The sequence below is a fragment of the Pararge aegeria genome, chromosome 10 (genome assembly GCF_905163445.1).
Source record: "Pararge aegeria chromosome 10, ilParAegt1.1, whole genome shotgun sequence".
Taxonomy (NCBI): domain Eukaryota; kingdom Metazoa; phylum Arthropoda; class Insecta; order Lepidoptera; family Nymphalidae; genus Pararge; species Pararge aegeria.
In genome coordinates this window covers 17,618,678-17,737,115 of record NC_053189.1, presented here as the reverse complement: position 1 = coordinate 17,737,115, position 118,438 = coordinate 17,618,678, and the positions used below count along the sequence as shown (strand labels likewise).

At 35.9% G+C, this 118,438-nt stretch overlaps 3 protein-coding genes across 3 annotated transcripts; 2 read left to right on the top strand and 1 right to left on the bottom strand.

Moving 5' to 3' along the window:
- The first annotated feature begins 11,628 nt into the window (after positions 1-11,628).
- Positions 11,629-37,817, top strand: LOC120626889 (synaptic vesicle glycoprotein 2B-like). Its single transcript, XM_039894672.1, has 11 exons — positions 11,629-11,717; positions 13,884-13,955; positions 23,386-23,547; positions 26,927-27,094; positions 27,307-27,423; positions 32,564-32,799; positions 33,153-33,325; positions 33,834-34,068; positions 34,858-35,135; positions 35,633-35,760; positions 36,901-37,817. Exons 1-11 carry the CDS (start codon positions 11,684-11,686, stop codon positions 37,023-37,025), a joined length of 1,728 nt encoding a protein of 575 aa, XP_039750606.1. The 5' UTR covers positions 11,629-11,683; the 3' UTR covers positions 37,026-37,817.
- A 2,391-nt stretch (positions 37,818-40,208) lies between these two features.
- Positions 40,209-61,650, bottom strand: LOC120627121 (synaptic vesicle glycoprotein 2A-like). The gene is made up of 10 exons (XM_039894978.1): positions 61,572-61,650; positions 55,128-55,286; positions 54,195-54,357; positions 48,451-48,572; positions 47,384-47,628; positions 45,437-45,585; positions 43,695-43,857; positions 42,402-42,685; positions 41,851-41,978; positions 40,209-40,368 (listed from the first exon to the last, which is right to left on the bottom strand). The coding sequence occupies exons 1-10, from the start codon at positions 61,621-61,623 to the stop codon at positions 40,316-40,318; spliced, it is 1,518 nt and encodes a 505-aa protein (XP_039750912.1). The 5' UTR covers positions 61,624-61,650; the 3' UTR covers positions 40,209-40,315.
- A 15,940-nt stretch (positions 61,651-77,590) lies between these two features.
- On the top strand, positions 77,591-101,782 carry LOC120626849 (synaptic vesicle glycoprotein 2A-like). The gene is made up of 11 exons (XM_039894625.1): positions 77,591-77,811; positions 89,258-89,419; positions 90,271-90,433; positions 91,010-91,131; positions 92,552-92,790; positions 93,817-93,962; positions 96,094-96,217; positions 97,173-97,314; positions 98,766-98,922; positions 100,291-100,418; positions 101,572-101,782. Exons 1-11 carry the CDS (start codon positions 77,631-77,633, stop codon positions 101,649-101,651), a joined length of 1,644 nt encoding a protein of 547 aa, XP_039750559.1. The 5' UTR covers positions 77,591-77,630; the 3' UTR covers positions 101,652-101,782.
- Positions 101,783-118,438: the final 16,656 nt, after the last annotated feature.

The following is a 118,438-nucleotide window of genomic DNA, read 5'->3' as shown; positions in this document are numbered from 1 at the left end:
GTAGACAGGCGGGTAGGCGGATGGGTAGACAGGCGGGCAGGCAGGCGGGTAGACAGGCGGGCAGATAGGCGGGTAGGCAGGCGGGCAGGCAGGCGGGTAGGCAGGCGGAGAGGCAGGTGGGTAGACAGGCGCGCAGGCAGGTGGGTAGACAGGCGGGTAGACAGGCGGTCTTTACTACAATTTTTTTTTACGCATTTCCGCCAAAGAAAGTATTTTTAAAATAAGCACTGAAATAGAATTGACACAATTGTATTGAATTTGGGATCAACTACTTATATCATATTTTGTATTTTCCGGCAATAATTTGCTTATGGCAAAATTAACCTGATGTACGCAAATTACGCTTATTTCTCTAAAAGTAATAACATCTCACCGATTGCAGTTCTTTGAAAATAATACCAGATATTATAAATAGCAAGTCAAAGTGAAGACTGAAGATTTAGGAGCCAAGGTATCATCACACGCTTGTTTAAACCGCACGGTTTAAGTGATAAATGATTAATTGTGAAAACCTGAACTCGGATTGTATCATATATGCGAATAGAAACTTAAAAACATGATAAACGTGTTAAAAATAAAATGAAAACACAAATGAATTTCATGAGGTGTAAGCTGGCTATGTATGCGTTTATGTCTTATCATGTAATTAAAGTGTTGACATATTTCTATGCGTACATATTTACGCTGTATGTGTATGTACCTAACATATACATTTTATACATACAAAAATTTTTTTTGACTAACGGCACAAAGATACTCTGCAGTCATGTGTTTAAAAATTCAGTATGTGCACATTTTGCTATACAAAAGCCAGGCTGGTTTTGTCCTGATTGAAGTAATCGCAACGTGTACTAACTAAAGTGCCATCCGAAGGGATGTGGTGCATGATACTCGCAGCTTCCAAGAAAGAAACCAATTCCAATTTGTGAGCATTTCAGGACATTTGGAAGTCGGTGAAAATATAAGCAAATGTGCGGTTATAACCTTTAGCTATAACCGCACGTTTGCTTGTACCGTCTGACTTGGCCTTACAATAAAAACAGTGAGTACACACTTGAGGCGTGACCGTAAGATCGTATGTCCATTTTTCGGGCGCGGGCCGCAAACATCGACACGCAAATTGGTTTATTCTTACTTTTGTTTCTACGAAAACGTCCGACTGTGTACATTCAGTCTGAAAACGCTTACATTCTAGGGTCCAAAAAAATTAATTGCAAGAAAACAATATACATGTATCTATTTAATTGCCAGTCCAATATAAAAATTTTGGCCTGCATAATAATGTTATAGTAAATTTTTCCTGCAGGAAAACAAAATCTAATATTTTTAGTTTTGCTATTAATCTCAAACAAAAGTTTTTTTTATGCTTATAGAGCGCTTGACTGCATCCACACCTGTCGGTAAGTGATAATGCTGCCTAAAGTGGTGCTCGCTGGCCTAGACGATTCCTATTCACTCCAATAATGGTAGTAATTTATTTTACTTTAATGTTTAATTTATAATTGTAACATGTAAAAATTTTATAAATTTTTGTATATTATATATATAATATTTGTACAAACAATATGTTTGTAAATAATAATTTAAAAAAAATCATAATAAGCTCTCTAATTGAGCTACTATTTTTATAGTTTTCTTAAATCCATGGACCGTTAGTCAGATAGCTTTGTAATTAGTATTTACTTTTTATTAAGGACTTTTCTTCCCGAATATCCAAGTTCAAAGTCAAGGTGCGCCTACATTTACGTATGTCCACTTGATTTACGACGCGTCTGTACACACATACGCATTTAGGGTAGCCATCTTGTGTTCGAGGCTATACTTTAGCAATTTCCAAAGATTCCAATAGATATTGACACTATTAATATTTTAACTCTTTATTTCCAGAAGATTCCAATAATATCTAAATCGAATACCTATCAAGTATATCGACGATGAAAAAGTCGCAATATCAGTTGTAAATACCAACGTATTTAATGAAGCATTTTACCGAATCAAGATTATATTATTTACGCACTTCAGTATCGATTTATGTCTTTAGGTTATTAACATTTCCTTATAAATCCTTCGATTATATTCAGAGCTATGACAAATCAAATATTTGATGAATATTAAGCTTCCTTTTGTCAGATTTTGTAGGAACACTCCATTTTGGATTTAACAATATTTCCCGTTTTCTTACGTCATCCGTAAACCTACCTTCGACCTCCGTTCATGCAAATCTTTCATCTTAGCGGATTTCATTGCGCTGTTTAAGCCCATATATCATGTGAAGAATACATCGTAAGGAAATCTGCATGCCTGAGAGTTCACCATAACTTTTTATTATTCCACATATAAGCCCTTGACTGCAATCTCACCTGGTGGTATGGATGTTGCGGTCTAAGATGGTAGGGGGCTAACATGTTAGGGAGTATGGTAGTCGTACCCCTAATAGGTTATAATGTTCAAAAAAGTAGTTGGAGTCCACCAGTCTGCACTGGGCCAACGTGGTGGACAACGTCCTTAACCCTTTCTCGTAGTGGAAGGAGACCCGTGCCCTGTAGTGGGCCGGAAATGGGTTGATATGATGATGAGATGATGATTTCTAAGCACTAACATTCATCCGATACAAATCAAATGTACTAGCAATTTTTTTCCAAAGCGATAAGAAATATTATAAAATGTTGTCACCCTGCGTACGGTACTGGTTTTCGATTCCCGGGTAAGTAATTACATTGTACTTATTTTAGTTACAGGCGATTAAAATTTTTACAACTTTAATGTAACTCGGCAATATTTTGCGAATTAATTTCTCTCCTTCAGTATTTGCCTCTGTAATCTACATTCTAAACCGGTGGTAGTCACTATAAACAGACAGAGTAGAACTTTCAAAGGAACCTGTGAGGTAGCACTTCTTAAAATAATGTCTGCGTTTGATACATGATGTGCTACACGCTTTACCTCGAAATCTGTAGCTGAGAACTTTTAGTACGAAATTGATAGTTTCGTAGGTTCCAATACTGTAGTCTGGTAGGTATACAACGGGTTCCCTGGGCGTCTAACAAATCCAACAAGAGGGACATGCCTTGGGGGTTTTTATTTTGGGTATAACCCCATTTACAGGGGGTAGTCCCACATAATCTCCGTCCTGGGTCTCCGATCCTTGGCCTCCGGTGTTCCGTTTACCTCCTGTGGGCGTCGGCTTTGTGCGTTAAAAAAAACCAATTGTTTTATGAATGCTATCCCAAGCTATCTATGTTAGAAATTCATCCAAATTTTCGACTGTATTTTTTTTTTTAAGTTTCAGATTCGCAAGAATTTGTGTTGTCCGAGGATTAAAAAAGTTTTTAAGGTGTAGCACCAAAACTGTCAATTCTGTCGAAATGTATAAAGCCATCGTACTAGTGCACGATTTCCGCAGTCCGTTGTAACCTGTCGTAGCGGTAAAAACAGGGTAAAAACGAACCTGTCATTACACAAATGAGTGATATTAAAATCGTATTAGGTATCGCAATAAATGGTGAGGTACGAATTAGCAACCTCAGAGGAAAGTAAAGTTGTGCTGAAGCTGTGATTAACATTACCTGGCCTAATTCAGAAGTTGTTTAGTTTAATAATGAGATAAGAAGCTGGTTTATCTTTTTAATTAGAACGTTCTAGTGTCAACCTGCCTGCCGCAGTAGTAAGTATTGAGCACTTTGTGCTATGGGAGGTTCTGGTTTAAATAGCCTCAAACAGTCCACTGCCGGATTAATATAGGCTTTTCCCAATGGGAGGTTTTGCCCATAAACACCGCATTATGAAAATTTAGCTTAATTTGCTAAACTTTACAATGAAATATACTTTACAATGAATAATTGTTAAGTGACAACAATTATTCATTGTAAAGTCAACATCTCCTGAGGATGCTCCGGCTTCGGAGCGAAACGCGTAGAGGGTACGTTGCCAAAGATCTGTTTGGTGTGGAGTATAAGTATTAAAGATATTATAAATTACACCACACAGAATCTCCTGCTCGTTCGCGTAGTATAGCAAATTAAGCTTAATTTTCATAATCTATTATGGATTTCCGCAAAGTAACGCCTGCGTCTATCCAATAAATAAACACCACGTTGAATAAAAGGGAGGTTTACACCACGGCCTCGCAGGCGTGCGGACTGATCACCGTCCGATACCCCGTCATTCAGACGAGATGCGCCCTCAGACCTTCGATCCCTTCGCTTCTTCGAGCCCTAGAGTTCAAACACTTCCTCATTCTCTCGCCATCAAGCCTGCGTTACACTGTTAAAACCATAAGGGTTAATCAGTTACACACATTAAAAAAAAAAAGAAGGTTTACTGATCGCAGAAGATGTTAGTAGTAGCAGAGAAGAGAAACTGCTGCCCGTCCTTCATTATATTCCTTTAATAGCTATATTAATTGTGAAGCGGTGATAGTCCAGTGGGTAGGAATTCGATTTCACTTTCGGGGGGCCTAGTTCGAATCGCAGCACGCTCCTCAAACTTTTCTAAGTTATGTGCGTTTTAAGCAAGGAAAATATCGTGAGGTACCCTGCATGCGTGAGAGTTCTCCATTATGTTCTCGAAAGTGTGTGGAGTCCAACTACAGTGGACTACAGCCTCAACCCCTTCTAAATGTAGGAGGAGACCCGTACTCTATAGTGGGCCTGTAATGGGTTGATAAGATGATGATGTTAGAGGAGGGGTTGTGACAAATGTACTCTGATCTGCCGTTACTAATCGACACTTAGAGGCAATTTTATTTCTGAATTTTTACTGGACTGTTCAGATGGGAAGTTTCAGCCGTGGCTTGCTTCTAAGCTTCTAAGCTACTTCGAGCCACTCAGTTTTATCAGTAGGGTAGTAACCCTACTAAGAGTGGATTGAAGCTATTTAGGGTGAGGGGGGATACAAGGACGGGGCGAGCACAAAAGATCCTGGAGGGTCGAAGTGTATCAAATTCAAATTCAAATTAAAATTCATTTATTTCAAGTAGGCCTACTTTATAAGCACTTTTGAAACGTCAAGTATGTATGTTTGTGTGACTCTACCACCGGTTCGGAAAGCAGATTCTACCGAGAAGAGCCGGCAAGAAACTCAGTAGTTGCTCTTTTCCGCTGAAGCGGGCCTCATTACAAGATAGATAGATAGAACCCTACTGATAAAGAGTGGCTCAGAGTAGCTTAGAAGCTGATTAGGAATATTGGTTTAATATAGCTGGGGAACGGTACAGGTTAGCCCATTACCATCGTAGACTGTATCATTAATACTATCTGGTGGGATTGGTGGTGGGATGCCCTCGCGCTTGGGCATAAACAAGTCCGTTAATTCAGCTCTTGGAATGTTAGAGTTACCTTCTCTAGCGTTACTTGAGTAATTCTCCCCTGGCCGCGGGGGTGGGTATCTTATATCTCAGTAAGCCGGGATATGTTGAAGGCCAAGTTCATGGAAGGACCCAGTGCTGTGGGGAATATCACAGGCCTAGGGTTACAGGCGAAGACCTCGACGGTGGAAACAGCGGAAGAGGCGAGCCCTGTCACAAGGGCGTAGTTATTGTGGCTGGGGCTAGGTAGCAGCGGTCAGCGGCGGCAGTATTGGTTTGAGGACACAACTATAGTAGTTTATAGGGATTAAGTTAAAAATTCGTGAGCGCAGCCAGGGTATTTATTTTTTATTTAAATGTAATTTTTTACCTTTCGCGCGTATGTGATAGTGTTGCGTGTAGGACTGTTATGCGCGCCACGAAAGAATTATCTCATCTTGCTCGGACATTTTCTATAGCGTTAACATAATTTTCTTATGGTACGCATGCTAGTCTGACAGATTCCACGACCTCTAGGATCGATCTTTTCATTTTCCATTCTAAAATTGCTGACTATGATAGAAGTAAACACACATGCTCACAAGTGAAATATGCAGTATTCTTTATCAAAAAAAAAACATGCGGGCAACTGGTAATAAATCTATAATTAAAATAAATCTATCAATATTCAATTTATTTTAATTTATCATTACTTAGTAATAAAAATATCAAAGAGATCAAAATGAGTATAATTACTTATCGCCTAAGAGAAAGCACATAGGCGCCATGTTTAGATCAAGTGAAGTGAAATACAGATTATTTAGTTATTGAAGGTATAATTACTGTCTACGTGATCGGTTAGAATCAGCATATTTAATGCTTGCCTGACGGATTTATCTAAGTAAAGAATGAACAGTACTTCGAAGCTATTTGAGATAACTTAGTTCGAGAATCTCTCCGAATGTGGAAATTGCAGATCGTAGTCCACCACGCTCGTCACGCGCGGATTGTCACACCTTTGAGAACATTATGGAGACCTCTCCGGCCCACAGGTTTCCTCGTGATGTTTTCCTTCACTGTTAAAGCAAGTTATATTTCAATTCCTTAAAAGGCTACTAAAACAAAGCGTTAGTTTCACCTCTTGCTTTATCATCATCATTTAAACTGATGGACGTCCACTGCTAGACATATGTTCCAAACGCCACGATCCTGGGCCGCTTCTCTCCAGTGACTGCTCGCGACGTTGGGGATCGACCAATCCTGCGTTTGCCGTTGCGGGTCATCATTCTAGCACCTTGGGACCAAGTCAAAGTCAAAAATATCTTTATTCAAGTAGGGTAGGTGGCACTTTTGATGCGTAGGTACATGAGAATTACACGGTAGTGAGATGATGGCGATAACAACATTCGTAAACTTAAAACGAAAGCTACGAGCCCAAAGTCCATCGGTTCTCCAAGCTATGTGCCCCGCCCATGGCCACTTCAGTTTCGCAACTCGTTGAGCCATGTCGTTAAATCTAGTTCTTCTACGGATCTACTCATTTCTGATTTGATCATAACACTTTCCATAGCCCGCTGAGTGACTCGACAAATTACCCGAAGAATGCAACGAGCTTTACATCTAGGGGAAATTTTGTTAATTAAGGAAATATAGACGTAAAATAATCAGATTTAATAAGAAGGATCAAGAAATGATGAGATACATGATGCCCGCTGACAGACGGACGGATGGAAAGACATACAGCGGAGGTTTGTACGATATAGTTTACGAATATGGTTATCGCCATCATCTGACTACCGTGTACACATTTCTCATGTAATATACGCATCATAAGTGCCATCTACGGGTCTACTTGAATAAAGATATTTTTGACTTTCTACGTCATGGATTAATACGGTATCGGTTGCTGTTGTCCTAAAATAACTTATACACTTATGACTAAATTCGTTACTCTATCTTGATCTTATTTAAATATATTTTATTGTTTAGGTTTTATTTTAGATAAACTTCTTAATTATTATTTATATTTACTAAAAATATTGATTTCTTTTTAATACTAATATTGAATAGCGCCATGAATCGTAATTTATATTATTATGAAATGGAAATATCCCATGTTATGGAAAATTACAATGATTTATTTGAAAAATTAAAAGAATTGTTTATAAATAATACATGATTCTAATAATTGTTATAGTCTCATAAAAATCGTAAGGTAAATTCTTATGACATGTTTAGCTTTAAAAATTATGAGTTCTTGCAAGATCTTCTATCCCCCGATTATATCCCCTGACAAGGAATATAATTAACATGTCCACGTGCTAAGGCCCGGGAACATGGAATTGGAGAAGTTTACCCCTAAATTTTAAAAAGATATAGAATATAGCTTTCCTTAGAAACCAGTTTCCGAACAGCTATCAACTTCAAAGATGATTTTCAAATTCTACTGATAGTTCCAGAGGTAAGCTTGTTAAAACAAACAAAAAATAAACACTTCAGCTAAGGTTAAATAGTTATAGATATATAAGTTTCTGTCGCAAATAGCAAAGTTTAATAAATAAATAAATATACTACTACGACAATAGTTTGTTGTTATTAGCTGAGTTTCTTGCCGGCTTCTTCTCGGTACAATCTGCCTTCCGAACAGGTGGTAGAATCACTACAAACAGACAAACTTGACGTTTCAAAAGTGCTTATATTAGGCCTACTTGAAATAAATGAATTTTGATTTTTGAATACACTAATCGCCATTTAGTCCCAAAGTAAGCGTAGCTTGTGTTATGGGTATTAAGATGGTTGATGAATATTTTTTTAGAATAATATACATAAATTCTTATTATATACAAATAAACACCCAGAGACTGAAAAACATTCAAGTTCATTACACAAATATTTTCCAGTTGCGGGAATCGAACCCACAGCCTTGACTCAGAAAGCAGGGTCGCTGCCCACTGCGTCATTCGGCCGTCTAAATGTAGCCTAGCAACCAGAAATTCCCCAGTCAGGTTTTTGTTTAGCCATTCTCTCAATTCAGGGATATCTTTCTTCTAGGTTATCTATAAGTAACGGCAAAAAACTTTTGATCTCATGCGTGCAATGCTTTCCGGAGCAAATATAGTGAAACGGACATCTTTCACATAAAAATTGGCACTTTTAAGAAAAGTTTTTAAATTCGTTGCCTTCTGTCTGTATTTGCTCCAGTTAACATCCGTAAGGCTAGACCGATTTTAAAGGGGATTTCAAAGGCAGAAATACTTTTTTTAATTTTTATTTAGTTTTACTTCTATTTCTGCTAATACTTCTTCAAAAAACTCAAAGGGTGAAACAGGGGTTGTTTAGAGGAGTAATTAAAAGCCCCATTGCTTTTGAACTCAGATCATTAATATCTGCTCGGTAAAAACCTTGTTTTAAAACAACTTCAAGTGTTTAGAATTAGAATAGGAGATAAAAGATTTCGTTTCGTATCACAGCTATCGACGTAAATCAAACTAATCATAAAAATCAAATCTAAGTCAGCGTTTGTAAGGAACCACTTGAAACAACCGGGTTTGCGCTTAACTAGTTTTATTATTAGAAGCAGTAGATTTATCAGGGCGAGTGGAAGGGACATTAGCTCCCAGCCCAAGAATAGAATAGAATACCTACAAGTCAAGCTCTTTGCCATTAAAGGTGTTTGACTCTGGGTTACTTTTAGAACAGTTTTATTATGCTTACGTTTACATACAATCTATTAGGTTCACGTCAAAATGTGGTCTATTAATTGGTTTTTCGGCCTCGCAATCGGTGTGGTCGAGTCCAATCCCCGGTACGAAACTTTTTTATCCTCTAACCTTTCAGAGTTTTGCGCGTTTTTAATTAAATCTAAACCATTCTTGGACAGGTAATTAAAAACAGTTTGTAAAAAAAAAACTGATATTTTTAAACGAATTAATAATTTTCTCCATCATTTATTAGTCGGTGCCATGTAAAATGTAAAATTACTAAGTATATACTTTGTATAAGGTTAACTTATTTATATTAAATAACAAGAAAAGTACCAAGTAATTTTTCAAAGAAACCAAATAACATGATTTTGGCGTCCTCCATGCCGCGCTGGCGAAATGCGGATTGGTCGACTTCACACGCCTTTGAGAACATTACCAAAAGCAAGTGAAAAGTTAGAGGCCATTGCCAGAACCCGGGGATGATGATGAAAATAAAACTTAAGAGAGAGAAGAATAAGAATATGCTTAGTAATCTAAATTATCAAGATAATTTGAATAAATATACATGGTAGAGACACATTGATATTGTAAACTTCTATATATGTATCCTCCCTGTTTTTTCTCTAATCCCCAGGTCACGGGATATATTAGTTTGGGTTTGGGTAGTCCAGGGTAATGTAAGAAACAAATATTATTAAAAAAAAAATTGTGCGTCTTGGAACTCCCGACAGAAGTGACTACATAAAGTAATCTTGGTAATTATTTAATATTAAAAAAATATATTAACATGATAATTTAAGGAAAGGTTATTTGTTACTAAAATCTTTTATTTATCAATAAAATCGCTATGGGTTAGAGTGAGAGAAAGAGAATCCAGACAGACTGGCACGGTAACGCGTTACGTAACGAAGCGGTTCACCCTCCCAAAAGAAGAATTATCACTTCAACATATATATATTAACGTAATTATATGTGTGATTCGTTTTCAAAATAGCACGTATCTTGTCACCCATCGTCCACAGCGTCCACCCACGACTAAAGACAAAAGATTTGTCTTCGATTCAATAGTCTCTGACAAGACTATGATGCAGATGTCTGCATAACTTCTATGGTTACGATAGTAACATATTATATCAATGCTTCTTTGCGTTAACCAAAGTCCTTAAGTAGTGACTACATTACTCTAGTAGCATTCACAATGTCAATGGTAATAAACTTCCTGTTATTAATAATTTGACGACCGCCCTGGCGCAACGGTGAACGCTGTAAATTTAAACTAGAGGCCCGGGTTCATTTGCCGGCACAGGGAATTGGGAATTTATAATTTCTTAATTTTCTCTGGTCTGGTCCAGTGGGAGGCTTCGGCCGTGGCTAGTTACCACCCTACCGACAAAAATGTGCCGCTTTAGTGTTCCGGTGCGATGTCGTAGAAGCCGATTAGGGTTATATATCTGTGAAATGACAAGAAAATGGGTAGACATAAGTTTTGGAAATCGTATCACACATAATTACGTCTGTCTGGCTTCTCTTTCTCTCAATGCTAGCCACGGCCAAAGCCTGCAACCAGACCAAACCAAAGAAAATTCTGAAATTAGAAATTACCAAATTGCCGGCCGGGAATCGAACCCGGGAACTCCTACTTAAATTCACAGCGCCCACCGTTGCGCCAGGATCATCAAAATAAAATTGTTAAATTGATAAATATTGATATTATTAGAAAAATGCAACTGCTGAGTTTCTTACCAGCTTCATTTCTATAGAATCTGACTTCAGACCCATATTGCACGCCTCATAAGCGAAGCGTTGAGGTTGTGCTCTACTCTCGACATTTCAAAAAAAGCAGTTTTCTCGAAACTGAAATTGATTTTTTGTTATTTATATTGCACTTACAGGTTAATTTGAGTACACTAATATCAAGTCAAATAATTTGTCAGGCACATAAAATACATTTCAATAACAATTTTTTTGTTTAACATAGTAAATAATAACATTAAACATAATCTTTTCTGGACGTCCGTGTATGGACGGGTGTATGTGGCATCAAAATTGGTCGAAAAAATGATCGTATCGGAATAATTTTTTTTTAATTATCTAAAGTAACACACGACATAATTTCATAGTTAATATGAGCGTTCAATTCACTGTCGTTAAATTTCCATGTAATTATTCTAGCTAATATTAATTGTAACTTTCAATGTGCAATCATTATGACATTCCCGTGTCTTGTTTACAAAAAATGAATAATAATTAAAATGAAAAAAAAAAATTGTAATGAGCATTGAAAGTTTCAGTTAAAAAAAAATCAATTTTATTGTGGAAATAATGAGATTATGAGGCGTGCACTTTTGGATTTTCCAAATTTTTTTAAAATATTTAAGAGAAATTAATTTCGAATTTTGGATTTACGTTTGATATTTTCAAAACGATTTCTAACTAGTTTTGATCGTTCTACTTTTATATACCAAAAAAAGTCTAAACCTTTGTATTCAACAGGAAAAGTTATATAGCCTAGATGTTTGCTAAGAAAACTTATGCGTAGCTTCTAGCAAGCCAAGTAAGTGCATTACATACAACCTACGCTGTGTACAAAAGCCTTTCTTTATAGGAAAGAGCTCTAAGTAACGGCAGTGCATAGCGAAGCGTAGTATAAGGTAGTCGATGCGCGTCGGTCGAGGTGGTGATTGTGTTGTGCAAAATGGGGTGCAAAGTTGCTCCTAAGGAGATGACTCGTAAGTGAATTTAGGAAAATATTTTGTAGAGTAAAAATTTAAAAATTAAAAAAAAAAAATTTAAATGATTTTTTTTTTAAATAATATTATTACTCGATATATATACAAAAACAATGGGATTAGGTATTTTGGAGATGCAATTTATTTCCCTATAGTTTACGGTTAGTTTTCATGCAATGTTTTTCATAGTAGGCTTCTGTATTTTATAATTAATAGTGTAGTTTTAAATAATAAAAAAAAATAGAAAAAAATTGTTATATATGTTAACAAAACCAGCAGGGCCACAATAATTTTCCAATAGTTTACAGTACGTTTTCATATAATCTGCGCTTCATAATTTAGTGTATTTTAAAATAACACAAAAAAAAATATCATCCATAGCCGCGTTAAAGATAAAAAAAAGTTATATCACGTAATTTTTTTTCAAGTGTGTTTTTTATAAGTTCTATTTTTAAATATTTTGTTGTTAATACCATATACAAAGAAACGGTACAAGGGTATTTGGAACTCTGATTGAATAAAACCCTGTAGATTAGGGGTATGGTTTTAACGGTAAAGGAAAACATCATGAAGAAACCAGCATGCCTCAGAGTTCTCCATAATGTTCTCAACGGCATGTGAAGTCAACCAATCCGTACTTGGCCGGTGTGGTGAATTACGGCCATCTCTTCTCAGAATGGGAAGGGTGCCCAATAGTGGGTCGGTAATTGATTGACGATGATGTGCCATACCCCCCTATAAATAGGTTAGCCCTCTGCCGTTGAGTGTAGTTACCGTAACTCTAAGTAGAAAATATGTATTAGTGATATTAATTCTATAGGTATAATATATATTATCAGTAACTATATATTATATTGTAAGTTTATTATATGTATATATTATATATGTATATTTAGGTATATATGCAAATATATATGTACTTCTCTTCTTGAGCTGTGTTTAACGCCTTTGGTTGCCTGGAGGAGATCGCTATGTAGCGATAAGGCCGCAAAATTGTATACTTTTTGCTTAATTTTTATTCATAATTTTACTATATGTTTATGTGGTGTACAATAAAAGTGTATTCATTCATTCATTCAATCATTTTTTAATTTATCACGACAATGTATAATCACACTGATATTAAGCTACCTATGTATTTTTAATAGAAAACTTGAATACGCAACAATTTTTAGTCCAACCCAGGTATCGAACCTAGGCTCTCCTGATCCGCAGTAATCATGCTAACCACTAGACAAACGATGCAGTAACATAAGATTGAAAACCCAGAGAACCAAAGAGTTATTTTTAGTTCCCAAAATCGTATTCCTTTAAATACATTATAAAACAGCTAGCATTAATTCATTTAACTGTTTTCAATTTTCAATGCAAATGTTACGAAAAAAACTCCCTTATCAATGCGTAGTTGCACCGATAAAATCGCTATCAACTTATCGCATTCAAATGTTGTACAAGCAATAAATGGTTTTTACTAATTCATGAACTTCATAATTGGTGGTAGGAGACCGTGAAATCACCTCAGTGTTTCCGTGTTTGGGATTCCTTGGTTAAATAAGGAACACTCATACTTACGTTATATCTGTAGGTACCTTTATTGAACACTAGGTGAAATCGTAGCTAAGGCTTTACTTGGAGGGGAAAATAATAGTAACGTACTTCGATCATCGTTTCCTTTTGTCAAAACCTTTGGCGGTTACTTGTTTAAATATTTATAATAATCAAATAAACACCGAGACACTGAAAAACATTCATGTTCATCACATAACAATTTTTTTCCTGTCCTGGCTGGTCCTTTCCTGTCCCGAATGGGACCACCCACAGCCTAGGACTCAGAAAGGTGGGTCGATGCCAATAGGCCATCAAACTGAATCGATTTCATATACTCTTTCACTTAAAGAATAAAGTCTCAGCGAGTATTACAGGCAATATTTTACCATCAGTAATAACAATAATATTTCAGAAATGATGTTTTTTTTTAAATACTTGAAAGTTACAGTTTATTAGAGAACTAGAAAACCCACAGGTGCGGATTGCTAAGGGCATCCAGTGGTCTCAACCCATCACTGTATTGTGTACAACAATATAAATATATTTATAGCTGTAAAATTACAGCAAGCGACAAAACAGGTCCTATTCCTCGGAATGTAGTCCTCCTTTTTGTTCCAGCATCCCACAGGGGCCCGGAGAGTCAGGACTCGCAAGAAGTGGCCGATTACGAGACCGCTCTGGATGCCGCGGGTGAGTTTAATATGGTAAATTGCTAATAGATGGCGTTAGTTCGAGGAAACCATTACGTATTTATTCCGTTTGTAAGTTGTTTCCAAGATATACACTGATCTAAGTTATACGGTATAAATTATACGGACGGCTGTAGATCTATTTTTGATATACTTCTCCTAACTGACTTAACATTTTGTAATTGTATTATTGCTTTATTCAAAAATAATAAATTATTCTGCCAAAAACATTAATTATTATAATTAATGAAAAATTAATATAATAAAGACAAAAGCTATTACTACGACGTTAAAGCTTAAATTCATTTATAAATTTAGGACAAAAAATTTATTTTTAAGTTTACTAACAATCGTTATGTCCTCAATCCCTCCTTCCACTTTGTGCATCAAAAGTGCCACCTATGGGCCTTATTGAATGATGATATTTTTGACTTTAATTTATAGAGGCTATTTGCCAATAAAGATGACAAACGCAATCAAAATATCTCCTAATTTTTGTTTTTTAATTTCGTTAATCTTTATTATTACTTCTTTATATCATACTTTACTTTAAATAAATCTCTAACATACGAATGTTAGAGATTTATTTTTGGCGTTAAAGCTGCATATTGTATCTTTATTTAAACATATTTTGTTACCTATGGACGGCTGCACAGGTCAATCGATATTGGCGTGCACAGTTGCGTGCGCTGACTGGCGTTCTGTTTAAAATAACAAATTTTAAAACTTAATTAAAAAAAAACGCCGATGAATTCGCAACGGCAACAGCTGTCTTTCTATGGATATATCTATATCAATACCAATATTATGATAGACATTTCTTAACCTTTTAAAGCTAAACTATCACAAAGTAACATGTTTATATTTTATTTAAAAAAAATTGGAGATCCGTTTTGGAAGTTGGTATGGATATTTGCTACTCAATCGCGCCAGAACGTCAGTACAGATCTGGATGAAATTTAGGACAGAGTTAGATGGTAGTCTGTAATATCATATAAGTATGCTAATTTTTATCTCGTAAATCCCGTTTTACAGAGTAAGAGATCGAAGCTTCGATTCGGAGATCTTAAGCTTGGTGGTAGTTTAGGGGTCAGAGAATCCCTTCGGCAATCACATAAAAACTAACGCACAAATGCAGAAAGAAACTACAAAGGTTGTACAACATGTACACTAATTACGATATAATATTGAAGGATGCATAAGTATATTTCATAAGGAGTCACCCTGTAAAAATATTAAATCAAAATAAGCATATTTTTCCATACAAACGAATTCAAAACATTCTAAGTGTTTACTTATGACAACCCTATTGAAGGTAAAAGACCGACACGGGCACAGTACCTACGCTACGCGACGCGTACCTACCTCATAAAATGACAGGAGTCACATGACTTTAATTTTGCATGTGATGTTAGACCTATTTTTTTCAGTAAAAACTATGGCAGTGTTTTAACTAAAAACTATTAGGTTTTCGGTTCCAAAGAAAAGTCCCAGAGACATTTCATAATGTACTTCCAAAGCCTGTGAAATATTATTTCGGTTTTCAATTACACGATGTATAAACTATCTGTAAATAAATATTACTGGATGGCGTCGCGTCGGTTGTTTTTCGCTCGTACTCGTATGTTTACATGTCATTCGCTGTAAGCGGGTAAACTGTTTGCTGTCCCGGTCAAAGCACTAATAACGCGTGTAATGGTCAGGCGAAGGTGAAGCTACAGTATATATAGTAGCTATATAGTTCAGGGTAAGTCAAGGTAAGCAAATGTGAGATTCAATTACTCTAGGTCAGTTATGAGGTACGTTTTTGATGGAATCTTTCTATATGACTATAATCTATATATATAAAAGAAAGTTGTGTTAGTTACACCATTCATAACTCAAGAACGGCTGGACCAATTTTTATGATGTTTGATTCTTTGGATTCCTCTTTGACCGGAATAGGATAATACCTAAGTACTAAAATATAACATTCATTAAAAAAAATGATCCGCAGTACGAAGTTTGCCGGGACAGCTAGTTATCTATATATATAAAAGAAAGTTATAAATGGTGCAACTAACACATAGTTACACCATTTATAACTCAAGAACGGCTGGACCAATTTTTGTGATATTTGAGTTTTTGGTTTTCTCTTAGATAGGATAACAAGTATTAAAATATAACATTCATAAAATAAAAATAAAAAATATCTGCGGTAAGAAGTTCGCCGGGACAGCTAGTTAATTAATTAATAAAATGAAATCATAATATTTTATTTCGTTGTGGACACCTAGTAAGCATCAAAGTATCAAGAAGAGGCCTCACTGGTCAACAGCAACAAAACACTAAATAAAAATAAAAAAAAACGATTAAGTAGGGGTGCGTGTGTGTGTGTGTATGTGTGTGTGTGTGTTTGTGTTTGAGTGTGTGTTAATTAATAATTATATTCAATAAACTGACTACACATTTTAATTCTAATTTTTAAATATATATTTTCTTGTAAAAAAATAATTTTGTGTGATTTACAGTCTCAAGCGGCGTTGCCCACATACAAGCGCTAAATTGAAATTATAAATAATAGAGATAAACTTTTAGGAGTGGAATTTATTAAGTCATTGAAATTTCTTCCCATTTAAGGATCATTTTTAAAAATATCTTAAATATTATTAGATTTTGGGTCATTAACAAATAGCAAAATGCTATTTTTTCCATTATTACTTGCTAATAACAATTCTAATTTTTTTATGTGCTAATATAACATACTTTCGATACATTTTTTCAGACGTCATTCCTAATCGAATGAGCCATCTCTCATACTTTTAGAGATATATCAAGAATTAAAGTTTAGACTTGTTTTTTGAAATTAATAAGTTAACATAACTTTTGTAACCCAATAAATTCTAGAAGAAAGTTAGGCACTTTTCTTTACCATTCACTGACTATTCAATAGATAAAGATAAAATACCGCTGGCATCAGCGTAACAACATAGTTATTTAATATAATGAAATAGGAATGATCACGTTCGTGTTTTTAAATCAAATGCGATATGCTGAGAAATGCTTAGCTAATCATTTTGTTATCACTAATCAACCGCCAGTAACTGACCGGAATATTTTTCATGTTTACGTCATCATCGGAAACAATTCCCGTAATCATTGGAAACCCTCTAGGGCAATGAGGATACAAACACTACGTTCTAGGCATAAATTTTTAATTTGAAAAGATGTACAATAAACAAGACAGAATGATTATTGTAAAAATTATGATGTTGAATAGACCAACTGCTGAGATTTCTTGTCGACTCTTCTCGGTAGAATCTGCCGAAACAACTTTTGACATTTCTATAGTTCCTAGAATTATGTTTCTAGAGAACAACAAATCAATCTGTCTTCTTTTTAATATTTCTTTGCATTATCTATCTATCTATATATATAAAAGAGAAAGTGTGTGGGTATGTTCCGTATAGGCTCTGAAACGGCTGGACCGATTTCAATGAAACTTTGAGGGAATCTCCGGATTGTCCTGGCGAGTAATCCTGTAAAGTTTGGTGACGATCGGAGAACTCCTATTTTTGAACTGTCAAACTGTCAAATACAGCTTTTATTTACTATGATGATATTCTATTGTTGGGTGTACATGGGTGTAGATAATGATCTTCACCCGCTCGAGAAGAGAATAGAAGAGAATGGATACGGAGAGAAATAAATGATTTAATATATTATGAGACTTAAATTAAAAATTTAATAATGTAAGTTTATTGTTTAAATAAAATAAAGCAAAATCTAGGCCGGCGAAGCGGGCTGGGTACGCTAGTAGATTATAAAACATTCATTCAAGTTACGCTAGTCACAGCTAGGAGGGTTTTAAAATGAAATAAATTCTTTTTGTTTATTTTACTTTATTAACCTCTAAGTTAGAGATGTTGTGAGATGTACAACAGATTTCTCATTATTAATAGTAAAAGCTTGTTTGTTTGTCCTTCCTTCACGCACTAACTGAGCAACCAATCAAATAGTACTTTTTGGCATAGAGTTAGTTGGAAGGAAATAGAGTCATATAGGCACTGACTAACAGTGCATATAGGCTTATAAAAACTTTACCGTAATAAACACTGACGAATTACAGCTAGTGTCATATGAAAAATAACCATTATGTATGTTTATAATTTATTTATAATTCTTTCATTATTTCTGTTTTCGTTTTCATATTTTAACGACCTAACAGTAAAAATTACGAAATAGTGTAAACATTTTAAGACCAAAATGAAATATACGTAGTTACATACGACCGGTCAAGAGCCACGCCAGTATTAAAATACTCGTAAGCGACTTTAAGATTGCGAATGAGGAAACCTCGTACTAAGGGTACCTTACTGGTTTCCGTTAAACACTTTCGCCGAAAATCTTCACAAAAACCACTTCGAAGTCATCCGGACAGGTTTAAATTCTTCCTGGTGGTTTGGAGTTGCATATTTGTTCTTATGATTCACGAGGGACATGACGGGCTATGGTATTTTTTATTACTTGTTTAAATTTTATAATTTGTAACAAATTTTATGGTACTTTCTAAGTTCCTATAAGATGCTTGGTTTATACTAATCATCGTCATGTCAACCCATTACCGACTGACTACAGGACACGGGTCTCCTCCTGCATTGAGAAGGGCAGTGGCGTGCATAGAGTGTATGCACAGGGTATGCAGATGATATAAAATGAAGTCGTCGTCGCTAACGTGTTTATTTCTCTATAACTGATTTTTTCTTTGGTGTACAATAAAACTGTATTCATTTATTCGCTATGTTACTAACACTATGTACGAGGCACGGGGTTCAAACCGCCAATTTCCTCACTCCGGGTCGGTACTGAAAATTCTTTAACAGAAAAAACACAATACCTAACAATGTTTGGGCCAGTCCGGGACTCAGAAGCGGAGACGTCGATCCGAGGGTGCCTACTGCGAGGGCTCGGACTTCGGCTCGGTTCGACCTTAATCTGAGTGTTGGTGGACTTTTGGACTTATCATTGTTTAGTCCGAACGCCCCCGTGACCGTGGTAAGGATCCTCGTCCGGATGACGTCAGAAATCGGGGGAGAAGCACATTGAAGTTGTAAACCAATATGCCTTATTTGTGTTTTTGCATTGTTCTGCCGGGCCGGTATTCCTTGGCCTAACCGCTAAATAGCTCGCAAGATTTATAGCTACGTAGCCATGGACAGACAAAAGTAATTGTTCTTTTTTTATGTGTATTATAGCTTGACTTTATTTATTTATTTATTCATAAGACTTTGTGAGTCTTTTGAATAAATATATTACGTGTTAGTATTACAATCAAATTATTAAAAATAATAATGTAAATATGAATGAAGCAGACAGACTAGCTGTCCCGGCGAATTTCGTACCGCGAATCTTTTTTTTTTTGATTAATGTTATATTTTAATACTTATTATCCTATTCCGGTCTAAGAGATATCCAAAAAAATCAAATATCATAAAAATTGGTTCAGCCGTTCTTGAGATATAAATGGTGTAACTAAAACAACTTTCTTTTATATATATAGATTGATAAGTAATATAAAACTTAAATTAAAATTTATGATAGAATTTACAATAATGATAGGTTATTATCCTATATTTTTAAACGAGCAATTCTTTTACATCGGCTCCAACGATTTTCATGAAATTTAGTATACAGGAAGTTTCGGGGGCGACTTTTAGAAAATGTCATTTTATTCGTGTTTTCCGGTAATAACCGATTTGGTGCAGACGAAGTTGCACTGGTCTAGTTAATATTTAATTCACATACAATTTTCTTAATAAAACTTTCTAGGGTATCGTGAAAGATATCAATGCAAGGGTTGGTCAGTATGTTATTACTATTTGCTATACGATTAATTGGAGATAATTTTTTGAAAAATGAGATGAGAAAATATTTTGCAAGTGGTGTCTGGGAATTGGTCGCGGGACGTTTACGTTTATTCGATTCAACAATTCAGAAGAGTCTAAGGTATTATGAATGATTTTATACAGACTTGGAATTAAAGCTACATACAGTTCGCGCTCTTTCCTGCGTTAGAGAAGAGCGAGTTTTAATTGGGGGCATTAGATGAAGAAAAAGAACACAAAACACGCAAGATATAATATATAACAATTTTCCTTTCTACTTATACAATGCTTGTATTTGGTAAGCCATTATAAGTTTTTCAATTGTCGGCCTATTGGCGTAGTGGGCAGCGACACTGCTTTCTGACTCCAAGGCCGTGGATTCGATTCCCACTGCTGGAAAATGTTTCTGCATTAATGTTTTTCAGTGTTTTGGTGTTTATCTTTATTTTATAAGTATTTATGTATATTATTCATAAAATTATTCATCAGTCATCTTAGTACTCCTAACACAAGCTACGCTTACTTTGGGGCTAGATGGCGATGTGTGTATTGACGTAGTATATTTATTTATTTATCTATTTATCTATAAAAAAGGCATCCTTATTTCCGCAAGCAATCTCTTACAGACAACCTTTTTTACGAGAATAATGATATAATACTGAGTTTCTGTTGTAAATAAATAAATAAATATACTACGACAATACACACATCGCCACCTAGCCCCAAAGTAAGCGTAGCTTGTGTTATGGGTACTAAGATGACTGATGAATATTTTTATGAATTATATATACATAAATACTTAGAAAATACATATAAGCACCCAGACACTGAAAAACACTTAATGCTCATCACACAAACATTTTCCAGTTGTGGGAATCGAACCCACGGCCTTGGACTCAGAAAGCAGGGTCGCTGCCCACTGCGCCAGTCGGCCGTCATATAAAGTAGGCCTACTTTAAAGAAATTTATTGTGACTTTTTTTAGGGTACTATTCTAGTTTTATGTTCATTAGGTAAATAACCACGGTTAAAAACTACCACCAGACCATATTAAAGAAAATTCAGAATTTTTCCATTCCCTAATAGCGGGACCTCGCACTTATAAACACACAGCGAATTCCGTAATAGGCAAAAAAAATTAAAAAGGTTATATAAAAACAAAGCTTACAGAAAATTCGTATTATAATATCAAGAATAACATACACGATAAAATAGCATGTCCTAACTTCATAGCAAAATATTTATTCATTGTGAGATGTTGACAACAAAAAAAAACCCGGCTCAGTTTATGGGTGGGTTCTTCTTAGACCAGGACGCGTTTAGCTAGCTTTAAGTTTAAGTTAACGAATCTAGGTAACATAATAACCTCTCAGTTAACATATGTATGAACGCTGCATAAGTGCCTGTGATAGGCCTATATGAACTTTATGTAAAATTTGAAACCTTATAGGATGATCTTAAACATTCCAATCTGATCATCAGATCACATAATATTGTGTTAGTTGCTTGGGTTTATTAAACACAACTGCTCACGAATGTAAATATTATAATCTCAGGCGTTATTGTCTTTAGTTTTCCCCCCTTCCCCCTTACCGTTGATGATTCTCACTCAATTTATGTTCTACCGCAACAGGGTCGTAGCTTTGTGGCATAAACGGTACCTTAGTACTCAATAAAAAATTAAGCATGAGTAAATTAAACCCCATTTGCTACTAGTAGTGCCCTGCTGTTTCGCTAACATATATTACGGGACGCATCGTTCTGCTTACATAGTTTACTCCTTCCTAAATAATTCGAGAAGCTACCCGTGAGCCCACAGACTTCTCCCACCAGTGCAGGGGGTATAAATTCAGATACCGAACGTAAAATTTTTCACTCGTATTCGAAGTGCCAAATATAAAAAGTAAAGTATATATCACCTATATACAAACCTATGATATTAAATAAAGAAAGTATTTCAACCTATTTAAATAACGACTGAGATGTGGGCGTATAATAAGTATATCTATTCTTGCTCTTTTAGCTTTAATCATCCAATATTTGAAACCTTCAATCGCGTAAGCATTGCTATGTATGACGCATTACACACATTACTAACAATATATGTGTACAATGCGTATGACAGTAGTCTACCAGTTACAGTTTTATTAAGTATTGATAAAGATAAAACGCGATGACTTAATTATTATTGAAGTTATACTTCTTTTGGCGCTGTCACCAAAAATGGCCACCCTGAAGTTAGCTATAATCAATAATTTTGTTTTTCAATAAAAGGTTTGAAACACTTTGAATTTGATTTAATTGATTCAATCGTAAAATCAAAAATCTCAAATTTTAATGATGAATCTTGGTTTTCCGATAATGTGATAACTAGATAATGCGTTATAACGAATCTTTCAATGTATTAAATTATCAATCACTAATACATTTTTATTAGTGGTCGATGTATTAAATACCTTTTTCTATTGTAAGAGTAGTTGTTTCTACAAACGCAGAATAAGGCGAAAGATACAATTTTTGAAAAGATTTTTATCCTGTTACGCCAAAGAAGTATTACTTCTATCGCGTGTACATAAGTACACACACGTTTTAACGTTTCCTGAGTAACGCTTGGGGAACTTTGTTTTGGCGGCTGTTAATTGTCCTTGTTTGTTTGTATGTTGCCTATTTTCGGCTCAACCTTTGCACTGATCTGGATGAAACATGTTATAGAGATAGCTTGCACCCTGGAAACGGACATAGGTTAACTTTTATCCCAAAACAAAAACTGTTGCCCGCGGGCTCATGAAAAACCGAAACAAATGCGTGCTAAGGAATAAGCTAGCCAAAATATATAAGAAATCAGCTAAGAACCAGCTTCTTCTAATTGCATTGAAACAAATGTGCTGAAAATTCTTATCGAAGTAATACTTCTTTAGCGGCGTTAGGAAAAAATCATGTCATAACAAAACAACCAGTCTTTGATAGATAATACGATTTAACTGCGTTTTAAAATATATCAAGTGATTTTGCCAGTCGTAGGTTCGTAGGGAGAGTATTACACATAGATGATGATGGATCACTGATCTTGGATGATTACCTGCATAAGTCTTTTCCTAGCCCTGAGTGATGATAATTCTCACTAATTTTACGATCTCGCTATCTACTTCCTAGTATTAGTTGTATTGCCTTTGCTCTCAATTTATTGTGTGACTATGTGGTTAAGAGGAATAATGGTATTACGTCATACATTGTCTCAGAAGGACTATATTTATTTCCTTTTTATTTGAGAACGGATATTATATCTCACCACCATATTATCAGCCCACTACAGGGCATGGGTCTCCTCCCATAATGAGAAGGGTTAAAGGCCGTAGTCCACCACGCTAGCCCAGTGCGGATTGGTGGACTCCACACACCTTTTAAAACATTATGGTATTTTTGTTAGAGGCATTGTGTTTATTTATTAAGTACCAAAAATTAAAAATCATCATAAAAAGGTCAGGACGTGCACAACGACAACTTATCTCTAAAGAGATTGCTTCCAGAAGCCCACGAATATTGATGATCAATGTTATGTTCTCCTCAGGATACGGGCGTTTCAGCCGCAGCGTGCTCGGGGCCTGCGCGTGCGCATTCTTTACGACGGGCGTGCAGAACTGCGTGATGTCATATGTGCTGCCGGCGGCGAGATGTGAGCTCAAACTGTCCACTTACCAGGCTGGATTGATCAACATGGCTTTCATGAGCGGTTAGTAGATTACTTTCTTTAGGTTCGTTTCGTTAGGTTAGGTTTCGGCAGTGGCTAGTTGCCATCCTACAGACAAAGACGTGCCGCTAAGTGATTTAGCATTACGCGATGTCACTTAGAACCTAATTAGGTGTAGGGTTTTAATATAACTGCCATAACCTTAACAGGTTAGACCGTTTCATCTAAGATATTATCACATATCTGTTGCATAAATAAAAAAATATCAAGACATCATAGCTCAACGATTTAATTTATAATTTATTTGATTTTTACACACTCCACACCAATCAGATCTTCAGCAATGTACCCTCCACGCTCGTTTCACTCCGATACCGGAGCATCCCCAGCACGGCTAGCATGGGCTGGAGACAATTATCTCCCCGGGGAGAGGATAATTTATCTTGTCCCATAGCTTCAACTCTCAGAGCACTGGCGCACAAGTGGAAATAATATCCATATTATATGTGTGTAATAATAAACCGGGGTAAAGTTCTCCTATTCCATGTTCGCCCGCTTAAGCAGGTGGACACGTTAATTATATGCCTTGTCAGGGGATATAATCGGGTGATATAATTTTTGTCTCCTGCCTGTGGTAGCTCTGCAGGAGATGTTGACTTTAAAATGAACTTTTTGACTTAACAATTATTCATTGTAAAGACAACATCTCTTGAGGGTGTCGGAGATAAACGTGCGTGGAGTATTGCCGGAGATTTGTTTGGTGTGAAGTATAAAGATTGAAGAAATGATGTATTACACCATACAGATTCTCCTCCTTTTCGCGGAGCAAATTCAGCTTAATTTTCATGATTATCACATAGCAGTCAAAGGATAACATTATGAAAATTAAGCTTAATTTGCTATACTCCGCGAACAGCAACATAATCTGTATGGTGTAATTTATAATTACTTAAATCCGTATACTCCACACCAAACAGATCCTCGGGAATGTACCATCTACGCACGTTTCGCTCCGAATCCGGAGCATTTAAGGGACTTAAGGGATAACCTGTTAGAAATTAAAAAAAAACTCATTTAGCAGCACTGCGTACTCTAAGTGTATATCTCGCTTTTCCACACGGAAAATAAACAATATACCGGCACGTGTAGACCAGCCCTTACATCCGCCGGCACCCGTCTGTTTGCGAACTTTGTAAGGCAATAACAATTAACCGTTTAACTGAATCAGCTCAAGCAGTTAATTGCTCCGATACGTATCGATTCGCGACAATCGCGCCCACTGTTGACTCGGGTCATACCGGTGCCCAGGCTGAAACCTGCAAGGTCATTTGGAAAGGGCGTACCAGGACATCTCTTGCAATCCTTACTTATATTATCAATGCGAAATTGTGTTTGTTTGATTGTCCTTACTTTACGCCCTAACCAAGCAAGCCGTCGACTTAATTTTCGGCACAGCGTTACTTCAGGAGCTTTCCACGCGTTTCCGGAGCTTTTCCGGGCGTACGTAAGCAACTGCTAGTAATATTGCAATTACGAAAGTGTATTTGTTTGTTTGTCCTTACTTTACGCCCTAAATAATAATAATAATCATTTATTTGCAAGAACGTTTGTACAATATAAAGATGTTGGTAAACAATATAGTTATTTTAGAGAGCATAACATTCTACTAAATTATAGTGTACAAATTTAAAGAACCATAACCAACACCATATTTAATAAAGAACCAATCAGTTTGATTTTTGGCACAGAGTTAGTTGAAAGAACGTAGAGTAGAATAAGCTACTGTTTATTTTTAAAAAACCGTAACTAACGCAGCCAGAGGTCGCGGGCAGTAGCTAGTCATATATGACAGTGAGTTCTCTATTATTGCCACTGGATCAGGCTGCTCTTTGTTTTTGATTAAAGCTGTTAGTGTGACCGTAAAATACGAGTGTCTAAAGAACTAAAATTAGAATGAATGAGAACACTGTATCATACTAGATCCAAAAACACTTGTGTACCACAATTACGCCCTTCAAATAATAAATAAATAAATATACTACGACAATACACACATCGCCATCTAGCCCCAATTTAAGCGTAGCTTGTGTTATGGGTACTAGGATGACTGATGAATATTTTTTAATAATAATATACATAAATACTTAGAATATACATATAAACACCCAGACATTCATGCTCATCACACAAACATTTTCCAGTTGTGGGAATCGTACCCACGGCCTTGGACTCAGAAAGCAGGGTCGCTGCAAACTGCGCCAATCGGCCGTCAAACATAATATCAGCTGTAATTTTGTATAGGGACCTCCAGTGCGGAAATAAGATCAATGCTAATATTTACTTTATTAGGAGAAATGATGAATATATATCGATTAACGTATATTTCACTTTTCATCATATATAATTAACCAAAACATATTGTCAATCCTTACTAATAATTGCAATTACTTGAAATCACATTTATATTATTATTATTTGTGTGTGCATCTGAATGTGTATGTGAATTATTGTATCAATTCAACTTCAAAGACTCCCTCAACTACAATATTGTGGGTCCTATTGAAAAAAACGCCATACCAGATGACTTCTAAGCGCATTGAAGCGTGACTACGGGCTATTTAATGTTTTACCTTGTACAAAACGCTGCTGACACCATTTAACGAACAACTTTGACCTTTGCTTCCCTGTATTGAACTGTTTGAATTTTGATTGAGCTACAAAAAAAGGTCTGATAAGGCGAAAAACTAACTGTTAAAAAACAGTCAACTACTAGATATAACTTGCTTTCTAACGGTGATGGAATACTTGGTGCACCAACCTGCAGGCCTGAGGATTTCCCATAAGGCATGTGAAGACTACCCATCCGCTCTTGGTCAGCGTGGTGGACTACGGCCCTTCTCATTTTAACAGGAGACCCATGCCCTGTAGTGGGCCGGTAAAGGTAAAGGGTTTGATAATGATGAATTCTCTTCTTTCATACAACAGCTGGTTGTCTATTATGATGGCACTGTCGCTGCCGGTCCGCGAAAACGCGTGACCTTTGGTCCCTACTGAAAATCAGCGTTGTAGTATTCCTTGGCATTTACTGTCATGGTGCTGCGGCACAGAGCTGAGTAGGTGACCTGTTGACCACAACGAAGCAACATACGCCTAAATTTTTTTTTTTTTTTTTTCATTTTTTCTGTCCTCTTGTAGTTTTATTTATGTCGTATTATTTATTGTGGTTAAAATAATTGTTTTATAAATGTAACCTAAAATAAACTATTTAAAACTAAATAAAATCTAAAACCTCCTCGAAACCACCGCAGCGAGGCACAGTTCCTAAGATGCTGGCAGCATTGCCCCTTTGGATGGCCAAACTAATTCGTTGAAAACTAAAACTAATTTTGTGGTTAATAAATATTTATTATTATTATTATAGGTGGTGTAGCGAGTGCCTTCTTCTGGGGCATCGTCGGAGACGTGTTAGGGAGGAGAAACATCCTCAGCATGACGCTGCTGGTGGACTCCGCTATACTCCTGGCGCAGAGCACCGTCACTGATTACCGGCTGCTATTGGCTGCGAGGTCAATCAATGGATTTCTGATTGGTACGTATACTTTTGAGAGCGGTTTGCAGACTTATAGTTATTTTAAATCCGAAAGTTTTTTATGTGCTTATATGTTAAAATTTGTATATAACATATACATCGTATAACCGAATTTAATGGTTGTAGTACTTTCCCGGACGAGCAGTGTCACAAAAAGCTCCACTACTACTCAGAGAAAATATATAACTAACTCCATGTTTATTCAATTCCAGGTGCCCCATCAACGTTGGTGTTCACTTATCTATCAGATCTGGTCGGAGTCAAGAGGCGTCAGTTTTACCTCGACATAGTGGGCGGAAGTTTTGTGGCAGCATGGCTTATCCTACCGGGTAAGGTACAAATTTAGTTTCCAATATTCATTTATTTTTAGAGATAATTGTCTCCTGTCCATGCTAGCCGTGCCGGGGATCTTAGAGGCTCTGAAGTCCAGATTAAGCACTGTTATTATGCATCTACGAGATGCACGCAACTTCACTGACCCACTATGTTGTGTTAACGTAGGTTAGCGGCCTTTAATGATTATTATCTTATGGCAGTAGTAGTAAGGCAGTAGTATAGTAGCTGAAAGCAACGGCTTAACCTGCTCATCGAGGCATGGGGTTGGACAACTTAAATTTCTTGATACACATTCTTGATAGTGTCCAGTCATCACATCAACCGATAGACGTCCACTGCTGGACATAGGTCTTTTGTAGGGAGTTCCAAGTTCCACGATTCTGAGCCGCCGCTGGATCCAAGCGGCTCAGAGTGTCCAGTAGTGGCGGAATAATATGATAATGCTCATAGGGCACAGCAATGCCGCTAAGCAGCATTGGTGAGTTCCGATCTGAAGGGCCTGTTTGCTGGTGTAATTACAGTTATATGAGGCTTAACACCTCCATGTCAGGTTGATGGACACAGGGCGTCAATATTTAGGACGTGTTCCATGCATGCCCTGAGAAGTGTTATTATGGTTAGAAGCAATGGTTTCCTAATTTAGGTCCTGCAGGTATTGCTGTAAAAAAAGCACACAGAAACCAATAATTCAATCTCATTGCAACGTTATGCTTCTCGAATAACATTTTCAAGGTCAGTTAAAAGGCTAGTTTTAGTTTTAAGAGACATCAAAAGAAAGTGGTCATAGATCAAAATAATTTGACCCCAAAACATGTATTACTTTTAATTCAATGTTGACCACAATCCAGGACGATAGCTCACGCGTCAAGACGTCAAGTAGAAACTGTTTGCTTTCGATTCAAACATAAGTTCAATTTTGTTGGGCAGCGCTTTAGGCGCGGTATATACTTCAGGAAGAATCTCAGAAGTAAAATGTTTAGAAATTTATACTAAAGAGGAAAGACTTTTTTGTTTGTTTGTTTGTACGTAATAGGCCACGATAGTGCTGGACCGGTTTTAAACATTTCTTTGCGAAAAGAAAGCTAAACTAATACAAAGTAACATACTTATGCTGTAAATTATTCATTGCAATAAAATTCATTATTTTGCGTGCGCTGATGATACATAAAAAATACTACTAGGACTTCATAATTAAAGTACTCATTAAATATATCTAACTTTAACAGTTAAGTCGAAATAGCAGCTTTTTGCGTTCTTCAATTTTATTATATAGCCGGTACAAACAAAAGTTCGTCACATTAGTATCGCAGTACTAATTTTTATTCCAATAAATAGTTTTATCATCAAGGGTTTTTATATAGCATTATTATACTTTTTAATTTATTCCAATCGGACCTTTTATGTAGAAGTTTTATGATTTCAAAACAATTAAGGACTAATAAAATAAATATAAATAAAATAAAATAAAATATGGGGCCCTCATGTAAATAATTTATCGAACAGGCTTAGTTCTGCTGCCTATGCGGTAAAGAAGATACGCCATATGACCGACGTAGAAACTGCTAGACTGGTATATTTTAGTTACTTTCACAGCATTATGTCATATGGAATTTTACTTTGGGGTAATGCTGCTGATATTAGCACTATTTTCGTGCTGCAGAAGAGGGCTGTTCGTTCTATCTACAAAATGGGTCCGAGAGAGTCATTGAGAGATAAATTTAAAGATTTTAAAATAATGACAGTGTTATAGTCAGTACATATTTGAAAATTTAATGTACGTCCATAAAAACATTTCTAAATTTAAGAAAAAATGTGACTGCAATAATTTAAACATTAGAAGTAAGAATAAACTTACAGTGCAATATACTAGGTTACATAAAATTCATAATTCGTTTAAAGGAAATTGCATACAATTTTACAATAAACTACCAATTGACATCTTGGAGATGTCTCTTAAAAAGTTCAAAGTTTGTATTAAACGTAAGCTTATAGAAAAGTCCTATTATAGTATAAAGGACTACGTAAACGATAAAAAAGCTTGGGTGTAAATTATTGCTCTAACCAGGTTGCTCTTCTAATAATTTAAAATGACATTGTGAGATGGCGATAACAAAAAAAAAAAGAAAACATTCGGCTAAGTTTGTTGTGGGCTTCTTCTTAGACCGGGACGCGTTTGGAACCCTCGTAGCTTTAGTTTTAAGTTTACGAATGTGGTTATCGCCATCATCTCACTACCGTGTAATTCTTATGTACGCATCAAAAGTGCCACCTACTTGAATAAAGATATTTTTGACTTTGACTTTGACTTTGAATAAAATAGCCTTTAATTCCAAAACGTCATTTCATACACACTAATAAACATTTATACTTTTATATTTAATAAACATTAATATATTGAATTGTTAGGTTAGGTATGGTTTTACAATAATATTGAATTAAAATTATGTACTTAAATAATTAATTAATTATGTCACGAGTTTCGGATTGTCTGTTGGCAAAGGCCTCCTCTAGCTCTCGCCACTGCTTCCAGCGCCAGTGCTTTACTCTGCGCCAGTTAGGTCCCGCGGTCTGTTTAATGTCGTCTTCTTCCCACCTCCTATATGGTCGGCCTCTATTTCTCTTTCCATCTCGTGGGTACCAGTTTGTGACGACTTTGCTCCATTTTTTCTGTCTATCTCTTTGTGAATGTCCTGCCCATCTCCATTTTTGTATGTAATTAAGGACTACACCTAAATAAAACCTAATTGAAGTGAATTTTTTAAAAACTACACTAGATTATTTAACAGGAATACAAAAACAAACTCGGACAAATTCGCGGTCAACAGCTAGTATTTTATATGGAAAAAATTGGTTGTCTGTAAAGTCTGCTTACTGACGATAGTTGAACGCGACAACGTCGTAAGATTCGAGAACAGAATAAGAAGGTTTTAGGCCTTAGTTGTGCGAATGTTTGTGCAGTGCGAATTGGTAGACTCTCCATGCCTTTTGAGCAAATTGTGGAAAACTCTCTGGAGTTATAACACTTGATTTGTACACCACATCAAGAATATATGTACAAGAAACAAAGAAAAAAAAAATGAAGAAAGTAGTGGAATACAAAAGGCGGTATGCACTTTTCTTTCGTCGTTAAATTAAATGATATTAAATTGCTCAAAATTAACTGTCATTTTGTTAATAATGTAAACTTGTTCAACCATTGGACTGATCTTGACGATGTCGCACCGAGATTACCAGCAATTGGAGACGGATATGGAATTCTAGGTCAGGAAATCGAAGGGTTCCCGCGGGATTTTTCAAACGCCGACTTTATCACGGGTCTAAAATAAAAAATATAATCCAAGTACCTATAGCTTCGTATAATCTATACAACTTTTTACAAGCTCGCTATTTGATTAGCAATTTGTTACTTGTCAAGAAGTTGCTAACGGTTGACTGGACAAATAAGTAAGTGGTAAACTCAATATGAATTAGGAGGTCAGTGTTTCGGAGCTTACAAACGTCACGTCAGTTACAGATTACACTTTCAATTTCATTGTAACTTTCCATTGGTAAAAGTTAAATGGTTACATTAAACTTTATTTTTTAAATTTCACTATAAATTAGTCCTGCGTTAACTGAATTAATGGACCAATCTGTATAATAAAAAAAAAACAACAAATGAAAATGTGACGTTTGTAAATTTTATTGTGATTTTGGGCATTGATTTAATATTTGTCCAGTAAACTTCACTGGATTTAAGTGTTTTTATTTAACCATATCTATACTTATAATAAAACTGTAACTGGAAGATTTCTGTACATTTAATATATTTCGAAATTTTTTACCGGGGGATGCTTTATAATCGATACTGAGTCTAAAACAGATTTTTATTTAATTTTTGTCCGTCTGTCTGTTTGTCCGGGAATCACGTGAAAACTTCTGAACGGATTTAAATAAAATTCGGTATAGTGGTAGCTGATATTCCAGGTCAACATATAGAATACTTTGTATCCCGATAAACGATAAGTTTCCTCCGGGAAATGGAATGAGAAATTTTATTAATATTATTTACCAATGGCAACTTTTACCAATGGAAAGTTATAAATTTTACTTCACAGCTCCGTTAAATTTGAACCGATTTTAATAACTCTTTTTTTTTATATGAAAGTATACTATCAAGCATGTATTGTCTAATCGAATGCATGCGTACCATCCTACGAATATCAATGCGAAAGTTTGTGAGGATGGATTTATGGATGGATGCATGTATGTATGTATCAACTAAAATAATGACAACTTACTAACTCACTATACCACGTAAAATAATAGAAGGTGCATAGATGATTATGATGTTAGAACGAAACGAAGTCGCGAGGCCAGGGTCCGCTAGTATATGTATAAAATAATGAATTGTTATCTATATGCCGAAAAATCTTAAAAAAATGAATTACTATTAAACAAACCTTCATTGCGTACTCTTACTTTACCCTTTTGCAGCTTTTCCAAATATTATCAAGCATATGTTTATTATTTTTTATAATCAAAAGCCCAAATACATTCTTTGATATAAGTTAAAAAATTATAAACTTTAATCAAAATTTTCCGTTTAATTTTCTGACTCTAGGCTGGTTTTGCAAATATCTAGACAAAAAATCCATAAAATAGCATAGAAAAACTATATTGCGACAATCCACAAACAGTAAACATAAGGAAAACAATAACACTACTTAGGTGCTAGGGTGCAAAGGCGGCCTTATCACTAAAAGTGATTGAGGTTTGTGCATAAAGTATGTCAAAAATAAAATAAAATAAACTTACATCAACATACATAATATATTTACATAATAACTACAAAAGTACCGACTTAACAAACTTTTGGACTGGCTCAAAATCTAGTACATGTTTCGGAGTCTAGACCAACGAGGTAAAACAATAACTAAACCATCTTCCATGTATTTATGTACTATCTGTAAGATTGCTTGCAGCAATAAGGCCGCCTTTGCATGTCTACATTGTTAACTGTTTCATGAATGTTTCTTTTCCTAAATGTATGTTTACGTGCTATAAAGTATTTCTTCTTCTTCTTCTTCTACTTAATACAAAAAATTTATTCCTTTCGTTTCTTTTTCTAACTATACTATGTTTTATCTTCAGCAATCGCGTGGCTAGTCATCCCATTAAAGCTGTCCGGTGATACAACACTTCTGCCAATCTACTCCTGGAGATTATATCTGGCTCTGGGCAGCATACCAGGGTTTGTTTCCGGTATTTGGGTGCTCTTCCTCCCCGAGAGTCCCAGATTGCTCTCGGACACCAACCGGAGTGATAAAGCTTTGAAGATTATATCGTACATCAATCAGTGTAATAGAGGGTCCACCGCAGAATTCAAGGTAAGTTTAGAAGATTCTACTTAAATTGTTTTTTTTAAGGATATATAAATGGCCTAGTAACTTTCAAATCACTTCCTTTTATTGAAGTTGCCTGGCTGCGTTTGTTGGAAATCCGCTAGCAGATTAAAAGAATTGTGCCTAAGAGTTGATCTGTTGATAGAGTCGAAGGTAGTCGTAAGATATCCGCTTTAGTCAAGTAAATTATAACTCTTGAGATAGGTCTTTATGAGTAGGAAAAAGGCCTACAGATAATGATCAGAGTCTCACCGACGACGCAGTATCTGTTAAGAGTTTCTTGATAGTAAAATAAAAAGTAGTCTTATTTTGATTAATTATAATATTGTTCATTTCAGATCAAGAAGCTCATTCAAGATAACATTTTCATGTCGAAGACCGTGAGTGGTGAGCAGAGTCGCACCAAAGCGTTGTTTGTGGGAGTGTTGAAAGATCTTAAAGTTTTTGTCTCAAAGATGTACGCTATGAAGTCCAGTTTAATATTGTTTGTCTTCTTCGCTAATATGGCTGCGTAAGTTTCTTTGAGAATATATACTAGCAGATATTTGCTACTCTTCTATAAATCGTTTGTGCCACGCTATTGCACATTTTAAAACAATATTTGTCATCAAAGAAAATCAAAACGGCTTGAGTGAAGTACGCTTACTCAAAAGATGTCTATTCGAACCGGAATGGCTTCACTACACGTTTTGAATTGACTTTTCGACAAAGACGGTTTTGTCTGACTTTGTGTTATTTAAAATTATTAAGGCCTCGGGTCTCGCTTAGACTGAGCCTCGTTTCAGTTTGTTTAGTCTAGTGTTATAGGAACCTTTATCCGTGTTTTACTACAGATCACGAGATAAAACTCCAATATGTCCAGCAGTGGAACTTTAATTGACTAATTATCATGAAAAGGATGATGACTTTGTGGCAGTAATTAGCAATAAGATGGGTAATTCAGGAGAAAATTGTGAAATCCAGATCAATAGCGCTATGGAAAGGTTTCCGGAATTTTGACAATCTATTTAAATTTCCAGTGGCTTCGGCTTAAATCTCTGGATACCAGAACTCCTCCTGCGCATGCAGGTAAAAGACTGTACAGCCAACACAACTCTACCGCAAACAGCTAAGCTCTTTAACGCTAGTAACATCGCGTGGCAGGATATGCCTAAGAGCTACAATGTCCACTCAAGGGGCGAAGTTGAGAGATTTAATGCATCTACCTTTGTTCATCATGGTAGTGAAAGCTGTAACGAAAGTATTGATGACTCGGTAAGTTATTTTACTCTTTTTTAAGATCCATCGTTTAATAATAATTAGCTACTAAGTAATTAGTGGTCTTGATTCTTGATTTTGGGCCTTCCTTATCTAATTTGAGATTTGAAATTAAACAGCTTAGTGATTTGTAGTAGGCCTACCTTCAGTTAAGGGTGTCGCAATGGTGCAGAAAGTTAAAAAAGTACACTACCCAAGTCCCAACATAAGTAAATAAGAAATTTTAAGTATATCGTCCTAATCTATATATATAAAAGAAAGTCGTGTTAGTTACACTACTTATAACTCAAGAACGGCTGTACCGATATGGCTGAAAATTGGTAGGTGGGTAGCTTAGAGCCAGGAGGCGGACATAGGATACTGTTTATCCCGTTCGTTAGCGTTCCCGTCTGAGTTGACATAAAAAGTCAGTTACACCATTTATAACTCAAGAACGGCTGGACCAATTTTTATGATATTTGATTTTTTTCGATTCCTCTTAGACCGGAATAGGATAATAAGTATTAAAATAATAACATTCCTCAAAAAAATATGATGCGCGGTACGAAGTTCGCCGGGACAGCTAGTTTTTTATATAATCTTTCATCTTATAGTCAATATGAAGGTTAATTATTATACAAGGTGTAATCATGGGCCCAACTTTATTTGTCAAATATAATGATGAGTGAAATATTTAAATAATTGTATTTTTTGTTTGCGATGATACGAAACTTTGAAAAAAAAATATCTCTTAATAATCTTCTTTAAAAAGAATCATAGAAAAATAACTAATGATAACCTTTTCAGATATTTACATCGGGACTTATTGTGGGTGCATGCTGCGTACTAGGCAATGCGGCGTGCGCTCTGGTATCTTCCCGTGGTGCGTACGGCGTGAGACGTGCAGCCGCACTCTGCGCGTTGGCTTGCGCTCTGGCTTGTGTTTGTTTAGCCGCATGCGTTTGCGCTTGTGCGGCATCAACTCATCTTGCCGTTGCGGCTGCCGCAGCTCTTAATGCAGCATCTTTAAATGGAAATGTTCTGCTGATAAGACTGCTGTTGCATTCTTTACCGGCTAAGTTAGGGTAAGTTTAAAATTTAGATAGCTTAAGTTCATGGCTACTATCGATACATAAGCAAATGTAATGCAAATGGGGCAAAAAAGATGTGAAACAATTGCTAAGTGAAAAATTTGGCGATTGGCGAATTTTTCACTTAGCAATTGTTCATTCTAAAGTCAACATTTCCTGAGGATGCTGCTGCATCGAAGTGAACCGTTCGTAGAGAGGATTTTCGAACATGGAAAATTATGATTGATGCTAATTTCTCATAACGTAGATAACTACTTATAATATACTGATAAACATCCAGACACTTAAAAAGATTAATGTTCATCGCACAAACATTTTCCAATTGTGGGACTCGAACCCACGGTCTTGGATTCAGAAAGTAGGGTCGCTGCCCACTGCGCTTATCGGCCATCAGATCTAAATTTAAAAGTCTCTGATCAGAAATAGTATCCACTTCACTATTTAACTTCCGTTCTAGAGTGATTATTACTTATCTGATGTTTCTCTTACAGAGGCCTCGGGGTCTGCTGGGGAGCTTGGTGGGGCAGAGCTGGCGGTGTAGCTTCCAACTTGGCTGTTGGTGTTCTCTTAGACTATTCTTGTCCTGCTCCTTTCATATCAGTTGCTGCTTTATTAGCGCGTAAGTTATTTTAATTTGTAATCTTGGCTGGAGTTTCTGATAATATAACATAATTGTTAGAGGATTTTGAGTTCTCTATGTATACTTGTATTAATTACTAGTTTTATTTTTAACTTGCGATGATGGGCCATAGAATCCGACTTCGGCGTCTACTTTGGAGGGACGAGTTCGATCCTAGATTTCACTTCTTACTTGGCCCTGTCCTGTTAATTTCCTATGACCTGTGATTTCTGGAATTAAACATTACTTGCTCTAACGTAAACGAAAACATCGTGAGATAATCTGCATTCCTAAGAACTATTTAATTTAAAGTTTAATTTAATTCCAAGTTGTGTACACATACTTTGGGTTGTAGCTTAGAACAAAACTTGTTATCTATCTATCTTCTTTCTACTAGTATATATATGAAAGAAAAAGTGTGTGGGTAGGTTCCGTATAAGGTCCGAAACGGGTGGACCGATCAATGAAACTTTCAGGGAATCTCCGGATTGATCTGGCGAGTAATCCTGTAAAGTTTGGTGACGATCGGAGCGCTCCTATTTTTGAACAGTCAAACTGTCAAATACAGCTTTTATTTACTATGATGATATTCTATTGTTGGGTGTACATGGGTGTAGATAATGATCTTCACCCACTCGAGAAGAGACTATAATATATTATGAGACTTAAATTAAAAATTTAATGATGTTAGTTTATTGTTTAAATAAAGTAAAGCAAAATTTAATCTACTTATATTTAGACCTACTTTTAGTTATTACCTGTTTTGTGTACCTAATAACAAGTTCTCCAGAGTGTTTTCAGAAATATGTGTTAAGTTTACCAATGTGCACTTGGACAGACTGACACACTGGGAACTAGAGTTTAGGACAACGGTCTTAATCAATCTCATTCTGAGAGGCGACTGGAGGATAGTGATAATTCTTGTCTTCAAATTTCAGTTTCCCTACAGGGCTTTAATACTTGCCTGAGATTAACAAATGTGTAATTAGATAAAGCGTATCGGCATGCCCATTCCAGTCGGTTTAGCTATTTATCTGTGACCTCTTTCCAACCACACAATAATAAAAACCCATAATTTAATATTGATGGCATATAATTCTTCAATATTTTAATGGATTCTAATGATCACTTTATTTCCAGTCTCAATCGGTGCCATCATGATGATTAAGCTAGAGGAAGTAGTAGTAGTAGAAGACAACAAGACTGAGGCAGACAATGCTGAGAAGAATATAAGCGTAGAGCGATACATCTCTACCCATATGTAGATATCAAATTATTCAAAACAAATGACGAAGTGCCTAATGATGTTAAGAATAATGGAATTGATTTTATATTTATGATGACAGTGATGTGACAAAATAATGATCTGATGTTTATTTTTTTAATGATGAATTTCATATTGCATATATATAATCATCATGTCTGTAGTTATGTGATAGAAGAAATTATTAATACTGTTTGTAATTTTTGCGAATCAGTTCCTCCTTTAATATTGCATTTGTGAAAAATAACAAAACTAAACTAGTTAATAAGTATATTTATCTACTATGTGCCTTAGAAATTGGATTAGTCAGGAAATCAAGTAATGGGTTTTCAGAATTTAGTTTGGGGTCGCAATCCTAGCAACTTGGGATCCATCAATCGTCCAGCAATTATCTAAGCTCTGCTCATTTAGCTGCTGCTACTTTAGCTACGTCACTCGCTCAGACACGTCGGTCACTCGAGCACAGCTCTCTCCTTTGTCCACTGAGTGACTCTGAACCTTTTTATGAAGTCTTTAGTTAGCGACCGAGTTTCGGAGGCATAAGTCATTACTGGCAAAATGCAGTGTTCGAAAGGTCTTCGAATGCAACGGTATTAAGCAGGAAGAAATGTCAAGGATTTATTTACCCGTACGTTGTCCATCCGAGTCTTACTCGGATGGACAACGTACAGAATAAACAACGTATTTTGAGTACTTTCGGTTCTTTTCTTCCCCGAAATTGGAACAAACTAATTGGATCGTGTATCCTAGATAATGTTTTCGTCGTGAAGTGTTTTCAGTGTTTACAGTGTTGTGGAACTTAACTCCTCCGAAATGGCTGGACCGATTTGAATGAATTTTTTGGTATGCGTTTGGGGAGCACCCTGAATGGTGTAGATTCACAAATCAGCCTGACAGATGGCGCTGGGGAACGCTAGTAATATAAATAGATTGTGGGTGATTTTGACGGATGATAGTGCAGTGATCGGGCTTAAGTTTTTGAAAGACATTTAGTTTTACGATATGAATCATCATAATAAATTCCGTCCCAAATACTATTTTAAATTTAGGTATCCTATATTAACTGAAGACAAATTTCCGAGATAATGGAAGCTATGTGCCATTTTGGCTTACGCTATCGAAAACGTAAATTGTACATAATTTCATAACTTTTAAGTAGTTAAGCTAATATTTTTATAGATAAGATAAGAAAGGTTAGATTTATTGTCCCCTTAGTATTCGAATAAAGATCTCTTAATGTATTTACACATATGTACAGGAACATATATTGATTAAAGTAATTAATATTTTTAAACTATTGATGTATTTTTAAATGTATTCAACGAAAATATTTAAATAAAATTTAAATATATAATTTTATTTTGCTTTTTATTGATTAAACCTTTTGTCTATGCCATTAAAAAAATTATAGCTAAGTACTTAATACTGCATTCGAATGCTATTGAAGTCTTAAAGATTCTAATAGTGATAAGAATGTTTTAAAATATTGTATTTTAGTTTAAAGAATAACAACTATTTTGAGTATAAATTGTTTTTATTTTTATTTTAAATAATCAGTTAAGAGTAGAAATTATAAGCTCACAAAAGTGAGAAATATTTATGAACGTCTAAAGTATTTTTTATAGCATTATATCTACTGGCAAATTCCTCGCCCGTCTATATATTTATTTTTTGTAAGGCAGTAAAATTACTACTTCATAAATTGTCTCATATTTATAGAATCTTAATTAATTATTTCATTATATATGAAGCGGTGATAGCTTGTAAGGCTTCGGCTTCCCTTCCGAGTTCGAGTCCCGGCACCACTGACTTTTCGGAGTTAAGTGCGTTTTAAATTCAAGCAATTTAAACATCACTTGCTTAAAAGGGTGAAGGAAAACATCGTGGGGAAACCAGAATGCCTGAGAGTTCTCCATAATGTTCTCAAAGGTGTGTGAAGTCCACCAATCCGCACTTGGCCAGCGTGGTGGACTACGGCCTAAACTCTTCCTATTTTCTGAGACCTGTGTCTTGTAGTGGGCCGGTTATACGTTGATGAAGATGTTTAAAGTACGTAGACACAATTTTCCTCTTTCAATGTACCTACTCGCATTTATTAAAAAGAATAGAATATGTATATACTTATGTCTAACCTAAACTTCTACTACTGCCTTACAAATAAAAGTGAAATAACATCGACAATATTCAGTGATTAATAAACACACATGTTTTGTCACACTTTAACTGCTAGCAACTTTAAAAACTCAGAACACTGAATTCCAACGTTCATCATCATCACATCAACCGATAGACGTCCACTGCTGGACATAGGTCTTTTGTAGGGAGTTCCAAGTTCCACGATTCTGAGCCGCTTGGATCCAACGGCTACCTGCGACGCGCTTAATGTCGTCTGTCCACCTCGTTGGGGGTCGACCAACGCTGCGCTTACCAGTACGGGGCTGCCATTCCAGCACCTTGCACCTTGAATTCCAACGTTATACCACGTTAATTTCTAAAAGTAGTTTATTATTATTTTTAAATGTATACCTCTCCCAAAGGAACCAAGCTTAATGTCGGGATAAAAAGTATCTTTTATTACTTCTAACACTTCCAAGAATATGTGTACAAAGTTTCATGAGGATTGGTTAAGTAGTTTTTGCGTGGAAGCGTAACAAACAAACTTACATTGACCTTTATAATATTAGTAGGGATAGGGATGCATTAAATAAAATATTTAATGAATTGCATAAAGCGTCAAAGGTTGTCTGGAAGAGATCGCTTTAGCGATAAGACGCCCCATTTTCTATTATTTTTCTTCCGTTTTATACGTGTTTACTTTGTATAAACTGTGTGTGTGTGAAATAAAGTTTTCAAACAAACATCAAACCCCTTATCATAACTAATATTATAAATGCGAAAGTGTCTACGTTTGTTTGTCCTTCCTTTATGCACTAACTAAGCAAACCAATCCACTAATATTTTGGCATAGAATTAGTTAAAAACACGGATACGTATCATAGGCTACTTTTAAGCCCAGAAAAACATACGGTTGCAACGGGATTCTTAAAGAACGTACTGTTCTTTAAGAAAAGCGGCTAACAGCTAATGGTAAAATAAAAACGACACTATATTATAATAATGATTTTTTATTTCCTTAAACATACAATACCTACATATACATAATGTACATAATAATAATTCCGTGGACATTAGTTCACTCTATTATAATAAAGTATAGTAATTATAGCTAATGTCTTATTAATACTAAAATCACAGATAATAACATAAGTTCTTTAACTAATACCTGTAAATTTAACGCCGTACTTCCTTGTCCGGTGGAAGGAACCAGGCCGCAATGACACTAGCTGAAAATAAATTACGAATAATTAATTCGTCACCATCAACCCATTAACGACCCAGTACACCGTGCCGTGCGCTGACGCTGTGTATGCCTTATCATAGGACAAAATTTTATAAGCGTTCGTTTAGCGTACGAGCTGTGGAATTGTAGAATTCGCTTCCATTGAGCATACGACGATCCAAGTCACTGGCGATATTTAAAAGAGCAGTTAAGGCCCATTATATTGTTAACGACTTTTAATAGTATGTATATACTTACTCATTTATTGTATGTTAAAGTATTTAATTCTGTAAGTGTTGTTATTATATATATTAGTTTATTTTTATATTTATTTATTTATTATATTATTTACTTTTTATCTATTTGTGCACACTAGTTTATGTATTAGCATGTAGTTATTTGCATGTATGTATTTTAATATTTGTACCACCAGCAGTCTATTCTCCTCTTCTTTTTTTTCCTGATTCTAAGGTTGCCTGGCAGAGATCGCTATTAAGCGATAAGGCCGCCTTTTGTATTACTACTTCTTTCGATGTTTCTGTTTTTGTTATATTTTAAATATGTTGTGGTATACAAATAAAGAGTTTAATAATAATACAGGGCACGGGTCTCCTCCGAGTGGATATAAACAGTCGGCTTACAAGAAATGGTCATAAATTAGTGACATCTGCATATCGTCTGCGAAAGGTGCAGGGTCATTTGTGGGATTGAGTATACGCTTTTACAATATGATTCCTAAGGTAATTTTGGACCTACCAATGCATAAGTTTAAAGAATGTGTTAAAACACATTTATTACAACGAGGTTATTATATAATTGAATTTCTTAATGACAAGGTTGCTTGGAAGCATCCGGCTCCGCTGTCATCTCTCACAAGATAGAAAAATGAATTTTAAAATGTAAAATTCTGATATTGGAAAAGTGCAACTGCTGAGTTTCTTCTCGGTAGAATCTCCCTTCCGAACCGGTGGTAGAGTCACTACAAACAGACAGACTTGACGTTTCAAAAGTGCTTATATTAGGCCTACATGAAATAAATGAATTTTGAATTTTTTTTTGAATTTTTGAGAAAGGGTTTAGGCCGCAGTCGACCAAGTTGGCCAAGTGCGGATTGGCAGACTTCACACGCCGTTGAGAACTTTCAGACATGCAGGTTTCCTCAAGATGTTTTCCTTCGCCCTTTAAAGCAAGTGATGTTTAACTTGCTTAATAAATACAGAAATTTCCAAATCACCCTAGCCGGATCGAACCTTTATCAGAGGTTATGTGGGACTCGTTTAACCAAACTGAAAACCACCACGGCATGCCCCTCTCGTCGGCTTTAGTAGACGTCCGGGGAACCCGTTGTATACTTCCCAGACGTCTGATAGTGACGGGTAGCTAGCCGGGGATCGAAACTTGACCACCACTTATAAGTCACATCGCTTACCACTGCGCCACTATCCGTAAACCTACGTGACGAACAAACAAATGATGATATACTAACTGAAAACAATGATCGACCACACGTAGAAAGTCGTGTGGCAGTGATAGAAGATGAGGTTTCCAACTATGTTGATCCCGACGAACGTACTCGATCTGGCCACCATGATGCTAAGGCAAGCTACCATACCCCTGTAAATAATAAGATAAATAAGTTGATTGTTTATAACAAAGAGGTTATATTATCTCAAAAATGCATATGCATATAAGAATGATAATTTTTTTAAATATACTACACACAACGTACACACACAACGTCATCTAGTCCCCAAAGTAAGTGTAGCTTTGGCACTAAGATGACTGCTGAATATTTTTATGAATAATATACATAAATAGTTGAATATGCAGATAAACACCCAGACACTGAAAATCATTCATGTTCATCACACAAACATTTTCCATTTGTGAGAATCGAGCCCACAGCCTTGGACTCAGAAATCAATCACGAATCGATTGAACAATCTTAGATAAGAGCAAACATTTCCATAAAGAGAAGTACAACAAAATTTATTAAGACATACCTAATAATAAACAAAGAAGTTAATTCACACTTACCTACAAGAAGTAGGGTATAAATCTACGAAATACGAGGCCAATATTCCCATGCCCAAATTAGTGCATGTGAATGCCATCAAGAAAAACACACTCGAAATGGGTTCCGGCATCAATCCCAGCAAAGCACCGCTAATAGTAGACATCAGTAGTATGGACAGCAATACAATTCTTCTCCATCTCATGAGGTAAGATATGACAAAGTTGAGGAAGGAGTAAATGCACTGTGCAGTCACTAGTGTGATAATCACATTGTTCTCGATGTAGCCGAGGCAGATTTCTGGTGTCTGAAACAAATGAATATAAAATTAGATAAACGAAATCTTAAAAAATAAAATAAAATAGCCTTTATTTTACTAACTAGTAATAAATTTACATAATATAATTTTTTTCTGATATAACATTTTAATAATTCTGTGATGTCTTTTACTGTGTAATTATTAGGTCTAATTGAAGGTACAAGTTGCCTCATTGGCATAGGTTTCTTCCAAGTTTTTCCAATGATCCCGATCCCTCCAGTCAGTCATCTTATGTGCCAATTTTCTGTGTAAAAACATCTCTCCACTTTTCTTTGCCAACCTTTTCTCCTTTTTTTGTCTCTTGGTATCCATTCAGTTAGACGTTTATCCTACTTGAATCATCCATTCTCCACTCCATACAATAGCATCCCTATCCCTATCCCTATCCCTATCCCTACTAATATTATAAATGTCAATGTAAGTTTGCTTGTTACGTTTTCACGCAAAAACTACTTAACCGATCCTCATGAAACTTTGTACACATATTTTTGGAAGTGTTACAAGTAATATAGGATACTTTTTATCCCGACATTAAGCTCGAATCCTTTGGGAGAGGGGATGAAAGTGTTTGACGATTTTACACCATAACTCCAACTAATTATAACCGATTTAAATAATTATTTTTGTACTATAGAGGTTATAATATGTGTTTAATTTTGCCCAAACTTTGTGTAGATCTGATGAATGTGGTTGGAGATAGAGGAATACTTGATTTTTTTTTAGAACTACAACTAAATTGAATGACACATCAAAAAACAAAATCAAACGCAGGCGAAGTCGCGGGCAATAGCTAGTAAATAATAAAAAACCAACAGGGGTCAAAACGACGTTGACTAATCTAAAAGTAAATCCTAATTTAAATATAATGCATTATGGTTATAAACGTTTAACTCCAAGGATCCGTGAAAAAAGGATTGGTGTCCGGATATATGCATAAATAGACAGCACATCTTTGAAAAAATGTTGACGATGACATAAGGTACATAGAAAAACTTACTATAGCAGTAGTATTCGAAGAAGACAACGTTGTGTTTAAAGCTACAGTTTCCTCCTTAGTGGATATCAAGGAGCAAATATCTCCAGCAGAAGCATTACTCTGGCTTAGAGCCACTCTCACCAGGTTCATGATATAAGGCAGCCACACTAGAAGACTGTTGTTCCTGGAAAACCAAAACAATATAATTGATATTAGGATTGAAAACAACACCTATTTTGGTAAAAAATAACTTATATTATTAGGTAATCTACCGTATTGGCCACTATTATAACAATATTGTGATATTAATTATCACAATATTGTTATAATAGTGGTCTAATGTTTAGATGAATAAATATCAAGAAATATGAAAAGAATATCTAGTAACTACCTTATTCGAAATTCAAAATTTCAGAACAGCTAATGTGTGGTGGACAGTTACGGCTTCTATTGGTTAACATTATTGGCAATTGGTAAAAGCGCACGTGCACAATTATTAGGCGTTCCTAATAAACTACGAGTAAATATGCAATCCAATAGAATAAAGTAAGAGAAAAATCATAAATGTATTTAATTTTTAATAAGGAGTTAATATGTAGATAACAGTGGCTTGCATAGAGGGTAATCGTATGCACTGGGTATGCAGATGATATAAAATGAAAGAAATCTCCAGTACGAGCTATAAATACTTAAGGGTAGGCTTTTTATAACTCTTACAATGCCTATCCTTAACTTTTTTATATATAATCTGCATACCCTGTGCATACCCTCTATGTACGCCACTGTGTAGATTGTAGGTGCTAATTGAAAATTAATATAAGATAATCCGTTATTTTTATTGCTTTTCAGATGTAAAAATTTTCTCATTGGTTTTGACACTAACGACCGTTTGTTGGACAATAGGTAAGTTGTTGGCCCGTTTAATAGTATATTGTGCAACTAGTGCGACAAGTTGTGACAAGGTCACTCAAGCGAATGACCGCACTCGCTTCTCTCGTGCGTTCAACTTCGCTTTCGTGGGCAATCGATGTCGCACTTGTTGCACATACTATTTTGTATTACTCATGCGGGGAAAGTAGTACGCTCGCTCTTGTGGTTGAAAAAGAACGAAGAGTTCTTTTTCAACCGCAACAGCGAGTGTCAAGATACTACTTTACCCGCATGAGTGATACAAAATAAGATCCCACATCTTATTTTAAACGGGCACTTTTTGACGACTCATATAGAGATCTGTTATCAGATGATTAATAATCAGCATCTTAACCTATTGACGTCGACTGTTGCATATAGGTCTTTGATTGTAGAGCTTCCAAAAGCAACGGTCCTCGGCAGCTTGTTTCCAGTATTGCCCAGTAATTTGTTTTACGTTGTCTGTACACCTCGTTGGGAAGAAGTGAGGATCAGAATCAGAAGGAACCGGTGACCCATTGTGTATGAGCTCGAGTTCGAATACCAGCATGCGTCTCTTACTTTTCTAAGTTACGTGCGTTTTAATTAATTAAAATATTTGCTTCAACGGTGAAGGAAAACATCGGGAAACCTGCATGCCTGAGAGTTCTAAATAATGTTCTCAAATTCAAATTCAAAGTGTATGGAGTCCACCAATCCGCACTGGGCCAGCGTGGTCGACTTAGACCTTTTAACTCTTTCTCTTTTTGGATGGAAACCCGTGCTCTGTAGTGGATCGGTAAAGGGTTGATGTGATGATGGTTCTGGTGGTATTTACGCAAAATAAAGTTCCGATAAATAAAAACCTGTCTCACGTGAAATACACGATGCATATGATGAAGTACAACTGCAATGTTCTCCAAAGCATCGGCGGCCGGAAGAGTGGGGCTCCCTGCTCATACAACGCACGGGTGAGCGAGCTTGGCTTCTTAGCCACTGCATCTTCTAGATATAATGAGGTAACCTGTTAAAAATATTGTTCTTTTGTTTGAATTCTTTATTGCCCACACAAAATAGACAAGTAACTGTATAGAAAGTGTCGATTCTTTTAGCGGAATTCCATGATGAAGACTTATTATTAATTTTAAATAATTCGCGGAAACTAGGAAAATCTGTACGTTGCATTTTATAATTTCCTAAATCTTTATACACACATATAAATGAATATTAATTTAACGCACACACGACATCAGGCGAGTCAGACGACATCAGGCGAGTCGCTGGGAGCCGAAAGAGACAAGCGGCCCAAGACCGTGGATTGTGGAAAAGACCTATATCCAGCAGTGGACGTCAATTGGTTGAAATGATGATGATGACATATATTAATTTCTGTCTGGTGGGACAGAAAAGGTGGGGCTTTGGCCGTGGCTAGCTACCACCGGTTCCGGTGTGATGTCGCGTAGAAACCGATTTTATTATATGAATACCATACTCCCTAATAGGTTACCCCGCTACCTTAAACTGCATCATCAATTACCACAAGGTCAGAATGCAGTCAAGGTCTAACTTGTAGTGGAATTAAAAGAAAACACCAAATAGATCTTCCGTTCTGTTCATAGATGTTGTATGTATGTATAGCTGCCATTACTTAGCAATTGTTTGTTTGTTTTGTTTTAAGTCTTTATTGCACACACACACATTTTATATAAATTAAACACAAATACAGAAGAAACATAAAATAATAAAAATAAAAAAGAGCGTGCAAAGGCGGTCTTATCACTAAAGCGATCTCTTCCAGACCTTTGACGTTAGGAAAAAAAATTAGCGTTTTGTTTGTTGGTTATTTAAAGACATTGAAAATGAAACGGGATTTTTAGTACCAGTGAAGCTATTCGTGATAAGAGAACTACGGCCATGATTATTTCTGCCGCTTAACAACATTGCATTAGACGGCCAATTGGCGCAGAGGGCAACGATCCTGCTTTCTGAGTCCAAGCCCGTGGGTTCGATTCCCACGACCCGACTGGAAAATTTTTGTGTGATGAATATGAATGTTTTTCAGTGTCTGTTGTTTATATGTATATTATAAATATTTACGTATATTATTTATCAAAATATTCATCAGTCATCTTAGTACTCATAACACAAGTTCGCTTACTTTGGGGCTAGATGGCGATGTGTGTTTTGTCGTAGTATATTTATTATTATTTTATTATACATATAGACACAAAACCAAGGTCGTGGGAATCGAACCCACGGCCTTGGACTCAGAAAGCAGGGTCGCTGCCCACTGCGCCATTCGGCCGTCATGCATGTATATTATAAGTATTTATGTATATTATTCATAAAAATATTCATCAGTCATCTTAGTACTCAACACAAGCTACGCTTACGGGGCTAGATGGCGATGTGTGGATTGTCGTAGAATATTTATTTATTTATTTATTGTTGTGTTCCGGTCTAGCGTAGTTTTTGGTGTAATTACAGGCACTTGAGGCTTAACACCTATGCCTCAAATTGATGGACACAGGGCGGCATGTAGCGTGACGTGCTCTAAGCATGCCCTGCGAATTAATACTCTGTTTTTGAGCGATGGTTTTCCACTTGCCGTCAGCCGGACCATAAGTTTGCTCCCCAAAATATGACTTTAAAAAATCGATGCACACATACAGTGGCGTGCACTGGGTTTCTTACCGGCAGGAAAATTGCATAAAATGGAAAAAATCCGGGCTATATTTCAATTTTAGGGTATGCAGTGCTTTTGTGCATGTATGAAGTGCACGCCAATGCACACACAAGCTAACCATTTTAATAAGTATTACCCCAAATTCCTCTTTAGTTCCTCGATTATTGATAGCGTGCATAGACTTCAGCACCTCCAAAGCCTCGTCATTCTTGCCACTGTTCGCCAGGAACTTGGGAGACTCGTGGAAGAAGCTGATGGCAATGCCTCCGATCCCCGAGGGTATCGCCAGTATCACGATGAGCAGACGCCAGGGTGTGAAGTTTATTCCAAGTAGAGGAATCTCTTGTTTGAACTGTAGTAAGAGAGTGGGGTATGTGACAACTGCAAATGAAAATTAATGATTTTAAACTAAGACTCGTGGTTTATCAACATTTCTTAAATACATTTGGACAAATAATACATAAAATTTGGATTTGTCGATATTTGGACCCAGTTGCATGGATCGTGGTCACGACGGGACTCTGAGACGGGACGGGACGGGACGGGAGAGACGGAGTGAGTTCCAAAAATATGATCGAGGTATGTGCCCGTTGAACTGTATTTAAGAAATGCAAATGAAAAATTCACTACTATAGTTTTTCTTTAATAAAAATGCCATAGAAACCTGTAACTAACTTAATTTATCTTCAAAGTCAAAGTCAAAGTCAAAGTCAAAAATATCTTTATTCAAGTAGGCCCACAGGTGGCACTTTTGATGCGTAAATAAGAATTACACGGTAGTGAGATGATGGCGATAACCACATTCGTAAACTTAAAACTAAAGCTACGAGGGTTCCAAACGCGTCCCGGTCTAAGAAGAAGCCCACAACAAACTTAGCCGGGTGTTTTTTTTTTTGTTATCACCATCTCACAATGCCATTTTAAATTATTAGAAGAGCAACCTGGTTAGAGCAATAATTTACACCCAAGCTTTTTTATCGTTTACGTAGTCCTTTATACTATAATAGGACTTTTCTATAAGCTTACATTTAATACAAACTTTGAACTTTTTAAGAGACATCTCCATCATCATCTCCATCTCCATCTTCATCATCATCATCAAACCATTAACAACCCACTCGGAATTCTCAAACATGCAAGGTTTCCTCACGATGTTTTCATTCACCATGATATTCAATTACATAAAAGCATTGGCTTACTCACGAGCTGCTATTCCTGGGGACAGTATCAGTAGGCAGGTTATCAGCAACATGTACTTGCTTCTCACTCTCTGGATGCACGACTCCCCCAGCAGGGTGTATGTCACGGAGTTAGCTGCACACGAACTGAAATGAAATAGAAGAGAAGCTACTCCTCCATCTTTGGAACTCTTTTGAAAAAGGGACAGGGACAGTAAAGAGAGAATGAAATAGAAGAGAAGTTACTCTTCCATCTTTGCAACTCTTTAGAAAAAGGCAAGGGACAGTAAAGAGAGAATGAAATAGAAGAGAAGTTACTCCTCCATCTTCGTAACTCTGATTAAAAAGGGAGTAGAAAACAGAGCTTTGTTGACCTCCCTGGCGCAGTGGTAACAAGAAACCACATCAACTAAGGTTGATATGAGTGTGTGTCAGTTTTCATTAACTAAGAGCTTGTACAGATAAGGCGTTTTACGAACGAGTTGCGTCGTCCGTTCCCGATCACGCGATCGTGACAAAAAAAAAACAACTTAGACCGCATCATTGCTTTACATCAGGCATGATAGTTATAAAGCGCAAGTCTCCCAAAAAAAAAAAAAATAAAAACGTTAACAATGACACCGTTGGCTCTCTTGAAACAACGGCTACGGGCAGCAAAAAAATAAGCACTACACGTTTGGATTTATACGAAGAGGAACAACTTTTTCAAGTTCGTGAGCACAATCGCCAAAGTATATCCTGTTAAAAACCGCCAGGCAACATTACGTCGGTGCTTTAAGCTGTGTAGTTTCGCCTGAGTAAGGGATTCGTTGCCGATGATTGGTTTACGTGAACTTAAGTAATCCCACGCAACTACGTAATTTGGGTTTGCCAGACAAGGACTACGATAGTGGATTCGACTCACGTTAAGGTGACGTTACGAATCAGGGGCTTCTTGTCCGACTGCAAAGAAGAAGTACAGAAAATAAGTTTGTGTGTCCTTGTGAAACATTGTCAGTATAGCGCGTGGAGGTTACTAAGGACGCCATAGTTCCGTCCAGTAAACGCGCGATAATTGCTACATAAGAAATAGGTATGCAAATGTTACAAATTATTAGATACATAAGGCAAAGTATAGTATATAAAAGTAGTTAAAAAACATTTATATGATATCCATATCATAAAGCTGTAATCACACTTCTGATATCTTTATCACATAGTATTGAATGACCAAAAGATTGTAAATTTCTTCTTCATTTCAGACATTTTTACCAAGGTTATGGAAACCAAAATACGTTTGTCTCGTCTGTATCCATGTGGTATCCCACAGATATCATCCTAGGAAAGTTGTGTGTAGAATCGCATATAAAACGCGCCATCTGGATGCAACTCAAATTGAAACACGCAACTCGCACGTAAAACGCTATATCTGGACAAGTTCTATGTAGTAACATATTTTTAAATTGCACGAATTTGATATCGCAAATTTAAGTTTATTAAGACTGATCACACAATTTGATTGTTCCGTCATGGCTCATAAAAATTAATTGTAATAAGATTGTTATGAAATATGCTGTTATTACACACGCAAGTATTTTAGCAATGGATAAATCGTCATCATCATCATATTAACCCAATAATGGTCTGCTACAGGGAACCGATCTCCTCCCTCTATGGTAAGGAGTCTGAGTGTACCTAAGTGTTTAGGACTTCACACGCGTTTCAAAAATTCAAAATTTAAAAAGAGAACATTATGGAGAATAATTTATTCACAAGAATGTAGGTCCATAGAGTTTTTATAATATTTAATAGAATCCAGTACATTCCATCAGGTATATGAATATTTGACAATATCAAAAGTATTGGATAGAAGCCTGCACGGTTAAGCTCAACGTTTTTAAATATTGGATAGAAGCAGGCGAACTTTGCGAAAATCCATAATATATTATTAAGCTTCAGCATTAAGGGTTGTCTGGAGGAGATCGCTTAAAGCGATAAGACCGCCTTTGCGCATTTTTATTTTTCTAGTATTAATGTTTTCGAAATATGTTATCTTTATACCTTAATTGTGTGCAATAAAGAATTTATCTATCTATCTATCTTAATTTGCTTTACTCCGCGAAAAGCAGGAGAATCTGTATGGTGTAATTTATAATTTACTTAACAATTATTCATTGAAAAGTCAACATCTCCTGAGGATGCTCCGGTTTCGAAGCGAAACGTGCGTAGAGGGTACATTGCCGAAGACCTGTATGGTGTGGAGTATACGGATTGAAGAAATTATAAATTACACCATACAGATTCTCCTGCTGCTGCGCGGAGTATAGCAAATTAAGCTTAATTTTCATAATTTTCTTTATATTTTAAAAAAATATACTACGACAATGCACACATCGCAACCTAGCCCCAAAGTAAGCATAGCTTGTGTTATGGGTACTAAGATGACTGATGAATATTTTTATGAATTATATATACATAAATACTTTGAAAATACATATAAACACCCAGACACTGAAAAACACTTATGCTCATCACACAAACATTTTCCAGTTGTGGGAATCGAACCCACGGCCTTGGACTCAGAAAGCAGGATCGCTGCCCACTGCGCCAGTCGGCCGTCAATTTTATATCAAAAATGTTACATTAAATTAATGAGGTACTTAACAATTTATTATAATTCAGTAGATAAATAATTTAATTATTAAAGACATCATTTAAATATTCTGCAATATCATAATAACATTTATTTAGCAATAATTCGTGTATGCAGATTCGCAGATTCGCTCGCTGCACTGATGACGTGAAGGTAACCTTTTTTAAAGCATTTTGCCAATGTTTTTACACGTGTCAGCTGTGGACAAGGTTTACCAAGCGAAGCTATAATGTGCTAAGGATACAATATAATAACGCTTTCGCATCCTAATGCAGCTGCCTCGTTTCTGTAGTGCTAAATCAATGTTCGCTGCAGCGAGGGTTCCCGATTTCTTTGCCATTCTCAGAACAAGAACGGCTTCCTTCTGGGAAAGACTTAGACGCACCACCAATACCATCCTTTGCACTTTAAATGAGGACTTTAAAAATCCGTTATTATTATTGTTATTATTGTACTATAAAACAAATCTATTCTATGGGACTATTGCCTGAAAATAAAGAATTATTATTATTTATTATTATTATGCGTTTTCTGAAAATATTAATACTACTTATGCTTATATACTTGTCAGGAAGCTTAAAAATAGCAATTGCCTCACAGGGAACGCTCAGGTTTTCAATTTTCCTTAGCGTTGAAGCAAGTGATATTTTTTTATTTAGAATGCACATAACTACATAAGACGACTGTTTTTTTTTCCATCTATTTATTTATACAGCTTATCGTAATATATGTTACTTTATTATATTTATATCGTAATTTTTTTTTTCATTTGTGTATTTCTTGTTGTTGTATTCGTACGTAGTTATTTGAATGTACATATGTTTATAATACTTTAACTTAACTTTTTTTTTCTCACTCTTGTTGCCTAATTCTAAGGTTGCCTGGAAGAGATCGCTTCTAAGCGATAAGGCCGCCTTTTGTATTCTTCTCTAGTCTTTATGTTTCCCTCTATTCGTCCTTTATTTTCATAACTGTGTAGCGGTGTACTAATAAAGAGTTTAAATAAATAATAAATAACTAAGAAAAGTTAGAGGTGCTTGCTGGGAATTCAACACGGCCCCCTGAAAGTCAAGCTGAACTCCCAAACACTGGGCTATCCCCGCTCCAATGGAGAAATACTGGACAATTAATGCGGGAATTCATTAATTTGACCCACATCGGGTGAACTACAATATACCTAATAATTAATTTGAATGAATGAAGAGTGTGATGATACTCATCAATTAACGGGTTCGCCCAAGATAGAACCTACAAAGATTCCATAGAATATACTTTCTAGAAGCTGCTTCATTCATAATGTCGCCATGAAGGACAAAGTAGCTGTCAACAACTGATTGGAAAGCAGTTAGCTAACTCTAGTGTGGAGCGTGTATACCCGTATTGAGAGAGTTGAGAATAATTAATTATAATGCAGTTAGTTCTCCTCTTTTTTTCCTAATTCTAAGGTTGCCTGGCAGAGATTGCTACTAAGCGATAAGGCCGCCTTTTTGGTAATAAATAAATATACTACGACAATACACACATCGCCATCTACCACCAAAGTAAGCGTAACTTGTGTTATGGGTACTAAGATGACTGTTAAATATTTTAATGAATAATATACATGAAACTTATAATATACAGATGAACACCCAGACACTGAAAAACATTAATGTTCATCACACAAACATCTTCCAGTTGTGGGAATCGAACCCACGGCCATAATCTCAGAAAGCAGGGTCGTTGCCTACTGCGCCAGTCGGCCGTCATTTTTCAAATAAAGAGTAATAATAATAAGTATGTAATCCGCCATTTGGGGCATCGTCACCCTGGGACGATTGACATCAAACATAAAGTAAAATATTTTTTTATAGAAATAGGCACATAGATGGCACTTTTGATGCGTTGATTACGTACAAAATGTGTACATAGTATTGAGTAGCGTAGGGACACATGCATAGCGCAACACGACTCCTGTTGCTGATACAGCGAGTCGCCCCGCGACCGTTTATTTTAATAGGAAAATTTTATATTTTACAAGAGAGTTGCAATCGGTACTCTGCGCTGTACACATGGCGAACACGCAGATTAATTAGAGTTAAAACAAGGGAAGTGACTTCTTTATTACCCCATACACGAGCTCCTAAAAGTAGTAATGGCGATAATACATTCGTAAACTTAAAACTAAAGCTACGAGGGTTCTAAACGCACCCTGGTCTAAGTAGAAGCCCACAACAAACTAAGCCGGTTGTTCTTTTTGTTATCACCATTGTATATTGCCATTTGAAAAAAATGAGAAGTAACCTGGTTAGAGCAACAGTTCACACCCTTTGAATTTTTTAAGGTTCATCTCCATGATATAAACCGGTAATTTATTGTAAAATTGTATACAATTTCCTTTAAATAAATTGCTTATTTTGTGTAGTCTAGTGTTTTGCACTGCAAGTTTATATTTGCTGCTAACGTTCAAATTATTGCAGTCACATTTTCTCTTAAATTTAGATATATTTTTGCCATCATAAAATACCTAAAACACTCAGCACTAATTGACCTTTTAAACAAAATAAAACAAAATCAAAATCGGATCATCCGTTCGGCCGCTACACCACTGACAGACACAAACACGTCGAATTTATAACGGCCGTCGTTTCTGCGTCGGCTATAAACAAACATTATGTTACCTGTGCAAAATAAAACAAAATTTGTATAAATTTATGTGTTATGTTTAAGTACTTTTGATTTTGTTTTCTTTTTCTTTTATGACAAATAAAGCTTTTTTCCTTTTTCTTTTTTACAAACAGCTTCTGCGGAAGTAAATAAAAAACGGATACAAAAGAAGACGAAGGACAACATTAGTTGTAGAAAAAACTACACTAATAATAGAAAAAAGGTATTTAATGCATTGAAAGTTTTATTATAACGCATTATCTAGCTATCTCATTATCGGACCACCAAGTTACACTGAACATTTTGAGATTTTCGTACAATTGAATCACCGGAATGAGCTCGCAGACTTTGACAATTGAAAGTGTACACCGTCAAACCTTATAGCTAACTTCAGGGTGTCGGTTTTTCGTGACGGCGTGCGCGCGCATCGTGGAAATTCACTCTCATCATTTTTCCCTAACGCGCCAAAAGAAACTTCAAAAAAGACTTACAAGCAGACGGAGAAGAACTTTATGAGGCCCAGCAGTAACCAGTTGGTGGCAATACTCGACAGACAGGAGAGCACGAATGCGCCTTGCATGGAGACCAGCAGAGAGAACCGGCGGCCGCGCGTGTCTGAGATGTAGCCCCAGATGTAGGACACTAAGAGGATCCCTGGAAACAAATTTTACAAGCCTAAAGTCCATCGCTCAGTCTAATCAACATAATTCCAAGACCGCTTCAACAATGGTTCATCTCGAACCTTCGATACACGATTTCAAGTCAACGAGTTTTTTCATTCCAGTCCTGATTAGCTCTGCAATCTCACTTGGGAAGTGATGATACTCTTTTACGCCCGAAATTCAAATTCAAATTTAAAATTCTAATTCGAAATTAAAATTAATTTTATTTTTATTGATGTAGCACTATCACAGCCACTTATGAAGCGTTCATACATACATGTTTAAATTAATAATCAATCGATTAAGATACCTTTACTTGTCAGATTGTGAGTTATGCTGACCTTTTTTCTTAACTAACCTGTCGATAAGCTTATCATAACTAAATTCAAACTGCCTATAGAATGAATATTAAATTCAAACTGCCTATAGAATGAATATTAAATTCAAACTGCCTATAGAATGAATATTAAATTCGGGCGTAAGATGGCAGCTTATAACCTATTAGGGATATGGAACTTATATTAAACTCATATCCTCAAGCAGTTTCTACGCGACATGATACTTGAACTCTACATTAGGATAAGCCACGGCTGAAGCCACCAGACCAGACCAGAGAAAATTCAGATACTAAAAATTCCATGCCGGGATTTGAACCCGGGACCTCCAAACCACAGCGGTCACAGCTGCGCTCGTGAGGTCATCACTAACTTTAGCGAGGCCACGAAAGATTTTCATAATTGTTCTCCATTGTTTCAAGGTTACCGATATAAGGCAGTGAAGTGAGGATCCCCTTCTGGGAGACGGTGATGTTGAGGTCGCAGGCTGCTGCCACCACCAGGCCGAAGCCGAATAGATCCACGCCGATCGCCAGCAGGATCAGACCACTCGTCAGGACCAGTAGCACATTGTACAAACCGTTTCCTGGCAACAAAATCGAGTTTCAAAGTCAAAGTCCAATATTTCTCTATACAAGTATGCATGCACATAGATGGCAATTTTGATGCATTTTTATAATTTTTATTAGTGTTTTTACCTACACTTGGAGGAATTATCAATTTAATAAATTTAAAATGCATATAAAAAATTTCGGAACCGACAGGATTTGAACCTGCGACTCTCGTGCAATCGCGGCTTGAGCGCTTTCACCAATTAAGCTACGGCTCTCCTACCGTTGATGCCGAAATTAGTATATGCCTTTCACATCAGTCTTATAGCGACTGTAGCGTCATCTAGTAGGAAACGTTGCAGTTTCGATCTACTCTTTCAAAGGTCCATATTACAATGAGACACGTTTGAAACAAGAGATGACACATTGCTTTTTTTATATTTTTATAATTTGTATTAGTGTTTTTACCTACACTTGAAATTAATAGATTTAAAAATTTTTATAAATTTTTATATGCATTTTAAATTTATTAAATTTTGATGCATTCATTAGATACAAAATATTTACATAGGTGTGATGGCGCTAACTACATTCAAAAAAGTTAAACTACGGCTACGAGGGAACAATTACCCGGGGAAAGGATAAAAATGTACCTTATCCCACAGCTTTATCAACTCTCAGAGCACTGGCGTACAACTGGAAATAATATCCCAATAATATAACTTCTCCTATTCCCTGTTCCCGTGCTTTATCAGGTAGACACGTTAACGATGTTATTTTACACGATGGCTCATACTAATGACTTTTTCGCCATCAGAAGAAATTGAATAGCATCCTTGATGAAAATAACGCAGTACGGCTTTCTGAAAGCACTAATAAATCGATACGACTCTCCAATTTATAAGTTTTATGTTAAACTCCACGTAGGGCTACCTGGACGCGGATTTTCAATTTGTTACTTTTTTTTTCTTATATTGCATATTAATATTTAATGTAAGTTTTTTTTATTATTTAGTTTAGTTTTTAATTATTCTATTTATATTATAGTGTAGTGCGTAGTGGTCATAGATACCAAATAAATAAATAAATAAATAAAATAAATAAATAATGTTAATTATATCCCCCGTCAGGGGAAATCATTTTTGTCTTCTGTCGTGGCCTAGGGAATGTTGGATATAAGGTATTAATAAACAATCCCTGCCTGCTGTAGGATGCTCGCCACGAGACTGTTATATCTATCCATTATCTTTTTTTTTATTCCACTAAAAGTTAGATATCCACGGGATACACTTTGTATATCAAAAGGTTTTTCGTTAGCACGGCAGATTTAACTTTCAGTGGAGGAATTTTAATTTATAAATAACCCCGTGAGTTTCGGTTCGGCCTAGACAAACGGTTCAGGTTTTGCTACAATAAGAAGCCCTTAAAACTGCTCTAACTGTTCGAGAAAGGCTCGTCACAATTTATCGTGCCATGCCGAAGATTAACTTCGGTAAAAAGTCATAAAACGATTTATAAAGCATATCTTTTGGTTAAAATAAAAGAGGTAGATACTTTAATAGCATTTACTTTAGATATTAGATAATATATAAATATCCATTAATATTTATATATAGTTATTTTTTATTTTGAAACACGTATTTAAATTTTGTAGTGCAGTAAAAAATGTCTTTTATATAACTTATTTTATATCTTATATAAGTTTTTTACATGTAAAGATTAAATCATTCATCATTAGATTATGTGTGATAAAATTATTTGAATAAGCGTAATAATAATGTATTCAAATGATTACAAAAAGAAAAATCCAGTAGATACTGATATAACTTTTAAAGCAATGTAATTATGTTTTATTTTATTTATTCAACATTGATACGAATGGCCAATACTTAGTATATCGACTTTGACGGCCGACTGGCGCTGTGGGCAGCGACCCTGCTTTCTGAGTCCAAGGCCATGGGTTCGATTCCCACTACTGGAAAATGTTGGTGTGATGAGCATGAATGTTTTTCAGTGTCTGTTTGTTTATATGTATAATCTAAGTATTTATGTATATTATTCACAAAAATAAATATTCATCAGTTATCTTAGTACCCATAACACAAGCTACGCTTACTTTGGGGCTAGATGGCGATGTGTGTATTGTCTTAGTATATTTATTTATTTATTTATTTATTATCAAAGAGGATTTCAAGAAAGGTGTAGAAACATTCGAGATGTGGGCCTGTCGAAGCATGCTAAAAATCTGCTGGACTGCGACGAGAACATGCGATGAGTTGACTGTCGCAAGTGGAAGTCTTGGATGCAAAACATCAGAGTGGACTGAAATCGCAAGTGCCGCCCAGCTCTAGCTATATGAGTCTCCCTACTGTCTGAGGAGGGGGTCAAGGTGTCCTGATCCCCTCCTCCTTAGCGTAGTAGCCCTGGCAATCGGTTGGGGCGGTTGGTAGACGTCTGGGAAGTATACAACGGGTTCCCCGGACGTCCAATAAAGTCAACGAGAGGGACATGCCCTGGTGGTTTTTAGTTCGGGTGAACGAGTCCCACATAACCTCTTTCCTGCCCAAAAGGACAAAGGTAGCCATAAAGCTTTTCCACCACGACAAAAAAAAATAAGTGCCGCCCAGCTATTTAGCCTCGCAAGAGACGAGGCGAAGTATAAAAAACGGACTGCCACCCTTCACTAGTTGAAGAGGCACTAAAGAAGATATATTTTGTCACTCGCTCGAAATTATAACCCTTAATATAATATTGAGTGGATCACCACTGCCCAGACCAGTGGGTAGGTGCTCGACTTCGCGTTCGGGGGGCCGAGTTCGAATCCCAGCACGCACCTCTAACTTTGCAAAGTTATATGTGTTTTAAGTTATTAAAATATAACTTAAATCGTGAGGAAACCTGCATGCCTGAGAGTTCTCCGTAATGCACCAGCGTGGTGGATTACGGCCTTCACTCCTCATTGTGGGGGGAGACCCGATAAATATAATAATGCTTAAACGATGGTATAAACTACGTTCTTAACTTAAAGTTTACGAAGTTTGTTAAAAAATAAAGTATTGAACTATTTTCGCTTGGCAATACTTCAATACTTCAATCGGCAAATAAACATATCTGCATCGTATGCAGATATGTTGGTTTGCCGATTGTGGCACTAGTTTACGCCCGGCGTTTCCTTTGTTTATGTAAAACATAACAACACTAGCTGTTTCACATAACGTTGTTTACGCGTTGGATTATATTTTTGTCCGTTTGTAGGATGGCTATGTGTTTTTCTGGTGTACTGAGAAAGATTTCCTTTTTTATTTCAAACCAGGCGGAGAACATTTGTATGAAATTTTTCAAAAAAAATTCCAAAGCTTGTAAAGTGTAAAATGATGTAGAAAAAGAGCAATCTGCTGAGTTTCTTGCCGGCTCTTCTCAGTAGAGTCTGCCTTCTGAACCAGTGGTAGAGCCACTACAGACTGATTTGACGATTCAAAAGTGTTTTTAAACTAGGCCTACTTGAAATAAATGAGTTTTTTTTAAATTTTGAAACTCAGTATTTGGGTTCTTGGTTGAAAAAAGAAACAAGTGATAAACGGCTTTTGAAAATATTATTCCCAATGATGAGTCATTTTTTTAAGTTATGGCATTCGGTTACAAATAAAGAAACTCGTGTTTTACAGTTCTGTTATAATTCTGCCATCGAAGATAATAAGGGATAAAGTTTGTTCCGAATTAAACGGTAAAATTAGGGGTTAAATTTCATAGAAAAGTATTTCATTTTTTAAGTTAAATCCTTACATTTGGTAGGTTTAAAGTCAAAGTCAAATGTTTCTGCTTTTTTTTTATTGATTTGGGGATCGGAATTGGCTCAGCAGGAGCGATATCAGAAACTGTAGACAAAACTGCTGGCATCCGCTTATATATTCACAAGTTAAGTAAATACTACAGAAGGTAGGCTGTTAAACATGTGTTATTTACTTTAAAAATTGCTCATGATAAAGAAAATACAATTAAACGGGTATTGTTTTCGCAATTAATTTCCATAGAAATTAAACAATAATACAAATTATTACTATAAAATAATCATCTTATATTTCGCTTGGCGAAAACATCGTCACAAAATGTTTTATTTATACGTCTTATATCTTTAAAGTTTAAACGAGCAATTCTTGTATTTATATATATATATCTTAATATATATAATTCTCCTGTCACGATGTTTGTCCGCGATGGACTCCTAAACTACTTAACCGATTTAAAATTAAATTGGCTCACCGTGAGCGGTCTGGTCCAACTTAAGAGATAGGATAGCTTAGATCTTTAATTATAGTCACAATTTTATTTTATTGCAAATTATTTGTCTATAATAAATTGGCAGTCACATGTTATATATATATACTACTATACTCATTTAAAAAGCTTAGCGATACTGAATACTTTAAAAACAAAATCAAACGCAGACGAAGTCGCGGGCAACAGCTAGTATATATATATATATATATATATATATATATATACTTATATATAAGACGTATATATATAATAGGAATCTCGGAATCGGCTCCAACGATTTTCACGAAATTTAGTATACAGGGTGTTTTGGGGGCGATAAATCGTTCTAGCTAGGATTTATTTTTACAAAATGACATTTGTTCCGACACCGATTCGGTACAGACGAAGTTGCACGGGTCAGCTAATAATATTATAAAGCTGAGAAATATGTTTCATTTAACGCGCTAATCTCGGGTTTACTGGTTCGAATTGGTTTTTGGAGTTTACTCCTTAAGAATCGATTTTCATATATAAGGCGCCCGGTATGAGAAAAATGTGAGGAGTAAAATCTACTGATGAATGACCTCGTTATGTTTTCGCTTTGCGACGTTGCATGCCCGGCAACTGTGATGCACAAACATGCAACGTCGCTTTCGTTTAACTATTTTTCCTATTTTAGTTACCAAGGAAACCGAATATTATCTAGGTAAAGAAACAAACACATAAATATATGGGACAGAGTGAGATAGAAAACATTAATAATTTTTTTTTCCTATTCTTGTTACCATGGAGACTAAATATATACAGCTAAAATAATATAGCTAAAATATATCCAGCCTATGAAACTCCACAATAACGTAGCTTTGTATTGGTGAAATAATTTTGAAAATCGGTTCTGTAGATCCAGAGATTACCTCTTCCAACGTCACAAACTCACAAACGTTACCTCTTTATAATATTAGTATAGATTATAGCATTAAATTATATTATATATATTGTTATGGATGTATACGCTGATGTATAATTCTGGTGTATATTATTGTAAAGTTATATAATCTGTTTAATAGTTTTGCGTGAAAGAATAACGAACATCCATATATCCTCACAAACTTTTACGTTTTTAATATAAGTAGAAAGTAGAAAATGAGCTCTTTGGCATAGTGGGTCTTTCGTTCGATCCCCGAGTCGTGCCAGAAAATGTACGTATGACAAAAATCGTTGAAGCCCACAAGCCCATATTGAAGCAGCGTGCTGGGTGTATTGCTTAAAATTCTCTCTCCTATTGGAGAGATGGAAGGCTTTGCTTAGCTGTGGGGCATTAAAAAGCTTAGGATGGTCATGAGGAAATTAGTAATATATAGAAGCACACGAGGATAAAGTCGCGGGTTTATCTTCTGTCATACAAAACAAAGGTAAAACGACAAAACCACAAACACAAAACTACTAGGAAACAAAAAAAGAATACGAATCAAGAAAAAGACAATAGCAAATTAATGTTCCTTTGTCAACACACATACGCTGCAACAAACCATTTACCGCACTGCCAACATGGGTAATAATGACACCATTATGCTACCGAACAGAACGCTATAATGCATATTATAATATTACAAACATTATTGTATAAAAAAGATTTTTTTTATGCCTGTATTATATTTAAGAGTTAGAAGAGTTTACAGCTCTGTAAACTCTATTGTTTGATTTTAGAGTCAAGAGAGTCTCGTATGATCCGAATGCGAAAAATATCTAATTGTTTCCTGTATCTAATGGTTTAAAGGAATTCCCAATATTCTGACTTATATGCAATGCAAATATGCTTTCTCACGTCAATATGTCGTAACTAGACCCAGCCACTCTGTTTTTATTTAGAATCACGTTCAATTGAGAATTTTAGAAAATTAAAAAGTATACAAAAACACTTTCGTATAAATATTTCAGCGTAATGAAAAAAAATCAAGTAATTCCATTGTCTGGTTTTTGAGTTTCGCGGACACAAACACACGGAAGGTACATTTTTGTTTTCGTAGATAACTATGAATTAAAGATAATTATGAACACTGTACCAGTTTTTTCCAGTGCGTCCTCGAATGGCGTCGATTCAACTTTTTCAGCCATGGCGGTTGCGCGGCCGTTTCTTTGACAAATGTGCGGCGACTGAATGAAAGCTGCTGAAGCGTTTTCAAAGTCACGGTAGGCGTGACGTACAGTGGGGCTAATAAACGACGCGGTGCGAACGCGCGCATACAGGAATACGAGATTACGTCAATGCACAGTCACCTGACAACTGTGTCGAGATCATCTGCACTGCTGTTAAGCTTCTAATTATTAAACGTGACTCGTGCTAACGCATATTTCATAATCAAATAGGTATATGAATTACAAATTGTTGCCTTCATTTATTACGAGTTTTACAAAAACCGTGGGAACCGCATGTTTTCCTGGGATAAAATATTTTTTATTCCAACAGTTGAAAGGATCCTTTCAACTAACTCTATGCCAAAAATCAAGTTGATTAGTTTCTTAGTTCGGGCTTGAAGGCAAGCTTCTGCCATCTGAGATCACTTAAAACTGGGATTGCTGTCAGGGGCTAACTTAACAAAATACAAAAACTGTTGCTGTAGCTGTAACTTTGGCTACACCCTACAACATACGTCTTGTAATGGTGCATGCGTTTAGCGGAATAGAACATCATCATAATCGGTTTTTAACTTTTTGCGGAAAAAAATTGAATACTTGAGTATATAACGTAGCGTGTTTACATTTCAGTGTACGTCTAGCCCCATGTCAAATCTAACATTTCAGTGAAAACTCGACGGTTGACGTAACATGCAAACAAACAAAGTTTTCCCTCGCACGACATCTATTACCGCATCGAAGCGTTATTTGACAAAACCAAAGGTACTTTCCCAGCAATGTATAATACAACAAAGGGTAAAGATATAATGTAGAGCGTGGCATTCAGCCAAAAAGGAACTAAATCGAAGATGCAAGGCCAATGAAAACGGCGCGCGTTGTACACAAAAACATTATAACGTCATTACAAAAGTTCAAGATGGCTCCGCGCGAAGTTCACACCGTTGGCAAGGGCCAGATCGTAAATAGCGAGATTTTAGAATGACCTATTTGGTGCTATTTTTTTTATACACGCGATTGTGTGTATCTAATAATATCTTAAGAGCTCTGACAGACGTGTCGGCGATTCTTGACGGGAGAGCTGACGTCATCCAAGACTACGGCTTGGCTTGGTCACCAAGATCATGATCATCATCGTCAGCCTATTGATATCCTGCTGGGCTGCCTCACAACGGCACAACACACACACACAACATCCAATAAAAGCTAGCAACTAGCTAACTTCTAGGTCCGACTCGGGAATCGACCCGGCTCGGATCGCGTTCCGTAGTTTAACTTTGCTAACGACTAAACTGTCGAGGCATATCACAGTCTTAAAATCTAGCAAGTATAGGAAGTCTTGGTTTTAATTAATTTGAATTGGGGCACTTATAATTTTAAATTTTAATTATTGTTCTCAAACATTTTTTTTTTGTTGTAATTGTTTAGTTGAGTTTTCTTGGTTTTACGGAAATATATCAATACCAAAAATGCATACCATGCTTATTTCTGCCGCTAAACATCATTGTTATACTTACGTACGTGATTTGATAGCACTGCTTAGGAGGATGTCAAGAGTAGCTTTAGGCCATTCCTAATGGAAGGGTTTGCCCAAAATCACCACGCTAGGTCAACCAAGGGGTTGGTGATCGCATTAGATTGTAGAAGTAGCATTGACGCCGCTGCTGCTCGTTTATCGTTATATTCCCTAAGTCACCTCGTACGACACCTTTGGGAAGAGATATACCAGCTACGCTCCTCACCCAGCAATCTGCAAGCTACCATTCATCTGTTAACACTTTTAGCTGTTAATAATAGTATGTAACCTCAATGAAATAACTGGATAAGAACACAGATTGAGGGTAATGTGGTATGTTTGAGACTACGCAAATGTATAAATTGATTACGGTAAGCAACGTTCATCTAAGTCGGTAAATGGATGGGTGTAAAAACTAGGCCGTCCGTATAATTAACATTTAAACATTTTAATGGTAAAGTCACAACGAACAGAAAAACTACGCTAGTTTCTTCATAAATGCGTGTCACCTATTCTAAGCCTATTTATGTCCCACGGTTGGGCAAAGGACTCCTTCCTCATAAATAATGAGGAGGTTAAGCCCACCATGCTGTACCATACCTAAAAAGGATAGGTACTGGTTATATCTGAGTCGAGCGCCAAATTATATAAGAATATAAAAACTACAGTAGTTATCATGTTGCAATGACCACGGAGTCGGAAAAATCTTATCTCGAAGTTTTTGATTGAACGTCTCTTCATAGTTTTAATATACTAAAAATATAATAATAAACAAACAATCGCAAGAGTTATTACGTCAAACAATTTTCGCGTGTTTAAAAGTAGGTAGATATACAATGTAGATACATAAGTATCTCGCTTTACAACGTGTAACCGAATTACGAAATACTGTCGAAGGGTGCATTAGTATCTATATATATAAAAGAGAAAGTGTGTGGGTACCTATGTTCCGTACAGGCTCCGAAACGGCTGGACCGAATTCAATGAAACTTTCAGGGAATCTCCGGATTGACCTGGCGAGTAATCCTGTAAAGTTTGGTGACGATCGGAGCACTCCTATTTTTGAACTGTCAAACTGTCAAATACAGCTTTTATTTACTATGATGATATTCTATTGTTGAGTGTACATGGGTGTAGATAATGATCTTCACCCGCTCGAGAAGAGAATAAAAGAGAATGAATGATTTAGTATATTATGAGACTTAAATTAAAAATTATGTAAGTTTATTGTTTAAATAAAATAAAGCAAAATCTAGCCCGGCGAAGCGGGCTGGATACGCTAGTATTACATAAGGATTCACCCTGTAAAAATATTAAATCAAAAGACTTATGACAACCCTATCGAAGATAAACCTACCATAGTACCTACCTACCTTGATTTTAATTTTACATGTGATGTACATGTTAATAACTAGAGCTGTGCTTCACTCAAACACTATTAGCGTTTCGGCATCACAGAACTCAGACGAAATGTGGTCTTGTTTCGGTTTTCATTTGCACTTTGTATATAAGATAGGGGTGTAAATGGGACCAGTACCAGTCAGACACCCAAATTGCCAACCTCACCTGCCCGTGGTGCACTTTGCTGGCCACCGACAATTGGCGGTATAACCAATTCGAATTGGCTAGGCTGAACAAATGGCACAGACCGGTATCGGGTAGCAGCGACGCCGGTGCGATAAGTCTAGCCTGATCATTATCGGGCATAACTTTAATGGGAAGGAGAAATAAACCACAACACCTAGTTCCCGGCGGCCCCGCTATTCCTGGCTCTAGCAGCGGTTATGGTAACGGCGGGGCAAGGGGTGTTAAGAATCTCCGGCAGAGATTCCCGACGAATTGACCTGGCAACACACAGCGCACGCCCAAAGTCTTCGAACAGTGCGTGTTGGCTGTTGCCAGTGAAACTTTGAAAGGATGTACGTTGGGGTTCCAAGGTGCTGGATTGGCAGCCCCACACTAGTAAGCGAAGCGTTGGTCGACCCCCACCGAGGTGGAAATACGACATTAATTATGCTACGCCTACTTTGGGGCTAGATGGCGATGTGTGTATTTTCCGTAACTTATTATATATATATGTATACAAGCGGACCCCAGCGCCATCTGTGGGGCTGATTTGTGAATCTAAACCATCCAAACGCATACCAAAAAATTCATTCAAATCGGTCCAGCCGTTTAGGAGGAGGTCAGTGACATACACACGCACACAAGAAATATATATATAAAGATATATTTATAGTATATTTATTTATTTAATAACTTTGTCGACCTTCTTTGCGCAGTGGTGGCGCTGTGTTCTTATATCCTGTGGGAAACTAGGTTGATCACAGGCAGAAGTAATTGGGAATTTTAATTTGTATTTTCTTTTGTTCTGGTAGAAAGGAGGTGAGGAGTTACCACTCTACCGACTAAGACGTGCCGCCAATCGATTAAGAGTACCGGTACGATGTCGCGTTGAAGCCACTTAAGAAGAGTTACGGGTCTCATATTATAACGTCCATACCCCTAAGTTAGCCCGCTTCCATCCTAGACTGGACCTTCGTTTAGCTGGGATTGCAGTTAAAGGAAAATCGTGTAAAGCAATAAAAAAAATACTACTGCATATTTGCGTTTTATCAACTTTGCTTTTTTTTACATCAGGCGTTAAAAAATTTTTGTTGGCTTTAGCGAAAGCTAAGAAAAATAAACTATGCTTTAAAACAAAATATGGAAGTAATCGACAACACAAAATCTAGAGATTTAGAATCAAACAGTTACTAAAATGCGAAGTTGACTAAACACTACTTGAATATTTATTATTCAAAGACTAGTGAAGCGTTATTGTTACTGCTTTCATAATTTCAGGCTTTAATTTCAAGGATGACTTTTGAAATTTCGAGTCTATTTGTAGTGTCTCTACTAACGGTTCGAAATGCAGATTCTACCGAGAAGACGCTGGCTAGATCTAGTCATTAGATCCTAGGTTCGATCCCCGAGTCGGGCGAAACATTTTCAGCTATAGGATTTTATTATCATCATCCTCAGCTCCTTCCTTCATCCAACTGCTCCGCACAGACCTCATTCTCGTAGAAGATAGTTATTTAGAGCAAAGACCCACCAGGCTGTGCCACTGCGGTTGGTCGGGCTTTAAGGATTATCATCATAAGTTTAGTATAATTACCATGACCAATGATTTAAAGTGCTCTCTAACATAACTTGGGTCTGGTAGTGGGAATTTCTTAACAAAAGATCCTAACTAAGAACTGTTGACCCGAGAATCGAACCCAGCACCTAGTCGGACAAGCTAAGTCCAACTCCAACGAAGCCGTTTATGACAATAATTATTAAATATTATTGTATTTAAATATAGTTTGTTATTGTATCCATGTAATTAGCGTTAAAACTATTTTGTAGAGTAAAGTGACGATTAAATTAAATAGATAGATAATTTAATTTATTAAATAGCTTCTACTCTACTGTGTCCAAGTAAAATACTTATTGTTATTGTATTTGTACCTACGTGGAAAAAGTCGTTATTGATAATAAGTTAAATTATCCCATAAAAACTTTCAGCAAGTTGTTAAAGAACAAACACTATGAGATGTACATAAATTAAATTATTTTATTTACAGTTTTTATGCCGTAGTGTTTCTCGAACATGCGGTTTGTCACTTCATTCGAGTTAGCAGTTCAGAGTAATAATTTTACCTCAAATGTTCCAATGTTTACCATGAAATGTGAAAATGAGAAAAAGTTTATGAGCTAGCAACATTCCGCAGGTGTGTTGACCAGCGCGGGGCGTTTTCACTGTTTTAGGACACAATGCACTTCATGCAATAATGGCTGATAAGGGTTCTGTATGTTTTTAATTCTATGCCAACAATTTGACGGATGGTGTACGGTAAAGGAACTCAACGAAGGAAACGAAGAAAGTAGCTTATTATCCAATAGCAACTTCCTTGTTCTTAATTGATTGACTACCCATGGAGTTGCTATCGGTCGCCATCCGGTCTGAATTCTTAGATAAATTGAATGCTTTCATATGCCGCCTAGGAAATACCCATTGGCGACGTACAGACGGCCGATTGGCGGTGTGCGCAGCGACCCTGCTTTCTGAGACCAAGGGCGTGGGTTCGATTCCCACAACTGGAAAGTGTTTCTTTGATGAACATTTATGTTATTCAGTGTCTGGGTGTTAGTCCTAGCACTGAAGTCCATATAAATGTAGCAGCAATTATGTATTCAGTATCGCTTAACCTTAAATGAGGGGATTGCTGAGGACATCAGCTGAGGAGTTCTGTCCTCTATCTCCAACCACATTGTCCATCCAGTAACATATCAAATGGGAGATTGTTCCATAATTTGCAAGTGCGCGGTAGAAATGATCTGGTATTTCGAACAGTAGGAGAATACCAGGCATCCAGATGATGAGGGTGGAATTTATTTATTTAATTCTCAGAGCACTGGCGTACAAGAGGAAATAATGTCCAAATGTATATGTGTAATAATAAACGGGGTTAAACTTCTCCTATTCCCTGTTTCCGTGCTTTAGGTGGACACGTTAATTGTATCCCCTGTCAGCAGGGCTAGCACATGCAGTAGAGAAGACAAGAATAGAAGAAGTTTAATCCCGTTTATTATTACACATATATTGTTTGGATATTATTTCCACTTGTGCGCCAATGCTCTGAGAGTTGATAAAGCTGCGGGAGGAGATACATTTTTATCCTTTCCCCGGGGATATAATTGTTTCCTGTCCATGCTAGCCGTGCTGTTAAAGCACGGGAACATGGAATAGGAGAAGTTTATCCCTGTTTATTATTTCACATATTTCCCCTGCAGGGCTAGCACGGGCGGGATATTAAAATTATATCCCCCGATTTTATCCCCTGACAAGGGATATAATTACCATGCCCACTTGCTAAATCACTGGAACATGGAATAGAAGAATTTCATCCCCGTTTATTAACACACTTGTGAGCCAGTGCTCTGGTAGTTGATAAAGCTGTGGGAGAAGATAAATTTATATCCTTTCCCCCGGGGATATAATTGTCTCCTGCACATGCTAGCCGTGCAGGGGTTATTAATCGATGAATAAAAATTACTTGTAATACTAATTAATTAGTAGTCCCTTATGTTTTCTTTTCATTTTTTGGCTAATACCATGAGTATTACGTAAGTATGCTCCAAGGTCGGGTAGAGAATGGTTAGCTTTTGGATATAGCTCTTTCCATATTGTGCATTAACTTTAAAAACACTTAAGAGTACTTTTCAAAATATCATACTTATACCCTTTTAGTACAACATAAATAATTCTGGGTAATTATTACTTTTTTTTATTTCACTACAATTACGCTACTATCACATGTAAAATTCGCCAAGATCACAAATGTGTAGCCTAGGTAGCAATGTTGTTTTCCCAGACGCAAAAACGACAGGATGCTATAAGTTTACGTGTGTCTGTCTGTTGCATCTAAGCTCCCGAACGGATGATTTGTTTTTTTTTGTTTGGAGGGTGAATAAGTCAGGAGTGTTCTTGGCTAGGTGGAAGGTGACTGCCGCAAAAAAAAATCGGATTACCTATTTTTCCACAACTTCCTCAATAAGGATATCAAATGAATAGGCTTGACTGGTAGAATACTATAAACTGTGATTAATTTAAAATCCAAGATGGCCGCCATCACAAAATGGCGAAAAATCTTTTTTTTCACAACTACTTCAATATGGGTGTCAAATGAAAAGATTTGACTAGTAGATATAATAATGCACACTATATTGATTTGATTGGGGTTTTTCTAATTAAGATAAATAATATAAAAAGTCGATTTAAGATCGTAGTTTGTACATATTTGCTTATCTTGACAGTATTTTTTTTTTTGATTTTTGTCATTTTTGTCATTAGGGTCTGGCCTGAATTAAACTCTGCAGAAAAGTTAGGCCAGGTATTTCCGGGATAAAAAGTGTCCTATATAGGTACATATCTACGATACTAGCTATATTGCGCGAAACTTCATAAACATATGACGGCCGATTGGCGCAGTGGGCAGCGATCGCTTTCAGAGTCCAATGCCGTGGGTTCGATTGCCACAACTGGACAATATTTGTGTGATGAACATGAATGTTTTCAGTGTCTGGGTATTTATCTATATATTATAAGTATTTATGAATATTGTTCATAAAAATTATTCATCAGTTATCTTAGTACCCATAACACAAGCTACGCTTACTTTGGGACTAGATGGCGATGTGTGTATTGGCGTAATATATTTATTATTATATTGTGAAAACCTGCACCTGGAAATTTTTGAGTGGGGCGTGTGAAATCTATCAATCCGTATTTGACCAGCGTAATGGGGTTCGGCCTTTTTATTCTGAGACAAGTGGACTGGTAATGGATTTAAAATGATGATGAAATAATACTTCCCTAAGCATTTAGTAAAAAGCTGTATTAAAACATTCCAAACGCAAACATGAATTTTATTTATTTGTATAGATAAAGATATTATGTGTCCACACACGTAATCGAGGTTATCACGGTAAAGTCACGATCGCTATAGTTAGATACGAAGTGCGAGTTCAAGTGTAAGGTCTAGTTAGGCATTTGTGGCAATTTTGTAGTCCACCACGCTGGCCTAGTGCGGATTGATGGACTCCACACACCTTTTAAAACATTATGGAGAACTCTCGGGCATGCAGGTTTCCTTAAGATGTTTTCGTTCACCTTCCCACGTGATATTTTAATTGCTAAAACGCGCATAACTTAGAAAAGTTAGAGGTGCGTGCTGGGATTCGAACTCAGCCCCGGAAAGTGAAGATGAAGTCCTACCCACTGGGATAATAAAAAGAAATTGTTATGCTTTTGTAGCTTTTACGTATTTCAATATTTTGTAGGTCCTGAGCCGAAGCCGAATTTTTTGCTACCTTCTGCTGTGTGTCACGATTATTTTGAAAAACTTTAGCAACCTTACCAAATACGTCTTCCTGTTATAATCAGTCATTTTTAATTCTTTTGGTTATCGCCATCTCAAATTTTCACTTAAACCTAATTAGGTAGGAATTTAGTACCTAAACTAGTCAATAATTTTTGGCTAGGTTAAATCCATAAGCCAATTTCATCTTTTACTTAGCGTTTCATGACTTCACATGAATAGGGAGGTATGACGTAAGTAAACAATGAATCAAAAATCCAATATGGCGGATGTGAGAGTCGAAAATACGCAATCAAAAAATGAGACGAATGTTTTTCATTTTGGATGCAATGAAGGTCGGATTCGATGAAGTTTCGCAGATTCAAAAAATTATAAAAAAATATTATACGCTTTATATTTAGGTACCTAGGTAATTATTGTACTCTTCCGTGAAGGTATTTATAAACAGTATTCAATACCTGGATTTTATTTTTCGAGCTTAACATTACCGATGCAGTGCTTACGGCAGACTGTACCTTTAGTGATACGAAATAAAACTGAATTTAAAAAAACCTTTTTGCACCATTAAATTAGTAAAAAAAAGTTTGCACTAACTTTACAACAACAATTTATTTATTGCTTTGGTATTTTTTTTATTTAAATAAACGGTATTTTTAGCGCACACCGGTGTACTTTGCCGTATTGCGCAACAGTTTTGACAAATTTGTTCGCTAAGTTAAAAAAATTCTACTCGTTATTTTACCTAAAAGTAGTCGGCGAAATTTTGGCACTTATTTCTTCATGTAATCAAAACATCAGTCACATCACAGACGTAGACGTAGGGTTAATGTCGATTGACTAACCTAACGGTATTCTTTTTGGACGTCAGATAGCTGGGCCCTAGTAATAAATAACAATGGCGGAAGGCTTACGGCTGTTCTCTAAAAAAAGTGCTTAAAAAGCGTGTAAATGAAAAACACCATCTTCTTGGTGGTAGTTAGTTACCTGCGAAAAAAAACCAGTGAAATATCAATGCTATTTTCTTTATTGGGTTAAGAATTGACACAACTCAAAATTCAAAATTCAAATTGAGAATTCAAATTTCAAATTTTAAATTTAAATTTAACAAATCCATAAATCAAATTCAAAACTATTTAGTTCAAGTAGGCCTTATATTATGAGCACTTTTAAACGACAAGCCTAAGAAGACGGCAAGAACTTGCTTTAAAAAAATAAACTCATAATTCTATATTAAACTTGCTGTAACAAAAATGTTAAAACTTATGCATTCATCCAGAGCACGGGACTCCTCCCACAATGAGAAGGGGTTAAGGCTGTATGTAGCTCACCACGCTGGCCCAGTGCGGATTGGTGGACTCCACACACCTTTGAGAACATTATGTAGAACTCTCAGGCATGCAGGTTTCCTCACGATGTTTTCCTTCACTATTGAAGCAAATGATATTTTAATTACTTTTAAAACACACATAGCTTATGAAAGTTCAAGATGTGGGATTCCAACTCGGCCCCCCAAACGAAATCAATCTCCTACCCAATGCGCTAACACCGCTTATAAAAACTTATGCATTGGCAGGGCCAAAATTACCTTATCCCTGACCTACACAACCCTGCGAATTACTTACTAAAGTACATGCGTGCACTTCATACATGCACAAAAGCACTGCCTACCCTAAAATTGGTATATAACTAGTATAAAAGGAGGATTTTTGGCTTTTGATGCAATCTTCCTGCTGTATGCATAACCTGGTAAATAACTCAGTGCACGCCCGTGAGTACATGTATGTGCTACTCATGTGACTTTACTCTTTACTCATGTCACCCAGTGTGTTCTCTCTGTCTCCCTTTCTTTCTTTCATGTTGTTTGACAGCCGATTGGCGCAGTTTGCAGCGACCCTGCTTTCTGAGTCCAAGGCCGGGTTCGATTCCCACAACTGGAAAATGTTTGTGTGATGATCATGAATGTTTTTCAGTGTCTGGGTGTTTATATGTATATTCTAAGTATTTATGTATATTATTCATAAAAATATTTATCAGTCATCTTAGTACCCATAACACAAGCTTCGCTTACTTTGGGGCTAGGTGGCGATGTGTGTATTGTCGTAGTATATTTATTTATTTATTTATTTATTTATGTTATTACTCTGTCATACATTGTCTTTGATTACTCTGACATGGCGGGAAAATTTCTTAATATCTTAATTTTTACGTCCACTTTGAACTAGATCAATAGTCGTTGCTGTGATCCTCCGAGTCCAATACCAATTTTTTTGGCGCCGGACTTTAACTTTAAAGATGTCCTAACAGAAAACGCAATAAAACAATTTTCGAACAAGGACTCGAATCCTGAATCCTTTATGCCAACCGCAGTATTATAATATTGTAGGAGTATTGAAATTCAATCATGATTTTTGAAAAGTCATTTTCTTCCCGTCAATAACGTCCTACTGCCACTTTGTTCTTGATTCATTTAAGTGAATGAATCTTTTTTATTTTACTTCTATAAAATTAATTGAAACCCCCATTAATGCGTTTTCCTTCAATGCTCCATAATTATATCACACCGTTAGTTTGTTTAGTTGAAATTAATTATTTAATTATTAATAGATTTAAAAGGAAAACGTTTTCCTTAAAAATAAATGTTGATTTGCTGTATTTAAAGTTACTATCTGTTAACTAAGTGTTCCGTAGTTTATATTTAAGTACTATATTGAAGCGGTGATAGTCCAGTGGTAAGGACTTCGGCTTCGGGGGGCCGAGTTCGAATCCCAGCACGCGTCTCTAACTTTTCTTTTTTTTAGGAAACCTGCATGCCCAAAAGTTCAGTAGTAGGTAGTTACTACGTTATGGAGAACTCTAAAGCCTCCCACCAGACCAGAGAAATTCAGAAATTATAAATTCCCAAATTGCCTCTGCTGGAATTGGAAACCGGGACCGCCTACTTAAATTCACAGCGCTCACCGTTGCGTCAGGGAGGTCCTCACAGTGGCTGTGATTTATCGCTAGAAGATCTTTTTAGCCCTGACTGCAATTTCACCTGGTGTGACTGATGATGCTTAGATGATTATAAGCAAGCCCACACTCACTACGGGACCTGGTAGCACGTTCTGTCGGTAGGGTGGTAGCCAGCCACGACCGAAAAATACTAACCTAACCAGACCAGAGAATATTCTGAAACTATAAATTCCCAAATTTCCCCAGTCGGGGATCGGAAACTCTTTATTTGTACACCACTACACAGTTAGGAATATAAAGGACGAATAGAGAGGAACACAAAGACTGGAGTGGAATACAAAAGGCGGCCTTATCGCTTAGAAGCGATCTCTGCCAGGCAACCTTAGGATTAGGACGACAAAAGCGAGAACAAAAAGGAGGTGTAAAAACCTACATTAAAGTAATTATAGCAGCTATAACACTGTCATGGCGCTTGTGCTCTCATTGTTAATTGCATTTTAATTGTTAACGCTTCGTGCCAGTTAGGATTGGTTAGGAATGGGTCGCTGCAATATTTAGGGAACCCTAAAAATAGTGTTTAGAGGGTACAGAGACACCCTAGACCTAATTCAATGTCACTAATTAATTACTTATACAGTACTATTTAACTTTGTTTAAGGCCAAAAACGAAGATTAATTACCGAATCCCACTTCTGACGTTTTATTTTACAAGTATTTATGATTGACGTTTGTCGGTCAATGATTTATTTTATGTTAATATAAATGATGGTTTCATGATGAGTGAAATCCTTTGTACCCTTTAACATGGAGTAGGGATAGTCTTTGCATTATGTCTGTCTGAAGCATTGCTTTATTTTATTAGTATTTAGCTTTATATATTTAGTACGTAGGTTCTACTGAGAACTATTCTGACAATTCTGTTCCCCTGATCTTAATAGAGCTTATACAGCACAAAAAAAAAGCATACGAGCAATTTGTGGTAAATCTTTTACGGACTCATGAAAGTCCCTTTTTAAAAGTTTGGAGGTAATAACTTTGCCATGCATGTAAATTTTCGAGTTCGCAGTTTTTCTTTAATGCAATGTACACTTATTTACAAAAAGGGAACGACAAACTCCCTAGAAATATTAGAAATCCAGAAAGATTGATCTTTTATAAAGATTCAAAGACCGCTACCTATGTAAAAAGCTGTTATGCATTGTGCATTAAGATTTTCAACCTGCTACCACAAAATATACAGATTTAACCTCTGAAAGTGAGAACATGCTTTTTAATTGGTTGATTTAATTGATGATTTTTAATTTACCTCAATATTTGGACGTCGATGTGAACGACAAAATATGCGTGGAACACAAAATGATCATCTATATATAAGTGTTTAGAACCTACCATATATTTTTACAAATAAAGAAATTGAATTTGAATTTGAATTAAATATTATTGCAGAAAATTTCTGAGAAGAAAGTTTTAACCATACAAACTTTAATCCGCTATTATACGATCCTATGCGTCGCATTACCCGCGCGTGCGTTTACTTCGGTCTCATAGTATTGCTTGTGAATAAACTTTAAGCAAACAAATATACATCTATATATATTTTATTTATTTATATATTTGTATAATTTTTAATCTTATTTATTGCACCACCTACCTCTTTTCTATGTTTTTGCCTTTTACGCCATTGGTTGTCTGGAAGAAATCGCTATGTAGCGATAAGGCCACCAAACTGTACTCTCTTGCTATGTTTTTATATCTCTGTAACTACTTTTTTTCCTTGGTGTACAATAAAAGTGTATTCATTCATTCATTCATTCATCTAGCCCAAAGTAAGCGTAGCTTGTGTTATGGGTACTAAGATGCGTGATGAATATTTTTATGAAGAATATACATATATACTTATACTACGCATATAAACATTCAGACCGCATGAAAAATATTCATGTTCATCACACAAACAATTTCCAGTTGTGCGAATCGAACCTACGGCTTTGGACTACGAAAGCAGGGTCGCTGCCCACTGCGCCAATCGGAAGTCAAGTTTATTAGAGACCTGTATAGGTTTCCTTAATAAAACTTCTTTATTCTGTGGTATTCTGAGACACACAACAATGACTACTTTATGAAAATGAAAGTCAAAGTCAAATATTTCTTTATTCAAATAGGCACATAGATGGCATGTAAAATACGACATAGATGTGAGTTGATGGCGATAACTAAATTCTTCAACTTTAAACTTAAGCTAGGTTCCAAGCGCGCCCTAGACCAGGGCGCGTTTGGAACCCTTTGGGAGAATCCCACAACAAACTTAGCGGGTTTTTTTTTGTTATCACCATCTCACATTTTCATTTAAAACTATTAAAGCAGCAACCTGGTTTGAGCAACAATTTACACCTAAGCATTTTTATCGTTGAAGTTGTCCTTAAAACTATAATAGGACTTTTCTATAAGCTAACGTTTGAATTTTTTCAGAGACATCTCCAAGATATAGACTGGTAGTTTATTGTAAAATTGTATACAATTTCCTTTAAATGAATTACTTATTTTGAAGCCATTATTCTAATATAAGAATATAACTACAATGATATGTATGAAACACATAGGTGCCTATTAGAAGCAAAGCAACTTGATCGGTGATAGCAATTTTGTAAACATGATCCTATTACAAACGACCTAATCAACGGTTAACCTACCTACTTTTACACGAAAATCTACTCTAGTTAGCAAGTAATACGGAATATGTCGCAATGTTCAACCAATGCCTATTTTGTAAAACTGCCTCCTTGGTTTTTGGTGAATATATACAAAGACGTGCCGCTAAGCGATTTAGTGTTCCGATGCGATGTCGCATAGAAACCGTTTAGGGGTATGACTACCATACTCCCTTAAAGGTTAGCCCGCTACCATCTTAGATTGCATCATCACTTCCCGGGTGAGATTGCAGTCAACAGAATGCAGGACGTCTTGTGTTTTTCTATCTCTGTCTTATAGAAAAGTCCTATTATAGTATAAAGGACTACGTAATCGACAAAAAAGGTTGGGTGTAAATTATTGCTCTAACCAGGTTGCTCTTCTAATAATTTAAAATGACATTGTGAGATGGTGATAACAAAAAAAAACACCCGGCTAAGTTTGTTGTGGGCTTCATCTTAGACCAGGACGCGTTTGGAACCCTCGTAGCTTTAGTTTTAAGTTTACGAATGTGGTTATCGCCATCATCTCACTACCGTGTAATTCTTATGTACGCATCAAAAGTGCCACCTATGGCCTACTTGCATAAAGATATTTTTGACTTTGACTTTATCGCCTGGAGTTTGGAAATTGGCGGTGATTGAACCCCGTGCCTCGGGGAGCACATTAAGCTGTCGGTCTAGCGCCTAATCTCTTTCGGCCGTGTCGGAGCATACGTCCATCGGACTAAGTCTAGTGACTATGTATAGTGAGGGAATAGAGAGTGCACCTACCTATATTTGCGCACACGCTTGTGCAATATCTCCCGGGAGATTGTAAAATCTCTCTGGAGCTCGTCCACCGTAAACGAAATCGATCAGGCAAACCGTTTTTACCTGTTTAGCTAGATAAATAAATAAAATTTAAATTTCAGTCTGTGATCACCAATTGCCCCGACGTATTATGTCTTAAAATTTTTTGGCCGAAGTTTAGCCTGGTCGAATAGACAACTATTTTTCCTAGATAAACTTCGGAAAACCGGCTTCGATTTTCTTAACAATATAACAAAACATTTATTTAAACAAAATTTGAAAATCTTACTAGGGCATTATAAAATATTAAAAGGTACCTATTGTGTGAACGTAGTGTTAATTAATAAATTACAACATATAGCAAAAAAGTACATGGTGTAAATTGTAAGATATCTTTGACACTAAATCTGGATAAAAAGAACATTTCAATTTGAACTCTATTTATAAAACAAATACAATTTAATATATTTTGCTCTGCATGGAATTACTACGATTATAGTAGGTCACAAGTTTCCGCAAATAATATTAAAAGTGTGAACACAATTTTTATATTTATCAGTTTAAGATTAGAGGCGGTTGTTGCGTGAACGTATTGTTCTTGAAATAAACGTGCGTTGACTTGGTAATATAGGTTAACCGTACACCGGTGCCTATAATTAGGTAGTACACATCGGGAAACCGTTGTAGACGGACGCAGTTAAAAATATGCGTGATTAAAATAAAAATAGACTTTATTTCGCGATACAGATAAATAAATATGTAGGCCGTGGTTTAAAAATAAGAATACAATTTATCGTTTTAAACATTTAGTAAATCTGTTCTAATGTTCTGATACCCAAGTAATATTAACAGTTGCGCGAGTTAAAACCAAATCGTTTTAAAACAATTCATTCGTACCTATGTTTTTTTTTAAATATAATATATTTTGATAGGATTTATCCAGTGAATACTTAAATTGTTATTTATGTAAAGTTTTATAATTAAAAGAGTTCCTTTAAATTTTAAATAACCGATAATTTAATAATATATATGATTAAGAATTAATAATTAAGATATTTAAAAAAATATGTCAAATTTATTGTAAATAAACCTAAACCAAATAAAAAAAAAAAAGTTCCATAGACAATAAAAAAGATGTCCCGCCTCAGTGACAACAGTTCTTCAGACCGTAGTTTAGACAGGTTGAACGAAGTTAAAGCTTTCATTGAAGCTAATAAGCGAAGCAATGAAAAGATAGAAGACCACCACGTGGATGCTGAAAGAAGCCTGGCGAAACTGAATGAACTGGTCTTCGAAGATGCGTTTGAAGTAACAGGTAAGTTTATACTTAAATGCAATCCAAAGTTGACTTGCACCTCGGATCCCTCAGAGCAACGATTAGGTAGAAGCTTTTGGTGGCAGAGAAAGAACTACCGCCATTCTATTACAGGCTCATGAGGCATATAAGCCTCAGGTTAATGGCTCATGGGATGACACTTTGTAGTACGTATTATATACATGCTAGGCGAAGTGCTCTGTTTATCGGTGATGTTTTTAGAGCAACCATGAGGTGGGCCATCTCTGACCGTCATTTGTTAATATTTAAGAAAAAAGTGATGTTAACTTCCTCTGTGTGTTCTAAAGACTTTATAAAGGGGCATTAATAACACCCTTTCTGTTTACTGTCTCAAATTCCATCCTCACCATATTCTGGATGCCTGGTAGGTTCTTTCAATATTCGCTATAATAGTAGAGCTAATTCTTGCAACGATATAAATTACAGATATTTATATCGTTGCAGGCATATCGTTTTTCCATTGCGATAGACGAAAGGGATACTGGGTAGAGATAATTTTCTCGTTGTGCGAGAACTTCCTATAGATTATTTCCACGTATCACGTACAAAATGTATATCTCCCGTGTAATGTTCTCTCTCAAAACTTCGCTTTGGGTTATTCAAAGGGCGGATAAAAAGATTTCTTAAAGCTGGCAATGCATTGGAACGCCCAGGAACTAAAAAGCAAAAGAAATACTGCGATACGAGTGTAACCAACTTTTGTTTGTACCGGCGATCTAATTAAATTTTAGAACACAAACGCTGCTATTGTGATGATAGTAAGATATATTCCCTCGTGGACTTTTTCGTAAGGAATAATGAGTATCATATAGTACATATTTTTTTATGTATCATCAATACTTTTTGCAGCGCACGCCAAATAATGAACTTTATAGGCAAAAAATTGCTACTTTGGGTTACACTATTGTTGATTTTTTAATAACAAAAAGCTCGAAAAAAATCAGGTAACATACATAAAAAAAGAAGATTCCGACGAATTGAGAACCTCATCGTATTTGAAGTCAGTTAAAAATATATACTTTCTTTTTAGTTATTTTATTGACAGTTAATAAATATCTAATAACAAACATAATGTTAAACTGTAGTAAAACAGTTTGTTGACGGAATCAGCTATTCAACCGAAGGAAACATTTTTGAAAACGCAATCGTAGTCAGGGGTACAGAAAACGGAAAAGGCTTGGTTCTAATAATAATCTATTTTTATTAATACGTGAAGCAAAAACTTTTTAAAATCGGGCGAATTAAGTGATTATAGAAATGCAATATTTGACCATAACAGAACCATCATAATATTGAAACTTATTTTTTTATTGGGTCCCCCTGCACATGCATGCTTTACTCGTACATTAAAAATTCCTTATCATATATACATTACACAGATTATGCAAAAGAATTTAAAGGTAAGCACAACATGCTAATTTAGCTTGTGAACTAAAAATTTTCAAAATGAGTCAAAAAAAACAGAAAAAAAACGACAATAACAAAAGCCGAAACAGAAAAAACGGAAAAACTTAATAATGATTATAAAAGTGAGTTATGATTAAAATTAAAATTACAACTATCCTTAGCTTAAGAGACTAATTTTAATAAAAAAAAAACAAATTACCGGCCCACTACAGAGCAAGCCTGGGTCCAAGCCAAGTGCAGATTGGTAGACATCAGAAGAATTTAAGAACGTTATGAATAACTCAAGCGCGCAGGTTTCATCTCGATTACTTTTACCTAAAAGCAAGTAAAGAAATAGAAATATAGAGTTAGGAAATATAAATATAGAGATATAGAAATATATAATATATAACAGAAAGTATCCTATCAAACTCGGAATGACTGACTGATTAAGTTACTGATGATAACTTAACGAAAAGTCAAGTCAAAACTTATAATTTAAATTAATTACGAGTATGGTCGACCACAAAGCAACCATTAGGTATTATTATTATGGAATGTTGGATGAAAAAATAACTTCTAGAAATAACAACCCGATTGCGAAAAATGCTGCTGTAAAAGGGTATAACTAAGAAACTCACAGCAACATTTGTGATTATCCATGACTAAATTAGAGCCGACAATTCGACGCTGCTGGTAAAAAATATATCTCTTAGGTACGTAATTTCTAGCAAGCAGCATGTATATTAATAATGCTATTGTTGATAATGCGAGTGCGACGCGAAGAAACGCGAATGAGCTCATGAATAATGCACTCGTATGAGCCTAACACTAGCCGGGCAAAAACCGATAAAAATAGAAGTTAGTAAAAATGAAACCTTAGTGTTACTTAAACTCAAAACAAAATGTTAAATTTGAAACAATGGTGTGTAGGCAGTGGCGGGCATAGAGGGTATGCACAGTGTATGCAGATTATATAAAATGAAGAAAATCTCCAGTACGAGTTATAAATACTTAAGGGTAGGCTTATTACTCTTACAATGCCTATCCTTAGGTTTTTTATAACGCGTACTGGAGATTTTCTTCATTTTATATCATCTGCATATGGGATGGGCAGGGCACATAGCTCGGAGAACCGATGGACGTTGGGATCTTAAGATGCTGGATTGGCGACCCCGCACCGGTAAACGCAGCGTAGTAGGCCCCCAACGAGGTGGACGGATGACATCAGGCGAGTCGCTGGGAGCCGCTGGAGGCAAGCGGCCCAGGACCGTATATTGTGGAACTTCCAACAAAAGACCTATGTCCAGCAGTGGACGTCGATTGGATGACATGATGGTGATATAGTACAGAGCCTCTATGCCTGCCACTGTGTATAGGATTTAATAAATAATCTATTTTTTTTTAATTTCATCACTATCCATTTATTACCGAGCCCACTGTAGAGCAAGGGTACTTTCAGAATTCGAAAAAAACACTACGCTTGCCAAGTGCAGATTGGTAGACTTCAGAAGAGTTTAAGAACGTTATGAATAACTCTCAATCATTCAGGTTTCATTTAGATTACTTTCACCTAAAAGCGAGTGATATTTAATTGTATCGACCCATTACCGGCCCACTACAGGGCACGGGTCTCCTCCCACAATGAGAAGGGGTAAAGGCCGTAGTCCACCACGCTGACGCAGTGCGGACCTACATAAAAACGCACATAACTCTGAAAGGCAGAGTTCGTCCGGAGATTAAACTCGGATCTATTATACTATTAAGCCCTACGTCAACGATTAAAATGCTTGGGTGTAAATGATTGCTCTAACCAGGTTGCTTAATAATAATAATAATTAATAAAAAAACTTTTATTTGGGATAAAAACAACACATAGCAATTAACATATAAAATACGAGTTACACAAAAAAAAAAGTTATCATTAACAACTTAAACTCGTATGTAGTTATTGGTATGTAGGTTTATAATAATTTTACACCACCTATTTGTTCTCGCTCTTGTTGTCTCCTAATCTTAAGGTTGCCTGGCAGAGATCGCTTTTTAGCGATAAGGCCGCCTTTTGTATTCTACTCCAGTTTTTTTGTGTTTCTCTCTATTCGTCCTTTATTTTCCTAACTGTGTAGTGGTGTACAAATAAAGATTTTAAATAAATAAATAAATAAACTTTTTAAAAATAAAAAAAGAATCTTAAAATTAAGTTACAAAATAAATATGCTAAAAACAAACAAATATAGTTCCCTGTCGGCAGTGACATATCTGTGGTGTTGTTCCTCCCAAACAGAGAGCGTTATGCTGTAGCAGTGGTTTTATAATCACTGCTACAGCGCTGATTTTTAGGCGACCTCTCTCGACATCCCGGACCGGCCAAGAACTGCTATTTTGGTGGCAAGTGCATGCACTCTGTGTCTTCTAAATAATTCTTCTTGCTTCTTTAAAAGTTTTACGTGACAATTTGAGATGGTGATAACAAAAAAAAAACAACCGTCTAAGTTTGTAGTGGGCTTCTTAGACCAGGGCGTGTTTGGAACCCTCGTAGCTTAAGTTTTATGTTGGCGATTTTAGTTATCGCCATCAACTCACTTCTTTGTTATATTTTAGAGCATCAAAAGTGCCATATATGTGCCTATTTGAATAAATAAATATTTGACTTTGACTTTGACTTTGACCCTCTGAAAGAAAGGCAAAAGCCTAGTTTAGATGACTCAACAATCAACGCATTTGACTAAAGTTCTCGAATTATCACCATACCCTCCCATAAAGTTTAAACTTCACAACAAGTTTTACATTTTTATCATTATTTTATACGCGTACGGATTGATAAAGCGAGTTAAAACTGTGGCAGAGAGGAATAGCTTTATTATTGATGTTATTATTTGCTTATCAATAGAAGCAATAATAATAAATTGTTACTGGCATAACAACAGAAAAAAAATTCCAAGAAGAACGTAATTACCTATCAGGTTTTATTGAACCCAATAATTCAAAAGGAGTGCATATCTTTCATATCTTATATCCTTTCGAATCGGGGTCGGTCTCTCGTTCGGGGACACAGAGTTTAATCCTTGAACGCACCCCTAATTATTAGAAGTTATCTGTGTTTAAGCAATTAAATATCACTTGATTTATTCGCTTTAAGTAAGCACTTTTCAAGTATGTCTGTTTGTAGTGACTCTACCACCGATTCGGAACGCCAAAAAGAAGCCGCCGAGAAACTCAGCAGATGCTCTTTCCCAACATCATTTTACAATTTCACAATCATTGTTCTATCTTGTTTAAGATGAAAGCGGAGTAACTTTCTTCCATGCAACCTTGTCTTTAAGAAATTCATCTACAGTGTCATACTCTAGATTTATTAAATACTAGCTGTCCCAGCGAATTTCGTAACGCGGATGATTTTTTTGATTAATGTTATATTTTAATACTATTCCGGTATAAGAGGAATCCAAAAAATATCATAAAAATTGGTCCAGCCGTTCTTGAGTTATAAATGGTGTAACTAACACAACTTTCTTTTATATATATATAAATGTTTTTTTACATTCTTTAAACTTATGTAAATGTAAATCTAATATTAGCTTCGGCATCATGTAGGCCCACAAAGGTGTTCTGCCCATTTGTAAGACGATATACTGATATCACCAATTTATGTCCGTTTCTTGTAAGTCGATTGTTTATATCCACTTTTTTATAATGACTTAATGTTTCGTTTTACAAAGACAAAATCATTATAAATCTATTACGAGGCTACTGTAAGTATACCTATTTCTTTAAATATTTCACGGTGGGATTCGCGTGATCTAGGTATATATATTGTTTGGACAGCTCTTTTTTGCAATTTAAATATAGTATCTATATCAGCTGCATTGCATCATAGCAAGGTCCCGTAGGAAATAACACTGCGAAAGTATGCAAAATAGACAAGCACAGCAGTTTCAAAGTCAGTAAACTGTCTAATTTTTTTGACTGCATAAGCAGCTGAGCTAAGTTTACCCACTGACGTCTCTATATAGGCACTCCACCGAAGCTTCAGCATCGTGAGGAAACCTGCATGCCTGAGAGTGGTCCATCATGCTCTCCAAGGCGTGTGAAGTCCACCAAACAGCAATTGGTTATTTCAGCATGAGCCATATTGCAATTGACCTTGTAAAAAAAAAACACTGTTCCCATGAAATAATAAAAAAATCTTTATTTTTCATGCACAATTTGTGTAAATATCATATTTAAATTATCTATGCACATTTTAAATATTGCATAGCATGATTATAATCTGGAAATCTCATTTAACAAATATCTTTATAAATACACTAGTCCCTCGCGGTCCCTTGAGATCCCTCGTGACATTATCCGCGTATAAGTCAACCTTAAAAGGCAAACATTGCTGTAGTTGACTTTTTTTTTTTAATTTCTTAGGGGAACAACTGTGTCACACATGATTTTATTGAAACTTTAACCGTTTACGCAACGCACGCAGCGGAAGCTCTCAAAAGGGAAAAAAACCCCGATTTTAAATATTGTATAGAAGCAGGCGTTACTTTGCGGAATTCCATGATATATTAAGAAAATTAAGCTTAATTTGCTATACTTCCCGAAAAGTAAAATTCATACCTATAGTTATTATATATAGTTCCGACGCCACGCGTATAATGTTAAGACTGTGTCTGATTTAGCACTTCCCCAGACAAACTATGTCACAAAAAGCTCGTCAACTAGTATGTATAAAACGTATTAATAGAAACAAAAAAGCTTCGATAAAAGGTATGCTTTAAATACCGGTTCGAAGGTATTCTGATGGAATATGTTCGGACCGGTATATTTTTTATGATTCTTCAAGGCAAAGGAGTTTCTTTGAATAGTTCAGCTGTCATTTAGCCAGTGCTATATTGCCAGTGTCATAGAAATAACTACTTGGCTCAGACCGATGGATTTCCCTGCATGCTGTGTACATTTACTATCTTCGGATGCCCATCGTATACTTCCCTGCGAATATTGTATTCTTATACCAGTATAAGAGGGATTTTGATTGCAATTTGATCTGGTGCGAGCGATAATTGCACCGTTTTTTCCAGGAGTGACCTTGGATTGTAAGCTTCAGTGGGCTCCCAATGGGGTGCGGGTAAACTTAGCCCAGCAGTTGGGGCAAAGCAGCTGATATAGATACTATATTTATATAACAACAAAGAGCTGATCGATTAATATACAAACTTCATCATATTAACCCATTACCAGCCCTTACAGGGCCCGGGTCTCCTGCTATAATGAGAAGGAGCTAAGGCCTTAGTCCACCACGCTAGCTCAGCGCGGTTTGGTGGACTCCTCACACCTTTGAGAACATTATGGAGAACTCTGAGGCATGTAGGTTTCCTCACGCTATTTTCCTTTATCCTACGCGCATAACTTTAAAGTTAGACTTGGTCAGAGGCTTCCTGGGGTTCGAACTCGGCCCCTAGAAAGTGAAGTCGAAGTTCTACCCAGTGCGCTTTAACCGCTAAAAAAATATAAAATATAATAAAAAAATAAGTGGCATATTAATTATACGCTCAGTAAAGTTTATATTATTAACATGCAAAGTCTGTACCCCCAGTACGTGATTGCACTTCTCGAAACCGTGGATAGTTTTCGAATATCGATACACTATAACGACAGAGTGAATAATACTCTACGTCTTGTAACAAACTTTGAGGTCTCCTACACCTAGTGGTAGAGCATTTTGAGACACAGCTTATCCAGGGAAGTAAAACGGCCATCTTTATTTTTGTCTGAAATTCCGTTGTCCGTCTGGTTGCCGTTGTAATTACTGGCTCATGGGCTTAACTCCTGTGTCTAAGGTTGACACAGGCCGGCATTCAGCAAGACGTGTTCCATGCATTATCTGCAAAGTTTTAACGCATTCTTTATTAAATTAAAGTCATACCTTACGTACCAACTAGAGCTTTTTTTCACAAAGTTTTAAAAAGGAAGGCTGGCTCTATCATTCTCTTATTATTTTTGATGGAATTTAATTAATGACGGCCGACTGGCGCAGTGGGCAGCGACCCTGCTTTCTGAGTCCAAGGCCGTGGGTTCGATTCCCACAACTGGAAAATGTTTGTGTGATGAGCAATAAATGTTTTTCAGTGTCTGGGTGTTTATATGTATTTTCTAAGTATTTATGTATATATAATTTATAAAAAAAAATATTCATCAGTCATCTTAGTACCAATAACACAAGCTACGCTTACTTTGGGACTAGGTGGCGATGTGTGTATTGTCGTAGTATATTTATATTTATTTATTTATTTATTTAATGGATATTTGTTATTAAGTAAAAAAATTAAATAAAATTATCGTGTTTCGATACTAGAAAACTGATAGTTCTCACGAGGTTTGCTAACTCGTACTAACGGTACCGTTATGTTGTGTTTTTATTGCACACCAGCGGGTAAGTGACCCCGGCAACGGTCTATGACCGTCTGTGGCCACGACAGAGGTGACCACGGGGTTTTGATTGATGTGCGTTGGGTTATGAGTAATAGGGTTTTTAGTCACTTTACGTAAACAAGGAATCGTTATTTATATTTAACCAAACCACAAAAATCTGGAATAAATAATAAATAAATAAATATACTACGACAATACACATATCGCCATCTAGCCCCAAAGTAAGCGAAGCTTGTGTTATGGGTACTAAGATGTCTGATGAATATTTTTATGAATTATATACATAAATATTTAGAATATACATATTAACACCCTGACACTGAAAAACATTAATGCTCATCACACAAACATTTTCCAGTAGTGGGAATCGAACCTTTGATCTGGGGCTCAGAAAACTGCGCCAATCGGCCGTCAACTAGCATAAAACTGTACTGGACTATAGGGAATGACGATTTGACAAGTTGTTAAGACTTATTATTCATTGTAAAGTAGAAATCTTATCGAAACGTGTGTAGACAGTAAATCGCAGAAGATCTGTTTGGTGATATAAAGATTGAAGAAATTTTAAACCACACCGTAGATATTCTCGTGCTTTTCGCGGAGTATAGCAAATTTAGCTAACTTTTCATCGTATATCATGGAATTCCGCAAAGTAACACCCGTTTTCTATGAAATACTTATTATACGATCATTTATTTATTTTCATTTAATTTTTAACAATCAACTTAATAAAATAAAAATCACTATTAAAAATTTATAAGAAAAAACAGCCGCCGCTTGCGGGGCTTTTGAATGCCAGTTTCCTTGTCCGAATCCCGAATGTCACAATACGCGCCGTTTCAAGGACTACTGCCTTCTGTATCCGACCCTTGATCCAACAAACAAGCGAAAGCTTCTGAAGATGTTGATCGAAGCTTTTCGCGAGAAGACCGTTGACTAAAACGACGACTCAACATTCCACATGGCGGTAATCTCTTGAGCAAGGTCCAAGTATTTAGATACTTTTTCCTTTTCAGCTTTCACCTTTATTATCGTCATGTGGAATAGTAATGTCAACAATTATTGCACGGCGCACTGATCGATCGACTAGCACTATATCAGGTCTATTAGCTGTAATATACCTGTCGGTGATAATCGTTTTTATTAATATTATTACTAGCGCTAATTTCAAAGAAAAGTTAATGACATTCAGAGTAAGTTGGTACGCAGATAAGTTTTAATTTCTAAACAATATCAATATTGCTGACAACGCCGCGTAAGAATGCTGTGGGTAGTGACCTATAGTCAGTATAATGTGTATACAATCATATGAATGAACTGAATCCATACTAATGTTACAAAAGCGAAAGTTCTGCGTCTGTTTATTTTATTACAATTTGTTGGGTTTAATCTCTCATAGTAAAACAATTAAAAAACCGCTGTGTTTCAATACAGCGTACATTATTCTACTAGCCCAGCATATTCATTTGATTCCCAAATTGAAGGAGTTGTGAAAAAAATAATCAGGATTATGTAGTGGTGGCCATAACACAGGTTTTTATAGCTAAAGCAGTTTGGACTAATTCACTTCTAAAACAAAAAAAAAATCGGTTCATCCGTTTGGGAGCTACGATTACACAGACAGATCATCTATGTTGTGTCTGCGTGTATGTGTGTCACTCACACACACACACACGCACACACACACAAACCACACACACACACACGCACGCACACACACACACACACACACACACACACGCGCGCACGCACGCACACACAAACCACACACACATGATATACTTGTGACACCGCTTCTTTTTGCGGCGCGGATTAAAAACAGTAAATAAATATCAGTGAACTATCAGTCGACATGGTTCGAATATTTTATATTATGAAATGTGTGCCCTACATTACCTGTTTGCTTAGGTACAGTATTAACGTACTTGTGCAAATCGGTTTATTCGAACCCGCGAATTAATTGTAACAGATAAATAAAAAAATGGTATCTATCTATTATCGTATATTACTAGTCAAATCCGTTGTGAGAACCATGATGATGGAGTTATGAAAAAAAAAACTTGCTAGTTGTGGTAGCGGCCATCTTGGATTTTAAATTCATCATTGTTATTATTTTCTAGTTCTACTAGTCAGGCCCTTTCATTTGGTGAGCATTGTAAAATCATATTATGTAATCCGCCATTTTGTGACGGCAGCAATATTGGACCGTTTTCCATTTTTTTTTATTTCACTACAAGTTTTTTTATCTCCTGGTGGTAAGTGATGATGCAGTCTAAGATGGAAGCGAGCGAAGCGATAGGTGGTATGGTAATAATACTCCTAAATGGTCTGTACTCGACATCGCACCGGAACATTAAATCGCTGAACGGCACGTCGTTGTCGGTAGCGTGGTAACTAGCCACGGACAAAGCCTCCCATCCGACCCGACCAGAGGAAATTCAGAAATTATAAATTCCCAAATTTGCACCAAATCGGGAACCGATCCCGGGACCTCTCACTTATATTCAAAGCGCTTACCGTTGCGCCAGCGAGGGCGTCAACTGTATTCTGATATGCCATAACCACACGGCACTTTTACAAAAAAAATAGTTTTCTTCGTCGTAAAAAACTATATAGATCATTCATGGTTTGAGCTATTTAAACCATAAGCTGCTTTTTAATTTTTAAATCTCTTACTAGTCAGCTAGACTGCAATCTAACCTGGTGTTAAGTTATGTGGTCAGATGGTAGCGGGCTAACTTGTTATTAACAGTTATTATAAGCCCATATCTAAAACTAATCGGTTTGCAACACGACTTTGTCGGTAGAGTGGTTACTAACCATGCCCAAAACATAATATGTGACATGGTGATACCAAAAAAAAAATATTTGGCAAATTTTGTTGTGGGCTGTTCTTAGCGCGTTTGGAACCCTCCTAGCTTTAGTTTTAAGTTAACGAATACAGTTATCACCATCACCTAACATTTGTGGAAACATGTTGGTGGAAAAAATACAGTAATTTAAAATTATGAAATCCTAAATTTCCACTCCGAGGATCGAACCCTAGACCATGCAATTACAAGACCACTGTGCTGTAGTGAGCACTATGGTGTGGTGCCAGGGAGGTCGTCAAACATAAACAGTTTACATAAATATTTCGTATGACGTAGGTCAATAAGTTTGGTCAATGCGAAAAACTTATGACTGTGGCAAAGGAGAGCATAATTTATTGGAAAGTAAACTAAATGTAATAACGTTTTGCGTTACCATAGCTAGCATCTACAAACAGACAGAAACCATTTAGCCCGGGAAAATAAAAGATTCCCCCGTGATTTTTACAAAACCGCAATAAACGAGAATTAGTTCAAAATCTAAATTCCCACCAATTCAATCGCCTTGAATTCCAGGTTATTTATTAAAGTAAGTAAGATATTTTACTTGGCTAATAAATAGCCTATTTTAGCCTCCAGAAAACCACTTTAAAAACCTATGATAATGATTACGGAAGTAAGGATTCCCTGACCACAAATTAGTGAAATAGTGGATATTATATTACAGCTGCGTTACCCTATAGTGCCCACAGCAAATTGGATTAAACCATTTAAACAGATTACGTGTAACGTTATGCTTTCGTATCCAGGTCACGGGCGGTTCAACCACCTAGTCCTACTGACCTGCGGACTCATCATGCTCAACGTGTCGATGGAGTCTGTGGGAATGAGCTATGTTGTCCCCGCTGCTGAATGTGAACTGGAGCTCACCAGCGAGCACAAGGGTCTGGTCAATGCTGCTGCATTCATAGGTAAGGAAGAATTTTAAAATACTCATCTTCATCATCATACCGGGCCACTCCATGTCAGGAATCTCCTCCGATAGTAGAAACGTACACGCTTCTTTAATCTCCTACGTTTTAATATACCAAGGCTGTAATCTGCCACGCCGGTCAAGTGCGAATGTGTGCGGATGTGGACCCCTTAGAGAACATCTAAAATAGCAGTTTAGTCAAAATGTTTTTATTTATAGCAAGTGATATTTTAAGTGCCTTAAATTACTAGAATAACACCGTAGCTCAATCTGATTACTGTATTGAAATCAACACATAATAATTGTGTTAAATTGTGCTCATATCCATAAAATTTCGGTCTGCATTGTTGCCATCAGTTGAAAAAATAACGCAAAGATAACCCATAGAGCAGCGAGCTAAAGTCGAACAACGCTCGAAGCTAATAAATAATCAGTCTAATCCAGATGACAGAATTAATTTAGAATGTAAAAGCAAAGTAGAAAAAGGATAGCATTACTAAATTTAATTCGCCATCCAAAGATTTAGTATTAAATTTATTTTTACTTTCGGGCATCAAGAAAAGACCGCGACGCAAATATTGCACAGCGATCAGTTGCAATATTTTTATTGGAAAGTATTTTAGAACTTTAAAATTACACTCGCTTTATTCACAATTATATTTCTATTGCTGTTTTTTTCCATATCCCGTGGGACAGAAGCTAGCTTATGGCACTCTTTGTCTGTTCAACAAAATCTATGACAAACATCAAGTTGATTGGTTGCTAAATTGCGTGAAGGAAGGACAAACCAGCAAACAAACACACTTTCACATTTATTATATCAGTAAGGATACAATCATTTTTCTACAGGTATCATAAGTACTTCGTTTCTCTGGGGCTACCTGGGTGACCGATTTGGTCGGCGTGCAGTAATGTTACCCGCCATGGTTGCATCGGCTGGATTCTCCATAGCATCATCCTTTTCCACTAACGTCTGGATGCTGTTGATCCTTAGGTTCTTCACAGGTTGCCTGTGAGTACACCATTTATTATTTAAAATTACCTTAGCTCTAAAAAATATTAAAAACCATTGGGTTCATTGATGATTATCTTTTTAAAATTTAACTATCGTTTTTATCTAACTTTTTCACCAACTTTTTATCTAATATCCACATTTATAAGTCTACACCTAACAAAAGTAGTAGTAAAGGAACACATTCGATTGTGTTGATTACGTACTCAAATTGGAAACTTATTTATTAATTTAAAGAATTTTATTGCTTACAAAAAGAAAAAGGTAAAACTGATGGTGTAAAAATAAGACATGCTAAAGGCGTTGATAGTGTAGCCTTTGTAAAGGCATCGAAATTATCTCACCTCACTTCACTTTAAGCTATGGATGAACTTAATCACTAATACCTGGTAATAATCGTACTAATAGTAGAAGTTATTGCCTTATATTAGAGCGTCTCTTGGAGACGTTCTTTGCCCAGCTGTAGAAAATTCAGATGAAGATGATGGTTTTGGTAGTGGAAACATTAAGGATGATAACGTTGACGACGCCGATGACGAACACGATTACGATGGTGATGAAGTAAATCTTTTACAGTGTTTCTGCATCAAGTGCAACGGTTTACGCTTATCTGGGGGAGATGCATACAAGCTCAAGACGCGCTGCAGCTATAGCTTGGGGCTCAGCTTTTATCTCTTTCTCCTTTATGATCTTACCAGGTAAGTCTAATCTCCCTCCAGTGTTGCAAAGAACTGTATTGTTGCTAAAATTCAGCTGTGCATTTTAGCCAATAATTGTGCTTTTAGGATTAGCCACTTTTTAAGAGGGTAATTTAGTTTTATTAGGAGGTTAAGGTACACCCAGATTAGCTATTTCTAAGAATGTACATGGTTAAAGACATGTACCTAAGTCTTCAAATATATTATCAAAAAAGTATCTGGCTTTTAGTTTTGGGCGTTCTCTGAACTGGCGGCTTTCTACTATCTTCTTATTATTTTGTGGAACATTATCTTATGTCATACCTATACACTGTAATTTTAATACAATACAAGTAAGCCCCCAGGGCGTGTTTAGAATTTACTAGTTTTAAGAGTTCGTTCATAAACCTATAATAATTAAGATAATCCGACTTTAAAAGAGGCATCCTATATTATAATGCTAGTTTACAAAAATAAGTCGATTTGAGCCTTTTTATTTGAGTTGCTTCCTTATATTTAATACCACATATGTTAAAGTTATGAATTTACAGTGGTCCCATTATAATCTATTCTTTGTTTATCCATATCCTGCTGTTTTTAGCCGACTTCTTCTTAGAAGAATCTGCTGTCTGAACCAGCACCTATAGTATAGTCACTGACACAAAAGCTGATAGACTTTACGTTACAAAAGTGCATATGAGTAAGCTTAGTAAATACATTTTGAATGAAGTTTGAATTATCAAATTTAGCTCATAGTTGATCTAGACAAGGGCGTCAATAACTGATTAAGTAATATAAATAGTTTAGTGATTTATTTGCCAAGGTTGGATGCACTAATTTGACTGATAGAAGATATCACTGAAATTATTGCAATAACAAATATCAAATGTGTATTAACGCTCGGTCACTCGTGTGATTGACCTAATTTGATAACACCAATATGCGTTAGAAATAAGGGCTAGTGCATTACAACTGATAAGAGGGGCCTTGAGAGTAACCAGTTGTTTAAATGTGTGACGACGTCGGATGACTCTTTATTAACTTCAAAGCTTTAGTTGCGGTTATCTATGGGAAAATGGAAATTTAAGGGAGCAGTATGAAGATATTTTTAGGAAAATAATTGGTGAATGCACTTATTTAAAAAATGGTGTTGACTAATTTAAACCTTGGTATTATAAATATGATAAATTCTGATACTCTTTTAAACTACCAGATGACAGGCGCGGGCTACTAATTAGTATAGGGCATCAAGTAGTCTTAATTCGGAACAGCTGAAAAGACGACGACCGATACGATCTACACCATTCTCATTCTGACAAGCAACCAGAGTCTGCCTGTTGAGAGCTGAAAATGGGTCAATAATGACGATAATTATGAACCAAGATTTAGTGCTAATTATGATGATTGTTTACTTGTCTTAAACCTAAACTTCTTTTTGTAGGTCTAGCATGGCTGATAATCCCTGGCACCTGGTCCTTTCCGCTGCTCGGATTCAAGATGGTTCCGTGGAGGGTGTTCATATGGTCATGGTGCGCGCCAGGACTGGTGTCCGCTGGCGCATTGCTATGGTTACCAGAGAGTCCCAGATACCTGCTATCGTCTTGCGGTGCGGAGAAAGCTTTGCCAGTGCTGGCTAAGATGTACGCGTACAACCACAACACTAGGGAGTCCAACTATCCAGTAAGATTTTCTGATGTACTACTTGATTGTAGTCCACTAGTGGACTGATAGAGGCTATTAATGACTGCTGATAAGGTGGAGATGTTCTAATTACATGATAAGACTGATCCATTTAAAGGGGATCACAATCATACCCCTTTGAACCTGTAGGTTGTGGTTATTTCACCAACGAAAACCTCCATTGCCAAGTAGGGTTGAAGTCAGACTGGCGGTCGTTAAAAATATGCCTAAAACAAACAAATCAGTCATTAAGTTTTGAAGAAGACAGTAGTGCCGACCATGATAAAGGGCAAGAAAAAGAACAGGAACACTTTTTTAATATTTGAAATCGAATACGATTCAATCGTAAATCACTTACCCAAATCAGAAGCAGCCTTTACTTATTAAACAAATGTGCTATAAGAGTTTATTACATGGCATGTGAGGTAATGGTTGGATGTAAAATAATGAGGTTAAAGTAAAATAAGACTATAGACCCAACAATAACAAATACAATGGTTGCCATAGATAGTAACAGTTCGAGCTGCTTTTAAACTCATAATTTGCTGACAAGATTTTATTATTGCAATGCATTATTTAATTTTCCTGATATTTATTTTTCCAATAAACAAGTTTTATTTGCAAGCCAGTTCTAAATTTAAATAAAACTTTTGATAACTTTTGAACCTCATTGTTTTCGACGTTTCAGAGTTTAAAGATCGTTCGCTTTTTAAAATACACAAGTTACGAGTTTACTATGTTATCTATTTGGCCACTAAACCACAACAGATATGGATTTTACCGGCCGCTGGTCGCGTGTATTTGGCCAGTATAGTACAACAATTAAGATTTATCACCAAGAAGATTGTCAAAATAATGCTCGTATTCCCAAGCATGATTGAGATTGTTTTGTTACGTCAGGCAACTCTTTCCCACTTTATATACACAAGAAACATAAGTGGTCCAAATATGATCCCTGTGGAACTCTTACAGTCGTTAGTTGGTAAGTAAATGTTGAACACTTGTATAGGTACCTATTTGTTGCAGGTGGAAAGGATAATTACTAGCAACATAGAGGCATCCAAGACCGGAGGGTTTGTAGGCGCTGTGAGGAATATAACGCTGATGTTCCGACCGCCATTGTTACGCTGTGTCGTGATATCGCATACACTGATGTTTGCTGTGTTCATGCTGTAAGTTTTGAATGCTCGTTTTCACTAACGAACGACAATGCAATGCCTTAGTAACGCTTATCAAAGAAGATTCCTTGGCATACCTTTCACCAATCGTTTTTCACTAGGCAACTCATATAACCTAACTTGTCTATGGTTCTTGCCACAAAGTGTGGTGTTGGTGTTTGTATTCTCATTTTTTTTAACCGTTGTACATCAAGCGAGTCTCTGGAAGCCGCTGGTAAAAGTAGTTGTAACGGACATAACTCTGATATTTGCTGACCTCCCTGGCGTGGGAGGCTTTGGCCATGGCTAGTTACCACTCTACCGACAAAGACGTGCCGCTAAGCGATTTAGTGTTCCGGTGCGATGTCGCGTGGAAATCGATTAGGGGTAAGACTACCATACTCCCTAGCAGGTTAGCCCGCTACCATCTTAGACTGCATCACCACTTACTACCAGGTAAGTTTGCAGTCAAGGTCTAATTTGTAGTAAGAAAAATAAAACGAAAAAGGTACTTCCCGTAAAAGGTGCTAACCCCTTTGTTACTCTTTCTCCCTAAATGGGATATTGAAATTCTAGATACTAGGCTACCATGTAGCTAAATAAGCTAGCCTTAGCTTTTGCTTTGTAACTTAATACTTTCTTAGTAATTATAATAACAAAGGACCTGTTCTAGTTCATCAGAAAATTTGTATTACAAAGAATCTGTACCTGCAGACATCAATTTGATTTTTTTGTCGTCACTACGTAAATACTTTTCAATGGAATTAAAATTGAATGGCTGTTAAACAGATTTTAATGATTAAATTATTGCTGTCCAATCATAAATTCAATTATTATAACCGTTGATTGCTATTGGAAAAAGTTTTGCATTAATTAGTACAGTTGTTGCTTTGAGTGAATGTTTTAGTTAAATTTAATTGCTCTGTTACTTAGATTAATATTTAATTTTAAATTTAATTGTTTACTGTTGTTTTAAAACGATATTTATGACACAGCGAGTTTAATTGCTAGGTCCTAAAATCGATTCCCGTCTTGGGAACTTTAAAAAAGACTTCAATAGCGTTACTTACAATATTAAATATATATTATTTAATATTTATCCCTATAAATAATATATGAAGAGGTGATAGTGCATTGGTTGGGAGCTAGACTTCGCTTTCGGGGAGCTAAGTTCGAATCCCAGCAAGCACCTAACTTTTCTAAGTTATGTGCGTTTTAAGTAATTAAAATATCTATTGCTTCAACGGTGAAGAAAAACATCGTGAGGAAACCTGCATGCCTCAGAGTTTTACATAATGTTCTCAAAGGTGTGTGAAGTCCACCAATCCGCACTGGGCCAGCGTGGTGGACTACGGCCTTAACCCCTTCGCATTGTGAGATGAGATCCGTGCTCTGAGTGGGTAGGTAATGGGTTGATGGGATAATAAGAAATATAAAGTTTGAAAAAGATTTAAATCCGGAACAACGCGAATAAATTGTTTGAACGATCTTCGGGAACTACCAATCGGATCTGATTTTTTTGCGTTTGGTAGCCTAACTCTTGGGGAAGGTTATATGATATACTAGCTGTTGCCCACGACTTCGTCTGCGTTTGTTTTTGCTTTAAAGCTTCCCGTGGGAAACGCTCAGTGTTTCTTTATTTAATATTAGAGCTCAGACCTGGCGTATGTGAAAACGGGGATCTCGTTTTCACCATCGGTTCTCAAAGCTCTGTGTGTCTCATTGCCACTTCTGCTTCGCGACTCGAACATAATAATTAATAATTGGATATAAGCAGGCGTTACTTTGCGATATATTATGAAAATGAATCTGCTATACTCCGCGAAAAGCAGGAGAATATATATGGTGTAATTTATAATTTCTTCAATACTTATACTCCACGCCAAACAGATCCTCGGCAATGTACCCTCTACGCACGTTTCGCTCCGAAACCGGAGCATCCTCAGGAGATGTTGACTTTACAATGAATAATTGTCAAGTGCCACTTAATTGGAGTATAAGGATTGTAGAAATTATAAATGACAACATACAGATTCTCCTGCTTTTCGCGGAGTATAGCAGATTTAGATTAATTTTCATAATATAATAATTAATATGACAATCGTTTTTTTTTTCACTTTATTTGATCTTACTTACTTTGTTTTAGATCAAGTGGCCTGTATGTCTGGGTGCCTGACATCCTCAACAGCATGCTGCGCAGTACGAGTGAAGAGAGCATCACGATCTGTCAGATCATTCACGACAAGTTTGACAGGGAAAGGAACTTAACCGTAAGTCATCTTTTTTTTTTATTCCACTACAAGTTAGCCTCACCTCACTGAAATCTCACCTGTTAAGTGATCATGCAGTCTAAGATGGTAGCGGGCTAACGGTGGCGTGCACTCGATACAAGTACAAAAGCACTGCCTACCCTAAAATTCTGTGGGAAGTTATGATGCAGTCTAAGATGGTAGCGGGCTAACCTGCTAGGGAGTATGGTAGTCATAACCCTAATCGTGCACAAACATGTTTTGCCACAAAGGCGTGCAAATTTTTCACAGCTACAAATCTATTCAATTAGGCAATTTATTTGTATTTAATATTAATTCATTTCATTTAAGTTTAAATAATAAAATTAGGTAAATGTCAACTTCTTGGTCAACTCAAAAATGTCTACTTAAATTAGTCAAATTTAGATTAAAATTTCATTTCAAAATAATCATTAATCTATCTTCTTTTATATATATAAAAGAAAAAGTGTGTGGGTATGTTCCGTATAGGCTCCGAAACGGCTGGACTTTCAGGGAATCTCCGGATTGACCTGGCGAGTAATCCTGTAAAGTTTGGTGACGATCGGAGCACTCCTATTTTTGAACTGTCAAACTGTCAAATACAGCTTTTATTTACTATGATGATATTCTATTGTTGGGTGTACATGGGTGTAGATAATGATCTTCACCCGCTCGAGAAGAGAATAGAAGAGAATGAATACGGAGAGAAATAAATGATTTAATATTTTAAGAGTTTAATTAAAAATTGATTGATGTAACTTTATTGTTTAAATAAAATAAAGCAATCTAGCCCGGCGAAGCGGGCAGGGTACGCTAGTGTTAAATATTTTAGTTTGTTAAAAATGTAATTTTTAAATTTATAAATAGGTAAATCTTTAACACGGTATGGTAAGTAGTTGTATATTTTTATAGCCATGCAATAGACATTTATTTTGTATACACACGATGTTTACAGTTGATGGCGCCGGAGCACGCATGCCACTCGGAAGTGGCTGTGCGGGTGTTCCCCATCTCAATGGGCATGGGGGCGGTCTTCGCCGTCGTCTACCTCGCCATCGGCGTCTTCATCGGAAGGATTGGCAGGAAGACTCTTTATTGTAAGTGGTTTTTAGGGTTCCGCACCCAGACGATAAAACGAGACTCTTTCTAAGACTCCGCTGTCCATCTTCTGTCTCTCCGTCTGTTGGGTATCTTATGAAACGTGATATTTACACAGTTGAAATTTTCACTGAGTGGAAAAAATAACTTTTTTTCAATGTTTTAAGTAGAGTAGCACTTCTTAATCTTAAAAGAAATGAATTTTTTTTTAATTTTGGGATAACACGGTGTTATTACACGTTTTTGTTATTTATTTATTTATTTATTCCCATCTTACATTTTTGTCATTACAGGAAAAAGTTATCCTAATACGACAATGCAGCATGTTATGTAAATTTTAATAATATATATAACTACTAGCTGTTGCCCGCGACTTCGTCTGCGTTTGATTTTGTTTTTCTGTATCGCTAAGCTTAAATGAGTATAGTTGTATATATAAATATATATATATATATATATATATATATATAACATGTGACTGTCAATTAATTATAGACAAATAATTTGCAATAAAATAAAATTGTGACTTTACTTAAAGATCTAAGCTATTCTATCTCTTAAGTTGAACCAGACTGCTCACGGTCTGCCAATTTAATTTAAAATCGGTTCAGTAGTTTAGGAGTCCATCGCGGACAAACATCGTGACAGGAGATTTATATATATAAAGATAGTGTATATGATAAAATCCAAATCGCTATATTTTTGAGTTCACTCAGAGTGCAACAAAATAAATCCGTCTTCTCGGATATCACATTGAGGGTACGGAGTGCGCGCGTCAGTGGCGCCTCCTTCAGTAGCTTGGTGCGCTGTTGTATCCATTTGTAATTTTCTTGGGAAAATAGTGCAGTGATTTTTTTTTTCATCCCACTAAAAGTTACGATCGTTGAATCGGTTTCGGGAACACTAAATCGCTAAGCGACACGTCTTTGTCGGTAAGGTGATAACAAGCCACGGCCAAAGCATCCCACCAAACCAGACCAGAGTAAATTCAGAAAGAATGGGAATTTTTTCAAAAATATTATTTTTCGGGGCACTTTTATATTATATTTCATATTTTTTGTATATTTTAAGTACATTACCAAATGTATTATCACTACTTTCCAACAGTATGTACTCGTATCTGTATTTGAAAATTTCCGTAAACCGAAATCATAACTTATTTAGATTTTTAAATTCGCCATAGGAGTGATCACGACCGATTAAAGAGAGATACGTTATCACACACGTATTTATGCAAATATATATGTTTATTTATATGCACTACTACCTCTCTTCTTGAGCTGTGTTTTACGCCTTTGGTTGCCAGGAAAAGGTCGCTATGTAGCGATAAGGCCGCCAAATTGTATACTTTTTGTTAAATTCTTATTTACAATTTTTCTATATTTTTATGTGGAGTACAATAATTCATTCATTCACTCGTAGTCTCAACACGTTAACGTTTCCCCGCCAGCTAGTATAATGGTGGTATGCGGAGCGGCAACTGTCGGAGCCGCCTTCGTGCCACAAGGAGGTGCTGCCACGGCGCTGCTAATCCTGGCTCTCTGCTCAGGATGCGCTGCCTCCATCCTCGCAGCCATCGCCGTGGACGTGTTCCCAACTTGTCTAAGGTACAATGCCCTTGCGAGGACTATGTATCCTAGTTCTTAGAACCAGGGTACTAACTATACTATACTTTTGTTAAATTTTAATTTACAATTTTTCTATAAGTTTATGTGGTGTACAATAAAAGTGTATTCATTCACTCATTGTGGAGTCCACAAATCCGCACTGTGCCGGCGTGGTGGACTAAAATATATTTTATTTAACTCGCAAATATAAAAGGTTCGAATTAGAATCTTAGTAAATGAATTATTATTAAATAAATAATAGTTGAATGAGTTTCTAATGAGTTTCTTGCCGGTGCTTCTCGGTAGAATTTGCCTTCCGAATCGGTGGTTTGTTTGTTCCGTGTTTGTTTGTTTTTTGTTTGTTTGTTTGTTTGTTTGTTTTGTTTGTTTGTTTGTTTGCCTTAACCCCTTCTCATTGTGGGAGGAGACCCGTGCGCTTTAGTGGGCAGGATGATGTGATGATGATGAGAATTCGTGTTTTTTCGTTTGCTGTTTTCTATTACATAAACAAGCTTATGAATATTGGCCACATGTGTTACTAAAAAATACAGAACAGTTATAATAAAACTAGATGTGCCCTGCGGCTTCGCCCGCGTAATTTTGGGAGGCAGCGTACTGCTACATAGTCTACACCAACAGTAGTTATATATGAGATTTTGAGATTGTTTCACAAACATTTTTTTATCTTACGTAAATTTTTTTACAAAAACTTTAATTGACACACCTCTGCCCAATTTTAATATAAAAATTACTGAATGGTTTATGCTTCGTCAGTTTTCTTCAGTAGACGAACACCTAAAATTTAAGGTTTATTTTCTTTCTACGTTTATATTTTGGTTTATTTGACATTTTTTAATTTTAAGTTGACATTGTTATTTAATTTCACAGTTTTGATACTTTACTTTTTTGACATTTGTATACAATGGAAAAATTATTTTTTAATTAAGGTGTTATTATAATTCTCATGCCTTAGTATGGCGGATGTAGCACGGAACATGTTATGTTTTATTATAAGATTAAATTTGTTAACCTGCAATCACGCAAATAAAGATTCGAGTTAGAATCTAAGTAAATGAATTATTATTAAATGTTGATGTTGGAAAAGACCAACTAATGAGTTTCTTGCCGGCTCTTCTCGGTAGAATTTGCCTTCAGAACCGGTGGTAGAGTCACTACAAACATACATACTTGACGTTTAAAAAGTGCTTTTTATAAGGCCTACTTGAAATAATTTTATTTATTTATTAGCTTTTCAAGAGAAACAAACAGTACTATTACACATAAAAGAAATGCCATATTTTTATAGGTATCACATAAACCAATGAAGTTTCGACAACTTAGTAAATGAATTTTGAATTTTATTTTCAGAGCTATGGCCATGTGCGTTATGTACATGGTAGGGCGGGCGGGTGCGGCGGTGGGCGCATACTTACTGGGCAGCACCCTTGACGTGCATTGCCAGCTGGCTTTCTCCGTGTTCGGCGCTTTCACTGCAGGTGAGACATCCGTGTGGTCGCTGCTCATTGCGCCAATTAGCCGTCTCGTAAAAGGCTTTTAATTGAACTACTCTGAACTGCATATTAAGAGCGCGGTCGCACGGAACCCGTCCTCTGATTGTGCAACTCTGACTTAACTTGTTTTTTCTCATCGCTCTGTTATCTTCGTTCATTCACAGGCGAGAATTATAACGCGTAAAAAACACGCGTTGAGTTAACCTGCGATAACCGGTTCTTAAGGTCGTTGTCCTCTCATTTCTATGCTGTAACCTGACTTAGCGATACGCACGATCACTAGCGTAGCTAACGAGTTTCGAAACACGTATAACGACGTAGTAAAATGAATCTTATGTTATTAGTTTCAAAGTCGTAGGTACATTGCTTAGGTACATACCACTCTCCATTTTTATCGAATTGATCGAAGTTGCAATCGTTTGCTGTAAGTATGGCAATCGGGCTTTTAATTATCGAAACACTAGAACTAAAAGTAAAAGACATAAAAGTTTAAAAGTTATCCACGCTTGTACGCACGGCTAGCATGGGCAGGAGACAATAATCTCCCCGGGGGGATCAAAATGTATCGGCTCCCACAGCTTTATCAACTCTCAGAACACTGGCGCACAAGTTAAAATAATATCCTAATAATATATGTGTACCTAATAATAAATGGGAGTAAACTTCTCATATTCTATGTTCTCGTGCTTTATTATTTACGTTCACTGATATTTACAATCAAAAACTAAGGTTAACCTGAAATAACTTTAAAAAAAAAACTATAATAACACCCACATGTTGAATGTACCTATTAGAAAAAAAAAAGTATTTGTACTTATGCACACGATAAAAAACAAGCTGGCGGACGATGGTTTCTCACACTACCTTCATCCTGTTAAAATCGTGTAACCATGTGCGCGCGCATTTCGTTAAATCGTATAATTTCACTCATATGATTTCTTCCTAACGCCGCTAAAGAAGTATAACTTCAATAAATACGGCGCGATACGGAAAAACGTGACTTAGAAATTAAGATGGCGCGTAACAAAAAAGCTCTACATTTCTCCCACCAAATTTCTCTGTGAAATATCTTTATTGACGTATGGGAACGTCGATAAAGACATTTCACTTCAAAATCTAAATCTTTTTTCTCTTTCAGGATCAACGGTGCTCATAATATTTTGGCCCAAACCCGAAGAAGTAAGAGAAGAAATGGAGCAAAGAGGGTTAACGTATTGATAAAATATAATACCTAAGAGTAATCTCGAAATTTTTATACTTGAACGCCCAAATTCAATAATAAATCTAATCCAAAAGCTTAAGATTGCAAATTGAATTTAGTTGTGCTATACCTATCTATCCTTAACTGCCTCGTTGGTCTAGTGGTTAGCATGTTCAGCTACGGATTACGAGGTTCTGGGTTCGAGTCCCGGGTCGAGCCAAATTTCATAAAATATTGTGGAATTTTCAGTACCAGCCTGGAATTAAATGGGGAGCACTTTAAGCCGTCGATTTCGGTTATTATCTCTTAATTGGGGTAATAATAATAATAAATCTTTTATTTGAGAAAAAACAACACATAAAAAACATCATATAAAGTACATGTAACACAAAAACATATCCTTTTTATGAGCACATAAAAAAAAGAAACGATTTTAAAGTAAGGTAACTAAATAAAATAAAATAACCAAAAAACAAATAGATATAATGCTATGCAGTGACATATAATATGTAATGTTAAAATTTCTGTGGTGTTGCTTCTCCCAAAGTAGAGTAATAGCCGTTAAAGCCCACCAACTCGCATTTGAAAAGCGTGGCGGCTGTATACTCTAAAACTGTCTCTCCTAGAGAGAATAGGCTGCCGATGATAATGATCCTTATCTTCAGAGAAAAGAATGATAAGGACAGCATTAATAAATTCAATCTGACATCTGAAGATTTTGGATTGATTAATAATTCCGAGCGTAAATCTGTAAGAGCCATCCATAAAATATAATTAAGTACAAAATTTCAAAGTGTAATTTGGATTTCTTTGAAGTGACTTTAAAAAAGATACGTAAGGCGTAAGGGTCCGCGCAGATAGAGTCAACCGATCATAATAATATGACAGTGTAAGTTCGTTAGTCGGTAATGACTGGTGCGATATTTTCTGTACACAAATCTCTACGCTAATTATTATCAATTATCAATATACCGACCTTCAAAAGAATAAAATTTCTACTCTCAGAATGATGATAAGTTGGTTTAAATTCGGGAATAAGAAGCTCTGGATAAAAATACCGGAATAAGAATATAATTCAAAGGAAGTGTTCTCCAATAACTTAATAAAGTAGCGAGAACATTTATGAGCGAAGTATGGTCTAAAGTTGTAAAGCTATCAGAAATTCACTAAAGATATAGTAAAATACACCGTTTGAGAGAAATGTTACGCTTAGCGGAGGGCACACTTGAGAATTTTTGCTGCGAAACTCTTTGTCTCGATGAAAGCCTGGTTCATCGAGACAAAGAGTTAGTATAACATTTACTCGTAAAGTTCAAAATTACTCGTCATTTACTTTTTTATCTTTAAAATACAATATCACTTCAGTATTTAATTGAATACTTGGATTTTTTAAAATTAAATACACTTTTTGGCGGGATTCTTACACATTCTCCAAAACAATAACGCAACCTAAATGCGTCTAATCTACGCGAATTGGAGTCATGTATTGAATAGTCATGTACCAATCAGATTCACTTATGACGTTATAATACCTACTATCTAGTACTACTACTATTAGTAGTACTTACTATATAGTACTATAGTACTATAGTACTATAGTACTATAGTATATATAATACTATCTTCTTATTCTTTTGAATGATGAATCAAGCGTATAAGCCGAAGTCCTCTAGACTTGTCAAATGGGGATTGGTAGACTCGTCGATGATCATTATAGAGTCCTGTATGGTCTGCAAACTTGCTCATATAACTCCTAACGGATTGAGTTCGGAGTTATGTGCGTTTTATGGGAGGCTGAAGTATTAAAAATCACGCCTTCACCGCTCAACTAAATTAACAGGTCTAAAAGTTAATGAAATGTATATCTTTATTTTGACACTTGAAAATTAGGTACTATTAATGAAAATAGCTAGTAAATTGGCTCTATGAGCATCCTTACTTTATCTTGCATGCAATTTGTAACTCTATCAGAGTTTCTTAAGGTTGGTAATGATACTGATTCGGTCGTGCATAAATCTTTAAACTAAACTCAATTGATTGACAGCAGTAGTTCTGACCTTTTCACACTGTATCTTAATTCTAGGTGTCAATTTAGTTTAATGATTTTAATACAACAGAATTGACACCAATATTTCATTATACGAATGAATGTGCTCGAGCATGCTGGAGCTAGCAATAGCTACAGCATGCTCGAGAACATTCGGCGAGGTCTGCGCTGATCCTGAGACTAAGATTCATAAATATTTGTAACGTTTATGTATTTAGAAGCATTTATGTTCAGGCCGATTTATGTTCTCCGAAAAAATCATTTTTAGTAAAGAAAAAATTCACTATGTAAACTTGAATCAGCCAGACATTCAAGTTTCATCAATAGATGATTGTTAATAATTTATGGCTAGCTCTTATGGGACCTAATTAATAAGGAATATTAATATTATGTTTGTATAATAAGACTGATTATGTTTACAAGTACGTTAACTAATATTGTGAATATAATATTATCATTGTGATAAGTTTAATTGACATTATAATAAATACCATTATCAATAATATTTATTTTGTTATTTATACTTAAACCGCCAAACTTATTTAACATTTGGGTAAACAGTTAGAAAATACAGCGCGATCTAGTGGTTGCATTCCGTACTATGTCATTTTTGCAAGTGCTACGTATAGCTCATAATAGATGGCGCTGTTTATAAAAATAACGTAGACTTCACTAGATGGAGTTCGAAGTTTTGAAATCCGATTCTGTGGTTGACAACGAATTTAAATACAGTGGACTATTTATTAATTTAATGTTACCATCTAATCGTCAGTGAGAATATATTTATTTAATCCAAATTATAAACCAAAAAAAATATTAAAAAAGAGTACCTATGTTTTGTTACTGATTTAATGTTTTATCATAATAAAAAAAAATTATAAGTTTGGAAAATTTCATACTCCTTCATCGGCCCAATTTTTGGAAATAGGGGTACAGAGTTTTTGCTTTACGTATTGATATTATAAATAGATTGAAATTAACAAATTTTTCTATAAATATGCTGTTTTTGGAAAAATTAAACAATGAAAATATTTAACTATTTAAAATGGATGATAATTTTTTTTACAACAATAGTGAAGTATATAATTATATATTTAACCGAAGTTACACCAAATTTCTACATATCTTATATCATAACAGACGCGCCTTTTCATATTTTTATTTAAAAATATCCCTAACAAGGCGACAAAGGGTTTACGAAGGGTTGAAGAAGATAATCTAGGGCAATCGGATCTACATTAACCATAATCGTCAAATAATAAGGGCGCATTTGTCACCCCAAACCCTCAAAATGTCAACCCTTTCACACCTAACAGCTATTTAACTTTTACATAAGGGTCAAATAAGGGTTGAAATTATACTACAGTTACTTTTAATGTAACTAGAAAGGGTAGAAATTAATGGAAATACATACAAGGAAATACGTACTGGATTGTTCGTCTGTTTGTTAATAATAATAATAATAATAATAATAATAATAATAAATTTTATTTCATTAACAATTTCATTCTTAATTAATTAATACGCTGACATCTCCTTTTAAGCATATAATATACTTGTACTTGTGGAGGTCTCGCTCTTCTATAACAAAATGTGTACATACATTGAGCTAATTTTTGTAATTCAGCTGTATATTATTCAATTTTTTTTATTTTTTTTTTCACGCATGCATGCAAACTTGTGGAGTGTGTGTGTATGTGTGTGTATGTGCGTGTGAGTGTGTGGGTCTGTGCGTGATTATTATTTTATTTATTAAATTAACTTATTATTTATTTATTAAATTGAATTAGATATTATTTATTTATTAAATTGAATTATTATTTATTTATTAAATTGATTTGTGTAAAAATACTTTTAAATCAATTTGAATGGGTTCTCTAGTAGAGATTCCGTTTCTTCGTAGGTTTTTGTTTTCAACCATTTAGCCAGCCCATTTTTGATTTCATAATTATTACTACCGTAAATATTTCGAATTTCATTAATTTTATTGTAGAGGTTTGCAGATTTTTTCTTGTACTGATTGCGTGAAAATAAAGTTTTTGCTGCCAAAACTTTTATTACTTTATTTTTTCTTCTTCTGCTACAGATTTCAGACTCATATTTAAGGGTTTTGTGTACTTTTAGAATAGTCTGCAACATATACAACTGTCTCACGCTTAGGATTTGACTTGATGAGTAGAGCAAGTGTGTTGGGAATCTGTAGGGTTTTATAAACATTACCTTAAGCAAAGACCTTTGCGCTCTTTCTATTTCAATAAACCTAGATTTAGCAGCACCACCCCATACAGGAATACAATAGCCCAGAACTGATTGTGCTAATGCTATGTAAACTTTATTTAATAGATCATTAGCGGCTATATGTCTTAGCATCTTAAAAATCCAAATGAGCTTTCTTATTCTACCGCTAATCGCTTCTATTTGTTCATACCAAGATAGTCTCTGATCTATAATGATGCCTAAGTACTTGGTGGAGGATACCCTGCTGATAGTTGAGCATCCGTTACAGTTACCACAACAATTTGAGGTATGTAATATTATAGGAAAATCATCCTTAGGCTGTCTTCTGTTGTAGATAGAAAAGCATATGTTTTGTTGTAGTTTTACATTATGTTTGTAGTTTGTTATACCTACACATACAAACCAGTGCCTATCTTAATGAAGTTTGGCAGTTTGTTCAGTTGCCATCAGGTGGGCCATCCAAAGGCGTGCACTTCTTACATTCACAAAAGCACTGCCTACACAAACATTTTTTTATATATAACTCGTATAGTAAGATGATCTTCCCACTGTATGCATAACCTGGTAAGAAGCCCAGTGCACGCAACTGGGGCCATCTTATTGGTCCGCCAATTATTACTATTTATAAAAGGAATATCCTTTGCAATTCACAAAAACAGATGTGAAACTACTGAAAAGTACCCTACGAGATATTGAGGTGGACATATATATCCAGAAGTATAAAAATAAAATGTAAGGTATATTATTTTTTTTATTGCTGATACCCGCGACCCGCGTGCATTAAGGTTTTTATTCCCGCGGGAACTCTCTTATTTCCCGGGATAAAAAGTAGCCCACGTGCTATTCCAGACTACAATCTATCTATGCAACAAATTTCAGCCAAATCAATCATTGCGACTTACGACGACTTACTAACGTATTATGTATCAAATATGGAACAGTCGCAAAATTTACATTTTTCTTTGACGCACATAATTTAAATTAATATACTTACTCTTATACACGACATCATTTATATATCGATTTTTAATCTTACCGCGGGAACTATTTGAGAGATCGGTATAGAAAGTACATGTCCTTTTCTAAAGCATAAATTTCTTTCATAAGCTGTCTGCCCGCGGTCTAGCTCGTAAACAGTTCTCAATTTTCCCGCGGTAAGGTAGCCTATGTTGTCTTGTCCTAATCCAAAGGTTGCCTGGCAGAGATCGCTACTAAGCGATAAGGCCGCCTTTTGTATTCTACTTCTTCTGTCTTTGTATTTCTATTGTATTTTTTTTCCTAACTTCATTGTGGTGTACAAATAAAGAGTTAAATAAATAAATATGTTCTTTTCCATGTCAAAAGCTACATGTCATCCAAATTTCATCCAAATCCGCTCAACCGTTTCAGTCAAACATCCACACTTTCACATTTATAATATTAGTGTTAATAAACAATTTCATGTTTATTGTTTAAAATAATTGTTTTATAAATATAACCTAAAATAAACTATTTAAAACTAAATAAAAACTAAAACGTCCTCGAAACCACCGCAGCGAGGCACAGTTCCTAAGATGCTGGCAGCATTGCCCCTTTGGATGGCCAAACTAATTCGTTGGCCAAGGTAACTGCCCGCTGTAGGATCACCGGTAGATTCGATAACCCTTTTCGATAATTCTTTGAAAAGGGCTCTTGCCTCCGGACCCCACGGTCCCAAAGTCTCTACTCCAAAAGGCACAAAAATGAAGCTGCTATCCAGGTTTTCATATTTACGCCTCTTAGCCTGCTCGGCACTGGTAGCAGCCGCACCTACCATTGACGAGGTGGCCTGGATGTGTGATGCAGCTAGGGTATCAACACAAGTTGCATCCCACAGAAGTGACCTGCCAAGCCTCCAAGGTATGAGCGACATACCATCAGGTCTCTTGCCATCGCTCCGCGCTAAACCAATAGGTTCTAATACAGCTGGTACGTGAGCGGTAGCAAGAGATCGTCGGATGATGTCGTTGATGGTGCTATGGCGAGAGAAGCGACCAGCGCTTCTTGAACAGGAGAGTCCATGGTGACCGTAGGTGTCAACGCTGTCACCGCAGTGGCATAATATTAGTAGGATTTTAATTCGAAATATTAAATAACATATCATTCAGTTTCCATGGTATTGTGGTTGACTTAACAATTATTCATTGTAAAGTCAACATCTCCTGAGGATGCTCCAGAATGTTGAGGATGTCGGAACGCAACGTGCGTACAGAGTATATCGTTAAATATCTGTTTAAAGTACTGCTCAATACGAACTAATATTACGTACATGTTACATACACGTCTATAAGTTATGGAAAGACATTTATTATTTATTATTTATTTATTGTCAATTAATTAGTACAGACAAATTCACTAACAATAGTTAATAATTAGGTACATTTTTATTCTCATTCAACTTGTGAACTACACGAACAATTTATTTATTTAAAATTAGGGTACAAAAGAGAGAAGTACTAATAATAATGCTAACAACAATAAAAACAAAACAAACAAACAATTAATAAAAATGAAAAAAAAAACATAGATATATTATATATTTAAGATATATTGGGTTGTATCAGTATGGCAATAATATTATCATAGCATACAGTGAACCTGACGCCTTATTAACTTCCATTCCAGAACTATTTTGATAAACGTTTTACGACAAAATAATAGCGGTGCGGGATCATTTTGAAAAAATAAAATTACTCAAAAGATTCGGTCTCGAAACAGGTAGGTGGTTTTTTTGACTGGCATTCTGATATCCGTATCGTTTGTTCGTCACTTGTCTTGCTTCGGTCAAAGTTGTGCATAATGTGTAGTGGTCAGGAATTCAAAATTCTAATTCTAATTCAAAATACATTAATTTCCACGAGACCTAGAAAGAAAGAAAAAAATATTTTTTACATTGCGCCACACATTACAATATTAACGACACCACGTATGTTATGTGTGGCACAACCTAGAAAAAAGGTGCCAGCTCAGCATCGTGCTGCATGCGCCATTGGGAGCATACAGCACTGTTTCAGTTGGCACCTTGTATCAGGAATCACCACGGAAATGCGTAGCCATCTACTGACCACATTTTGGAATGCCTTGCCTCTTGAAATCCGAAAGGCACAGTCTATTACCATTTTTAAAAAACTTGTCAAAGATCATTTTTTGTCTGCATCTGCGGATCTATAACTTGCCTATTCCCTTCTGTTTTATTTGTGGTTTGATATATTGTATATATTTATTTAATATTGATATTATTTATATAAGTATATATTAATTATTATCACTATCTATATATTTTATTGTAAGTTTGTATTATATTTGTATATATAGGTTTATGCATGTTTATTTAAAAGCACCACCTACCTCTCTTCTTGAGCTGTTTTTAACGCCTTTGGTTGCCTGGAAGAGATCGCTATGTAGCGATAAGGCCGACAAATTGTATACTTTTTGTAAAATTTTTACTTATAATTTGTTATGTTTATGTGGTGTACAATAAAAGTGCATTCATTCATTCATTCATTCATTCACATTTTATACTCTTTCAGTTTTGAAAACAACTATACATAGGCTATTAGATCTAAAATCCTTATTTCATATTGATATTATAAATGCGAAAATTTGTATGGTTGGTTGGGTGGATGGATATTTGTTACTCTTTCACGTAAAAACTACTGAACCAATTTGACTGAACTTTGGCATGGAGATCGATTATACCTAGGATTAACACATAGGCTGCTTTTTATACCGGTAAAATATACGGTTCCCGCAGGATTCATGGAAAATCAATAAACCGCGTACGAAGCCGCGGGCAACAGCTGGTATTATTACAATTTATGTGAATGTAGGGCTGTTTGTAACGCTTTCACGCATAAACTACACAACCGATCGCCATGAGATTGTGTACATATATACTTGGAGGCATTAGAAGTAACATAGAATATTTTTATTTAAAAACAAATGCGATTAATGCCGCTTAATAGTTTGTGCGTAATGGGCCAACTGACAGAGATACTGTTTTGTGTTCTCTATCTGTATTTATTAAGCTTTCCCTGATTTGAACAACCACCTTTCTCGAAACGGAAGTCATTTGTGGGTTGATGTGATATAGTTTATGCTTTTATAATATGATTCCCAAGGTGAACGATCTTAATCGTATTACGATTGCATTTAAAATTAAATCTTAAGCATGTAAAATCTAGATTAAATGGACCATAATAATATAATTTGTTTTGTTTCAAGCAGAAAAAAAATTGCGTGATATTTGCCGAGAGAGGGGGCTCTCTCCAACGTAAGATTAAATGAGATTTGACTCGACCCCCTTAAAAATCTCACGAATATTTTATGGACGCCCCTTATAATATAGGCCTGCTTTAAAAATTTTAAATTTTCAAAAAATATAAAAAAAAACTCTATTTCACTCTGAATATATCCTCCAAAATTCAGTTTTCTAGGACCAACGGTTGAAGGCTGGCCGTTGGTTTTTCAGTCTTATTTCATTCCTTGTAAATAAATATAATAAATAGACATCGGATTTTAATTGAATCTCGTAATTGAAATAAATGTGAACACTTTCTGAAAGGTCTGGTGATGTACCTAAGATCATGTTTTTATAAAAATACATTGAACCATTCATTCATTCCTGCACGTGGATAGGTTACATGTTTTTTTTTCTAACAGCCGTGCACGTGCGCTCAGGTGCGTGGTAACCGCCGCGCCATATGCCACTGGTTCGATTCCGGGGTTGGGTGAATTAGCGTGAACGTAATGCACCTAAAAAATTATATTGGCGCTTGTTCCGTTGAACAGAAAACTCTAAACAATAACGCTATTTTAAAACCTGACATTTTATTGTTTTGTATACACAAAATTAACGATGCTGCGTAAAAAGAGACGTTTTTGTGATGTACTGTTTATTACGTTTAGTAATTTTGTAATGAACCAGCTTACTTCTTTTGTTGGTATAAAATATCTCATATAACACTATATCAAAATTACTCTCAGATACGTCGTTAGAATAAGTATTATTTTACTATCTAATGACAAAAATTAAATAAATGACAATAATTCCTTTAAATAATTCTAATTTCTAAAAGGCATTTTTTTCCGAAAAAATTATCGACTGTAAAAGATCAAAATTAATTATTTTACCGATTGTAGACGAAAAATAAATAGATGAATAAAAAGTAACATAGAGTTCCAGAGAACCTAAACGTATGTTTCATGTATCTGATAATAAATAACGTTTTTGTACTCTTGGATAATAATGGAATAATTGAACAATGTGTTAAAAAATATCTAATAAATCATGGATACTAATTACTATACAACTGATGTCTTTCGTAACGACAAAGATAAAAAATTCTAAAGATTGTGAATTGTAAAAAGTAAGAAGTAAGAAGTAAAATTAATGGCATTTATTTAAGTACTTGCTATAAATAATTACAATTAAATAAGTAATATTGATAAATATAAATACAACTCTTCTATCATATCACATGGTGGTTGTTACTTACGCAATATTATAAATGTGAAAGTGTGGATGACTGAGTATCAGGCAAAAACGGCTGAACGGATTTGGATGAAATATGGGAACCCTTTACCCCGGGAAATAAGAGAGTTCTCGCGGGAAAAAAACCTTAATCCACGAGAACGACGTCGCGGGTAGCAGCTAGATATATATATAAAAGATAGAAGTATTCAAAAACTTCCTATTGTACAGCAGTTGTTGAAGATACCGTTATTCGAGCATTTGTTGTGATAACATCGGCACGGTAATGTTCGGGGTGGTAGGAGTTGTATGATTCACGGTCACTGGCTCACATTTACATATAAACGGTATGGCACTCTAATGACACCCCTGTGGTTAAATGCAAGTATAGGGATGTTCGAGTAAATAGTTTTAAGTATGAGATGTTGATAACATAAAGAATGCCCCGCTTTTGTTGAAAAAAAAAATACTTTCTAAATGTTGTATTTTTCTATTGTTTATTTTGATTGTTGTTCTTATATCACGACTGGTAAGAAACCCAGTGGAAGTAGTTTTAGTTTTAATTTTGGAAAAAAGTTTGTTAGAAAACCGCCTCCGCTTTCATCTTTCTACGAGATAGAAAAATTATTGTTTAATTGTAGCAGCAACCCTGCTTTCGGAGTCCAAGGGTTCGATTCCCACAACTGGAAAATATTTGTTTGATGAACATGAAGGTTTTTTGTGTCTGGGCGTTTATCAGTATATTATACGTATTTATGTAAGTATTCATAAGAATATTCAGCAGTCATCTTAGTACCTATAACACAAGCTACGCTTACTTTGAGGCTAGATGGCGATGTGTGCATATATTTATTTATATTTTAATTATTTTTTCCCGGTAGAGTCTGCCTTTTAAATCAGTGGTAGAGTCACTAAAAACAGATATATTGCATGTTCCTAAAGTGCTCCTTGAGTAAACTTAGTTGATATGTTACAGTTTCCGATGTTTGTTATTAGTTATAAAACCAAACTTACTTAATAACAAGTACATTCTTTTAATAATAAATATCATTTATTTCAGGCTTTGCCCATAGATATTAAACATTGTATTTCAATTAAAATTAACAAATGAAATTAAAATTTATAAATAAATTCAGATAGATATATAAATAAATTAAAAATTCTATCAAATCAAAATTCCCTAGGGGAATCAAACCCGGGGTATCCAATTTATAGGCCCGCAACGGCACTAGAGAGGTCGTCTAAAAGTCAAAGATATGTACGAAGGTCAATTGGCCATATCGTGGGAACTGCACCCACCTGCCAGTAGCGCCGTATGTCCGTATGTCTCTTCTTTACATCATACGCCACTTTCCCATAAGGCACGTTCACCCACCGTGACTTACGAGTTACGACCCTTAGACTGTAATTGGGTTATGCAAAACTTTCGAAATTACCCTGTAATGGTATTTAAATGGGTTGGTAGAACATTCTAAACGTGTCAAGGTAAAATTATTATTAAATACCCAAAGATGGAGGGACGATTTCTAATGTTTGTGTTTACGTGAACGCGAGCTGTGGGAAAATCGACAAAAAGGTAGTACAATTCAATTCACAAGTTAAGTCGAGCTTACAGCTATTTAGGTTTTTAAAAGCTGAGCAATATCAATATCATCATTATTTTATTGTAAGTTTGTTATATGTACGTATTATATTTGTATATATTGGTTTATGCATGTTTATTTGCAACACAGTACAGTTAAATGCACCACCTACCTCTACTAATTGCTAGGTGCAGATTCCAGGAGATAGAGACATAGTATATCTGTAGCCTACAAACCTATTGCCCCATATATCATTCTACGACCCACCCTGTTGCATTGACCACCAATTGCTTGACTACTGAGGTTGTGTTGTGTGTGGAGGTGAGTTTAATTATTTACTAATTTATAAAATTACTGTAACACATAAATGATGTCGGAACTTTCGAATTAGGAATAAAAAGTTTCGCTTCCAAAACGGAATCTCCTAAAAAACTTTAGTAACAACCTCAAAATAAGTCATTATTATCCATGGCTAAGCAAGTTATCGCACAGAGTAGCAATCAAGGCACTGGAGGCGTCTGACTTCTGAGGCTACCGTCATAATAGGGTGTAATCCGCTGAGCAAACATCCGCCGGAATCGACCCGGCGATAAATCATCGATCGGTGATTGGGTCGGCCATAGATTAGCTTGATTTCGCAGATCTGACACACAATCATCATATTACCAATCCGATGAAGAAACCCAGAATTGGTAATAATTGTATAAATGTTGATGTTGAAAAAGTGCTGAGTTTCTTACTAGCTTCTTTTAGGTGGAATATGCCTTCGAAACCGGTGGTAGAGTCACTACAAACAGGCAGACTCGACGTTTCAAAAGTGCTTATATTTTATCTATCAAGTGGCCCTTATTGAGAAGTATTTAAGCCATGGTCCAATACGCTGGTGCAGTGCGGATTGTTGATCGTCACACATGCTTGTTTCCTCAAGATTAAGCAAGTTATATTTTAATAGCGTCAAATGTATATATAACTCGGAAAATATAGATTGCGTACTGGGATGCAAACTCTGTGTCCCGAAAGTGTAGTGAAGTCCAAACCAATAGACAATCACCACATAATAGTGGATTGTTATACGTGATGGAAAGTACCTACCCTATTTTCTCCTGAGATTTTAATGTAACTACATTGTTTTAGGGTGAGAAAAGGTTTCTCTCCCGAGTTGAACATACCTATTACTTTCCATATCCATTATTAGGAAAAAGAATTATATAAAAAAATACGAATATTATTGGATAAGATTTCACTTTTTCTTCATCTTGTCACTTAGAATATTGGTTCGTGTTTACTCATCTTTCGCTTAAAATTCCGGTAAACGTTTTGAGATTGCCTGTTTTAATGAACATTGGTTCATTTTGAATTATATTTCTTTTGAAATTCCGGTAAAAGATGTTGGATTACCAGTATGAATATAATAGAATTAAATTAATAGGCATTAAATTTTCTTAAGATTCACTTGATAAACAGTTCTTTATGCATTAGTAAAATAATACTTTTGATTAAATGTGTGAAGGTACTTATTAATTAATTTTGCAAACAAGATAAGAAAACAAAAAATACACCTTAACCCTAAGCCAACCTCACGATTCACTTTAGTATAGGAACTTCTGCGTGTTCCTTTAATCTGTGACAAGGTCGGTGCATCCACGCTCTCGCCAATCCAATTAAGCCAGCACCGTGGCTTATTGGCTTCAAAAGCTCTAACGCTGTAGCCTTTGCTTTTTTATTTATTGCACATAATGGTTTTATTTGTTTAACAAGTTCTCATGATGATAGTAATTATCTCGAACACATTATAAAACTTCGGTTCAACGTTACTAACGATTTTAAGGCGATTTTATTTCTGTGAAAACTTAAAAAGTTATATTCCATGAATTAAGAATTTTTATATTATAACTGTTGCGGGCTAAGGTTCAGAGATTGGATACGGATTAAAAGGAAGCTTAAAAATGGTGCTTCAATAGTTTTCGCAAATATTTTTAGTTTTATTTTAATATTCAGTACTAAGAACTAGAAAGAAGACTAAGAGCTATGAAATATGCAGCGCTATAAAGCACGTAAATAATGTTATATCCGATGTTCTGAGTAACATGTCTATACTTAATTTGAAGAGAAAAGATATATTTGTTTGTTTGTAGTAGACCGAAAGTACTGGACCGATTGAACTATTACTTGATTAGCTTTTGGCAATTTTTTTTTTAACTCCGGGCTGCTATTAATCTTTATCATGAGTTAAGAATGAATGAATGAATATACTTTTATAGTACACCGAGGAAAAAAGTAGTTACAGAGATACACTCATAGTCAAAGTCAAAGTCAAATATTTCTTTATTCAAATAGGCACATAGATGGCACTTTTGATGCGTTATTATATACAAAATGTGTACATAGCAGTGAGTAGTGATGGCGATAACTACAATCGTAAACTTAAAACTAAAGCTACGAGGGTTCCAATCGCTCCCTGGTCTAAGAAGAAGCCCACAACAAACTTAGCCGGGTGTTCTTTTTGTTATCACCATCTCACATTGTCATTAGAAAATATTTAAGAAGCAACCTGGTTAGAACAATTGTTTACACCCAAGCTTTTTTATCGTTTACGTAATCCTTTATACTATAATAGGACTTTTCTATTAGCTTTCGCTTAATACAAACTTTGAACTTCTTTAGTGACATCCCCAAGATATCAACCGGTAATTTATTGTAAAATTGTATACAATTTCCTTTAAATGAATTGCTTACATAGAGCATGAGAGTACAATTTTGTGGCTTTATCGCTACATAGCGATTTCTTCCAGGCGACCAAAGACGCAAAAGGAAAAAAACATAGGTGGTGCAATAAATGAGAAATAATCATCACGAATATAAAGATATATACGAGTATATACGTGGTCAATGTAAAATGCATCATTTTAATATTCCCAGTAACTGTATAACAAAATCAATCAGTAATGTTTTTATAGTTTTGTAGGAACTTATAATGCCTATTAACGTTTATAGAGGTGCTTTGAATAGGTAGCGGTTTTTTATGCACATCTTAAACAAACAAGGTGGGTAACCTCTAAGCTTCTGTCGGCTTTTTTTCACGCCCACTATTGGCTTAACATTATTACTCTATTTGGTTGTAGTTAAGGATTCGGCGCCAAATATCATCCATCCTTTTTTTATTATAACCAATTTGGTCAGTGTTTTATTTTACTAGCAGAAACTGGGGCATATCGATAGCCCAGTGGTTAAAGCTTTGACCTGCCTTTCATGGAGAGACAGTTTGATCCCAAGCTCGCACCTCCAACATTACAGAGTTATGTGAGTTTTTATTGGCGGCCGATTGGCGCAGTTTGCAGCGACTCGCATTCTGAGTCCATGGCCGTGGGATTCCCACTACTGGAAAATTATCGTGTGATGAGCATTTTAAGTGCCTGGGTGTTTATATGTATATTCTAAGTATTTATGTATATTATTCTTAAAAAATATTCACCAGTCATCCTAGTACCCATAACACAAGCTACGCTTACTTTGGGGCTAGATGGCGATGTGTGTATTGTCGTAGTATATTTATTTATTTATTTATTTATCTATATACAGTACATAATGTTAAACATAATATTATTATTATCTTTTATTCGGTTAAAAAAATCTCTGATTGACGTCCGGACAGACACACTGCAAGAGATATATTATACAAACGAGTCTAAGATGACTCCCATTGGTCACAATTTCGGTCCTATATTGGTGTGGTTTGGGTATACGGAACCCCAAATCCACACCAAAATTATTTGACAAAGTTAACAAGGCACGAGAATATTGGTCTAAAAACCAAAACAAACACTTATTATTTACACGCCGCAAAATCGATCGACGCAAATGTGTATAATCGGGAATCGAACGGGCAACCAATAATCAGCCCATAATCACTGCAACGCAATTTTTAGAAAAATGTTAGAAAAAAAAGGGCGATCGGTAGTTTTGTTTGTTTTGAGCGTTGCTCTTATAACCACCGACGCAAGTGTAGATTATTAAATATTAATATGTATTTTAACACACTTATTTTTTCGCCTGCCTGCTTGCCTCTTTGGCCGCCTGCCTGCCCGCCTGCCTACCCGCCTGCCCGCCTGCCTGCCCGCTTGACTGCCCGACTTGCTGCCTGCCTGCCTGCCCGACTGTCTCCACGCCTGTTTATCCACCTGCCTGCTAACCTGCCTGCTTGCCTGTTTTGCCGCCTGCCTGCTCGCCTGCCTACCCGCCTGTCTACCCGCCTGCCCGCCTGCCCGCCCGCCTGTCTACCCAACTGCCTGGCCGCCTCCATCGCCACCAATTTTCTGCCTAAAATTTCCACAGTGATGGGCTCATAACATATCTTTGCATGAGCCGCTTTACCACGTATTTGTATTGCAAAAGCTGCCCGCCCTGTTTACGCGTACCAACCAGCAATTCGGAGTAAAATATGTCTGTAATTGATTCTATATCGTTACGCATTTTCGTTTCATCGAGTTTGAAAGCAAAAGATAAAGAGCAAAGGCAAAAAAGAAAACATCATGTGAAATGGGCCTTTAGGAATATTATAAAATTAAATGCTTAGTAATTATTTATTAAAACCTATACTTGTTTGCTAATTTGCCAACCACCATACGCAACTACGGCGGTCTTTTATTATCACAATGACAAAACAGTATTTGTTTAATGAAGTGCACTATAATTAGCATTGGGAATACCAAACTAATTTTGCAGCCTATTCTGATAAAAAAGACCGTAATGCTATAATAATAAAGCACTCAATTCAAAAACTTTAAAGCATTACGATTTAATATTGTTTTAAAGAAAAAAATGCTGGTTTGCTGTTAGAAATTGACAATTACATGAAAAATCATTCTTATTGCAACTAGATATGGTTTAATTTGGACACTTATGCCATTTATGTAATGACAAATATAATTTGGTTTCGCAAATCTCCTTGCGGTTTGCGACAAAGACACCTTTTTGCGTTTTTTTGTGATTTTCTTGCGTTTTTTTTGTGACATCCGTGCGGTGGCCGGCGCCTGCGCAATGACTCGCAAATTCAAAATATCTGTTTCCGCATTAGTCAAATTTGTATGCGGCTTAGTTATTGTGAAAAAATGTAAATATTATTTTTGCTAATTACCATAACTGGATGATATTTTTGACATGATCATGTTTGCGGTTAACGGTAAGCCTTTGTAGTTTTTTTTTGCAGTAGTCGTTAATATGTATTATCGGTCTACAAATAGATTTTTGTTACCACTTACTACTCTATATTCGATTAATGTAAATAGGTAGGTAAATATTTTTACCTACCTATGTATCGAAATGTTCAAAGTTTATTTTCCTTTATTCTTCTAAAATTGAAATAAGGCAAAGGTATAGCCGTACAGACACGAAATGTTCAAATTATGATTTTTTATTTTTTTCTTTATTCTTTTTGTTATTCTTTAT

Excerpts from the sequence above, each read along its gene's own strand:
- LOC120626849 (XM_039894625.1), top strand. The coding sequence starts at position 77,631 with ATGTCCCGCCTCAGTGACAACAGTTCTTCAGACCGTAGTTTAGACAGG. Across the intron at positions 97,315-98,765 it reads TGGCAGGAAGACTCTTTATT|CTAGTATAATGGTGGTATGC; the intron begins GTAAGTGGTTTT and ends TTTCCCCGCCAG. Across the intron at positions 100,419-101,571 it reads GTTCGGCGCTTTCACTGCAG|GATCAACGGTGCTCATAATA; the intron begins GTGAGACATCCG and ends TTTCTCTTTCAG.
- LOC120626889 (XM_039894672.1), top strand. The coding sequence starts at position 11,684 with ATGGGGTGCAAAGTTGCTCCTAAGGAGATGACTC. Across the intron at positions 23,548-26,926 it reads CAACATGGCTTTCATGAGCG|GTGGTGTAGCGAGTGCCTTC; the intron begins GTTAGTAGATTA and ends TTATTATTATAG. Across the intron at positions 27,424-32,563 it reads AGCATGGCTTATCCTACCGG|CAATCGCGTGGCTAGTCATC; the intron begins GTAAGGTACAAA and ends TTTTATCTTCAG.
- LOC120627121 (XM_039894978.1), bottom strand. The coding sequence starts at position 61,623 with ATGGCTGAAAAAGTTGAATCGACGCCATTCGAGGACGCACTGGAAAAA. Across the intron at positions 47,629-48,450 it reads GTCCCCAGGAATAGCAGCTC|TTGTCACATACCCCACTCTC; the intron begins GTGAGTAAGCCA and ends TTTCATTTGCAG. Across the intron at positions 45,586-47,383 it reads GAACTAAAGAGGAATTTGGG|GTTACCTCATTATATCTAGA; the intron begins GTAATACTTATT and ends TATTTTTAACAG.